Source organism: Sorex araneus, chromosome 3 (genome assembly GCF_027595985.1).
Source record: "Sorex araneus isolate mSorAra2 chromosome 3, mSorAra2.pri, whole genome shotgun sequence".
In the NCBI taxonomy this organism is placed as follows: domain Eukaryota; kingdom Metazoa; phylum Chordata; class Mammalia; order Eulipotyphla; family Soricidae; genus Sorex; species Sorex araneus.
Genome location: NC_073304.1, coordinates 199,960,731 through 200,102,107, shown reverse-complemented (window position 1 = coordinate 200,102,107; position 141,377 = coordinate 199,960,731). Strand labels below are relative to the sequence as shown.

The window sequence follows — 141,377 nt, the reverse complement described above, 5'->3', positions numbered from 1 at the left end:
CACATTAAACAGGAACATTTATGTACAGGTAACAGAGAATAACTCCTACTCTTCTGTTTGTGGCCATAACTGGCCTTTTATGGAGTGTTTGTGACTGTTTAATTATGGGGAGTAACAGACAAGTCTGGCGTGGGGAAGGTCAGTGGGTTTCAAATTGTGGCCAGGGTTGAATTTCCTGACCGAAGAAGCAAAGGGTGGGGAAAGAGGTTTTTCCCATGTGTCTGCCCCAGGAAGGGTGAGCCTGGGGGTCAGATCAGACTGCTGATACTCACATTGGAATTTTGGAAGCAGGAGGCTTTGTGATGTTCTTCAGTAGTTCCTTCCCCATGCCCCAAACTCTTGATTCAGTATTTAGAACTCAACTTAGGTTCCTTCCTTCCCCTCCCCAGAGGATTTCTAGTACCTGCCCTGATCTACTCCTGTCATTGGGCAGAAGTGGGTGGATACAAGTAAGGCCACTGTGTTATCCAACGTTTTAGGTAAGTTGAAACCATCCAACAATGTCTCTGGCTAATGACAGGATGCTTTTTTGTTCATACAAGAAGATAGTGTGAGCCATCTGTGGCCAGCCAGAGCCCAGACACAGAGGTGAATAACACATACTCCATTCTCTCAAAGAGTGCCCAGTGTGGTAGGAGAGGTATTCAGGTAACCAATAAATTGTAGTACAATGTGGGAAGGTAGAACATTATCTGAAAGATAACCAATGTGTCATTGTGGCTAAAACACTTTAGAGACTAGAGAATGTGCTGATCTCCCCAAAGAGGTCAAGACAAAACGATGAGAATTCAGTGACACCTTCTTAGCGATGGGAGAATGCCTGTGAGTTCATGTGAGAGGATAGAGGGGGCCTCCGACTGGGCCTTACCTGGGCCAGCCCTGCTGCATGCTCCCAGCCCCAGGCCAAGGCTCAGCCCTTTGTGTAATTATACTCATCACTTCCTACCTGGTCTCCAGGATCCTGGGAAGTGAGAAGCACCAGGTGCATTGTCCCTCTAGCCACAGAGTTCTGATGACATGTGACAGATTGGCTATCGTTTACTTGTGGCTCAGGGCCAAGCTTCCTGCCCTGTAGCCCATGATTCCAGTTGGTTATGAGTTAGTCATTCATGCCAGGAGCCACATGTTCTGGGAACACTGTCAGGGTCTCTTGCTGGGGGACTCCTCACTGGCTTCTGGAAGGAAAGAAGGTGTCTGAGATGAGGCGTTGCACAGTGCAGAGAGATATGATTGACCAGCTTCCACCTGCATGGATATTCTGGGAACGAGTAGGTAGTGTCTTGGTTTTCTTGTTCTACCATCCACATGTTTACTCTGGGAGACCCTAAACCAGCTTGTACCTGGGCTGAGTATTCTTCTACTGTCAGAAACCATTGCACCCTGGTTCTCTGCGAGGTGGTTTGTGTTCAAACCTCCCACATATAGGGGATGCCATTCTCTTGCCAGCCCTTTCTCATTCCCGGGAAACTTATTTAAGTGACTTATACTGCCAGGAATAATCTTGAAAGAGTCACAGAACATAAGAGTTCATGAACCTTTCCACTTGGATATAAACAAAGCCCTCCAGTATGTGTGGGCAGGTGGAAAAGGATGGTCAGTTTCACTAAAAAATTGATTTCTTTCCCTTCTCTTCTCACTTTTTGCCTTACTATTGTGAGGAGCAAGGCTTCCATATTTGGTGGCAGTGGTGACATGCTTTTAGTCACAGGGCTCACACGTACCCAGTTGTGTGTGCCAGAGATCACACACTTTGCTGTGACACCAGAGACCTGTGCCATCTGCATCACACTGGGCTTGTGGAGTGGTGGTAAGGATTGAATTCATAGTCTCGTACCTTCAGGTGGGCACCCACTCCTGAGCCATTCCTGGGCCTCTGAGATTCATTTAAAATTTTTTAAATAATATTTATTTCGGACTGGAGAGATAGTACAGTGGGTGGGGCATTTGCCTTGCACACAGCCGACCCAGGTTCAATTCCTCCGTCCCTCTTGAAGAGCCCATCAAGCTACCAAGAATATCCCGCCCCGCACAGCAGAGCCTGGCAAGCTTCCTGTGGTGTATTTGATATGCCAAAAACAGTAACAAGTCTCACAATGGAGACATTACTGGTGCCCGCTCGAGCAAATCGATGAACAACGGGACGACAGTGCTACAGTGCAATGATTTATTTAATTAAAGAATTGTGATAAACAATGTTCTTTTTTTTTGCTTTTTGGGTCACACCCAGCGATGCTCAGGGGTTACTCCTGGCTTTGCACTCAGGAATTACTCCTGGTGGTGCTTGGGGGACCACATGGGATGCTGGGGATCGAACCCGGGTAGGCCGCGTGCAAGGCAAACGCCCTACCCACTGTGCTATCGCTCTGGCCCCAGATCAACAATGTTCTTAAGAGTTGAGTGTTTGGGGCTGGAGCACAGCTGGTAGGGCATTTGCCCTGCATGCGGCCTACCTTGGTTTGATTCCCAGCATCCCATATGGTCCCATGAGCACCACCAGGAGTAATTCCTGAGTGCAGAGCCAGGAGTAATCCTTGTGCATTGCCAGATGTAACCCAAAAAGAAATAAAAAACCCCAAAAGTTGAGTGTTATGTGCATAGTATTCCAACAACTATCCCATTATTATTGTTGCCTTTCCTCTATCAGTGCTCCCCAAGTCATCAGCTTCACTTTATAGAATGAATGTTGGAGAAATGATCTCAGGGATCAGAGCTGGAAGCAAACTCAGGTCTCCATCCTAGTAGCCCTACCTCAGCCACCACCCCATCCCACCCCTGAATTCTCTCTGTGTTCAACACTTAATGCTTTGTCTTGGTCCTTGAGAGATCCCACTTGGGGGTTGATGTTCCCTCATACTTTAAAGTCTCTTGGGCTTAGTTCTTGAGCAATAGGGATCGCTAGCATTTATGACCCCCATTTTGCAGGCATTGTTTTAAATCTTTGCTGCATCTTAAACCATGAATGCATGCAGCAACTCTATGAGGTAGGTAGAATTGTTAACTCCACTTTACAGATGTGGAAGTTGAGGAATAGGAACCTTAACCAACTTATTTAAAGTCCCCCAGTTGGCCACAATATCTCTCCTGAGGAAAGGGTACTGGAGATGGAGGTTGAAGCCCTTCTCCTGAGGTAATGTCTAATTGGGACTCAGTGTCCTTCACTGACAAGTAAGAGAAGTAACTCACGTTTATAATGACAGCTCTGAAGTGTACAAAGTCACTGTCTAGGCACCATCTCACTGAATTCACACAAAGTCAGGGAAGAAGATGCTGGTCTTAATTTTGTCCAGGAATTAAGGGGGATCCAAGGTCTCACCAAGGTCACACAGAGCTGGCAAGTCAGACCTAGAACCTAGGCCTGAGTCTTTCTTTGCCTTAGAATATGCCAGTCTTGGAAGAAAGAATCTCTAAGAGTCCTGCCAGCCCAGATCTCTCTGGAGGGATACAAAATCCTAGGAGGCCTCTATCAATCAGGGTGGATAGAGGCGGGAGGTGGTTATGAACTTCAGAAATTCCTTGCCCACAATCCTGGAGGCTGGGAGTCCAGAATTAGGGTACCGGCATGGGTGGGTTCTGGGGAGAGTGTTCTTTGGTATGAGAGACTGCTCTTTTCATATTTAGGGGTTCTTCCTTCATGATCTGATCACCTCCCAAAGTTTCCACTACCTAATCCCATTACATGGAGCGGGGAGAGGGCTAGGATTCCAATACAGGAGTTGGTGGTGGCAGTGAAGACACAAACTCTGCCCATCCCTAGGGTTCCAGTGAGCTCTTAGGGTGAAATCAGTCCATGCTAGTAGGACAGCGAACATCTGCTCTCTACCCAGCACACAGCTGGGCATCTTGCACCAATGCCAAGGCTTATTTGGGGACCTCCCACAAATGGCCCCCCAGTAGAGCTGGCATTAGGATAGAGTCCTAAAATCTCCTCCTGACCTTCCTCCCTGAGCTGCCCATCTCTCTTGCCCCTCCACCTTTTTCAGGGATCAACCCAGGGGGGTGTCCGAAAAGCATTTCCGAGACAAGGCTCTGCACCCCCCCAGAGAGGCAGAGTGAAAAAGGGCAAAAATATAAAATAAAGATTATGCAAAAGAATTACCCTGCATGTTTCTTCCATCTCCCTCATCTCCCCGTGTAAATTACCCTATTATTCTGCTCCCTTAGGACTCTTGATCGTCCTTATTTCTTCTTTTGAGCTAAAGTCATTCATGCAGTAAATTAGTTCTTTGCTTCGAAATAGCTCTGATTGTAGCAGTTGATGCCACCACCAGCAGCAACACCGCATCTTCCGGACAGTTTCCCCCCAAAATAAGGAGGAACAAGAACAGGAGAAAGCCCTCAACAACTCTTCGCTCCTCGTGCTCTATTCGCATGCAAGGAGAGATGTGGGGTACTCATTTCCCGGGAAATGATTTCTTCGAAAGGCAAGTACGTGCTGAGACAGAGAGCAGACACAGTTCTAAGCTAGAAACAGTTTCAGCAGGAACAGGGAGAGTCATGGTCAAGGCTATCTACCAGCAGCCTGAAACTTTCCCTCTGCTCTGTCCCCCCGCAGACCAAGCCTTGGTCACCCTTGGATCATGGGGGAAGCAGTATAGTCTAGAGGCTAAGAACGAAAGTATTGTGGCCAGTCACATCAGGACTTATGGCTGGATTCTGACACTTTCTAGCTGTGTGATATTGGGTAAGTGTCCTAACAGAAGTCAATCTGTAGATTTCCTCATTTCTGACAATATCTCACCCCTGATATATACCTGGTTGGCGACTCAGCCCTCTAACAGGCACACCTGTTAGACTTATCATGCCTCCAGACAAACTCTTGATCTTCCTTTTTTCAAATCTGCTTCACCCACAGTCACCCCATCTGTGTCAATGTCAGCTCCATCCATACTTTGTGCAGGCTAAAAATCCTTATGTCACCCTCAGCTCTCTGACTTCCCTTGCACATAAGCTCCGTCCCGTCCACCCATCCCACCATTACCTACAAAGCATGCTAAGACTCTGCCTGCTTCTCCCCTGCTCCATCCTGCGTCTAGCCACCCTCCTGTCTTATCTACTCTTCTCAATGGCTTCGTAACTGGTCCCCATGCTTCTCTCTTTGTCTCCCAAGTGCCTCTTTAAAATTGTAGGTCAGCCCACATCTTGCCTCTTCAAAACTTCTCAATGGCACTTTACCTTGCTTAGAATAAAAGCCAAGAATCTATACAATCTGCACCCCTCCTACAACATGGCTATGATTATTACTCATTTTGAAGGTACCAACTACAAATATTTACTTGCCTTCCTTTGATGCTGTTCTTAACACTGAAAGGTCGTGTAAAGCTGTGTGTGTGTTGGTGGTGGTTTGAGATGAGTGAGGAAGGAGGAAGGATAGTTTAAGAACGTGAGCTCCTCAGGTTGCAAGATCCCCTCCATTCTTCAACATATACCATGGTGACAGATGCACACCCCAAAACTTCTTTCACTCTAGACATTTGATTAGACCAGTAACTGACATCAACTCCCAATGTCTCTTTTCCACTTCTATGTAATCTTCTCTTTTGTCACTTTATTGTGGATCTCAGTGTTTAGCCAGAGAAAACAATGGAAAGTTCTTGCTTACAATGCAGATTGCTGGATTCCACCTCTAGATGTACTGATTTTTCAGGTGTATATAAACATACAATTGTTTTAGTGTGTGTGTGTGTGTGTGTGTGAGAGAGAGAGAGAGAGAGAGAGACATCTAACTGTGCTAGGGCTTACTCCTGGTGGTGTTCAGGGGACCATGTGTAATGCCAGAGATGGGACTGGGTTGACTGTAAGAAAGGCAAGCACCTTAACTATTTTCCCAGCCTCAATACTGGTGGTTTTTTTTTGGTGGGAAGACACACCAGGCAGTGTTCAGGCCCGATTCCTGACTCTGCTCTCAAAAATCACTCCTGGAAGGGTTTGGGGACCATATGGGATGCTGGAGATCCAACTGGGGTTGCATGTTTGCAATGCAAGTGCTCTACCCTCTGCACTATGGCTCCTACCCCTATATTGGTGTCTTAAACAAGTGAGCCAGGAAGTTCAATGTGTAAGATCAGTGTCGTAACTTATGTGGTCAGGAGATTTAGTTTTTAAGTAGTCACAATGCCCATTTAGAGCTGTCTAATATTTAAAAATATTATTATTATAGTTTAGGCAATATGGTTCCAACAATACAGGTAACATGATTATAATAACTTTAGCAGTTATAGTTCTGATGCACAAAGTTGCTGCAACTCATCCCCACCCAAATCCCTAATAACCTTCACCAATGTCCTTAGGTTACATTGAAGTCCACCTCTTCATTCCCTTTTCCCTGTCCCAAAACTACTGCTTGGTAATATGAGTTTTGTTTTTGTTTTTGGGGGGAGGCCCACACCTAGAAGTGCTCAGGGCTGACTTTTGGTTCTGTGCTCAGGATCATGCCTGGTGGTGCTTGGGGAGCCCAGGTGGTGCTGGGGATTGAACGAGGGTGGATGTGGGCAAACCAAGTGCCTTACCTGTTGTAATTACTCTCTGGCCCAGTAGACTTATTTATTCATAGTCTTATTTGTCACTTTTGCTGAGGTACCATGACTTATAATACTGGTTTCACTTTGTTTAATTTGGGGGCCACTCCTGGTGGAGCTCAGGACTTCTGGCTCTGCACTCATTCCTGATGGGACTCAGGGGACCATATGTAGTTCTGGGGATCAAGCCCAGTTGGCCAAATGCAAGACAAACACCCTACCTGCTGTGCTTTCACTTCAGTAAGTCTGATTTGCAATACTGTTAACAATACTTTTAGTGCATGCATCATTCCAAAATCACATCATCACCGGAGAGCCCATTTCCCTCAACCACTGTCCCAAAGATCCCTCCCCCTACCCCAGCCCCCAGCCCAGGTAAATTCAGTTTTGTTGACAAAAATCTTCATTTCTAATGTCTTTGAACACTTGTTATTCTTGTACTATGTTTTGTCAATTTATTTTCAACTATGTCTAGGTGAGTCTATGGGTATTACCACCCCCTGTGCCTGTGGTTGAGAGTCCTGGAAACTAGATGTCTCTGGGCCTGGCCGCTGAAGGGCAAAGCAGCTCCTGACTTAGCTGCTTTGTGCTTTTTCTAAACATAGTTTTTTGGTTTTGGGTTTTTGTTTTGTTTTGTTTTTCCCAAATCCTAGTTTCAGGAGTAGCTCACAGGGCTGGGGCACATGGCCTGGGTTCCAGCGCCAGAGCCACTTAGTCCCCTGGAGTGCCTTGAGGTCTGGCCCAAGCACATGCAGAACATGTATATGTGTGTGTCCGGAGACTCCTGTGTAAGCTCGGTTAATACACTGGCATGTTTAAACAAACTACACGATGTGTAGCCAAGTCTTTGTCCACATGCAACTGATATGACCAGTTCTTGCATCCTAATGTATGTATGTAGGATACTGGCATACAGGGACACTGGCATAGGCATAAATCATGGGTGTTCTTTAGGTGACACGAGCAAACATGTCTCTTGCCTGATACATGGCAGCAGGGCTTTCTCTGGGCATGTGTCCTGGACATACATGAGGATGCTTATTTCACATGGGTCTATAAAAGAACTTGGCTCGTTTCCTCTTCATACTTGGCTTGTCTTCCATTGTGGGGAGATACCGTATTTTACCTCCTTAAGCCCCAATTTCTTGATTCTTTTCAGTGGTCTGAACCAACATTAGAAATACAGTGCCAGCGAAAAGTCACATTGAACCTTTTGTTTTGGTTTTTGTTTGGGGGCCACACCTGGTGGTGCTCAGGGCTTATTTCTGGCTTTGCACTCTGCAATTACAGCTGATGGGATTCCAGGGATCAAATCCTGGTCTGCCACATGCAAGGCAAACACTCTTTTCTTTCTTTTTTTTTCAAATTTGAGCTTTTCAATAATAAGTTTAAAAAAGATGAAATAAACTTGATGGTACTTCGTTTACCCAGAATATCTTGGACGTATGCATTTTTCCCCCAAATCAAATTTATTCTTGTTCCTATGTGTTGGAGGCCATACCCAGCAGTGCTCAGGGATTGAACCCGCGTTGGCTATGTGCAAGGCCAGACCTACCCACTGTCCTACAGCTCATGCCTTTACATTCCAGTGTTTTAAACTTCAAACATGAATTTGAAGTAGTGGTATGTCAGATGCTCTTGGTCACCATGGAGGTCACCATGTAAAGACCTGGTGGTTACTTGTAATTCCCGGTATCTTGTTTCCAGTGACCTCCCCACCTCCCTTCAACTATCACCGCTATTGCAGTGACACAGGAGTCCCCCCCCACACCACACAGTGGGGCTTGCTGTGCTCACCAGGTTTGCACTCGGATGGTTGTGAAGTTACCTTGGGTGTTGGCCGTGGCTCGGCAGAGGTCACAGTTCCCAGCCGGGGCGTTTGATCCTGGTTCCAGTGCAGCCAGAAATTGCTGGCTCAGATGGCAGAGTTGCCAGGATCGTGCTCCATGCATGGGGGACGCTGGGGGTGTGGATTCACGGCCTTTGGCTTTTAAAGGCAGGCATGTGGCCCTCCACGATTGCTCCAAGGCTGCGACTAATCCCTTTGAGCAGTCTGGGAATAAAGGATCTCAGAAATGAGCATGTGCAGGTGTGTCTTTAGGACACACGTAGAGGGAAATTGCTGTGTCCATGGAAATCTATTTGATAGGAGTGTGTTTTCTTCTTGGGGTTTTGGCCAACTTAACTTTGTTCGGGCTGGAGCCATAGCACAGCGGGTAGTGCGTTTGCCTTGCACACAGCCGACCAGAATTTGATTCCTCCACCCCTCTCGGAGAGCCTGGCAAGCAACCGAGAGTATCCCACCCGCATGACAGAGCCTGGCAAGCTCCCCGTGGCGTATTCGATATGCGAAAAACAGTAACAACAAGTCTCACAATGGAGATGTTACTGGTGCCTGCTCAATCAAATCAATGAGTAACGGGGATGACAGTGATACAGTGACAGTGATTATTTCTTTTGTCAGGGAGCAATTTTAATTGGAATAAGAGAAACTGACTTTTCAAGAGGAACCTCACCACAATTCAATGGACAATTCTGAGTTGTGTCCATTATGGACTCCCTAGCAGTGAAACAGGCTCAGAGTTAGTCACTTCAACTGATGTTCACTTGTGAAGTTAACTCCAATTTCAGACAAAAATGGAAGTTCTGCAGTTTTGGTAAGAGCTACAATCTGTCAATCCTCTTTTCTTCACACAGCCGAGAGAGAATTTCTACAGACAGTTATTGCCCACTTCGTTTGTCTTTCGTTTTATTATCCACATTGGACATTGTAATAGTCATTATTGCCCAAAAGACAAGAATTTTCTTTATGTTTCAGCTAATTTCTTTGTGAAACATTCTGCTATGCACCCGAGATCCTACTTCTGAAACCATTCTCCCATGTATCTCTGAGAGTTTCTTTTTTTTTCTTCTTCTTCTTTTTCTTTTTTTTTTTTGCTTTTTGGGTCACACCCGGCGATGTACAGGGGTAACTCCTGGCTCTGCACTCAGAAAAATACCCCTGGTGGTGCTCAGGAGACCATATGGGATGCTGGGAATCGAACCTGGGTCGGCCGGGTGCAAGGCAAACGCCCTACCTGCTGTGCTATTGCTCCAGCCCCATCTCTGAGAATTTCTTAAAGTGAAGTTATGTTAGTGGTTAATTGTCTCAGATGTTCATTATCACCAAGTGTCTATTTTTTAGCCTTCCTTCTTGAAAGGAAATTTTGCAAGGTACACATATATATATTGATTTTTTTTAGCATTTTGAAAACAATCAATTCTCTTATCACTAATTTTTATGTGCAAAAAAATCTATATTCAGCCTACCACAATTTAACACTCTTAAATGTGATATTTCTATTTTCTTTGATTTTTTAAAGATTTTGTTAGCTTTGGTGTCTTATAAATTCACATGACATAGGTAAAGGTAGATAAAAAATACATATGTGATATATTCTGCTTTCTATATATTTGGATACATTTCATTGTCACGGAAAAGTAAACCATTTAATTAGCATATTTCCTTTTTTTGATTCTGTACTCTCACCATCTAGAGATGTTGCTTATGTGAATGCTAAGTTCTTTTGATTCTGTCTTCAATATCTCAAATCTTTATTGCATTAATAATATCCAACACCTTCTCTCTGAACAATGTTCTGAGATTGATGTTCCAGTTTACTAAATTTTATCTCCTAGTAGCCTGTTCACGTTATTTTTGGTAAGTTCTATTTTGTCTTTTTATAAATGTTTATTGTACATTTTATGATTTATCCTTGCTTACTCATTTTATGATTTTTAATTTTTTAAAACATCCCATACATATTTATCTTATTTTTATTTATTTTTTGAAAATCTACTTTTATTTATTTTAAAAAATTTTTTATTAGTGAATCACCATGAGGTATAGTTATAAACTTATGAACTTTCATGTTTGCATTTCAGTCATATAGTGATAGTTTGCATCCCTCCACCAGTGCCCACTCTCCACCAATGTTCCCAGTATCCTTCCCACTACTCCCATGCCAACCCCTACCACCCCACCCTGCCTCTGCGGCAGGGCATTCCCTTTTGTTCTCTCTCCTTTTGGATGTTGTAGTTTGCAATAGAGGTATTGAGTGGCCATCATGTTAGATCTACAGTCTACTTTTGGCACGCATCTTTAAACCCAAGTGGGTCCTCCCAACATCCTCTACTAAGTGTTTCTTTCTCTGTCTCAGCTGTATTTTCCCCAGCATGTGAAGCCAGATTTCAAACTATGGGTCAGACCTCCTGGTCCTTATCTCTACTACTCTTGGGTGTTAGTCTCCCATTCTGTTACTTTATATTCCACAGATGAGTGCGATATTTCTATGTCTGTCTCTCTCTTTCTGATTTATTTCACTCAACATGATACTTTCCATGTTGATCCACTTATATGCAAATTTCATGACTTCATCTTTTCTAACAGCTGCATAGTAGTCCATTTTGTAGATGTACCAAAGTTTCTTTAACCAGTCATCTGTTTTGGGGCACTCCGTTTCTTTCCCAGATTTTGGCTATTATAAACAGTGCTGCAATGAACATACAAATACAGATGCCATTTCTACTATACTTTTTTTGCCTCTCTGGGATATATTCCTAGGAGTGGTATTGCTGGGTCAAATGGGAGCTCAATTTCTAATTTTTTGAGAATCATCCATATTGTTTTCCAAAAGGGCTGAACCAGTTGGCATTCCCACCAGCAGTGAAGGAGAGTTCCTTTCTCCCCGCATCCATGCCAACACCAGTTGTTTTTGTTTTTTTGGATGTGGGCCAGTCTCTGTGGTGTGAGATGGTATCTCATTGTTTTGTTCTGCATCTCCCTGATGATTAGTGATGTAGAGCATTTTCTCATTGCCTCTTAGCCATTCGGATTTCTTTTTTTGAGAAAGTTTCTGTTCATTTCATCACCCCACTTTTTGATGGGGTAGGATGTTTTCTTCTTGTGGAGTTCATCCAGTGCCTGGTATATCCTTGATATCAACCCCTTATTGGATGGGAATTGGATGAATATCATTTCCCATTCTGTAGACTGTCTTTGTACTTTGGTCACTGTTTCTTTTGAGGTGCAGAACTTCTTAGTTTAAGATAGTCCCATTTGTTTATCTCTGTTTTCACTTGCTTGGCCAGTGGCATGTTATCTTCGAAAATACCGTTAGCTTCAATGTCGTGGAGGGTTTTGCCGACCTTCTCTTCAATGTACCTTATGGATTCTGGTCTGATGTTGAGGTCTTTAATCCATTTTGATCTGACTTTTGTACATGGAGATAGGTAGAGATCTGAGCCCATTTTTTTTTGCATGTAGCTGTCCAGTTTTGCCAGCACAATTTGTCAGAAATGCTCTCCTTGCTCCACTTCACATTTCTTGCCCCCTTATCAAAGATTAGATGATCATATATTGGGGGGGATGTGTCAGAATAATCAATCCTGTTTCATTGGTCTGCGGCTCTGGCTTTGTTCCAGTATCATGCTGTTTTAATTATTACCGCTTTGTAGTAGATTTTGAAGTTGGAGAGGTTGATTCCTCCCATTTTCTTTTTCCCAAGAATTGCTTTAGCTATTCGTGGGGGCTTATTTTCCATATGAATTTCAGGAGTGTTTGCTTTATTTCTTTGAAGAATGTCATGGGTATTCTTATAGGGATCACATTGAATTTGTACAATGCTTTGGGAAGTATTGCCATTTTGACAATGTTAATTCTTCCAATACACGAGAGCAGGGGATATCTTTCCATTTCCTTGTGTCCTTTTTTATTTCCTGAAGTAGCATTTTGTAGTTTTCTTTATACAAGTCCTTTCCCTCCTTAGTTGATTCCTAGGTACTTGAGGCACAATTGTGAACGGGATTGCTTTTATGATGTCACTTTCTTCTCTCTCACTATTTGCATATAGGAAAGCCATGGACTTTTGGGTGTTGATTTTATAGCCTGCAACTTTGCTATACAAGTCTATTGTTTCTAGATGCTTCTTGGTAGAGGTTTTAGGGTTCTCTAAGTGTAGTATCATAACATCTGCGAATAGTGAGAGCTTGATATTTTCCTTTCTTATCTGAATGCCCTTAATATCTTTTTCTTGCCAAACCTCTATTGCAAGTACTTACAGTACTATATTGAACAGAAGTGGAGAGAGTGGGCATCCTTGTCTCATCCCTGATCTTAGAGGGAAGGCTCTTAATTTTTCCCCATTGAGGATGATGCTTGACATAGGTTTGTGGTAAATGGCTTTGACTATGCTGAGGAAAGCCCCTTCTATGCCAATTTTGGCAAGAGTTTTCATCCTAAACGGGTTCTGGACCTCATCAAATGCTTTATCTGCATCTATTGATATGATTATATGATTTTTATCTTTTATCATGTTGATTGATTTCCGGATGTTAAGCCATCCTTGCACCTACCGGGATGAATCCCACTTGGTCATGGTGTATGATCTTTTTGATGAGTTGTTGAATTCTATTTGCTAATATTCTGTTGGGCTGGAGCGATAGGACAGTGGGTAGGGCGTTCGCCTTGCACGAGGCTGACCCAGGTTCCTCCACTCCTCTCGGAGAGCCAGGCAAGCTACCAAGAGTATCTCACCTGCACAGCAGAGCCTGGCAAGCTACCCTGTAGTGTATTCAATATGCCAAAAACAGTAACAACAAGTCTCACAATGGAGACGTTATTGGTGCCCGCTGTTGATGAGCAACAGAATGACAGTGATAGTGATAGAATATCTTGTTGAGAATCTTTGCATCCGTGTTCATCAGGGATATTGGCCTTTAGTTTTCTTTTTCTGTGGTGTCTTTGCTTTTGGTATTAGGGAGATATGAGCCTCATAGAAACTGTTTGGGAGGGTTTCTGTTTCTTCAATTTCCTGGAAAAGCTTGAGAAGAGCTGGCAATAGGTTCTCTCTAAATGTTTGGAAGAATTCACTAGTGAATCCATCTGGACCCAGGCTTTTGTTTTTGGGAAGACCTTTGGTTAGAGTTTCAATTTCCTTGATATTAATAGGACTATTCAGGTATTCCAGGTTTTCTTTATTCAGCCTTGGGAGATTATAGGAATTCAGGAATTTATTCATTTCTTCTAGGTCCTCTTGTTTCGTGGCGTACAGACTTTCAAAGTAGTCTCTGATGATCTTTTGAATTTCTTTGGTTTCTGTTGTGATATCTCCCTTTTCATTTCTGATTCAGTTTATTAGGGTTCTCCCTTTCTTTCTTTGTGAGTCTTGCTAGTGGTTTATCAATCTTGTCTATTTTCTCAAAGAACCAGCTCTTGGTTTCATTGATTTTTTGGATTGTCTTTTGGGTTTCCATGTCATTGATTTCTGCTCTAAGTTTTATTATCTCTTTCCTTCTGCTTGGTTTGGGCTCCTTTTGTTGGTCCTTTTCTAAAATCTTGAGCTGTGAAGTCAGGTTATTTATGTGGGCCCTTTTTTCCTTCCTGAGAAATGCTTTCAGGGCTATAAATTTTCCCCTTAACATGGCTTTAGCTGCGTCCCACAGGTTCTGGTAGCTTGTGTCTCCATTCTCATTTGTTTCCAGGTACTTTTGATTTTTTCATTGATTTCCCTCCTGACCCACTCATTTTTCAACACTGAGTTGTTTAATATCCAGGTGTTTGATTTGGTTTTCTACTTCCGTACATGATTAACTTCTATCTTCAGTGCATCATGGTCTGAAAAGATAGCTGGTACAATGTCTATCTTTCTGATTCTGTTGAGGTATGTTGTGTGGCCCAGCACATGGTCTATTCTGGAAAATGTTCCATGTGCACTGGAAAAGAATGAATATTCTTTTTTGGGGGATATAAAGTCCTGTATCGATCTATTATCCCTCTTTCTTGTAGTTCTTCCTTCAAAGCCAATATTTCCTTGCTGAATCTTAATCTTCTTGATCTATCCAGAGGTGATAGGGCGGTGTTGAAGTCTCCAACTATTATTGTGTTGCTCGCAAAGTCCTTCTTAAGTCTGTTAGCAGTTGTAGGTATTTAGCTGGTCCCTCATTGGGTGCATACATGTTTAGGAGTGTGATTTCTTCCTGCTGTACGTATCCCCTGATTAATAAAAAATGGCCTTCACTGTCCCTTTTAATCTTTTTCAACCTAAAATCTATGTTGTCCCATACTAGTAAGGCCACCCCAGCTATTTTGAGGGAGTTGTTTGCTTTCAGGATTGTTTTCCATCCTTTGACTTTGAGTCTGTGTTTGTTCTGGCTGTTTATATGTGTTTCTTGTAGGCAGCAGAATGTTGGGTTTAGTCTCAGGATCCATTTTGTCACTCTGTGTCTCTTAATTGGTGAATTTAGACCATTGACATTGAGAGAGATTATTGTTATGAAGTTTTGTGTCATCTTTCTGTAAGGGTTTGTTGTGCTTGTAGGGTATTGCAATAGCCCCTTTGGTCCTTCTTTTAGGTTTGGTTTTGAGTATATGAAGTTCCTGAGCTGTTGTTTATACGTAAAATAGTGTATCATTCCTTCAAGTTTAAATGAGAGTTTAGCCAGATAAAGTATTCTTGGTGAAGCGTTCATTTCATTGAGTTTCTTCACTATATCCCACCATTGCCTTTGGGCTTGGAGGGTTTCCTCTGATAGGTCTGCTTGGAATCTAAGGGGTGCTCCTTTGTATGTGATTTCTTTCTTTGACCTTGCTGCTTTCAGTATTGTATCTCTATCTGTGACATCCATCATTCTAACTATGATATGTCTTGGAGTTTTTTTGTTAGGGTCTCTTCTAGCTGGCACCCTTCGGACTCCTTGAATCTGGATGCCTGCATTCTCCAGCTCTGGGAATTTTTCAGCAATGATTTCTTTAACTGTGACTTTTTCATTGGGCTTGCTTCCCTGTCCTTCTGGTACTCTGATGGTTCTAATGTTGTTCCTCTTTAAATCATCCCCTAGGACTCTGATTCACCCTAGAGCTATTTTGAGGTCTCTTCCCATTGTTTGTTGTTGCCTGTAGGCTTCTTGCAGCTCATCTTCAAGCTCACTAATTCTGTCTTCCGCTGTAGCCATTCTATTATTGAGGGCACCCACTGAGTTTTTTATTTCATCTACCTAATCCTTCCCCCCCCCACCCCATGCCCTACTGAATCCTTTATTCGTGAAATTTCTTTTTGTAGCTTTTTTATTTCTGCTCTCATTTCTTCCTGTATTTTCTGGGCTGTCCGTTCCATTGTTTCTTTCAGGTCCTCCTTTAATTTAATGGATACCTGTTCCATCTTTACATTGAGTTTATTGAAAATCTTCAGCATTTCATCTCTGAATTCTTTATAGGAAATCTAAGGTTTGTGGGAAACGCCTATTGAGGCTTCTGGACTCCATTCCTCATCCTCTCCTTGTGGTGGGGATGTACGCTCTTTCTTCATGTTGTTGTGGTGGTATGGAGGAGTGACCTTCAAGATCACTATCCCTATTCCCTCTTGTTGCAAAAAAGGATTCTGGATGGGCCCGGTCAATGGTAGTCACCTTTTTATTCTCCCCTCCTAGAACATATTCTTCTTCTCAGATGTTCCTCTATTTCTTACGTGAAGCCTCAAATGATACTTTTGGAGAATGTGCTCTTTTGCATTGGACTTGTACAGCTGCTTGTATTCATTGGTATTTTGGTGAAATTGGAAAAGACTAGCAGCTTATTGGCCTACTGGTTTTGGGATAGCTAGGATATTACTCACGGACAAAGGTGATGAAGACTGAGATATAACAACAGATTGCTCAGTTTGAAGAAAGTAACTGTGGTCGGCCTCATGAGTGGCCACTGGCTCCAAAATAGGCCACGCCCACTTCTGCGATGTGGGTGGGGTGCCTTGCGGGGGGCATGTAATGGAGGCCCAGGTCTGTTCACTGACCTGCTGGAGGGAGCAAACAGGGTGTGGCGCTGGAGGGTGGAAAAGAGGCCGATGGGGCGGCGTTTGGCAATAAACAGAACGCACAAATGTCTGCTCTCTTAAAGCTTGTGTTCTGGACGGATGACTGGTTGAGGAAACTTTGGTACATCTATACAATGGAATACTATGCAGCTGTTAGAAAAAAGGAGGTCAAGAATTTTGTAGTTAAGTGGATGGGCATGAAAAGTTTCATGCTGAGTGAAATGAGTCAGAAAGAGAGAGACAGACATAGAAAGATTGCACTCATCTATGGTATATAGAATAACAGAGTGGGAGACTATCACCCAAGAACTGTAGAAATAAGTACCAGGAGGTTGACTCCATGGCTTCGAGGCTGGCCTCACGTTCCGGGGAAAGGTCAACTCAGAGAAGCGATCACCAACTACATTGTAGTCGAAGGCCATGTGGGGGAAGGGAGTTGCGGGCTGAATGAGGGCTAGAGACTGAGCACAGTGGCCACTGAACACCTTTATTGCAAACCACAACAGCTAATTAGAGAGAGAGAACAGAAGGGAATGCCTTGCCACAGTGGCAGGGTGGGGTGGGGGGGAGATGGGATTGGGGAGGGTGGGAGGGACGCTGGGTTTACGTGTGGTGGAGAATGGGCACTGGTGAAGGGATGGGTTCCCAAACTTTGTATGAGGGAAGTATAAGCACAAAAGTGTATAAATCTGTAACTGTACCCTCACGGTGATTCTCTAATTAAAAATAAATAAAATTAAAAAAAATAGACTTTACACCATACCAAAGTTGATATGTATCAAAATGTATCAAAAACAGATATTAGACTAAAAATCAATAAAATACATAGAGAATCTTGTATCCCAAAAGAAAAAAAAAAAAAGCTTGTGTTCTGGGAGGGAATTCTAGTATCCAAGGACCGGTACGTGATGGGTTGTTCCTGCTAGCTTTCACTCTAGTCTTTTCTCTCCCCAAATGTTTGTCATTTTGTCCAGTCTTTATTTTTTGAAAATATGGATCATTCCCTGTGATGCTTGGGAGCTAGGGCCAATCCCATTGATGTTTGGCCCAGCAGTATGAGCCTGCTGGTTCAGTTCTTGGGTCTGGTAGTATGGCAGTTGGGCCACCAGCACTATAATGGGTGGAGTTAGAGGTGTGGGACCTGAGGTACAAGGATGGCACTCGGTACCTTGTCCATGGAAGGCAGGTGCTACCATATGGGTTATATCCTGGCTCTAAGCATTTGTGTTTGGTGAGTTCAAGTTTGACAGCACATAATCAGTGTGGATTTGAGGGTGTAAATTAGAGATACTTCCCTCCAAAGGAGACTACAGGGAAGTGTTATTGTTTTGGAACCAGTTACCCAGTGTGTGTGTGTGTGTGTGTGTGTGTGTGTGTGTGTGTAGCTATTTCTAAGGAGGCAGATTGAAGGGAGTCTGGGCTAAGATTCTTTTCACTCTGTTTCAGGGTTTAAGTTTTCCACTCAGTGAAATGCTGATAGCTGCACCTGCCCTGGTGTGTGTGTGTGTGTGTGTGTGTGTGTGTGTGTGTGTAAATCTCAAATTTACAGAGGCCTTCTGTCTCTATGAATTTGCCTTTTCGTATATTTCATATGAGTGGAACCATACATTATTTGTCCTTGCACATCTGGCTCCTTTCACTTAGCATAATGTTTTCAAAGTCCATCTGTGTTGCTGTCTATATCAGAACATCACTCCTTTTTATGACTAAATAATGTTCCATTGTACATCGATGCCACGCTTTTCTTACCCATTCATCTCTTGATGGACATTTGGATTGTCCTAGCCGTTAGCTATTGTGAACATTACTGCAGCAAACATTTGTATACAAGTATCTGGCTTACTCTTTGTTTTCTGTTCTTTTGGGTATACACCTAGGAGCAATCACTGTATCATTTGGTAATTCCATGCTTAATTTTTTGAGGAACCATCATAATGTTTTCCGCAGAGCCTGTATCATTTTGTATTCCTGCCAACAATGTTGTACAAAGATTCCAGTTTTCACACATCCTTATGAGCACTTCATTTGCTATTTTCTATTTATTATTGCTATTATTATTATCATCTTGTAGATATGAATTGATATCTCACTGTAGTGTTGAAACACATTTCTCTATTGACTAATGATGTTGAGCCTCTTTTTCATGTACTTATATGCCATTTGCATATCTTCTTTGGAGATTATTCAAATCCTTTTTCCATTATTTTGAACTGGGTTGTTTTTCTTTGGGGTGTTGAATTTAGGAATATTTTAATATAATCTGGACATTAAACCATTATCAAATGATTTGCAGTTAATTTCTCCCATTGTATAGGTTATCTTTTCTCAATAACACTTATTATTGCCAAAAGCTTTTAAATTTTGATTAAGTCTAATTTATATAGATTTTCTCTTGTTGCATGTGCTTTGGTCTTATATATCTTAATCTATTTACAAATCAAAAGTCATGAAGATTTCTCCCTGTGCTTCCATCTAATAAATTTCTATATTTGGTTCTTATGTTATTCGTACATTTTAAGTTCATTTTAATTTTTGCTATGAGGTATAGCTCTACATTCATTCTTTTGAATGTGGAAATTCGATTGTTCCAGAACCATTTTTGAGGAGACTGTTTCTATTGAATGAACTCTTGTCAAATAAAATCCCTGCTCTTTCCTCTCCCTATAGCCCCTGGTAGTTCCCCCAAAATCAATTGTCTGCATATGTTTGTATTTATTTCTAGACTTTCAGTTACATTCCAATGGTCTATATATGTATATTTATGCCATAACTTTAACAATACTATTGTTTTTTGGTTTTTGGACCACACCAAATGATGCTCAGTGGTTACTTCTGATCTACCCTTAGGAGTCACTCCTAGCAGTGTTTGAGGGACATATGGGATGCATCAGTCCTGTGAAAGGCAAGATCCCTATCCATTCTACTATCTTTCTGGTCCCCAGAACTACTCTCTTGATTACTATAACTTTGTGGTAAGCTTTGATATTGGGAAATGTGAGTTTTCTTATTTTGTCATTAATTTTGTTATAGACATTCAGGGTCACTGAAAATTCCATATAAATTCTATATAAGTGATTACACTTTGTGTTTCTTCAAAAATAAGGTTAACATTTTTGATAGGAATCACAATAAATCTGTGTATTGCTTTGGATTGTATAAATGCCTTAACAATGTTGTCTTCCTAGCCACAAGCATGCTCATTTTCCTATTTATTTATAGTTTTTAGTTTTATAGTTTTCCCTGTATAAACCTTTGGTCTCCTTGGTTAAATTCATCTTTTATCTGCTACTGTGAATGGCATTATGTATTGCTTAAGTTTGTTTTTGTTTGGCAAGCCAGTGCTTTGGGCCTACTCCTGACCATCCTTGGGGGACCACACTGAGCTGTGGATCAAATCCAGAACTCTTGCATGCAAAGTATTTGAGCTTTCTTCCCTGTCCCAGTGGTATTGATTTCTTAATTTCCCTTCCTATGTTACAGGAGAGTAGACACAGGAATGATTTTGAAGGTTTGATTATGGTCCCACTAACTTTGCTGAATTCACTTATTAGCTCTAGTTGCTCTCTTGTGGATTATTCAGGGTTTTAAAAAAAAGGATTGGATGATGTCAGCTATAAATGGAGATCGTTTTACTTTGTGCTTTATAACTTGAATGCTTTTTGTTTATCATGTTTTTTTTTATGTCGAACTGCTCAAGGACAATGCAGACTAGCAGTTGTGAGATTAACTATGGTTGTCTTATTCGAACCCCTGCCTTTGAACTGCCTTGCTATTCATTATACCGTGCCTAGTTTAAGTGAATCTGGGGAGGGAGAGGATGATCACTTATTTCTCTTACATTGTTGATCCCAGAAATGCACTTACGCCCCTTTCAGCAGGAACTCAAGTTTTGTAGTGAAAAGATCATTCACATTGTTTTTGTTGCAAGAAGACCTTTTACCATGAACTAGCTTGTTGTTGCTGGAAGCAACACAAGATGAAATTTGAAAAACTCTTATATAAAAAAAATGGAAGATTGAGTCTCATGCCCTGGCTTGGTGGCTTCTTTCAACCTCATCCAGAAGTTAAAAAGAGGAAAGAAAACTGTATTGTCATGATAGGAACTGAATCCCAAGAAAGTCTAGAAATCAGCTGAACTTACAGGGCTCAGAGATTGGAGGAGGCCCTGGGGAAACTGACTTGAGGGTGAGAGGTAAAATGGATCTCCCATCCCATACTGTAAGCAATCTGTTCTATTTTTAGCCACGTGTCTACTTTAATGTCTTATGCAACATGTTGAAAGGTGTCATTAGTTCATAGGGAACTTGCCCTTGAGAACACAAATACTACCCGAAGCTCTGCATCTGTATGTTCGAGTGTGTGTGTGTGTGTGTGTGTGTGTGTGTGTGTGTGTGTGTGTGAGGGAGAGAGAGGGGGGAGAGAGAGAGAGAGAGAAGGAGAGAGAGAGAGAGGGAAAGAGAGAGAGAGAGAGAACGAACTTGGGTTGGTGAAAGCTCTCTAAAGAGCACCCGAGAGCACATTTTGGTTCTCTGCCTCTTCTGGTTCTGACTCTTTTCTTCTTTGGAGCCTCAGCCCCATCCCTCATCTTCTGGATCCCTACATACACCCCACTCCCAGCTCCTGGGAGCCCAGGTGTGCGAAGGCGGCTGTGCTCCCACCTGCCCAATGAGCTGTTGAGTGCTGTGACCTCCTGCCAGCGTCTGGGGGTGACGTTGCCCAGCTACAGTTGCTGGGGGAAACTCAAGTTAGAATTTCCTCACTCTGAGATGTGTAAAGTCTCAATCCCTACAGTGAATTAATGTTGTTTTTCCCTGGCTAAACATGAACCCATTTAAATGAGTGTCGGCTTCTGGGATGATTGAAGTCAGCTCATTCCTGCTGGGAAATGTCAATCATGCCTCCCTCCCTCTCTGCTGAGTGAGCTCCTTCTACATAGCCCAAGTGGGAGTTATAGGGGGAAGAACTGAGAAGAAATTGGCAGGTCTTTGAGACTCTGGAGAGAGTGTCGAAGCTGACGGAAGAGACATGACCTCTCATCTAAGAAAGCTCCTAGTCTGATGGAGAAGTCCAAGTTTCCTGACCTGCTCTGGGCAACCTATAGTCCAGTGGAGAAGATACACTTTCACTGGATGGAAAAATGAGATGGAATCATCCTGTTCCCAGAGATTTAAATGGGTAGGTGTGATCAGCCTGGCTGGACCCTGTTTCTAATCCTCTGGGAGGCTGACCACTTCCTTACACCCAGAGCTTACAATCCTTCTCCTGCCTCATCTCAAGTCTGTTTTGAGTTTGAGTGTTACCCTGTTGATCAGTCTTACACCCTCCCTTCTCCCCTGACCCTTTGCCCCAGAGGTTTGTTATTAAATGTTATTTATCTACTTGATAATAAAATGGGTCATGGTGGCTAGGAACTACGCGTGGTTTGGTGCTGGGAGTGGGGTCCCTTCTGGTGCTGTTTGGGGGACCACCTGCAATTGAGGATTGAACCCAGATCTTCAGCGTGCCGAGCATATGCTCCAGTTCCAGGCATTATCTCTTCAGCCGAATATGAAATCTTAAACAAGTAGAAAATTGGAAAGAGTCAGGAGTTCTCAGAACTGAGCATTCAGCATTTAGATTCTACAGTTGTCAACATTTTGCTGTACTTCCTTCATCAAATACCTATCCATGTATCTGCCTTTCAATAGAACTTATTTTCGGTCTATTTTAAAGTAAGATACAGACCATCAGTAGACTTCATGCCGAACATTTCAGCAAGCACATCATTAAGTAGAACTACAATATTTGCATGTGACTCTTCGTATGTGTGTGTATGTGTATGTGTGTAGGCCTGTTAATTGCCCATCAGCAAAATGCACAAATTACAAGTGTCTTCTTGGAAGAGATTTGACAAATGCTTACACACGTGTAACACAAATCTCTATCAAGATACAGAACATTTCTCTCACCAGGGAGGCTTCCTGGGCCCTTCCATACAATCACAGCTCTCTTCTTGCAGAAGCAATCAGTTTTCATTTAAAAAAAAAGAAACTTTGGTAGAATTTTACACAAATGGAATCAAGTAGTAGGCACTCATCATGCTTTTGAGATTCATTTATTTTATTGAATATGTCAGTTTCTTGGTATTTATTTTTTGTACACTGTCTTCAAGTAGTGGTTACAATTTGTTTATTTGTTCCTTTGTTCATGCAGAGTTCATTTGGGCTGGTTTCTAGATAGGGGTTACTGTGAATACAGCTGTATGAATATTTTGTGCCAGGCTTTTTGTGGACCTATGTTTTAATTTCTCTTGGATAGACAACTAAAAGCAGAGCTTTGCATCCTTTATTGTTTTTATTTTGGGGGTGGACACATCTGGCAGTGCTTTTTCCTGGCTGTGTGATCAGGGATCACTCTGATAAACTTAGGGTACCATATGGGGTGCCAGGGGTTGAACTTGGGTCAGCTTTGTGTAAGATACTGGCTTATCCATTGTACTATCTTTCAGACCCTAGAGCACTGCATCTTATTCATTGTTTTATTATTATCACCATTATTTTGTAAGTATTATTATTTTGCTTTTGGGACCACACCACGTCTGCATGCAAAAGAAGACCCAGCTTCTCCAGCCTGTTGAGTTGTCTGATTTTATTGTTGTTGTAATTCTTTATGTATGCTCGATGGTCTTTAAGCAGATGCACTGTTAAATAGTTCCTCTTTTGTTATACTTGCCATCCTCTTTCTTTTCTCTTTTTTTTTAGTTTTGTATACAGGAAGTAGAATGAGGGGGGCGGAGAGTGAGGAAGAAGTAGCGCTGAAATCTCCTGGAGTGCAGAACTCACATCACTGGTATTGTTGTGATTAATTATGACTATTATTATTCTGTTCAGGGGGGCAATGGTGAAGCATGGAGTTGATTGACCTCATAGCCCTCTGGGATAAGGCACTTATTGACCACCATTTTCAGATTCATCTGCATGTAACGTGGTAGGCCATAGGACTGCTCCCATTGAAGTAGCAGTCAGGGCATGTGGTGGTCCTTATCTGATATTGCCAATTGTGTCCCTTTCCCCCTCGTTAGTCTAGTACATTTGACTCCTTCCCCACTGCTGTTGGAACTCATGCCCATCCTATAGTTTCCTTTTGAAAGGTCAAAGATGGACCTCCTAAGTCTGTTAGTTCTCAACTTTCTCCTGTGTTGTGGCTTTTCTGTATCTCTCTATTATGGTTTTTCTCTTCACTCAAAGGAGGAATGGTCCTTGATCCTTCCAAGCCTAACTCTCCTCATTGGTGCCTTTCTTTCAAACCCAAATTCCCAACTTCCATCTCCTTCCCTTTTAGGATTCCAAGGCCTCCCTAGAAGGCTCTCCATCCTCTACCCTCCCTACGCTGCTTTCCATGGCCTTTGGGCATCTCCAGCCTCAGCACTGGTCCTACACGTCAGAGTGAAGCCACATCTAGACTGTGCCCAGGCTCCTCATGCAGGCACTTTTCCCAGGTTTTCCCTCCATGTGAACTATGCTCCCCTCCACGTGAATCATATCTCCCTGGAGAGTGTCTGCTCTGGAGTCATTAACTTCCTCCTTGATGCCTGGTGAAAACCTCCACTTTCTTGTTCTGTGTCTTCTCAGACAGATGCTGTGGATAAAGCTGTGTTATTCTACAGTGCTTGTGTTTGTTGATGTTTTTGCTTCCCTCTGATGCAACAAAGTCCCTGGGGGCAGAAACTATGTTCATATTTACATGTTTAGGCCCAAGGCACTGTAGGAGCTCAAGACATGTTTGCTGTCTGAATACTCAATATTTGTGTGGTGCGAGGATCAGAGTTTCTGTGTAGAACCTCGTACCTTTCCCCTTCCAGTCCCTCATGTCCTCTCAGTTCTCCTGTCCCTCAAAATGTGTGACCTCTGACTCCTTCTCTTCTCTGCTAGGTCCCAGCAGGCACCGCAAGCTCTTCTTTCTGGCTGCCTTCTTTCCCTTTGCTTCCTTTTATTCTTGATTGCCCCCATGAAATTCTGAAGCAGCATTACCTCACAAACCATAATCCCCAAATGGACCTTTTGGTCATTCTTTTTGTTCCACTCTATCTATTGTCCCAGCAGAGGAACCCAGGTGTGCAGGACCTAGGGCTGAGATCTCTAAGCCTGCTCAGATCAGGACTGGGCCTCTTCTGCCCAGATCTCCCATTTTCCAGTAGCTAGGTGGTCACACTCAGAAACTGCCCCGGGCATCATGTAATCCCATCAACGGCCAACATCTAGAGACTGTAAAACCATGTTCCCTTATAGCCTAGTTCTCCCTCTCAAAGAACCTGGCAAGCTACCCAGAGTTTCCTGTCCACATGGGAGAGACTGGCAAGCTCCCTGTGGTGTATTTATATTCCCAAACCAGTAACAATGATGGGTCTCATTCCCCTGGCTCTGAAAGAGCCTCCAATAGGGCATCATTGGGAAGGACGAGTAAAGAGGCTTCTAAAATCTCAGAGCTGGGGCTGGAACGATAGCACAGTGGGTAGGGCATTTGCCTTGCATGTGGCCGACCCAGGTTCATTTTCCAGCATCCCATATGGTCCCCTGACCACCACCAGGAGTAATCCCTGAGTGCAAAGCCAGGAGTAACCCCTGTGCATCTCCAGGTGTGACCCCAAAAAAGGAAAAAGAAAAGAAAAAAAAGAAAATCTCAGGGCTAGGACGAATGGAGACATTACTGAGACCACTCAAGAAAATTGATGATCAACGGGACGATGATAATGATGATGATGATGATGATGATCTATTGTCCCTGCCATGAAATGGTTAATGCTCCTACAACATGTCAAGACCAAGCTTCCCTCACTCTTTTCTCTCAGGACAGGCAATAGTTTCTATTTATTGAACAGTCACTACAGTCCCAGCCCAGCATACATGTTAGCTCACACCCACACCTGTGGGGCTTTGTGGGGTTTCTGTCATGCATTATGGCTGTTTTACCTGGATAGGTGTAATTACATTCTGCAACATTTGCACAGTGACAAGATCACCAAACAATGTGTTAAGTGATGCCTGAGCAGACTCTCACTTGAAGAGTCTCATGTTAGTAAGAATATTCTCTGTGAGACTAATATTCTCTGTATAGTTTCGCTTCTCTGTAAGGAAAACTGAGGCTTAGGAATATAAGTCACTTGGGTCTCCACTCTAGAGTTACTTGCATCCCAGCCTGAGGTTTGCAATTTTTCTTCTTTGCCTCGTGGAACTCTCTCTCTCTTTTCCCCCCCTTCTCTCTCCCTCCCCTCCCTCCCTCCCTCCCTCCCTCCCTCCCTCCCTCCCTCCCTCCCTCCCTCCCTCCATCCCTCCCTCCCTCCCTCCCTCCCTCTTTCTCCTTGGTCATATTTGCTAAATAAAACCATTTTCTTCAAAGAGAGAGACATACAATTGCTCAGGGCCATTACACAACCAGATGGACATGGAATCGGGCAAAACTTCCCATAGTTTCCAGCCTCTTTCCTCGCCTCCCTGCAGGGGGATCCCTGTGGACAAATACTGGCACCCGTCACTATGTGTCCACCACTGTTTTCCTTAAAGGTCATGTGCACTAATATCTGGGACCTTGGCCCTCACGGGTCCTTTCCTGATCCCCTCCCCATGTCTAGACACATGTCAAATTTCTACCCTTCCTCAAGCCTCTTCCTACCTTCGTCTCTTCAGAGGAGCCTGTCTGGATGCCCAAGCAGTGATCTCATGGTTCTCAGTTCCACCCTGAAGAAAGTCACTGGGCATGTTTCTCCCTACAGGGGCTGGGTGTTGCACTCCTGGAAACGCTGGGGAGGGTGGCCCCTCTGTCTGCCCTTAGCCAGTCCCGGCAGCACCCACAAAAGCCCCCCATCAGGGGCTTGCACTCACTTCCTTGATCTTTTTTCATTCTAGCCTTATTGAGACATAATTGATGTCTCTCACCATGTAATTGATACCACATCATGTAAGTGTAAGTTGTACCAGGTGATGAGGTGATACACTTACCTGGTGTGAAATGAGCTCGATAGTAGCATGAGTAAACACCTACCACCTCACATAATTGCTATTTATTTTTGTAATGAGACCATTAAAGATCTACTCTCTTTGCAGCTTTCAAGTGTATAATACAGCATTGTTAGCTGTAATCACCACACTGCTCATTAGATTCACAGAACTTACTTATCTCACAAGGAGAAGTTCTTACCTTAGGACCATACTCTTCCTATTTCCCTCACGCCCAGGCCCTGGCAGCTGTCGTTCCGGTATGCTTCTATGAATTCATTCTTTTCAGATTTGCGCATAAGTGGTATCATACATTTATCATACGTGTATCATCCTTTGACTTATTCACTTAGTGTAATGTCCTCAAATTACATCCACAAATGGCAAGGTTTCTTTTCTTCTAGTGGCTGAATAACATTCCAGCATAGGTATAAATAGCAGCTCCCCTGCCTTCCTCTGTCAAGCAAAGGTGCTTCTGCCTTTTAGCTGCTGTGAAGAATGCCTCCCTGATCAGGGTAGTGCAGATCACTTGTATCACTTGTCTTCCCGTTGATCTTTGTTTGCTCCAGCAGGCGCCAGTAACGTCTCCATTTGTCCCTGTCCTGTGCCAGTGTAGCCCAATGATATCTGCTGGCTCCAGGGACAGGAAGTGCCTCAAACCGTTCATTCAGGGTTTTGATGAAGAAGTCTGACCATCTTGTTGGTGGGCAGCCATGCAGTCTTTTAACGTCCTGTGGAATCCAGTCGGTAACAGCTCTAGTCTGGCATTCATCTCTGAATTGCATTACATGTCTGGCCCATCTGACCTTTGATGTCTTGGCAAACGAGACAGCATCCCTGATTCTTGACCGTCGACGGAGGTTGGAACTCTGGATTCTTTCTCTCACTTGAGTGAAACATGATACTCCTAGCATAGCTCTTTTGATTCCTCTTTGGGATGCCCAAATAGCGTTCTCATCCTGTTTGCGTAGGGCCCAAGTCTCTGAGGCATAGGTTAGTGCAGGAAGAATGGTGGAATTGAAAAGATGTGCCCGGAGCCAGAGATCCTTCGTCCTCTTAACCACAGAGTGGTGCAGATATGTTTCTGAGATCCTGATTCCATTTCCTCTGGAGATAGACCATACTCTTTTACTTATGAAGGGCTAGGGAATTCCCAAGTGGGGTCAGGAGAGCCAGGGATCCATCCAGGAAATTCTTGGCCAACGGAAGTAGTGGTTCATTGCAAGAGTCTGAGGATGTGTCGTTGTTCGAGCCCTGCAGGGTTGGGGGTTTCATGTGGTGCCAGGGTTAGAATCGGGTTCAGCTTCACGCAAAGCCTTGTGAACAACGCATGCTTTTGGGGGGTGATTTTGTTCATTTATTTGTTTGGGGGCCACACGTGGCAGTGCTCAGGACTAATTACCAGCTCTGTGCTCAGGGGTCAGTCCTGAAGGTGCTCAGGAGACCAGATGGAGTGCTGGAGATGGAATCTGGGTTGTCTGCATGCAAGGCAAGCACCTTACCCGCTGTGCTATCGTTCCACCCTCCACAGGGCATTATATTAAGACACAAAATACATATTATCATTCATACGTGGATGGAATCCAAAAAACCAAAATCCAAACTCATATAAATGTAGAGTAAAAAAGTGGTTGTTCCCAGGGAATGAGGGGTGGGAAGTGGGGAGAGATTGATTAAAGGGCACCAACTGTGGCTATAAGATGAAAAAGGGCTGAGTCGAAGGCACTGCATAGCAACGGTGGTTGTATATTGAAACTTGCCATGAGATTAGAATTCAAATGTTCTCTCTCTCTCTCCTCTCTCTTTCTCCTCCTCTCTCTCTTTCTCTCTCCTCTCTCTCTCTCATACACACAATGAAACAAAAACAACCACAGCCCTCCCAAACTGGTGCTGAAGAGACAGCCTAGGGTCAGGGATGAGAAACAGCTTGTCTGGGACATAGGAGCTGATATGAATGCTCAGTGACTGGGAACTAGCTCTCAGTTAGGTGCTCTTATAAACACTCTACATCAGTGGTCTTCAACCAGGGGTTCACAGAACAGTGCAGGTTTTTTTTAAAAAAGCTGGAAACCACTGGTCCACTGCCTTGGACTGATCTGCAAGACGGATGCTGGTCTGCAGGTGTGAAAAAGGTCCAAGTCTCTGCTCTAGATGCATTGCATCGAATTCACTCCTCATGGTAATGGTAAGTTCTATTAATAGCCTTGTCTTACAGATGAGGAAGGAGGAACTGAGAAACAGAGAAATATGCCAATGATCACACAGTCATTTGGGGATCTGAGTTAGGCAGCATGGTTGAGTCCCATTCACATAGTGGCAGGGTTCTGGTTTCTGTGTAGGTTAATGGATTAAAGACCAATGATAAGAATGGCCCCCCTCCCCATGCCCCGATTACCAATTATTTCACACAGGTAGTGATGTACTAAGCACTTTGAAGGCATCATTTTATTTGAATCCTTTCCCTTCAGTCTTTTCAGGCAGCAGTACGAAGAGAAAATAGAGGTCCAGAGAAAGTTAAGCTGCACAGGGTCTCACAACAAGTCAGATGCAGAGCCGGGACCTGAGCCCATGTCTGCCTGAGGCCAGAGCACAGACTGTCGATCACACCCCATTCTGCCACCTCTGCCCCCAGGAGCTGACCGGAAGGGCCAGGAAGTCCCTTTGCAGGAGACCAGGCTCCACCTCTGCCCTGCACGGGGCAGAGAAATCCTCCTGTGAGTTGCTGCTCAGCTCCACTTCACTGTTTCCCCGGCCAGCCCATCTGTGCTTGCACACTGCTGACCCAGGGGGATTTCCAATCAGGGAGTGAAGTCACTGTCTCAGTCCCTGAGAGTCCCAGGAAGCCAGGACACCCCACCCACCCTCATTTAGGATGGTGTCTGGGCTCTTCGGCTCTGACTGTAGAAGGGCTGAGTCCCATCTCTGGAGCCCAGAGAGGGCTGACCAGCTAAGGTGGTGCGGGGGTGGGAGGCAAGGCTACAGGAAAGCCGCTGACCCCCACCCCCACCTTTGACAAGAGCAGTAGGAATATCTGGCCTTTCATCTTCAGTGGTCTCTGATCTGTCCCTCTGAGTGATTGCCTGGAGCCGCCCCTGTTTAACATTCATGTAGATTCAGGCTGGGCTATTGCAGGAGTAAATCAACTGCCTGCCTGAGTCCCCCCCACCCCAGTCCCCAGACCCCCAAGACAAGTAGCTCCCTGGTCTCCATGACAATGGGGCCATCTGTTTCACAAGGCAGCCCAGACCAGGAAGTTATGGGCAGTGCAGGAAGGAGCAAGAGGAGAGGCTGTGGGGGGTTGTCCACAGAGCTCTACTGGCCCGACAGCCTTATCCTCTGGGTAGGAAATGGGATTCTGAGAGGAGAGATGGTTGTTGCTTGGTGCACAAGCCACACAGCTGGGGCTAGCGGGCCACTTGCTAGACAGCCATTTGCTGAATGAGTGAATCACAAAATTATAAAAAGGTAGAGGCACCCAAGCCGATGCTGCCCCAATCTCAGGCTCTGATGGAAGTTTTCATCAATGATCCTCTGCAACAGATGGACAGGGACAGGGCCTCCCTGCTCTTCCTGCTCCCATGGCTAGACTCTTGAATCCAGAACCGTCTCCCTTCTACATCCTCAGCGTTAGCCGACTGCTGGCTCACATACTCACGAGTCTCCAATCTGGCCTGGGGAGTTTCAGTGACTCCAGCTTTTTCCCTGCTGTTTGTTTGGCCAGCTCTGGGGAGGTCTCAGAAGAGATGATTGTCTCTCTGGTAGGCGTCTGGAGAAACAAAATAATTGGCCAGAGGCCCAGAGTTGGGGGAAGCATCCTGCCCGCTAGTGAGGTGTGTGCAAGGTCTGCCGCCCAATGTGTGTGCCCCCTAACGTGTGTACAAGGTGTGCCCCCTAACAAGGCCTTTGTAGTTCACCCCTCTGAGCACTTCCTACTTCCTCCCATCTGAGGGGCTGCCTCCACCTGCTTCTTGCTGTACCATCTGTCCAGTCGATTCCAGAGCTGTCTCTACGTCCCTTCACCCAGGGACCCACTGAGCGCCAGAGACAGGAAAGCCGTTCCCCACCCGACTTCCGGCTCAGGCCTCTGCTCAGGGAAGCTGGTGCCCCGTCCTGCCTCTCCATCCCCGCTCTGGCAGCCGCTGGGAATTCTGACCATCATTAAGGCTCTCATCTTCCTGCAGGTAGTGATTCTTCTAGAATTTGGAGTCCTACACATTTCTCTTCATTCTTGTATTTCCTGCAAGAAGCTCCAAATAGGGGAGATTCTGTGGGGTGGGGTAGGCTGTGGGCACAGTGTCCAGTGGGTGGGGGGGTCCCTGGGGCAACAAGACCTGAGGAATAAAGGGTGGTTGGGGCAGGAGGAAGACCTAGGTATGTTTCTTCCTTCCATTCATCTGCTCCTTACCTCTATTGCTTCAATTAGGCAGAGAAATTCAGGCTACTCTCCCTAGCCCTCAAAATGAGCTGAATGGGATTGGGCAGACGGACACCACCAAAGGGATTCCCTTTGCCTTAACTGGGAGTTTTCTTTCCACCTCTGGGCACTGGTCTAGCCAAATCTGTGCAGACATGCCAATGAGAGAATCCCAACCTGTAACCTCAGCTCTCTGATTGGTCCAACCAAACTAACGTGGGCTCTTCAGGCCCAATTAGCCTGTTTAATGAGTCAGTGGGCACAGGAGGGAACAGAAAAATAGATCATTGGAAGAACATTCTTTCCCAGTTCACTCGAGAATGCTTTATATAAAACAATTTGACATTTAATAATATAACAACGGGCTGACTTTGCTAGTCAGGTGCATGAGGAATGGGGAGAGGTGAGAAGGGCAGAGCAGAGCAAATATGAGATGGATATGGGAGCCTCCCCAAGGCACATGATATATTTTTGATGGGTATCAGATCCCCAGCTCTCTCCCCAGCCAAGCCCTCCCACAAATGTGTTCCCCGGGACCTGGCCAACGTTTAGCACCAAGGCCTCTGGGTGTGCCCGGAGCAGCGTCGTGTGTGCACAGACCAGACATGAAGATGGATTGTTCCCTGCAATAAATATCGACTGATTCATAAATCTGGTTGCCAGATTCGATCAAAGTCGCTGCCTGCATAATCCAGGAGCGGGAAGACGCCAGCTAATTCTGTTCAGGGCCAGCTGATTCCCAGAGGAAGATGTTGTCTAAACGTCGATGTTTCTTAGCTACAAGAGGCCGGGGGGCTGTGTGAGGCAAGAACAAATCTTCTCAGCCCCCGGGGCAGGTCTCTGGTGAGCAAAGGGACAGAAGGTTCCACGGAGCGGGGACTGCCGCTCCTTCTCTTCCAGATCCTTCCCCCTGGGTGCCTCAGCTTGAACCCGTCTCTACAGCAACCAGAGTCAGGTTGGAACAAGGTAACGCTGAACATCTGGAAGAAAAGCAGAAGCTGCCAGCTCGTCACTAAGCTATTTCTTCATACCTAGAGTTTTGAGCTGTGAGAATTAAAAAAAAAACAATGGTAATTTTTCATCCAGATGTTGTATATCATATAAATATAGTCTGGGAGAGTGTTTTATTTTTGTGGTGCTGGGGATGGTACCCAGGATCTCACATACAGGGCAAGTGCCTACCACTAAGCTACATCCCTACCCCCCTGGTGTGGGGGGAGCTTAAATGCGGCTTTCTTAGCCTTCTCTCTTAAATATATGAGGTCACACCATCTTTTGGGAGAATTAATAGAAGGGAGAAGGCAGTTGTTCATGGTGGCACAGCTCCCTTGGGTGCTTGGATAGGGGTGTGGGGGTCTTATCCCCTGAGCACTTGAGTCGAGGAGGAGCAAAAGCAGACTCACTGTTCCTCCACACTGTGTCCCCCACTTTATTCCCTCGGCACTTGTACTCATTCCCTCTTCACCTTTCCTTATAAATTCTGACTAGCATCAGCCTTCCGCCTTGGTTCTCTTCCAGGACAGAGGAGTGACAGGCCAAACTGCCCTCTCTCTTCTGCAAGAATGATTCCAAGGAACCAGCCCTGGGCAGAGGAGAGGCGGGGCTAGGAGGCCCCAGGAGCTGAGTTGGGTCAGGCCAGGGCTTAATGAGGGCCTGCAGTAGATGCAGCGGCGAAGAAGGGGGTCTTGGTCAGTCTTTTCCAAGCATCTGCACCTGTGACGGGCACTTGTCTTGCACATGGATCCACAGACCTGCAGTTATAACCAAGGTGGTCAGTCCGTGGGTTTCAACCTTCCTATACCTGGAGACTGGCACTGGTCTGTGGGCTGGTCATTGAAGACCACTGGACTGGGCAGCGGGGCCACCTGGGTTTATGTCCCGGCTCTGCTGCCAGCTGTGTGGCCCTAGGAAGGTCCTAGTGTTCAGTGTCCTCACCTGTTAGTCGAGGGCTGGTCAGAGTTCCCACCTCATAGGGTGGGGTCCATAGGATGAGGTGAGTCAGTGGACGCCCCACGGGCCAGAACTTGCCCTGGAGCAGAGCATGCACTCTGAGACTGCTGGGAATGTCTGTCCGGACAAGGTCCCTGATGTTCTGCTTGACCAAGCACAGGAAGGATCTGGTGGGCGCAAGTTGCTGGTCGGTGCGTGAGGGCAAAGACAGATAAGTTCCTGACATGACCCTTCACGTCCACAACAAACAGACAAAGGGCAGAGGGTGGGCGGGGCTGGGTCCAAGGTGCCCCCTGCCTGGAGTGACAGAGAGCACAGAGAGGGTGTGGGGGAGAGACAGAGGCTTGGCCTTTACCTGGTCCCCGGAGGGCAAATCACTGCTGGATCTTAGAGGGCAGGGAGCAGTGGGGCAAGCACGGGTGTGACCATACAGAGAGAGCAAAGTGCAGGGTCGGGGGAGAGGGTGACAAAGGAAACTGAAGGTGCAAAAGCAAAGAGGCGCCCAATGGTGGGGGGGTTTGGTGAGAGACAGTGGCATCCTGAGGGCATGGGAGCACCTGTGTGTGTGTGTGTGTGTGTGTGTGTGTGTGTGTGTGTGTGTGTGTGTGTGTGTGTGGTGGGGGAGGGAGGGTGTCTGCAGGAGAAGTGGGCGCAGGGTCATCAGAGCTGAGCTTTAATGAGGCTCTTGGGCAGTGGCAGTGATGGAATCTAGGCTAGAGGGGTGGACAGGAGCACCCCTCGGGGGGATGAGAGCTCCAGAGAATCTTTCAAGGGAATCTTTCGAGAGTCCCAGAAAGTTGGTCTAATCCTCCAGGGAAAGGAAAGGGCTGACCCCGGGTCCAGGCAATGAGGTCACACACGCTGGGTCTCTTCCCAGGGTCCAGGCAGGGAGAGCTGCCCCTTCTCTGAAGTCGATGGTGGGATTTGGAATCACAGCCCCCTGCGAGGTGTTTTCCCGGGGCCGAGATGGAAGCCAGGCCTCGTGCGTGCAAGGCGGGTCCCATACGGCTGAGCTGCATCCCGGGCCTGGGTTCTGGGACCAGTCCCTCCCAAATCCCCAGCATCAGAGCTGGAGACAGGCTGGGTGCAGGCGAGGTGAGGGGCGCTGCTGCGGGCACCGGGGGAGCCCCCAGACACAGCCCTCCCCAGCCAGTGGCTCAGCTCAAATGGTCCCAGTCCCAAACATGTACTGAGCACCCACTGCGTGCCACACGCCAGCGAGACATGAAGGGAGGTGCCACAGTGTCCATCCTCCACCACCCACAGGGCCGACAGCACAGCAGGAGGGAGACAAACACACTTCAGCCACCCACTGGGATGTGTGCAGCGAGATCTCCCTGACATGGGCGCTGGGGAGCTCTGCCTCTCACGCCCGCCATGTCTCTCTGCGGGGGCTGCCTGATGACTCCGAGTGTCTTTTCTAAATTCCCTACTCCTGTACCCCACACACTCTCACACACACTCATACACAGAAGGTTCACACAGACACACAAAATATTCTCACACACAGGTCACACAGACACACAAAAGGTTCACACACAGAAGGCTCACACAGACACACAAAACGCTCACACACACAGTTCACACAGACATACAAAATGTTCACACACACAGAAGGCTCACACAGACACACAAAACGCTCACACACACAGGTCACACAGACATACAAAATGTTCACACACACAGAAGGCTCCCACAGACACACAAAATGCTCACACACATAGGTCAACACAGATATACAAAAGATTCACACATTTATACACAGAAGGTTCACACAGACATACAAATGCTCACACACACACTCATACATAGAAAGTTCACACAGACACAAAATGTTTGCACACTCACACACAGAAGGTTCACAGAGACACACAAAATGCTCTCACACACACTCATACATAGAAGGTTCACACAGACCACAAATATTCACATACACCCACATGTACACTCACAATAGAAATTTCACACACAGAAGGCTCAACACATGCAGAAGGGTCACACACACAGAGAACGTTCATGCACTTATACACACTCTCAGTGTGCGTTTAGACTCTCCTCACTGCAGACCCCTCTTACTGCAGGAGAGGACCTTGACAGGATGTTCCCTCCCGGCCCCCCTCTGCCTCCCTCTGCCCCAGCTCTGCCCTCAGGTACCCAGTTCCAGGTGGGTAAGGATTCTGCCCAGGTCGTATGTCACCTCCAGCGCCCACCCCAACCCCTAGCCCCTAGCCCCTAGCCCCTAGCCCCCCCCCCCACCTCTCACCTTCCGTCCTGAGCCCAGGGGCTCTGCTGGGAGGCCAGCAAGGCCAGTGAGGACAAACCTGCCCTCACCAGACTGACGCAGGGCCATAGCCCTCACCCATTAGGACGCAGGTGGGTGTTTACTCTGGGTGCTGTGGGTGCCCTTGTCGCAGGAGTGTCCTCTGACGACCCAGGCTCCAAGGCCAGAGAGCTCCACCGCCCGTTTCCTGCTTTACCTCCAGCTCAGAATTTTGTGGAATAGAGGCAGGATTGTCCATGGTCGTGGGAAACAGAGGTCACCGGCACCCCTGTGCTGCCCCTTGGATGCCACTGCAGCAGATCCAGGCCATATCACTGTGCTGGTGCTAGAGCATGTCCTGGGGGAAGTCGGCCTGGGGTGGTGGAAAAGGTCCCAGTGCCTGAGCTTCTGGGGGCTGCTGTGGGGCCAGCCCTGGCAGTAAGGGCCCAGCTATCTGCTCCTGGGCATGAGAGATGAGCCCTCAGTCCTCCAGGGGCCCCGTCTCAGATCTACCTGTGGTGTGACTGAGTCCTGAGTGTCAGTTTCTGCATCTGTAAAGTGGGTAGAGTGAATCCATTGGGGGTGCTGGGATGGCTGGGTGTGCCACGCGTATCTCGGCCTGGCACCCAGCAAGTCCTGAGTAAACTTTTATTTCTAGTCAGGTAGGTGCAGGGTCAACAGGGAGATTCCAGAGGTCACTTTCACCTGACTCTTACATGGCAGTGGCATGAAGCCATGGTGGTGACTGGGGGTCCCGGCATTGCGCCCCTAGACCAGCTCTCAGCGATGTGGGTCACAGAGGGACCCTGCCCATTGCAGTGGGCCTGCTGGGGGGCATCATTGCTTCAAGTGGCACCGGCTTCTCTGTGCACGTGGATCCCTACAGTGGCATGGAGAGCCCTGCATGGAGACCTACGGGGCGGGGAGAGACCTGGGCTCCCCCATCACCTGTGCCCTGTGTCCCTTCTCCTGGGCTCTGAGTGGTCATTTCTGGAATAGCTCACGAGTGGCCCAGAGGATCAGGGGTTCCCTCTAGCTGGGGAGAATTTTTTATTCTGAGGATGCCATCCCCCGCACCACCGCCCCGCCCCCTCCCCGCCCCATCAAACCAAGTACTTGTGCCAAAGTTGAAAGTCTCTCATCTGTGAAAAGATAATTTAAATTACCACATGTTTAAAAAAGAAGAACAAGGGAAAAAATTAACGGGGCTTAGCATGGAAAGTGCCAGTGAGACCCTGCTTTGGGGGGAGTGAGACGGTGTGATAGCCATCTCTAGCATCTGGCTCCTGGCCGGGTGATCTCTAATTTTGAAGTTTTATGGGTGTGAGGAGGTGGATGAGGTTGTGAACTCCTCCCCCAAGCCCCATGCTGAGAGTTTTAGATTAGGTGTCTGGGAGGGAGTGTGTGTGTGTGTGTGTGTGTGTGTGTGTGTGTGTTTGTGCATGTGTGCACGCACACACATATGTGCACACATGGCGAGGCGGGGGCGAATGGGCAGAGTGGAGGAAATAGGAAAATGGTGGCAGCAAGTAGAATTCAGGGGACTATCTCTACCTTCCCTGCTCAGGTCCAACCCTACCTGGGGTCCATCCCTACCTGGGGGCCATACCTGCCCAGGGTTCATACCTACCCGGGGTCCATCCCTACCTAGGTTTCCTCTCTGCCCGGGATCCATTTCTACCTGAGATCCATCCCCACCTGGGTCTATCCCTGCACAGGGTCCATCCCTACCTGGGGTCCATCCCAACCTGGGATCCATCCCTGCCTGGAGTCTATCCCTGTGTGGGGCCCACCCCTGCCTGGGGTCCATTTATGACCCAGGGTCCATCTCAACTTAGGGGTCATCCCTGCCTGAGGCAGGGCCCATGAAAACCCCCCTTGCCAGTGCCCAGCACCCAGGACGGAGATTATGGCCCATCTGCTTTCACACACTGGCTCCTGCTTGCAGCTGTGTGACCCCTGAGCCTCCCCCACGGCCCCCCCACCCCTCCCCCACCGCGGTCCTGGCTTCTTATCCGTAAGTCATGTTACAAAACCCTTCCTGCCAGTGTGATCGGGAGGATTAAGGGATGGGAAGATTGGAAGAGGTTTAGCACGAACCAGCTGCATTGGATAGAGTCAGAGAATTAATTTCTTTTTTTTAATTTCTAAATCTTTCTTTCTTTCTTTTTTTACTGAGTCACCATGAGATAAACCTTTACGAAGCTGTTCGTGACCTGCCCTCTCCCCCCGGCCACAGAGGGGCTAACCGTCCACAGTACCCGGTCTTGCAGGAAGCCCAGGGTGACCCAGCTCCCTCGACCCAGCCCCCACACTGCTGGCCTGTGCATTGGTGGGCTTCATGGCAGCTTCTGTCCTCCTCTGTCAGATGACAGGTGGGAAGGAGACCCGAGGGCTCAGCACAGAGCAGAAGGGCAGCCCCGGAGCATCACAGCCCTCGAGCTTCCAGCCCGGCCCACGGCCCGGCACCTTTTCTCCTGGGAGAGAAAAGAACAGAACTAAAGCTCGCTGTTATGGAGCAATGGGATGGAAAGCAAACAATCCCATGGCGGGGAAGCCAATTAATAAAGGAGCCACGCAGATGCACAGACCTGGGGCTGCTGAGGGACAGGACACCCGAGGCTCTGAGACAGCTCTGAGGAGGCCCCCAGGGGCCCGGGGCTGGGGGAGACAGCCAGGGGAGCTCCCAGAGGCACAGAAGTGGCCTGTTCTGTGGCTTGCCGGTTAGGGCTTCTGGGGAATCAGCGAGTACTCTATGAATATGGCCCCAACCCCTGTTCCTTTCAACTCAACCTACAGTCCCTCCTGGCTGCTCCAAAATCCTCTCCTGCTACCTGGGTCCTCCCATCAGCCTGATCTCCTTGCCCCAGGGCCTTTGCACCTGCTGAAACACTTCCCTCTACCCCCAGTTTTTCATAGACACCCTCCCCCCCAGTATCAGCCACTCAGTCTCAGTCACCTCCAAAAATAGGCTTTTTGTTCTGACACAAGAAAAGTGCCCATGGGTCCTCACCAACCCCCTCCCCCACTTTACTGATTTACCTCCCAAACAGTGGCCCCTCCCCCAACCCGACAGCTTGTGTGACATTGTACTCAGGGGCAGAGACACAGCACTAGACCTGCTGTGTGGCTCTAAGTTAAGTGGATGAGGTCGAGAAAGTACAGAGAGGTCAGGCACAGTCTCCAGTTACCCAGCCTTCCGTGGCAGAACGAAGGGTACTCAGAGCTCCCCACCCCCAGAGCCCTGGTCGTTTCACTCTCATTCGCTGCTTACCTCACTGCCATGGCTCCTGGGAAGCAGACAGTGACCTTCCAAAGATGCCCCCGTGAGAATCCCCGGGACCTGACAATTTGCTTGAAGGCACGGCAAAGGGGAGTTGGGGTGGAAACAGAAGGAGCCGGGCTAGCTGGTCTCACTCGATCAGACGGTGCAGAGCACCGAGTGGCCCCAGGGTGTGGCAGGGAGGACAGGAGGCAGAGGGGCAGAGAGGATGGTGCAGCAAGAGCGAGGTGGAAGGTGGGAGGTGAGACCGAGGGAGGGCTCAGCCCCCTGGAGCTGCCTTTGAAGATATGTCCGTATATGTGCATGTGTGCGCGCGCGCGCGTGTGTGTGTGTGTGTGTGTGTGTGTGAGCCCAAGAGTGCAGGCAACTTCCTGAAGCTGGGAAAGACAGAGAGATTTCTCCCAGAGCATCCGGCAAGAGCCAGCCCCAACACCTCGGCTCCAGAACCCTGCCAGAATAAACAGACATGGTTCCAGAGCGAAGCTTGTGGCAATGTGGGGGTGCCTACACGGGATCTCAGCTCCTCTCCTCAGGGAGCTGTGGGGCATGGGGGTGTGAAGAGGGTCTTGCAGGGCTGCTTTGGGCCAGGTAGGGGGTGTCCTGAGCTTCCAGGGGTCACAGGTGCTCTCCGGCACAACTCGGCAACATGAATAGGGATGTTGGAACATCAATAAGGAACTTAGGGACAGCGAAATGCGCCAGAAACCCACACAGGGATCGACCTGATGACTCAGCAGAACTCGGGAGCCCGACCCCTCCGACCCCAGTGTGTTCCAGACAGTGCCCTGAGCTCAGGGGCCACGGATGAGCAGGGACCAGAGAGCCATGGGTACACTGGCGGGTCGGAGCATCCTCGGTTAATCCCAAGATGGGATCTGACGAAAGGAAGTTTAGCAGCCACAAGGAGGAAGTCCTCCCCTTTGGGGGACCCAAAGCCCAGGCTGGGTCAGCAGGGGGCTCTAGGCAACCATCAGGCAGCTGGCACCAGGTGGCAAAGATTCTTGGGGGTGGAGTTGGTGATGTGCAAAGAACGTTCTGGGTTCTGCCTGTTAGGCGGAGAGCAGCTGCCGACATCAAGGGGCAGAGGGTTACTCCAGGGACAGGCCTGGTGCAGGTCCTCTCATGGACACTGACACAGTGGGGTGGCTGTTTTGAGGGTGGGTCAGGAGGGGCCTTGAAACTGAGTTGGCAGGGGTGGAGGAGACACGAGGGGGCTACACCCAGGGCTCAGAACAGTCCCACTCGGACAAGCAGACAAGTCCGAGAGGCCACTTGTCTGCTTGGGGAGAACTGTGGCCGGGGGGCCTCAGGGGTACAGGCAGGCGGGCCTGGGAGGTGTGGGGATGCAGGCTGGGCCCCACCTGGAGCTTCTGGACTCCCAGACACCCCAGCCCCAAAGCCGGCCCCCGTTCCCTCTCTAGCTTCTGCCCAGGACGAGGTGCCATCCACCTCTGGGTGGCTGAGTCAGGGCACGGGCCCCTTCCAGCCCCAGGAAAAGGGAGGGTGGTAGAGGGGCCCGGGGCTAGGAGCTGGGGAGCTTCTGGGCTGAGTGGACTTGGGCAGTCTCAGCTGGCTGCTCTGGGCCCTGGTGAGCAGGGGCTGGGCAGGGCCCTGTGAGGCCACGCTCCCTTTTAATTACTGCCCTGCCTAATTGGGCTTCCGCCTCTCCTCCCCGCTTGGGAAGGCCTTTGTCTCGCGCCTGCCTGTTTACCCAGCAAATGGTTCTAAAAAGCTTGCACAGACACAGAAAGCCCATTTAGGAGGCGCGGCAGATAAAATTATAGAGATTAATGGCGATCGTGGTTGTGCCTTTAGGAATCAGTTGCTGTCTGCCCAAGCCTGGTGAGGTGGGGTGGGGGTGGGAGGGGTGCAGAGCGCAGGGGGGTAGCCAGGGCAGAGCCTTCCCCTCCTTGCTGCACTCCCCGCCCCCTTTCTCTAAGACTCTTCCCAGGCTCTGCTCTTGGCCCTCTCTTCTGCCACTGGTCTGTTTGTTTTTTGGAAAGGCACAGCGGCCTCTCTCCCTCCTCCCTCCCTTCTCTCTTCTTTCTGTATCTGCTCTTCTCCCCACCCCCTTGGCTCCCCTCCCCCATCATTGCCTGACCCAACTGGTCTGGACTTGGTCTTGTAGGTGAGTCTGCCTCTCTCAACTTTGTTCTCCATCTGGAGGAATCACGGGGGCGCTCCTCTGAGCTCTGCTTTGGCCCCTGGGGGGTTTCCCTATCTCCCCGACTGTATGGGTCTCTCCGTCTCTGCCGGCCACCACCCTCTGCCCTTATCCTCTCCACCCTCCTGTCCTGGCGCCTCTCGACCACTGTGCCCGTGGACTTTGTTCAGGCGGCCACCATGGGCTGCAGGCAGCAGCTTGCACCCCGTGGCCTGAGCCTGATTCCAGGGCCTGGACAACAGGGCCATGGGCTGGGTTCCCCACAGTCCGGGTCTGCTTCCAGGGGATGGAGAACACTCACCTTAGGCCTTGAGAGCAGGACCCTGCACTCTCTGGACTCTCTCCCACTCTCCCTTCCCTACAGCAGCAAAGCCCACAGCACCCCTCAGCCTAGCTGCTCCTGGTGTAGAGCGATGGGGGTACTCGGGGCCCTGGAGTGGAGGGTCCTAGGAACCAAGGGTCCCAGGGCCAGTCTTGCACACTGGGTGAAACTCTGAGCTTCTCTGAGACCAAGAGCACCGGACCCCCTCTCCTGGCCCAGCAGGCCCCCTCCTCTTTTCTCTGATGAAGAATCCCTGCTTGGGTGCAGCCCCAGGCTACTCTTGCACCATCTGTACCCCAGCCACCTCCCAGCTGGGCCCCCAGAGTGAAGATTGGTCTCAGAGGAAGAGGAGCACCTGTTCCCCCCCACCCCCACTTCCTGTGCTCTGCCCCCATCAGCTCCTTATTGGCCAGCAGTCTGAGTTGGTCACCTCATCCCCAGAGCTCCCTGGAAACGGTGTTGGCGACAGGGCCCCTCATCAGGATGGAAGGCCATGCAACACCATGATGTCTTGTAGGTGTGATTAAACTCCTCCGCTCAATGGGACGGATAACACTCTGTCCTAGGTCGGTCTCTCACCTCTTAGCTGTGAGGATTTGTGCAAGGTACTCAACGTCCGGCAGCCATAATTCTCTCATGATACCTGGTGATAAAGCAGGCTGGGGGACTAGCACAGGGGTCATGCCGCTTGCCTTTCACGTGACTAACCCCTCTTCAACCCCAGGCACCACATATGGCCAGGAGGGATCCCTGAGCACAGGGCCAGGAGTCAGTCCTGGGCTCCACGGGGTGTGGCCCCAAATGCCACCCTACCACCGTAAAAATAAAATTAAAAGGCGACAAAGGGCCATGCAGATGGCCCCAAGGACCGGAGCTCATGCTTTGCATGCTGGAGATCTGGAGGTGATCAGGAGTGACCCTGGAGTACTCAGATGGCGGGAACTCTGAGCATTGCTGGCCCCTGCTCCAGGATAAAGATGCAGGTTGTGAGCACCAGGTGGAAGAGTCCCTGTAAAGCCTTTGTAGCCCTGTCTGGGACAGAAAACTTGCCTGTGAAAGCACAAGCCTGGCCCAGACAGGATATAGCAGATAGGTCTGAAGCCCTATCCTATGCCATGGATGCTGACCCCTAAGTCACACCCCCAGAGTCCCCCCTCCATGACCTTTGTGCCCACCACACTATAAGAGTCTCCCTTAGAGTCAGAGATGTCGCCCCTCTCCTGCCTTCCAGAGCTGCCCCGTGGAGGTAGGGGTGGAGGGTCTCGGAGACAACCTTTCTCTACTCCCTGCTCATGCCAGAAAACATCCCCAAGGTCACAGCTGGAGCCTCTGAAAACTCTCAGATAAACTATTTCCCCGGGCCCCACTTATTGCTCCCCAAGAGCTGGTGTGCCGTAGGGGGACGTGGGAGTGGGGCTGAGGTGGGGCATCCTGAGTGGGAACCCAGGTGAGGGGGTGTGTCCCCTGGTCTCCAGGGGAGCAATACCCCAACTCCAAGTGTCTGTGGCAGGAGGAGGGGGCCCGCTTCTGTGTCCCCTAACTATACCCCGGAGGGCGGAGCAAACTGGGCGTCGCTTCCTGAGATGTGGAGGGCCCCGTCCTTGGGGCCCATCTGCTCGTTCAGTGCTTCTTTCCTGGGGACACGGCTTTTCCTTTCTGGGGAAGCAGCTGAGAGGAATTCAAATTGCCTGGTGCGGGGATGGCACTGGGCTTAATTTCCTGACGTGGAACTTTCATTTGAAGATGTTTTGAATGTCCTCATCTGGGCCTCAATTTGCCAGTTTATTGGATGGAATGGACAGCCCTGACCCCACTTAGCCTTTATGGGGGCATCCCTAATGAGTAGTGCCAGCCCTGCAGACGCCACGCGGACAAGAGACTGATCCCGCTCCCTGCCCACATTCTCAAGCAGCCGGTGGAGGGGCCCCGTCCTGGCCTGGGCAACAGTCAGGTGGGACCCAGGGGGTGGTCTGTGTGAAGGCACTCTACATCTTCCTTCCCACCACACCACTTGGGCCGTGAAGCCCAGCTTTGCTGCAGGAAGTGGGTCCCCTGGAGAGAGACTTGTGGAGGAGGAACGTCCCCTGATGCAGGCCCGCTCCCTGGATCCAGGGAGCCCTGCTTCCTGGGAGGGAGGATGGGTGGAAATAGGGGTCTTTGGTTTCTACAATGCACACCCCGCCCTCTGCCCTCTTTCCCCACCCACTGAAGCTGGTGGGCATGGGGGGAACTGAGCGACAGCAGAGCCAAGACGCAGAGGAAGTGAGAGCAGAGTGCGCTTGTGTATGTGTGTGTGTGTGTGTGTGTGTGTGTGTGTGTGTGTGTGTGTGTGTGGTGGGGGCAGAGGGATCCCAGAGTTTAGTAGGTTCTCTTCCCTGAGCTGCTGAGAGGGTGTCTGGGTGTGACTACAAGAAGCCCCCTTCTGCTCAGAACCCGGCCCCACTTCAAGAGGGGGCACAGAAATCTCAGGCAACACTCCATGTTGCCACAACTATGTATGAGAGGGAGCCACAGCCTCCCCACCCCCTTGCCCACGCCTGAAGGTGAAGGATGGACCAACCACCAGGGCCCGCACCGGCTGCAGCAGCACCTGGTTGTTGCTTGTTTGCCTCCCACCCTGACCCCCCCACCCTCCCCGGCTCCCCACCGTCCTAGTTTCCAGATGAGAAGCTAGCTCCATCTCGGGAGTATTAAAGGATAATTTATTTTGAAAAAGAACCATCATGACTCTCATACAGAAATAAAGTGAACATGTGTCAAAGACGGTATTTAACTCATTAATTAGTGAGGAAGCCCAGGAGATCTTACAGCCTGTTCAAAGGAGAATTCAAAGTGCCTCGTATACCATCAAATCAGGAACGCCGAGACGCAGTTTACAAATAGATGCAAAACCTGGCAAATCTAGTCAGTATCCACAGAACAACAATCACTGGCATTCTGCTGCAAACCATTTGCATTTCTATGGGTGAAAATTATTTGCATTATCATCTGGGATGCGAAAGCGCAGAGGGAGAGGGGTGCGAGGAGGGAGATCAGGAAGGCACCAATTTTCTGGTTTGTGCTGGGCAGCCATGGGCTGGCGGCTGGCGCGCTCCCAGGGCTGAGCCTGGCCTGCAGGTGTGCACCCTGCCCCGTGCACCTGGGCTCCATCTGGAGGTAGGGCTGATCTCAGGTCTGCATTTTACCTGTGGCTGAACAGCACGGCCTGAGCACTGCACCCGGCTGAGAGAAATGATCCCCACGGCCTCGCCTCAGTGCAGAAGGTTCTGTGGACAGGGGTCGGGGTGCACAGGAGGCAATAGGAAGGGGTGTGTGTGTTCCAAATGGAAGGTGGAGAGAGAAAGAGGAGGAGCTCAGGGTTGCCAAATTTTGCAGAGTTGGGGTGAGTGGTAGCAGAGGTTTTCAGGGTGTCAGAGAGGAAGGAAGGGCAGATGAGAGAAACAGAGGAAGTTTGACAGAGGAGGGAAAGGCCTGTCCTGAAGACTGGCTTTGCTGGCCTTGGTAGGTGGGGCCTGCTGGGCGGCCGCCTCTAGCTGGTTAGAAGGAGCCTCAGAGCTCTCGGTGGTCCTCACCCCATCGTGTGGTGCCAGGCCTTCCTTGGCATCTATGGCCCGCCTTCTGTGTGTGTGTGGCAGAGTCCTCGTCACCCACTGAAACTCATCCGGAGGGCAGAGCCACCTCCCCTCTGCATGCCCCGGCCTCCCAAGCATCACAGGCCTCCGTGTCAGCATCTGCACTAGGATGTGTGGTAGTGAGCCCAGGGCTTCAGTCAGCTCTCTGGGGCTACGCACCGACGGCTCTGTGTTTTCTCTGCAGAGGAGCCCCAGGGAACTGGGATTCTTCTAGTGGACAGACCTTGTCCATCCCTCCTCCTACAGGTACCCCAACACACCCACTGTGTATTGGTCATAATTACATGCCTGTGATATAGCCTGTTCTCCCGGGTCACTGTGTGTCAATTACTCAATTGTTCAATTGCCAGGTCCCGGGCCTGGGCCCTCTGCAGGCTCTCTGTGAATCCACACTGGCTACGAAGATTAATACAAACAGATGACAGAAGTGGAGGGACAATGAGGACTCACAGGGAAGGAGAAACACAATGCGTGGGGTGTGAGCTGCCAAGAGCGGCTGCCAGGGGCATTAGGCAGTGTACGTCAATGCCTGGCAAATGGGCAGGGGTGCTGACATGGGGCTGGGGACTGAGAACTCAGGAAAGGGGCCTTCTGGACCTTCTCCAGGACACAAGAACACTGCCCCGGCAGGCACCTCAGAGCGGATGGGGAAGAAATTGGATGAGAATCAGATCTTGGCTTTCTCTAAGGGAAAATTGGATGCACCTCCTCCCCCCCATCCCCCCCACAGCTTCAGTCAAGAGTGTCTCTCTGTCTCTCTCTGTCTCTCTGTCTCTCTCTGTCTCTCTGTCTCTCTGTCTCTGTCTCTCTCTCTCTCTCTCTCTCTCTGTCTCTCTCTCTCTCTCTCTCTCTCTCTCTCTCTCTCTCTCTCTCTCTCTCTCCTTTCTCTCTGAGATGAGGGTCTGGGCAGGAGTGAGGACACTAAGTGAGTTTCCAACCAGAGCTCAACACATAAGTTGAGGCAAAGAGAAAGGTCTGGTGTCATCACACAGCTGACCCACACAAAAGACCTGGAGAACTTAATTTTTCTACCTGATAGGTAAAATCCTGCACATGCAGACTTTGGAGAATGATGCACAGTGCCAGTGAAAGTGTTAGTGAGGGAGCAGCAAGGTGAAGAGCCAGACTCATCAGCTTGTCCCCCTCGTCTGTGTGCAAGAAAGGCCCCGGGGTCGGAGCCGGGGCTGTGTTGCAGGACAGCCCCAAATTAAGTTGGCAAAACCAGAGCTTGAGGATGGACACAGGGTGTCATTGGCTAGGGCAGGAACACCCAAGGCTGAGTGTGGCTAGCTCGGCCCAGTCCCAGGATCTCAGGCTGCCAGGCCTGTGGGCAGTGTGGCAGATACCCTCTGAGGAAGGGGAGAAGATGGGATTGGGGGAGCATCCCTGGGCAGTGCTCCTGCCCCTCAGCTTGCTCTGGGCAGCGTTCCCTGATTGCTCTGCGTCTTCCCATTGCCGCACAGGTGCAGTCTGGATGCCGCCTAGAGCAGGCACCACCTCCCTACAATGAGACGTCCTGCAAACAGGAACCAACCCCCCACCCAAGTGCCGTTGGGCCAGGGTTTCTGGAGTCCTGATCCTCCCGTCTGCTGCTGCCCCTTCCGGCTGGAGGCAGAGACTTCAAGGCCAGGGACAGCGGCCTATTCCTTCTTCAAGGGAGTGCTGGACCTCTCAAGGAATGGTAGGAGAAACGAGAGGGTGTAAAGATAACACTTTTTCAATGTCTGTAAGTGCACGATGACCGAGCCCTCGTAAAAACTCTGAAAGTGACCATCATGGGTCTCATTTTCCAGACCAGGAAATTGAGACTCAGAGATAAATATTCTACCCGAATGAGTCCTGGGAGCTTCCAGGTGGTGGACCTGGACTCTGATGAGGTACTCAGTCTCTCATTTTTAAGCCTCCTTGCCATCCTTCTCTCTCTCTCTTTTTCTCTCTCTCTCTTTCTCTCTCTCTTTCTCTGTCTGTCTCTCTCTCTCTCTCACACACACACACACCAGGGAAATCTCACCTGGGAGGGAAAGAGAGAGAGCATGGAGGGAGCCCCACGAATAGAATGCACATCATCCCAGAAGGGAAAGGAAGGGAGCAGTGGAATTTTGGATGGAAGAAACCCAGGGAAGTTTTCTCAGAAGATCGACATTTGGAACCTGACCTAGGTGAATGAGTTGGGCCTTCTGTAGGTAGAAAAGGGAATGCCCTGCCACAAAGGTAGGGTGGGATGGGGTGGGGGATGGGGGGGTGGTGGTGGGAGGGATGGTGGGACCATTGGTGGTGGAGAATGGGCACTGGTAGAGGGATGGGTACTTGACCATTGTATGACTGAAAGTCGAGCATGAAAGTTTATAAGTCTGTAGCTGTACCTCATGGTGATTCACTAATAACAAAATTTTTTTTTAAAGAGCAAGGAATATGGACTTCTACAAGAGGTACAGCAGAAACAGGATTAGAGAATGTAGACTGGGGACTGGGATGTGGCTCAGCTGTAGAGGTACAAGAATTTCTCCTCTGTCTATCAGACATCTGGAGGCAGCATCCTTCTTGAGGCAACATCCCTGACAGGCCAGGCTCCAGAGCTGGAAAAGGAAGAATCCCAGCAACCAAGGCATTGACTCTTTCCCTGTGACCATCCCATGATACCATGTGTGGGGCTGGGACAAATATGAAGAGGGAGCCTGACATGTGGCATGTCCAAATACCTGAGTCCTTAATTCAAACAGACAAAATGCTTTTATTCCCTTCCTGGAACATATGTCTTTGTGATGACAAAATTGAAAAGAATAGATAAAGCCATGTTGGTAACTAGCAAAGAATTTAATTATTGCTGTGTAAACCCTGGGGTGCTATTGGTGGGTGGCTACATCTAGAACTCAGCTCCTTACCCTGTGGGTCAAAACCCCATAGGTGAGGATCCCTCCCCCCCAAAAAAAAGAGCATCAGGAAAGGGTTTCTGAATGACCAAATATTAATTAAAAATCAAGTAATGTTGAGATGCTTTTGGCAGTGTTAGACTGTGTTGTATTTCTTGGTCCAAAAGGGGTCACAAGTGTAAAAAATTTAAGAAGATGAGGAAGTGTAAAAAATTTAAGAAGACGAGGAATGTAATAAAGACATGCAAAGGACGCCAGAGGCAGAGAGAAGTTGATGCCTGGTTCTGTTTATGTGAAGCTCAAGAGCAGACAAAATGAATCTATGCTGATGGGAACCAGAGTGTCAGTTCCTTCTAGGAGGTGGCTTAATGGGCAGGAAGTACACTGTTCTTTTCTGGGGAAGGAAGTGTCTTATCTCAGGATTGGAGTATTGGTAGGATTAGGTATTTACTTGGATCCAAACTCATTCAACTTTGCACTTACAATGAGAACATTTGGTAAGTATGTAAATTATACTTACTAAAAAAAATATGGCATCAGAATCATGGGCAATTGAGAAGAAATCTGTGTTAAAGTCAGATAAAAACAGATGTGCATAATATTTCAATGATCATCTATTTATTCTACAAAATTAATTTTTCTTGCCATTATGTCAGCAAAATCACCATCTTGTTCTTATAACCAGGGTTTTTACCTAATGCGTGTTCTGTTGACAGCAGTAATCCAGAGCAGCCTGTTCATTAGCAATAAATGAACTCACCAATGTGAATCACATATAGAACATCCTAGTAGCCACAGTTTTAAGAAGCAAAAATCAACAAATCAACAGGCACAATTCATTTTTTCCTATGAATTTGGAGGCAACACCTGGTGAAGTTCCAGGCTTATTCCTGGCTCTGTAATCACTCCTGACAGGGCTCTGGAGACTGTATGTGGTGCCAGGGATTGAACCCAGGTCAGCTGTTGCAAGGCAAACACCCTCCATGCTATACTATCTTTTCAGTTCTAATTTTAATCATCTCTTTTATTTCATCTACGATGTCCCCAAATTCTTTCAATATAAAATCAATTAAAAAAGTTATTAAGGACCCCTTTTCAGTTCCTTTTTCATACTAAATCTTAAGAAGTCTTTTTAAAAAAAAAAAGCAAAACACTGAGTGCATCTCAATGCCACATTTCAAATACTCAACTACCCTATGTGCAGAGTGGATACTTATTGGACAGATCAGCTAAAGGCTTAAAAAATAAAATGCAAGGCCTAGCCAGGAGGATGGCTCTGTGACTTGGAAGCCTGCCTCATATGCTGGGGGAAAAGGCAGTTGGGTCGGAAAGGGACCACTAAGTCTATGATGGTTGGAGGGATCGCTCGGGATGGGAGATGTGTGCTGAAAGTAGTCTAAGGACCAAACATGACGGCCTCTCAGTACCTGTATTACAAACCGTAATGCCACAGAGCAGTGAGAGAGACAAAGAAGAAAGGTGCCTGCCATTGAGACAGGGGTTGGGATGGGGTAGGAGTGGTGGGAGGAATATTGGGGACATTGGTGGTGGGAAATGCACACTAGTGGAGGGAGGGATGTCCAATCATTGTATGACTGAAAATCAGGAAAACTTTGTAACTGTATCTCACAGTGATTCAAAAAAAAACATTTTTTTAATTCAAGGCCTGGGAGATAGCGGAAAGAGCTGGAGTTCTCCTTCTTTCCATGCACAGAACCCTGAGTTGGATTCCCAGTCACCCGAGCAAAGTGGGGTATAGCTCTGGTGGTCCCAGAACAATACAACTTGTGGCCCCCAGGCCCCTCCTTCAGGTCTGCACCACAGACTGAAGATTATCTGCAGTATCCCCTGACGTCTCAAGCACCGCTGGAGAGATTCCAGCTAAAAAATAATTAAAATGCTGTTTTCGGGGCCAGAGAGATAGTACAGTGGGTAGGGGGGCAATGTATAGTTTTATTTAAGTACACAACACTTGAATCAATCCTTTCATCAAAACATATAAATTCAGGAAGTGTTTAAACATTTTTATATTAATTTTTTCATGTTTCTAAAAAGTATCCAAAGTGATCTATAAAAATTAAAGTGTGATTCACATTTTATTACAATAAAAGAAATGTCATCAGATTTATTAACATAAAATTGAAATTTTATTTATTTTAACAAAGACTGACTACTTTTAAAAGTAAATGTGTGATTACACATGAGTATAAATATACTAATATTTATATTAGTAAATCTATATTTAGAACTTTAAAACTTTCTGACTCTAGCATTCAATCTCCCATGTGAAGTAATGAATCAGGATGCTTTTTACATGTTGTACAATTGGTATGGCAAAGTGTTCCTTAGCTGCCTCTCAGCCACAGCAAAGGTTGCAGAGAATAACTTGGTAAGCGAGTGTTTCCTGAATCATTCATTGGAACGGGAAGACAGCCCGAAAAAGACACTCACTATTACTTGGAAATAATATTTTATTTCTCAAGAATAATATTTTATTTCTCAAGAATCTATTGCCGTCATGCTATCTGAGAGCAAGGATTTGAACAGCTAATTAATTCATCTTCTTTCTTACCTGGGGCCTGCACCGCTCCACGCGCTCCATGGTCTCCACTCCATCAAGTGGAACCTGAAGTCACCGCAGCGGATTCCAGAAACCTTGGCGTTCTCACTCCACAGGCTTTCCTTTTACAAACCCAGAGCACAGGATGCAGAGACATATTTCCCCAGGGCTGGAGCAGCATGTACCGCGAGAGGAGATGTTTAGGATTATGGATTCTACCAGGCCAGTGATGAGCAGATACTCCCCAGGGGCCTGAGGCGTAAAGGCCTCTGGGTACTTAAGGTGTGTATTATCTGGCATGCATGTCTGGTATCTGAGTTCTGCAGATACTGAGGGCTCATGTGCAAAATTGTATTGGATGAGGATGCTTAGACTTCCTCACTGGCTCGGGTTTTGCCTAGGGATGCTTTTGAGCTACACAAACAGAACTGTTGGAACAGAGACCAGACCAAAGAGCCGACAAGTCTGAAACCATTGCTAGATGGTATTTGAATTGAGTTTCTGGAAGGTAGGGCACTGCCGTGGCCAAGCCAGTCATTCTTGGGACCTTTGGAGGCAAGGCCACATGTGCAGAGAGGGAAGAGGGCAGAGTTAAGAAGGGCCCCCAACGAGTAATTCTAGGGCTTCCATGAGTTTCTGCAGTGAGCCACATTCGCTATGGCATCTGAGATGATATTCCCTTATCAGGGAGTCCACAGTAAACCAGATTAAGGCTGACCAAGAGCCTGGTTCTTGTCTCTAACCCTTCCTGCCAGGCCCTCTCCATCCTTTATAAGAGGGGCCATGAGGGAATTTCCCATATTCCTCTGCTCTCCTCTTCAGCTGCAGAACTGGCTCACAGCTCTCCAGCTCTCTCTTTGGGCCCCAGTGACCTGAACAGCAGTAAGAGTGGCCAAAGGATTTTGGTGGGCTTTTGGTGCACCAACCCGTTCCCTCCCTCCTCCTATGGAGTCATGACTCACAGTTTAAGAAACTAGGCTTGTCGAGTATCCTTGGGTCTCTGCAGAGGGCCCTGTCTGCCCAAAGAATCTTTGGGGCTGGTTGACTGCATAGGAGTTTGTCAGAGGGAGTGGTGGTTGGGAGCATCTTTATCCCATCCTTCAAATGATAATAAATAGGCTCACGGGATCAGAATAATGCCTATCTGCATACAAGCCTTCACTGAGTTAATTACAAAGATTCGTATCTGTCCATGAAAGCAGACTGGAGGGCCCCTATTTGGAAACACTTCACAGTTGAAGGGACCATATTATTAACTCTAATGAGATGACTTCTTTGGGGCCTGTGCCAGTGAGGTAGATCCTGGGCCCAGAGCCCTCATTTGTGTGTGCCCCAGAAGTCTGGGGTTGACATTCTCTGCTCGGATGGCAAGAAGAGAATTTTGGGGAAACAAACATCATCTCCTGTTCCCCACCCCAGTCTGCTGGAAGGAAAGGTCCCGGATGATTAGTATGGGTGATCAGTGATCAGGACCAACCCTGCTGTTTTCTCTCCACGCTCAGGAAACCTGCCCAGGCAATGGGGGCTGTGGGGAGAGAGCCTCTGCTTCCTCTGGCTCTTGTGAGGAGATGAGCTTTCGCGTGTGGACCACAGTGCCTCAAGTAGATGAGAGGCACTGTGATCTCCCAAGGTGAACTTTCGCCAAGTGATGAGCCAAGGAGAGGATTCTCCAGCTGAGCCGTCAACTTTTCTCTGCCCTAGTGGTTAGAGGTGGGGCCTTCCTCTGGGCCTGTGCTATCTCTTGCAATTGCAGTGATTTGGAGAAGTTAGCAACCTCCAAAAGAAAGATGTTGCTGTGTTGTTAACTTGGGGCAGGACAACTGCAAGCAGTAGGTTTGGTAACTCAAAAGAGATCTGATTCCAGACTGCCATCTGATGCCTGCATTTTTTATTTTTTAAGTACTGGAGAGGGAGCCTTGAGGTCATTCCCAGTGATATTCGGGGAACTGGGAAGATAGTTCAGTGGTCAGGTCAGAGGAGGAGGAGGAGGATGTTGGGCCAAGGGCCATCAGGGATACCTAGTGAGTGATTCCCGGGGGGCCCCCAGGGCTACACCCCATAGGGATAGGAGAGGGGGCATAAAATTCTGGGCTTCAAATCCAGGCCAGGCCCCAGCTCATGCAATGCATGTGCCCCTCACCACCTGCTCGCTTCCCTTCTTTTATACAACCCTTGCCAGAACCTGAGCGGGGGAGAGGGGTGTTTTAATTCCACAGTGAGTCCTTAAACTCAGCACTAGCATAAAATGAGACCAAATCGCCAGCCCACACCAGTCCCCCACATAGCCCCACACGGAATGGATATGGATTGGTTAGGATCTGATTGGATTTAGGAGATGCTACTGTGGGTTTCTGTTAAGAGGGTAAGTGGGCAGGGACCTTGTTTCTTATCTACAGGAGCCCCCAGAGGTGAGGCAACAGCCTTGGCTGATCCCCCAGTGACAGACAGTGACTCGGGCCTTGCCTGGCCACTTGTGAGCCAATCCACAGTGGCTGGGCAGGTGGTGGGTGCAGCAGGATGACCCAGAGGCTGGAGAGAAGCCTCATATGCTGGAGGCCCTGGTTGCAGCCCCCGTGCCACCTGGTCTCTTGAGCACCCCTGGGAGTGATCACCAACCTAGGAGTACCCCACCCCCAACCCACCAGTGCCACTGGGTGTGGCCCCCAAACCAATGACCAGACTGGCAGGATCCCTGCCCGCTCCTACCGAGATTCACCCCTACAGTGCCTCAGTGTCCTCTGAAAAAAATTCTTGGCCTTCTCAAATGGATGACTTTGGGGGTGAGGACAATGGGCGGGAGGAACAAAGTTTCATGGCGAAATAGACTTTAAAAAAATCCCTTAAGAATGAAAACCTGGAAATAGCATAATGAAAAGCCAAGCTGGCAAAGGGGAAAGCTTGGACTCCAGCAAAGTCCCAGAAGTAACAGGGACCCAGGCGGCTGAGGGATCCAGGAGTCTTAGGGAGACCTGAGATTTTCCGCCCATCTCAGTGGGCAAGCTGGGGAGCAGGCATGGTGCCAGCAGCAGGACGTCCCCCTGAGGCCACCATGTGCAGTGGAGGGGTGGTCTGCCCAGGGCCTGGGGGGCTCGTGTAGAGAGACACCTGTGGGCAGAGGCTAGGCAGGACTGGGCACAGGGAGCTCTGCTCAGGGTCCCCCAAGACCAACAATAAAAATGGTTTTCCACCAGGTCTTCTCCAGGGTCCCCGCCCCTCCTGGACCCCCGTAAGCTTCCCTGTGGCCTGCTCTTTGGAATCTGTGTCCAGGCATGAATCTTAGTTCTGCCACTTCCTTCCTCAGGGAGTCTCAAGTCTGGGGGACCTCAGTAGTGAAATGGGGTACATGCTCTTTACATTCCCAGCTCCTTATCGGAAAGAATCCTGGGCTTCTTTAGGAAGAAAACAACACCCAGATCCATGGAGTGGTGGGAAGTGCCACTGAGAGACTTAGGGTTTTATGGCTCAAGTGCCAGGATTCGAATCCTGGACTGCCCTCTCGGGTACCCCCCCATCCCCTCTTCCACCTTAGCCGCCTTCATCCCCATCATCAGCCAGGGGCATGTCAGCGCCCCTCCTCCTGCATTAAGCTCACGGGGTCTGCAGCTGGCACCTCCTCCTCGCCTTCTCTGACCACAGCTCCCTCTTCCCCACCTTGGAGCACTTGCCAGGCGGGGCCAGACCCCGGGGCCAGCACTGTGCCCTGGGGACGCCTGGGGGGATGAGGAGCTGCTGCTGGTGCAGAAGCCCGAGTTTCCGTGGGGGACTGTTCTCTCCCCCTCTCTCCCTGAGGCCTGCCCTGGGGCTGAAGGATGGGCCCCGGCTGTGTCAGCGGCCGGGGCGATGGATGGCGAACCTGGTAGGAGGGTGTCGGCAGCACTTGGTGAGATTCATTTTCCCGCCGCTCGGGGAGACGGATGTGGTCTCGGCGCCATCCATCTGCTCCGCAGCCAAGTGGGAAACGGGGTGAGGCCTGCGGAGAGCGGCCTGGAGCGGAGCCCGGCTTGGCAAGCTTCCCGCGAGCAGCAAGGGAGCACGCAAGCCCTGGGCCCTGGGTCGGAGGCTGTCGGATGCCTCCAGCCTGGACAGGGGGTGCGGAGACTCCTGGGGGTGGCCGAGGGAGGGGTGACCCCCTGGAGAGGCCACTCTTTGTGGAACGGAGTGAGGGAGTCAGAGGCACAGCGACTGCAGGCCCACTCCCATCTCTCCCGCAGGGTCCTGCATCCCGGCCTGTGGCTGGGCGGTCCCCTGCTGACCACTTCCTGTCCCCATATTATTCTCGGGATCCAAGATCGCTGCCCAGGGATCGGGGCCTCCTGCAAGAGTCCCTCCCAGAGCCACCCAGCCTTGGGTCCCAGCACTATTCACTGTTCCTTCCAATCCTGTTCCCTCCAAGCTGACGGAGCAGCTCGTGCCACCCCATGGCCAAGTCTTCCCCAACCCTCTTTTAAGTGTCCCTGAGAGAAGGCCCAGGAGCAGGCGAGAAACAGCCAAACCCCAAGAGGCACCTCCTGGAGCTTCTTGTCAACCCATCACATTCCCCAGAATCCCCAGAGTCCCCTCTACTCCCCGCTCCGTCATTTCCTCCTGGAACCCTCTGGAGTCCTTGCCTTACTCTCATTCATACTCCCTGCCCATCCTCTGCTCTGGGCCTCATGTGTCAGGAAGGGTGACTACCTCGGTGATTCCCATTGAATAGATGGGAACACAGAGGCCAACCCAGAAATGAGGTGCATGCAGATCGATGCCAACAGGGCTGGGTTTTCTGAGCCTGAGGGTGCAGTGCCTTTGTGTATTCTCTCTGGTTCCCTGCATCCGGTGTGAGGCAGGCCCTGTTCCTCATCACCAGCCCGGCCAGGGTGCCTGTCCCCAGCTCCTCCATGCCATCTGCCCCCAGTTGCTCTCACCCTTCTCCCGCTTCCCTCCCAGCTTGCTCATGGGAGCCTTCAGTCCCCCCTGGCATGTATCCCAGCTCCCCCCCGCCCCCCGCATGTGTCCTTTAGGGGCACCCAGAGATGGGCTTGTTTTCAGTGGGCCTCCTGGAGCACCAGAGCCCCTCCCCCCAAGACCCTTCTGAGAAGGAGGTCCTCCTCACCCAGCTCACACCCCAGGCTTGCCTGAACCCATCTCTGACCTCCCAGCCCCTCTGCCTATGGTACTGGCAGGCCTCTCTGTGGGCACGGCAGGACCGGGAGGTGGGGCCCCAGGGTCCGCCACAGCCAGGCTCCCACTGCAGAGACCAGAGAAGTAAAAACACCTTCCCACTCGGTGCACGCCTCGGGGAACTTGCCGAGCCCCTCTCTTCTTCTATGAAGTCAGAGGTAGAAAGCAGGGAGGTCTTCACTTGGGGTGTGGGTGTGGCCCCTGTAGAGAATCCAGTGAAGTCCCGAACCCTGTCCCCATCAACCTTCTAAATAAATCCTGTTCAGGGCTGGAGTGATAGTATAGTGGCTAGGGCTCTTGCCTTGCACAAGGCCGACCTGGGGTTGATCCCTGGCATTCATATGATCCCCAGAGCACTGACAAGAGTCATTCGTGAGTGCAAGTCCACAAGTAACTCCTAAGCATTACCAGGTATGGCAGAAAAAGAAGAAGGAGGACGAGGAGGAGGAGGAGGAGGAGGAGGAGGAGGAGGAGGAGGAGGAGGAGGAGGAAGAAGAAGAAGAAGAAGAAGAAGAAGAAGAAGAAGAAGAAGAAGAAGAAGAAGAAGAAGAAGAAGAAGAAGAGGAGGAGGAGGAGGAGGAGGAGGAGGAGGAGGAGAAAAGAAGAAGGAGAAGAAGAAGAAAAGAAGAAGGAGAAGGAGGGGGAGGGGGAAGAGGAGGAGGAGGAGGGGGAGGGAGAGAAGGAGGAGGAGAGGGAGGGGGAGGAGGAGGGAGAGGGAGAGGAGGAGGAGGAGGAGATCCTGCTCATGCTAAAGTTCACAAGAGCCTCAGTGGTGGAGTCTGACCCCTAGGGTCTTCTCACAGATGCCCCTCGAGGTCCCACGGAGGCCACTCCTGAAGCCTTGGTGAGAGCGCCCCTAAAGATCCCTGAGAGCTATTGAGGTCCCCAGGTGCTTGCATCTCCCTGAAAGACTAAGGGGGGAGGTTCTCTCTCATCCCTCAGAATGCTCCCACATTGGCCTCCCTGTGCTCTCTTCTCGGAAGGACAAACGGAAAAGCTTTGGCTCCCAGCAGCAGCACCTCGCCTGTGCCGAGCTGAGAGGCATTCCTGGGCCAGCAGCAGGTGGGTGAGCAGGTGGGAGCCGAGGCACCAGCTCCTACCTTGCACCCTTCTCCCTTCTGCCCGTTCCTGCTTCAGCCCCCCCAGCCCCCGACATCTTGAATGGATTCCACTGAAAGGCCATCAGCCCTTTTGCAAGGTCCCAAGTTTGTGTGGTCCGAGACCCCAAGTGCACCTCTGTCTCTGTTTGTGCACTGGATCAAGCCCCGTGCACACTCCTTTGCTGAAGTCTCCATCCTCTGAGCCCCGTGAAGCTGCCCACTTGCTGCTAGCCTCATGGTCTCCCCCAGGGGGCCCCTTAGCTTCAAGTTTGTACCTCACCTTGAGAGGGGGGGCTGATGGCAGCTCCTGACTAGGGTGGCCACGGGCCCGGCACTGTGCCAGCTCAAAGGCGCACACCAGGAACAAGTGTCCAGGGGAGGGGCCAGGAGTGGAACAAGATGCCTCTGTGTCCAGTGCTGTCATGTGGGGAAGAGTCCCAGCCCCCCCGGACTCTGCCCCACCTGCACTTACCCTACCTCTCTGTCCACACAGACACCCTCTCCCCCCGACCCCCACCCAGAGCCAACTCAGCCCCACCCCATCCCAGGCAGACAAGTACCAAGCTTGCCAAGATGCTATGGCTGTTTCCACCACTGTCCAGGCCACTGGGGCCAGAAGAAAGAGCTGTAGAGCCGTGAGTCAGAAAGGAGAGCAGGGGCTTGTGGGAATTTCCCTCATGGTCAGTCTTACAAAGGATGGAGAGGGCCTGGCAGAAGGTGGTAGGGACGAGGGTGAGGCTTTTGTTGGCCTTAGCCATTGGCTTTCTGTGGATTCCCTGGTAAGAGAATATGATCCCAGATGCCAGTGTGGAACGTTGGCTCACTGCAGAAAGCCATGGAAGCTGCTTTGGGGGGCCTCGTTAGCACCCACCCCCTTAATTTCACTGAGTTCAACAGGTCCCAGGAAGAGAATGAATCAGGCCTGGATATGGGCTGCCCTGCCCTCAGGAAGCTCCATTCAAGTGCCGGTGGTGATGGTTTTAGGCTCATAGGCAAGTGTGGTCCTCGTCTCTGTTTCTGCTGCTCTGCTCACACAGTTCAAAAGCATCCCCAGGCAAAACCCAAAGTTTATGTGGATGTCAGAGCACTCTCACACAACGGGGAAAGGTTCCTGGGCACTCAGCAATCAAAAGTGAATTCAAAGAGCAACCGCATCATGAATCTGAGGTCTTTCCGGCAGTTCTCAGCTATGTTGCTTTTCTTGGATAAAAATGTTTTAAAAGCCCCACTCTGGAGCTGGAGAGCTGCCTGTGGTTCCCAGCCCCCCACCCCCCTGGGTCGAGGCCTCACTCACAGCTCTGCTGGGCTGGAGGGATACGCCCCAGGAGGGAGAAGGGAGGCCCAGGTGGTGTCTGTGAGCGACAGTCAGGGGGACCTGGGCTTCCCTCAAAAGGGCCTTGGGGTATGTGGTTCCTCTGGCAATGGTGAAGAGGCCACACACACGCCTAGAATAGTCCCAGCCTCTCTTGGCCCCCAACAACGCCCTTGATCTCTTCCTTCAATGCCGTGCTCTAGCCTGGGCACCATCGGTGAGCACACCAAATCCTCGGAAGCCCTTCCCGAGTCCCCTTCCACTTACAGAGAGCTGAGTGCTGAAGTTGAGTAATAGGATATATACATGGTAACCTTTAAGTATCTGTCTTGCAAACCATAATGCCAAAAATGAGACAGAGAGAAAGAGAGAGAGAGAAGAGAGGTGCCTGCCATAGAGGCTGGCTGGGGGGCTGGGGGTGGCTTGGAGCAGGGTGGGAGGGAAACTGGGGACTCTGGCTCTGGGAAATGACACTGGTGGAGGGATGGGTGTTGGAACATTGCATGGCTGGAACCCAATCATGAGCAGCTTTGTCATGCTCTCTCTCACAGTGACTAAAATAATAAATAAATAAATAAAAATGTGAAAGATAAAGGATCTTCGATGTCTTAGCCCTTGACTTGCCACCACCACCAGTGGCTTCAGAATGGAGCCGAGGGTGGAAGCTTCCCTGTACGTCAGGCTGCTTCGAAGCCAGCACTGTGGGCAGCTCTTGTCCTGTGGGCAGCTCTTGTCCACGCTGTGTTCCGGTCCCTCTAGCCCTAAAGTCTGAGCAGCAGTGACTCCTCCTCCTGCCACTCTGGTTAGCCATGAGGGTGCTCAGGGGCCTGCCACCCAGAAGCGGTGATTGTCCTGACTGAAGAACTAGGGCTAGGAGGGCGCAGCATAGCCCAGAGCTCAGTGAAGGTCACAAGGCAGTTTCCCATGCCCCTGTCATCCCTGTGACCCACTGTCAGTCATACCGAGGGCAGGGAGCTTGTTTTGCATGCAGCTGGCCCAGGCTCGAATCCCCAGTACCCCATACAGTTCCCCGAGCCCCTCCAGGAGTGATCCCTGAGCCCAGAGCCTGGAGTAAGCCCTGAGCAACACCAGATCGAGCCCCCAAACTGAAATTAAAAAAAAAAGAAAGACAGAAAGAAAGGAAGAGAGAAAAGGGCAAATTAGTCTTGTCCCTTTAACACATTGATGCTGACGCTGAAATTCATGTTCATTAGAAAACCCTATCCAAGAGTGAGCCTCAGGTGGTGCATGCTGGCATCAGGGCATCTAGTGGGAGTTTCCCTGGCTCTGCAGATCATGAGGCTGTATTCAGTGCTCCCAACTCGGCTCCAGGACTTCTCCCGGTCACCCCAAGACCTTCTGGGAAGGTGGCTGCGAGCCCTGCTGATCACGTGTTGAAGCTGGGTCTGAAGGCGCTTCCAGAGGGGAGCAGGCGGTGAGGGGTCTGAGGTGGCAGGGGGCTGAGCACTGAGCCCGTGGCTGGTGCAGGTTCTGCAGTCTTCCTGCCGTGGCCACCCTGGCTGCCGGAGAAATCTCGTTTTGCGAGCAAGCTGATTCATGTGCCTGCTTCCCTCGTGCTCCCGGGCGGCGCTCTGTCAATAACTATGCTTTACAAGGTTCCCTGATTGGTTTCCAGGGTTGAAGACAAATCTTTAAAGAGGAGTTTGGTGCCAGAGCCGGTCCAGAGGGGCCGTTAGCTGAATGTCCCCTCCCCCACCCGGCCCTGTTCCCTCCAAGCCTCTTGACCCGAGAGAGGGTGGTGCCTTGCTGCTTATGGCAATTGCGTCTGCCTACCCGTGACTGGGCAGGAGGGGAATGGAAGGGAAAGGGACACAAATTATAGGGTAGAATGACGGGCAGGGCATTACCGCTGTCACTGGGTTTGCTGTGTGACATTCGGTCATTTGCCAGCCCTGACACACCCCCGCTGACCCCGGTGCCTTGACTCACCCTATGTGAAGTAACGAATGCAGGCAAACTGCATGACAGCACCTGCTTTCTCCCTGGGGTGCCTGGTTCCCAGAGGCATTTGGAAAAGAGTCTGAAGGGGCAGCTCATATGTCCTTCTCCTCATCTCCAAGTGGGAAATTCTGTGGCTTCATACCGTTGTATGCACCAGTCTCTTCTGTAACTGAATACCATTGCATACACCATGTTTTTCCTGCTGAGCACCACTGTATGCACCAGGTCCCTTCTGTAACTGAGCGCCACTGTATGCACCGGCTTCTCCTGTAGCCGAGAACCACTGTATGCACCAGGTCCCTCTGTAACTGAGCGCCACTGTATGCACCAGCTTCTGTAGCTGAGCACTGTATGCAGCAGCTTCTCCTATAGCTGAGCACCATTGTATGCACCAGGTCCCTTCTGTAACTGAGCGCCACTGTATGCACCAGCTTCTGTAGCTGAGCACTGTATGCAGCAGCTTCTCTTGTAGCTGAGCACCACTGTATGCACCAGGCCCCTTCTGTAACTGAGCACCACTGTATGCACCAGCTTCTCCTGTAGCCGAGCACCACTGTGTGCAGCAGCTTCTCCTGTAGTTGAGCACCACTGTATGCACCAGCTTCTCCTGTAGCCGAGCACCACTGTGTGCAGCAGCTTCTCCTGTAGCTGAGCACCACTGTATGCACCAGGTCCCTTCTGTAATGAGCACCACTTATGCAGCAGCTTCTGCCTTCCCTGCTCCTGTCCTTTCCACGCGTCAGTGTCCCACTGTCTCCCCACCCCTACACGCCTTTCCTCCTCCTTCCCCCATGGAGGGGGCATGCTCCGAGGCTGACATGGGCCCCTCCGCCCCCCTCCCCACATGACCCCTCTCCGCATTCCTGCCCTTTGTGTTTCGCATCAGGAAAGCCTGTGCACAGACGGGGCAGCTGAGGAGCACGCAGGAGTGGAGTGCTGTCTCGGGCCTCGCCTCCCCTGCTCGCCTCTCCCCACACTTCCTGGGCTGCCCTAGGCCCTGCCTCAGCAAAGTGTCTGCTGTTTGACTGTGCCCACCCCTCCTCCTCGGCCAAGCACCTGCAGACGGCACAGCCAGACGGTGACCCTGGTCAGCACTCGTTTGCCTCTGCTGGCCTCCAGTCCCCGCAGGGTCCAGCACATGGCAGAGCCTTCACGTGTCAGAGAAATGTGGGTCCCCCTCCCTGGTCCAGTGCTCCCACGCCAGCACTCCTCCTGACTGCCAGTCAGCCTGCTGGGCCCCTGCTGGCGCCTCCCCCTCCCGCCATAGGCGGTGGTTGTGGGCACAGAAAAGGCAGTAAGGAAGCATGTAGGAAACTCCCGACGGTGGGATAAGGCAAGAGCCTTGCTAGTTTGCATTTGGATTTTGGTCAGCAAACATTTGTTGAGCTCCCGTCAATTCCAGGCACCCGGACTCAGTGAAATGACTGAGCAGGGGCTGGGGAGATGGCTCAAGTGGTGGTGCCTGGCATGTGCAGGGTTCTGAGTTGGGTCCCCAGCACTGCCTGGCCCTGAGAACCAGTCATTAAAAGTGACAGCAACCTCGGCCTGCCTCTCTCCAGAGGCCAAGTCTGAGTGATTTGATGCTTGAATTGCAGGTCTGTGGAGGGCTGGGCACTCAGTCCTCATGCCCCGCTCTGGGACTCTGCCCTGGCTCAGCATCTCCCCCAGGCTGCCACGCTACCTACCCTGGATTCCATTGTTTCTTTTTTTTTTCTCCTGTGTTTGTTTTGGGGCCACACCCAGTGTTGCTCAGGTCTTATTCCTGGCTCTGTGCTCAAGGATAACTCTTGGCAGGGCTCAGGGGGCCACGGGGGATGCCAGGGATCGAACCCAAGCATGGGAAGCAAACGCCTTCCCTGCTGTACTATTGCTCTGACCCTAAGTTGCTGTGTCCCTCATTCCCAAGTATATCATGGGCAGGGCCAGCTGAGTCAGTGGGTCCTTCCAGTCTTATCTGGAAACAGATTGGGTCGAAGCAGACCCCATTCCCAGAGACCCTCTAGGTGCCAGGCGCATCGGCTGCTGTGCTGCTATACCCAGCACTGCTCAGTGCTCATGCCACCCTCACACCTCCCCAGCACAGTCACTCATGGGGCAGAGGGGCATGGAGGGCAGGCTCCAGTGGACACAACCCAGGCCTGGCCTTGCCCGGAAGCTGCTCTGTGTGTGTGTGTGTGTGTGTGTGTGTGTGTGTGTGTGTGTGTGTTGGGGGCTGGCCAGGCTAGACTGCCTTAGCAGGGGTCCTGTCTGGGCTGCGGCCTGTGTTGCACCCAGGGAGGTCGCAAACAGAGACCAGCTGAGCACCTTGGCTCTCCTGCCTGCTATACCTGTGGGCGTCCCCTGCCTGTCTTTCCCTTAGATGTACAGAGAAGAGACTTTCCTGAGAGGGGGGTGAGTGAGGGGCATCCCCCTGAGAGAGCAGAAGAGGAAGGAAGGAAGGAAGGAAGGAAGGAAGGAAGGAAGGAAGGAAGGAAGGAAGGAAGGAAGGAAGGAAGGAAGGAAGGAAGGAAGGAGGGAGGGAGGGAGGGAGGGAGGGAGGGAGGGAGGGAGGGAAGGAGGGAGGGAGGGAGGGAGGGAAGGAAGAAGGAAGGAAGGAAGGAAGGAAGGAAGGAAGGAAGGAAGGAAGGAAGGAAGGAAGGAAGGAAGGAAGGAAGGAAAGGAAAGAAGGAAGGAAGGAAGGAAGGAAGGAAGGAGAAAGGAAGGAAGGAGGGAAGGAAGAAGGAAAGAAGGAAGGAAGGAAGGAAGGAAGGGAGGAAGGAAGGAAAGAAGGAAGAAGGAAAGAAGGAAGGAAGGAAGGAAGGAAGGAAGAAGGAAGGAAGGAAGGAAGGAAGGAAAGAAGGAAGAAGGAAGGAAGGAAGGAAGGAAGGAAGGGAGGGAGGGAGGGAGGAAGAAGCTGGAGGGACCCAGGTGTGCTCCCCATTTTTCTGTGCTTTTCTTCCCTCTAGCCTAAGCCATCACGGCAGCCTCCTGGAGGATGCCCCTTCCCTAAGGCCCCGCCTCTGCAGGAGGGTCTCACAATGTGTGAGCCCTCCAAGGACCGGGTCTGAGTCAGCCGCCTTCCCCTTCCGTGTCACCGTCGTGAGCACTGGCCTGCGCGCCTGCTGCATGTGTGTGCGCGCGCGCGTGCAGAAGGACGACACAGAGCCGGCTGCCGTGTCCTGTCTCTTCTTGCGGAGCGGCTGCTCCCACCCCTTTCCGTCGCCTGCATTTTATTTCATTAAAAATCAAACACAGTGGAGGGTAGAGCCCCAGAGAAAAGTGGCCATGGGGCGGGCGGGAGACGCCAGCTCCCTTCTCTCTGCCCACCCTGAGGTCCTTCACAGCGTTCCTGGTGCCTCTCCCGCTCCCACCGCGGGGGGCCGGGCCCGAGTGCTCAGGGGAGCGGGAGGAGAGGCTAAGGCATGGTGCTGACCGGGGACCTCTTCTGCCTGGGCCCCTGCCCACGGCCCTCAGAGATCCCGGGGAGAGCCTGGCTCTCTCTCGAGGCCCCCTCACAGATGGCCCCCAAGCCTGGGGAGTCACAGACGCTGCTACAAGAGGGTCTCCCCAGCCCACAATGTCCCCTCCACAGCAAGATCCTCGGCAGGGCAGGCGGCCACCCTGTCCCCACCCCGCAGGACAGAAATCCCTGAATAGTGGTTTGAGAAAAGTCTCTGTGCAGCTTGAGCCACAAAAACTCCCCCAGGTCCCCCCAGCCTCCCCCCGCAGGAGAGAAGGGAGGGGTGCTGCAGGCGGCAAGGGCGGGGCACAGTGTGGGTTCCCCACCCCCAAGTTCTGCCTCCTTCTCGCCCCCACCCCGGGGGCAGAGGGCTGCGGTCTGAAAAGGGAGACAGGGTCTGGGGTCGCTCTGCGGCTAGCGGACTCCGAGCCCTCCTCCAGCAGGGCAGAAAGGGTCTGTCCGGCATGAGGCAGAAGGCGGAGCCACCGAGAGCAGAGCTGCATGCCGGACCTTCAAATCCACCCGCAGCCTTGGGCCCGGGGCCTGGGGGAGCCCCCTCGGGGAGCCCAGCCCGCCCGCGGCCGTCACCAGCTCGCCTCTAGGCCATCTCTTTGATTCTGCGCATGTAGTTGTGCAGGTCTGGCGGGGGCCCGGGGCGCCCGCCGCCCGCCACGTCGGGGCAGCCCCAGCCCAGGCCCTCCTCGTCCTCCTCGTCCTCCTCGCCGGCGGGCACCGAGTCATAGGCCAGCTCCTCCGAGGGCAGGGTGGTGAAGGTGGAAAACTTGACCCGCTTGCGCTTGGAGGTGGGCGAGCTGGCGGGGTCCTCGGCCTGGTCCCGGGCCGAGCCCCCCGACGAGCCGTCCCCCCGCCCGTGCACCTGGCTCTGGACGCTGGTCTGCGAGCTGCCGCTGCTGTGGTGGTCGCCGTGGCAGCAGGCGGGCACCGTCTCCAGCGGGTTGCCCACGGGCGGCGACAGCTCGCCCTGCACCCGCAGCGGCTGCCCATTGCCCAGGAACACCCAGTGGTGGGAGTGGTCCATGCTGGTCTGGCCCTCGGGCGGGATGCGCTTGTGCCGGTAGCGCAGCACGAAGACGATGCAGTTGATGAGGAAGACGAGGATGGCCAGGCAGAAGACGCCCAGCAGCGCGTACATGCCGATCTCCAGGTCCGTCAGGCCCCGCGGCATCTGCAGGAAGCCGGTGGGCAGCGGCAGGAAGTCGTCCGTGGGCGGCACGGCCGGGCTGCCGGTGCCGTGGCCGGGCGCCCCGGGCGGGGGGACCACCGTGCCAGGGGGCCCGGCTCCCCGGGCCTCGTCCTCGCCCCCGCCGGGCCCCGGCTGGCTGGGCCCCGGGTAGTCGTAGGTGGGGTCCTCCTCGTCCCGCCCGAAGTGCACGCGCAGGCCCACGGGGGCCGTGGCCAGCACGCTCTTGCGCTTGGTCTTCTGGCAGCTCTCGGCGATGCTGAGCTCGGCCCGGAGCAGCTCCCCCGCCCCCTCGGCCTGGGCCACCACCAGCGGGAAGGTGCGGTCCTGGGTCACCTTGGCCACCCGCTCGTCCAGGCTGCTCACCAGCAGCCCATAGTCCCGAGGGCTGTAGAGGGAGAGGGGGGCCGTGGTGCCGTCGCTGTAGGAGAGCCAGAGGCTCAGGAGGCCTTCCTGGAGGAGGAAGTAAGGATGAGAGCAGGGGAGCTGGGGCCACTTCCCTGCGGGATCCTGAGCTCCGGGGCGGAGGCAGGGCCCAGGCACTGGCTCCCAGCGGGGATTCTGGGAACAGTGCCTGCGGGGGAGGGGCGGGGGCTCAGGAAGGACTAAATTGGGGTTCTGAGAGGTGACCCCTTCTGGACTGGCCTCTCCAGTGTCCCGGCCTGCTTCACGCCTTCCCCCTCCTCCGTGAGCTGGAGTCAGCTCTGCCCTGGGTGTCCCTCCCTCTCTGCAGGCCTGCCCCTGACACTCGGGCCCCAGCTCTGTCTCTCTCGGCCTACACCGCCCTCCTGAGAGCCCCCCACGCTGCAGGGAAGGCTGAGCCCTAGAGAGGAGACTCTGGCCTGGGGCCACGGGGAGCGCACGGGACCCCGTGTCCGCCTCAGCGTCCCCCTCTCTGCACTCCGCCTCCATTCCCACTCCGCCCTGTAGGCAATCCAGGCGTGTCTGTGGGGGGTGGCAGTGGGAACTCCTGGTGTAGACAGCAGCGGGTACGGGGCGTGAGGGGGCAACAGCTCTGCCGTTCGCCAGAGGGTACCTTGGGGGCACTTGGGAGGGGGGCGGGAGTCCCCCTCACACCCAGGAGAGGCCGTGGCCATGCGGTTACCTGCTTGAGGAAGCTGAGGGTCTGCTGGGCGGCCGTGGTGGCCAAGATGGTGTGGCTGCTGCCCGGGCTGGGCCGCAGGGACAGTGCCAGGCTGGCCACCACCTGCGCCTGCAGCTGCGTGATGCTGACCTTCTCCTCGGTCACCGTGAGCAGCGTCTCGCCGAGCACGGACTCCGTCAGCGGGGACACCACCTGGGCCAGAGCAGGGGTGGGGTCAGGAAGGCCTCGCCCCCCAGGGGCCTGGCCCGGGAGGAGTCCCCCTGGGGCTTTGCTGGACCGGGGCAGGCTGGAGGCTGGAGCCGGGGTCCTAATGCGGTCAGTGGCTCTGGGAATCAGGCAGGACTGGGAGAGAGAGGCAGGCAGGGGTGCAACACGGTGCCCCCCCGCAGTGAGAACCAGTAACAGCTGCTCAGTCCCCGAGTCAGGGAGACCTTGGTGAGGGGGTGAGGGGGCAGGGGTGCTGTGGGCTGTGGCAGTCGCTCCAGGGCGACTCCTGCTGATTCCTGCTGGGGGGTCAGGGGGGTGCAAACCCTGTTGTTCATTTTTAAAAATCTAGGTTTGCTTGGGGCCACGCCCTGCTGTGCTCAGGGCTTACTCCTGGCTCCGTGCTCTGGGATCAATCCTGGCAGTGTAGGGCTGGAGCAATAGCACAGTGGGTAGGGTGTTTGCCTTCTACGCAGCCGACCCGGGTTCGATTCCCAGCATCCCGTATGCTCCCCCAAGCACCGCCAGGGGTAATTCCTGAGCCAGGAGTAACCCCTGAGCATCTCTGGGTGTGACCCAAAAAGCCAAAACAATTTAAAAAATCCTGGCAGTGCTCGGGGACCGTATGCCATGTCAGGGATTCTATGCAAGGCTAGCTCCTTACCCCCTTGTACTAGAGCTCCAGGCCCTGGGAATGAACATAGATATGGGCATCGATATATAGATATAATTTTTTTAAGAGAGGATTGGGGAAGGCAGTGCAGGGAGTAAGGACTTGGCCTTGCATGTGGCTGGCCCAGGTGGCTGGCTGGCACCACAAATGGCCTCCTGAGTGTGGCCAGGGGTCACTCCTGAGCCGAGCAGGAAAAGCCCCTCACACCACTAGGTGTGGCCCCCAAACCCAGGGAATGAACACTTGAGAAACCTCCCAATTCTTAAGCTGGATCCCTTATTTCCCAAAATGCCTGCAGGCGGAGCCTGGCATGTGGGCACAGGGGACAGTCTCTTCAGGAGATGGATTTTCATCCGGGCACCTGAGGGCATGGGAGGAAGGTCCAAGTCTTGTCCCTAGGCAGGACCCCTCCTGGCCACAAGGCTGACTTGCCCTCTCCCTGCATGGACCTGGTCCCACCCTGAGCCTGGCAGGGCTGGGAGGTGGGTCAGGCTGGGCTGGAGCCTCACTAAGGTGAAGCAGAGGAGTCTGATCTTTGATGGCAGGTGGAGAAGAAAGGACGGGGGGTTTCCTTGCGGGCAGTGTGGAGAGCGGGACTTGTAGTATGCTTGAGGGGCCAGGGGCACCCCTGGCAGCTCTCTACCCGCTGGGCTGATTGATGGTTGAGTGTGAGGGTTGTGGGACGTGGCGCTGCTCAGGCCCTGCACCTCTGGGCAGTCACCAAGGCCATGCCTGGTGGTACTTGGTGTTCACATGGCGCCAAGGTTTGGGTGTGGGCAAGGCAAGCGCCTTAACTCCTGGACTGTCTTCCCAGCTCCAGAAAGTATGTTCTGGGACCATCGGGGATGCCCTTGGAGGCTGAGACACTCGAATCTGGACCCCGGAGCACCAGGGCCTTCCCCTCCCAGGTCAACAAGGTGCCTAGTACCTACCTTGAAGGGGGTGGTGCCCGGCTCCAGGCCTGCCAGGGTGCTGCTGTCCACCAGGCGTGCCACCCGGGGGTCGCCCACCCGCAGGAAGTCACTGACCAGGTCGGTGACCTCCACCAGCCAGTCTGGGCCCAGCATGGGGACCACCTGGCCGGTGCCCTCGGACGATGTGGTGTGGAACTGGGTGAAGACCTGCAGGGTGGCGTGCTGGTACTGCAGGGTGCAGCCGCGGCTGGCGCTCTGCCGCCGCTCCTCCTCGTCCTCGTCATCGTCCTCGCTCTCCCGAGCTGACCTGCGGAGATGACTCGAGGGTCAGATTCAGTGCTCGCCCGTGCCCTGCAGGTCCCCCCAGTGAGCCGCGCTGGGCCACCTTCCTCCTGGCAGCCGGGGCTTCTAGACAGTTCGCTCCCCCCAAAAGGACCTTCTTGTCCTGTACCGCAACCAACACGGTGAACTTGGAGGTTTAAGGCCCTAAAATAAACACAGCAAGTGCAGACTGGGCTCCTCCTGCCGCTCGGAGAGCAACTGAGAGGAGAGATTCTGCAGGAAAAGAGGGTAAGAGGAACCGAAACGGGACTCCAGGTGTGTGAGTGACCCCGACCATGAGCCTGGGCTCTTGTGCGACCACTTCACAGATGAGGAGACCGAGGCACGGAGAGGGCATGCCGGTCTCCCAAGGGCCTGGCCCTAGCAGAGTCGGAGCCAAAACCCAGCCTGCCCGATACACCTGGGCATTCCGGGAGCTGGCGAGACTTGGGATCGAGGAGCCAGTGGGTCGGGATCTTAGCACGATGCTCAGGGGATTCACGTGGGCGTGGCGGCACACAGGCTCTCCCAGACCCTGCCCCTGCGTGGCTGCCTGCCCCCAGCTCCAGCCCTGCCCAGCCTGCTCCCAGCCACCCACCGTTCTCCGCCTCTGCTCTTCCCTGCTGGGTTTTCTCCCCGATGAGTGGGTGAGAGGAGGGAGTGAGCACCCAGACGCGTGCCTGCAGATGGACAGGTGCAGGTGCGAGAGTCACCCACCCCATTCTCTGCCCAGCTCCTTCTCATCTGTCCTCTATCTCTTTCTAAGCTTTTAGTTTATTTATTTTGGGGCTTTCTGGGTCATACCCGGCAATACTCAGGGGTTACTCCTGGCTCTGCACTCAGCAATCACTCCTAGTGGTGCTCGGGGACCACACGGGATGTCAGGGATAGAGCCTGGGTCAGCCATGTACAAGGCAAACGCCCTCCCTGCTGTACTATTGCTCTCCTCCCACACCCCCACCCCATCTGTCCCTTAAGGCGTCACTCAGGAGTCACCTCTTCCAGGAAGGCTGCCTTGACTTTTCTGAGTTCTCTCTCCTTGGTGCCACTTGATTGGCTGCACATAGGGTTTGCTGGCTCCCCCACGATGGCCTGGCTGCCCGACCCAGAGCTTGGCCAGGTCAGACACCAGTCTCACTCACCCCGGTACTCTATCAGCTCATGAAACACAGTAGCTATGCAAGAAAGGTGTGTTGATTGCATAAGTGACCCGCAGACTGTGGAAGTCCTCGCTTAACCTTGTTGGCAGCGTCTCAGAAATTGCTAAGTGAAGACAAACAATGCCTCGGGCGACCCATCTCCCCCTGAGCTGATCTGAAACCAATGAAGTTCCTACAACCTATTTCTGGTCGTAAAAATATCCCTGAACTTCTAAATAAAGAACCCCCAACACTTCCAGGATTAAATAATAATGAATTCATTCTCTATCCCACACGTTCCCGCTCAAGGCTGCCGCTGGCCCCACGCAGCCGGGCCCCGCGGCTCAGGGATTAGGCAGGGCCGAGCTCCAGACCAGGGGACCAGAGAGAGGCGCCTCAGACACACCTGCACGCCAAGTGGGACCACGGGGACGCCACGGAGGCACATGCACCTTTCAGGGGGAGACCCGCGCAGACATGGGGAGGCTGCCGAGCCCCGCACAGACGGCGGTTCCCGCGCTGATAGGGACCCTGAAACAATCTCCCCCGAGACAACCCCCATCAAAGACCTGGGGTGCACCTCGGGCCTTAGATCCCACGGCACAGATGTGGCACAGAGGGGAGCAGGGCTGCAGGCCTCCCCTCTGGCCCAGCTCCCGTGCGGGGGTGTGTGTGTTGGGGGGGCGGGAAGGGGGCTGGGGGCCTTACCTCCGGTCGGGGAGGATGGGGACCCTCCAGCCCTTCACTTGGCTGAGGCGGGCATCCGAGAGCTCGATGTGCAGGGGCAGCTTGGGCACCCAGACCGTCATTTCTAGGGGGGCTTGAAGCACGTCGTAGCGGAAGGTGACTCTGGCATTCATGGACCCCCGCGTCTCCTTCCCACTCACGAACACGTAGTCGCAGCTGCTGGAGACCTGGGGAGGAGAAGAGGGGGCAGTGTGTGAGCAGGGAGGGGTGGCGCACAGTCAATCCCTGCGTCCCTGCAGGGGGCTCCCGTCCCACACGCAGGGCCAGGACGACCGCTGGAGGGTGAGGGGACACTCCCCGGGGCTGGAAGGAAAGGACGTATGGGTGGGGGGCACGGAGCAGAATTCCCCGGTGAAGTGTCACTCCCGTCCCTGTGGCCGCTCCACCTGCAGGGGTTTCTTCTCGGGGGTGGGGGAGGGGGGAGGCTTTACTCTGCAGCTGTGCATGGTTTTAGGGAGCTGTTTCTGACTTGCCGACCCCTCCCCCCGCATGACCAGGCAGGCTCTAGAGCCACAGAGTGGTGGGCAGTGGGCAGACACGCCCACCCCTGAAGGACACGGCTGCCCAGCCCACGGAGCCCCAGCAGGAAGGCAGAAGGGCAGGGCCAGGCAGCAGGAAAAGGGAAAGGGAAAGGGGGTTCATTCCGGGTGAGGGGGCTGCTCCCAGGAGGGGCTGAGGGGGAGGAGGGAGGAACCGGGACCTGCAGGCACTGGCAGGTAGAAGGTGCCACTGCTGGGAGTGGCCTGCCCACGTCCACGCCCATCTCCATGGCAACGCACGTTCCCCAGGTTCCCAGAGGGCCCAGGCCCGCTGAATGCAGCCTGCCGGCTACTGCGCCCACTCATGCAGGTGTCGCTGGCAGTGCCGCAGGCTGTCGTGCAGCGGGTGATGCACCATGCGCCCACGCACACACCTGGCGCTCTGGGGAATCCAGCACCTCGGACCCATGGTGCCCACCGCTCTGCCCTCGGCTGGGGACCTCTGAGAGGTTCTGGTGGGGAGGCCTGATTCGTCTGTGTGCAGGGGTGTCCCCTAGACCTTGGCAGCCACCCCTGAGGCTGCAGGGGGCGGGCAGAGGGAGGTGAGGGCGGCCCTGCCAGAAATGCTCACTTCCCTCTCCAGAAGGCAGAGAATTCCAGCTGAAGGCTGGCAAATTCCACCGAGAGTGCTGGCAACTGCTATACAGGGCCCGAGCGATCTCATCGAGAACGGAAACTAATTCTGTTTCGGATCTCTGCTAATTCCCTTTGGTACGGACGCCAGCGCGGCTTTGCTGGGTGGACTCTGTGTGTGTGTGTGTGTGTGTGTGTGTGTGTGTGTGTGTGTGTATGGGGGGGGGGCGAAGGGGGTGAGGGCTTGGGAGAGGCACCTTTTCGCGTGCCCACAGCAGGGATGCGGGGTAGGACCCTCCATGTACTCTGTTCTCTGGGGTGCTGGTCCTTCCTGGGTGCTGGGGATGGGTGGGGTGAGCCTTGGGCTCCCAGAGATTCGGGCATGGTGGAGAGAGAGGATGTGATGTGTGGGGAGGAGGGCATGTCCCCGCTCTTCCTGATCCCTGACGCCGAAGAACTTAGAGGCACATCGCCCCTTGTCCACTCATTCGATGGGGTGACAGTGGAGGCTGGTATGCCCAGCAGGCTTTGGCACTGCCCCCTGCCCGTGTCACCGCCCACTCCCCACCCAAGTGCCCCAAACTGGGTGGGAGGGGCGAGGTGGATCTACACGTGCTCCCCAGAGGACGTGGAGACCTGGACCATCCAGTGACTGTCCTTTGGTACAGCCTCAGGGGATGTGGGGCCCTGAGGGGTGTGTGGGGAGCATGGGAGAGACTTTGGGGAGGAGTTGGTGGGGGGAAGTTGTGCCCAAGTGGGTCCTTCCTCATACAACCTTTGCTCCTAGCCTAATTTACATGCTTCCAGAAGCTTCCTCCTGGAGCTAATCTCCATCAGCCCTTGGAGGGGGGCTCCCCCCCCTTCCCACCCTATCCCATGCCTGGCCAGCAGGGGACAGTGGGGATCAACAGGGATGTAGCTGAGCTGTCAGTGACCACTTCTGACCCAGCCTGCCATGGCTTCTTCCACACTCTTACAGGAAGCCTTCCAGGATGGCCAGACACGGACAGGGAGGGCTTCTTGACATATCTGTAGCCTCCCCCCACACCCCTCCCCTCTCCATCTTACTACCCAGGGGAACTGCCCTGGAAGCGAACTCCCTTCTAGTTTGGTGCTCTGCTCCCTGTGAGGATCTGGGTCCTGTTCCCCAGGGCCCCCATCTCCAGGAAGCCCACCTTGATGATGTCCTCGTTGTCAGACTCGCACTCTACAAAGGCAGAGACATCCAGGACAAGGCCGGTCACCTCGATGGCAATCACCTTGACGGGGATGGCCACTGTCCGGCCAGTCAGGATGGCTGTGTTGATGATCTCAGTGTCCTGGGGAACAGAGAAGTTGCCGACTGGGGTGCTGTGGTCTTCTGTTCTCCCAGCACTCCCCGGATCCCCTATGCCTCAAGGGGTCACCTGATCCCGTCATCTAGACCTGTGCCTTGACCTTCTCGCCCTGCAGCCTCAGCCCTGCCCCAGGCCCCAGCCATCTTTTCTCAAGCTGCTCCTGCTCCCTGGGGTTCATTCTCCGTGGGTAGTCCCCAACAGTCCTCCTGCCCATCCTGCTCTTCCCAAACATGTCCACTGGGAAACATGACTCTCATCCCCACCGACACCCTGTTCAGGTGCCCCGTGAGTCCCTCTCTGTGTGAGCCCTCCCGCCCTTGTGCCCGCCAAGGCCCCCTCCCCTGGGCTGCTCCTCCACTTCACTTTCTTCCCAGGGGAGCTCGGGGGTCTGGGGTCCACTCCTGGCAGACTCAGCCCCATAGCTGGGGCTGGACCCAGTGATGAACGCGACACTGCTCAGGCCAGATATTGGTGGTGCTGGGCAGCAGGTGGTGACAGGGTTTGAGCTCGCAGGGGGTGCCTGGGCAAGGGGGCGTGAGAGTCGTGTGCTCAAGGCACAGGTCTGGGAAGAGCATGATGGGCCAGAAAGACCATGGAGGACCATCCCTGGGCAGGCCGGGCACCTGGTCCTGGACTTTGAGCTGCCTCCTATCCCTTCTCCTTCCCTGTCCCACTCAGCCCACTTGTTTGTGTGTATGTGATAGGGGTGTGTGATAGGAATGTGTGTACACGCGCATACACACACACATGCCCATCTACACCACACACTCATATCCACACACCTGCACACATAAAACCATAACCACACACCTATACCCAGATACCCACACACGTATACCCACACTCAGACCCTTCCCACACTCACACACCTACACCCAGACACCCATACATATACACCCACACACACCCTCACACCCATACACTAACACTATACACCCACATACCTACATCCACACATACTCACACAACTATACCCAGACACCCATACATATACACCCCGACATACAGCCACACCCACACAATGACACTACACACCCACATACCTACACCCACACATACCCGCATACCCACAGACGCCCAGACAGCTGTACCCAGTCACATCTATACCTACTCACACACCTATACCCAGACACCCACACACCCATATACATATACCCACATATATGTACCCACACCCACACAGATACACACACACATAATATATCTTCACACACTCATGGGTACCTACCTCACAGCCTCACCCACACCCTCACACCCCGTGACAGACACCTGCACTCACACCCAGGCTGCCCGGTCTCTGCTCACCATGGCAAGGGGCAAGATGGCCTGCACATCCCGCTGGATGACCGTCAGCTCGGTGACCGCCCGCTCCAGGTCAGGCAGGGCACCGTGGCCACGGTAGTCGATGTGCCACATGATCCTGCGCTTGACCGACTGGCTGGTGAAATTCTCCATCTCGAAGTCCAGCTGCAGTATCTCCAAGGGCCCCTGGCCCTCCCTGCACAGTGAGAGAGAGAAGGAAGGGCTGGGCACAGCTCGGGAGCCTCAGGAGCAGAGGGTCTCCAGCCCTCCCTGCAAGGAGGGGCCTCTGAGCCCTCCCTCAGACACCCCGGTGCCACACTCTGTGCCCCAGTATCCCCATAAACTAAGCCTAGAGGACTGGCATTGCCCAGCCCGGTCCTGCAGTGAGGTAGCCGGGAGGCTACTCCACTCACCATGGGGGTAGGGGCGTGCCCTGGGCCCAAGACACGTCCACGGTGGCTGTTGAGTGCTTGGCGCCAGTCAGCAGCTCTGAGGTCACATGCCACTGGCCACTCCGTGACTTGGTGCCCAGAAGGGTCACGCCCTTCTTGGCCTTCACCCTGAGACAAAGGGGTGGGGGAAGAGGAGGTAGAGGGTCAGCCTAGTGGCCCTAGGCTGGGGCTAGGATGAGAAGAGGGAGCGGGTGGCCTGTCACCCAGAGTCCTAGACTCAAGACTAACGGGCAACCTCCCATCGTGGAGCTGACCCTGGAGCAGCTGCAATCACTTCACCTGCAGCTCTGCTAAGCCTCTGTTGAGCTTCTCCTTCCATACCTCAGGGACAGGGACTGACTCCCGCACACATCCCCCATGAACTAGAAACCTCTTCCCTGCACTCGGCTGAAACGCACCAGCTCAGGGTTCTGCTGGGGCAAGGGAGAGTGGCTCTCCTCAGGACAGCATCTGTGGTGTGCAGGGACGGGACGGAAGGGCCTCTGGAGTCCTCCTTTCTTTAGGCCTGCACTCTCCTCCAGCCACTGATTTTACCTTCGTCTGAGGCCCCTTATGTCCTAGCCATGCTCTTCTGGACTCAGAAAGTGTAAGTTGCCTCGTCTCAGTGCAACATTTCAGCTGAGTTCTGAGTAACATGGACTGAAGCAGATTGGTTGTCGCCTCCTTCATTCTGCATGTTCGACTCCTACTTATGCAGCCTAAGGTTTCTGATGGCCGAACTCAAGTTCACCTTCATGTATCAGTGCCTGACACAGCCTCTGACCCCTTTCCAAGAGCAGTTGCTTTTTAAGGTCATCTGCTCACAGGGAAGGGCAAGATTAACTCATGTAACTTGGAGGCTAATGACGGTATTTCAGGTCTCACGCCTAGTGCTTGGGTTGTGAGGGGTTTTCCGGGGATCCTTTCCTATCATCTCACCCATCATGGCTCGAACCACGAATTCCTACTGTGAGACATGATTATCATTTGAGGCCTCAGGATCTGAGTCAAGGCCTTCATATATTTGCAAGCTGTGTCTGTCTCGGGCTATTTGGAAGTATAGAGACAGAATCACTTCCCGGGCTCCAGCACCCAGCCCTCGTCCTCCTCTGACTTCCACACCTCCTCTTTGACCTTGACCTCTGCTTCTGCGGATGGGTCAGCAGCCCCAGTTGTAGCATTTGGGATATCCGCGCTGGAGAGGCCTGACACCGCCCCTTCTGGTGACGTCACTTTCCGGTGATTTGGTCGGGTCGGGGCGGAAGCTCTCTGGTTGCCCCTACTCTGATGGGGCATGGGTGGGCGTTCTGGGGCACTGGGGAACGTCGCGTCTTTATGACGGCCAGCAGAGCCCGGCCTAGGAGGGGGGCCCAGGCAGGACTCGAGGGGTGTGGGGGCGGCAGCAGGGCTAGAGAGGCCCTTGGGCAGTGGCCGCCTACCTGAGCGTGAAGTGCTCCACGCTGGGGCCGGCGGGCGAGGAGCTGTTGGGGGCCAGGTAGAGGAGGATGCTGAGCACCTCCCCGGGCTTGAGGGGCCGGTCGGGCAGGCGGATCATCAGGTTGCCGTCCAGCCGGTGCTCCTGCAGGCTCCTCCGCGGGGGCGGCCGGAACAGGCTGATGCTGCCGATGCGCAGCAGCGGGTGCTGCGTGGGGCTCTCGGCGCGCGCCCCCAGCCCGGCCCCGGGGCCCCTGCGGCCGCCCCCGCAGCCCCCCGCCGCGTCGGGGGCGTGCAGCGTGTAGTAGAGCTCGGCCTGCTGGCTCTCCCCCGCGGCCTCGGGTTCCAGCCCGTCGGGGGCCTTGCGGCGGGCTGTGGACGGAGAGGCCGGCGCGAGGGGCCCGAACCAGGCCAGGGGCAGCTCAGCCCGCACCAGGCACGTGGCCAGCCCCCCACCCAGGCGGCAGGAGCTCTTGACCTCACGGGCGTCCCGGAAGGCGTGCAGGCGGACGCAGGGCAGCCGCTCGGCCACCCCGAAGTCGTCCCAGTCCCGGCCCGCCACGTAGAACAGCACCTGGGCCACGGGCTGCGAGGCGGGCACGCGGGCCTGGACGATGAAGGCCCGCACCTTCCAGTTGACCGTCAGGCGCTCGGGGATGTCCAGGGTGCTGGACGGCTGCAGGAGCTCCCGGGCCACCACCTGACTGGTGCTGAAGGGCCCCAGCGAGACGTTGAGGACGGGCAGCTCCTTGGTCTGGAACACCACGAAGGGCTCGGAGCGCTGCAGGGAGCCGTTGGCCAGTGCGGGCGGCGGGGGCCGGGCCTCCCGCAGGAAGAAGGCCAGCCGCGTGTGAGACAGGCGGTAGCTGATGGGCAGCACCCGGCTGGCCTGCGGGCCGGGCGGGCTGGGGCTGGCTGGGTGGGAGCGGCCCGAGGCTGGGGACAGACAGAAGAGAGATGTCGGGGTGGTCGGTGAATCTGCTGGCTGGCATCCCGGCCTCCCACCCAGTCCAGAGGAGGAGAGATCCAGGGTCACATCGCCAGCCTGCCCCTACCAACACACACAGACACACACACACACCATTGCTGGTGTGTTAATCCCTCTCGCCGCTGCAGCCTCTGAGGCTAATGCCTACACAAAGCACCGTGAAGCTCTAAGGAGGTTTCAGGGTTGAGCAGAAATGCATGTGGCTCAGTGGCAGAGCTCAGGCCACCCACGTGGGAGGTCCTGGGTCTAATCCCCAGCATTGTAAAACAACTGGGGGAAAAAAAATTAAAGACGGCTTCACCCCCTGGGTGTCCTCATTTGTAAGACTCATAAAAGTGGCGTTGGCTTCCAAGGACAAGCGGGAGGACTCGGCCCAGTCTGGTGCGGGAGGGCTGTGCAGGCGGAGCAGAGGGCAGCACCCCTCGGTGAGGGCTCTCCCCACCCTCTGTGCTCAGGGCCCAACACTGCCCTCTGCTCCGGCCTTGGAAGACGCCGTCATCACCATCTCCGTCATGACAGCCGGCCGGCAGCAGTGACGCCTCTCACCTGAGTCTTATGCAAGTGCAGGCTGTGTAGAGGGTGTACAGCTGCCAAGAGCAAAAGGGTCTGGCAGGAGGATTTGAACTCAGTCCCTCCTGTCTGGTAGTCCCAAGTGCTTCCCAAGCTCCAGCTGCCTCACGTGGCACAGGGGCCCCATGGGGCCTGCATCTCCCCAGTCCCTCTTATGCCATCGTAGATACAAGGAGAAGCAAATGGGTGATTGGTCTCCCAAAGCTGAAGGTGGGCCTCAGCTCTGGCATCTCCATCTCTCCCCCATCCCACTCCTGCTTCGCTGTGAGGTCCCAGGTCCACGTTCCAGGCCCCCAGCCCTGTCTCCTGCTGCTTGGACAGTATGACATGGACTCACTCGGTCTCTCCTCTTCCACCTTCCCTCTCTCCCTCCCAGGGTCCTCTCCACAGCCACCAGCACCGTTTGTTTCTCCCGCACACATATGGGACCTGGGTATCTCTCAGCACAGTGCCCATCTGGGCATAGTGAGGGAACAGGAAGGGCTGGGCTGCTGAGCTGGGGACTAGAGAGGCAGCTCAGCATCCTGCCCCGGACCAAACATGGATGGGCCTTGCCTAGAAAACTGGCCTCTCACCCCCGGGAGCCTGCAAGGTGCAAGGGTGCCATTTACCTTACCTGGGGGAGTCAGTGATAATCTGCAACCCAATGCGAGTGTGTGTTATTCAGGATCTACTTCTGCTTACAAAATTCAGCCTCCAGCCACCTGGCACTGAGTCTGACCTACAGGCTGCCCTGCCCAGACCCGTGCTCCCCAGCTGTGTGGTCGGGGCAGCAGAACTGGACAGCCTTAGGCCCTCGTGCTTGGAAATGCCCTCTCCCATCCTCTGCTCTTGTTGCTCTGACTGCTCACATCCTTCCCTAGGACTTTCCACCACGGTCCTGCTCCAAGGCCGCCACCTCCAAGATACGCCCTTTGACTCCTAGATCTTCTTCAGAGCTCTGCCCTTCCCCGAGGGGCCCTCACCTCCTGTCTAGCTACCTCGGAGCCTTGCCCTGAGCCAGCCTACAACAGATCATGGTGGGTGTACCGGGAGTGAGTCAGAGACGCACAGCAGGGCCAGGGCGCTGGCCTGCACTCAGAGGCTTTTCTCACTCTCCCCTGTTGGTGAACTCTGGACAGTTGCACACAGACACCTATAGCCAATCCCGCACCAATGCAAGGACTTCAGAACTCCCCGCTTTTGAGGTGCTGGGGTCAAAGACACATTCTGTAATCCAGGGCTCAAGTATCATCCCCCAAGCCTGGGAATCGATTGGCAGTAGTGCCTGCCTTGGAAATGTGAGACTGAGGGTTTGATCCCTGGTACCACCCCATATGCTGAAGGCTGTCCCTGAGACTTTGTCTTTGGGGGTTCTCAGCCCTCACTAGACAAGAAGTAGGCAATCTCTGAGAAGCCACAATTCAGTTTGTGTGACCCCTGTTCACTGCCGTAACAGCAATAAAAAGGGATGGGCAGGAGAAGGGAAAACTCCATTATTTGTTATTTGCTTTGGGGCCAAACCTGGTGGTGCTTGGAAACTTCTCCTGCTTATCATTGGGTGGGGGTGGGGTGGTCACTCTGAGTGGTCTTGGGGTGGCACCTACATGGGTTTCCTGCAGGCAGACCAGGTACTCAGCCTTTTCAGCCATTTCCTTAGCTTCAGGGAAGATGATTTTTGAAATGAGGAGATTGACTTGGAGGGCAAAAGCCCTTGGGCTTGGGTTATCTCACAGAACCTGCTGAGTGACCCCCAAGATTCAGAGGATGCTCCTGGCCCCGTGGGCACCCACACTTTTAGCACCAGAGTCTGTCCAGCTCTATCCCCCAGACTCTGGACTCTACTCCCAGGCCCTGCTTCCCGTTCTGAGCACTGCAGGGTGTAGGGCGTGAGGGCTGATGGTGAAGGGGGGGGGGGGGCGGGAAGAGAGGATGGCAGAGTCCATGGTGAGCTCAGGGAGATGTCAGGCACGACTGGGAGACTCTTCCTGGCCAGCCGGAAGCCCTGCCTAGGCAGCTGGACTCAGAGACGTGGGAGGCTGCCCTGAGGCTGGCTGTGGCATCCAAACAAACAGCTGGAGCCGGGGCCCGGCAGACAGCTACCTCCTTTGGAAGCCGCCAGAAACAGGCCAACCAAGATGGGCTCTCCCATTCCTGACTGCCAAGGACTCAACTGGCCATGTTGCTTCTTCCTATTGTGAGCCTTGATTTCTACCTCTAAAATTCAGACAGTGGCCCCACAGGGCCCCTACAGGGCCACAGAGTGGGGTGGAGACCAAAGGACTCGGGTGGGGGTTGGGACTTGGGAGGTCCTGGGGCCTATAGTAAGCCACACTGGGCTGAGGAAGGCAGCAACCACCAGCGTGCTCTGCGGTGGGTGGGCCCCTGTGAGCAGGGGGCTGGGTGTCCAGGCGGTGGACAGGTGGGGGTGGGGGTGGCTGTCCCTGTTTACTAGTCCCAGAGCCCCAGAGACTTCTTAAGTGCACTTAGTCCCCTTTGACCCTGCCACTGTCCCCACCTCCGGGCCGGCCATCTGGACCAAATGGAGGTGGTGTGGGGGCAGGGCCAGCAGCTGGGCGGTGGACCGTGGATGCAGTGAGGCGTGGGGGGAGAGATGTGTGCAGGCAGCCTCCCGGCACGCGCTCCTTCCACCCCAACCCCAGGAGGGCCTGCCCAGCGCTGCAGGGTTCAGGAACTGAGGACAGGCTGTCCCTCTCCCTCCCTCAAGTCCCCCTCTCTGACTCAGCCCGCCCCCACCCCCCAAACAGGAGCAGCACGTGGGGCCACACAGGCTCCACGCATTGGCAGCCCGAAACCTCCCGTCTTGCTCCAGGAGCACGGAGGAGGGAGTCGTTTTCCCTGGGCCTGCAGAAGGGTAGCAGGAGCCCGAGAGAAGACTTGCAAGGGATTAGGTAGGGGGCTCTTCCTTCCAGCCAAGGCCCAGGCTGCACCTCCTCCCTGCCCCTCTCCCCAGCACCTCCCAACCCCCAGAGTACTTGGAAGCTGCCATCCAGTGTCCAGCGCCACTGCTGATCAGAGCAGTTGTGTGAGATGCAAACAGCCAGTGAGCGGTGTCCTGAGTCCCTTGGGAACTCTCCCCAGAGGACGGGGTGAGGCCCCTCCCCCAGAAGCATGTGCCAGTTTATGAGTCTGCCTTTCCCGGACCCAGACACGGGTAACTGACACGGGGGCTGTATCAGCTTTGCCCAGAGCAAGGCAAAGTACACGAGAGGTGCTTAGCAAAAGTCAGTTCGACCCTCTGACGAGGCCGGGAACCAGTTCAGGGTCAGCTGCTGAACAGATTGTGGGGGTGGTCACCCTCAGGTACCCTTTGCGCCTTTTCTTCCGGCTGGAATGAGGGAGCTTACTGAATATATCAATGAATCTGTGTGGAGGCAAGGGCCAGGCAGGCCGGGGGCCATCTCCCTGATTCTAATCAAGATCAGATGCCTCCTGCTTCTACCTCTAATTGTCCCCAAATTAAAACTAATCGCTTGCAAATCAGAAAAAGGGGGGGGGGAAAGATTGTCATTAGCTTGGGTGAGTTTGAAGCACAGCAGGGCAAGTCGGCGGGGTCGGGGCAACTGCACTGTGTTGGGAGAGCCCGTCGGGGCTCACCTGTGAGTGTGTGTGTGAGTGTGCATGCGTGTGAGTGTACACGTGTGTGCAAGTGTGTGTGCCAGTGCCAGTGTGTACATGTGTAAGTATGTGTGTGCCAGTGTGAGTCTGCCTAAGTGTGTGCCAGTGTGTGTGCATGAGTGTTTGTATATGTGTATTAAGTATTGTGTGCTAGTGTGAGTGTGCGTGTGTGCCAGTATGAGAGTGCATGAATATGTGTGTAAGGAATGAATGACCCTGTGAGTTGAGCAGGAGATGAGGCTCCCCGGGGCCCCGTGGCCCGTGAGCCAGAGAGCAGGGATGGACTGAAGCCAGTGATGGCACCTGCAGCCGGGCCCCCCAGGCTTGCAGGGCTGAGAGACCTGGCGCTGACCGCTGCAGAGGAGGAGGCAGCAAAGCCTGAGGATCAGAAACAGGCCGGGCTGGGGAGTGGGGAGTGCGGGGTGGCAGGGCCTGGCTCCAATCCTGCTTCTCTGCTGACATGCCCACCTGACCTCGGGCCAGCACACGGCCGCTGCTACTCTCTGGGGCCCCATTACACCCTCGAGCAAATAGAATCACCAGCCCAGAGCACAGTCCCTGCGGAGCTGGAGCCGAAGTGGGGAAACCTGTCTGGAGAAAGATTTTGCTTCTTGCTTTTGTTTTGCGCCTGCTGCTCCCCAGTGTTAGCAAGGATCTTAAGACCCGGGACCTTCTCCTGCCCACCGGCCAGCGGGGAAGCTGGCAAGTTTTCTAGAAAGCAACTGCAAAATAGGACCGAAAGGCCTTGACTTCGCTCGTGTTTCTAACCACTAGTACTCCTTGGCCCCCCACCCCCTTGGGAATCTCCTACAAGCAGTGGGCTGCTCAGAGATTTTTCTAGAAAGCTGCTCACCCCAGTGTTATGCTTATCAGTTATTAGCCAAGTCCAAAAACTGGGAACAATTCAACAGAAGCAAATGCCTCTGAGTGGATATAAGCAGACATGATAGATCAAGTTTTCAAAAAAATATTTACTTGGATGGAAAAAAGGCTCACAAAAGAGTTTGCAGGAAACAAAGCCGAGTGAAAAACTGGCTCTATGGCAGGGTACCAATTTTACATAAAAAGTTGTGAGTTCTCTGGTGGAAATGCTTCCAAATGCTAATGGGGGCTATCTCTAGGGGGCGGGGATCACAGGGCGATTGCTATATTTTACTTCATGCTTTTATGTATTTCCCAGTTGTCTGCAAGGAACAGGTAAGACTTGTAAAATTAGAGAGAGAACAATAAATGTCGTTAGAAATGAAGATGTGCATTTGAAGCTGCTCCAAGAATTATAAAGAAAAAGAGGGGGAAAAATTTAAAGATGGGAGAACGTTTTTTGTGTGTGTTTTTTAGAGTGGCTCAAACTCATTCCTAAATCCTCGTCCAGCCACCTCTTAGCTGTGTGGCCGTGGGCCAGTTATTTTCCCTCTCTGAGCCTCAGATTCCCGCAGCCATGAAACGAGGATAAGAAGTAGGGCTTCACGGATCCATCCTGATGAAGCAAGTTGCTCGGTGTGGCTGCTGTTACAGAGTGCTTGATGGTGCTGATCGATTCATTGATCTGCCCACCCAAGCGTCACTGGTTACTTAGTTCTAAGGGGAGGGAAGCGCAGACCTCTTCTCTCCAGCACACGGTGCATGATCTCGCTCAGGGCACTGCCTCTGTCTGGGAAGTTAACTAGGACAAGTACAGACACGGCAGACTCTCGAGGCTGTGAGTCCAGTCACCCTCCGGAACCTCACTGACGCTGGCAGGAACACTAGTTGCTGTGGTCCAGAATCCAGTCTGGGAAACTCTGTCACTAGCCCCCTGCTGTGTGACTTCCATGCCCTCTCTGGACCCGGGAGAAGAGGCTAGTTCCTGCCCTGCCCAGTCACGCAGGTGACCTAACGATGGGCAACAGCTCTGTGTGCAGGAAGGGCACTGGGTCCTGGGCCTGGAGCATCGAGTGGAGGTAAAGGCTGGCTGCAGGGTTCCTCTAGACTGCCCACCCCGACCTGCAAAGACTGACCCATCCTCTGGGTCTTGCACGCAGATAGATGCTGAGCCCTGGAGCCACGCACAGACAGCAGGGGCTAGACGCCAGCCGGGCATGCTTCACTCCTCTGGGGACCTAGCTCAGGGCTGCTTCCTTCTTCCTCCAGGTGTTCAAAGGTGCCAGGCAGGTGGTCCCTCCAGGCATGGCTCATGACTGGAGCCAGGAAGCTCAGCCTTTGCAGGAGCCCAACAGAGGAACGGCTGTTTGAGGGCTGGAGCCTCAAACCTGGGCCCCACACGCCTCCCTCCCCCAGCAACTGTCTGTGCTCCCACCAAAGCAAGTCCCTTGGGGCAGGGCTGTGTCTCCCCCATCACCTTCCCTCTGGCGCCAAAGGATTGTGTCCTGAAGCTTGGCTGGCTCTGTGGGGGCCAGCAAGAGCTGCAACGGTGGAGAAATGAAACCAAATGTGCTGTTGGTCAGGGCCGGACCAACCACAGCCTCCAGCAGCCTGGAGCCCCCAGGTGCCTCACCCAGCAGTGCTCTGGGATCACTCCTGGAAGGCGCAGGGAACGATATGGAATGCCAGGTATTGAACCCGAGTTGACCACGTGCAAGGCCAGTGCCCGGCCCCCTGTACTATCTCTCTCACCCCCAGGTGCCTCTTGCTGGACTCCTTGGAGGCTACAAATCCCAGACAGGTGGCAGCCATCACTAGCCCTCCCCCTGGCTGGAGCCCGTGCTGGGAGCAGGGTGTGGGCAGCAGAAGGGCACCCCCACCCACCTCCCTCCCACACTCACTCCACAGCCTCTTCTGGGAGACCCCCAGCTGCTTGCTCCCAGTAGCTCCGGTGGTCTGTGGTCCGTGAGGTAGTTTCTTGCCATCTGCTTAGGGTCCGCCTGTCTCCTCAGTAAGGGGGTGTCAGGCTCTCCCCCCCACAATGTACAGATGAGGAAACGGAAGTTCCCCCTATTAGACTGGTTCTGCATTTGTCAGCTCGGTGAGCTTGAGCGAGAGGCCTTAGCACCCTTGCACCTTGATCTCCTAACGTGCAAACTGAGGCGAAGCAGCCAAACTTGCACGGGGCCTCTTTGAGAATGAAGTCTGCACGTCACAAGCTTGCCTGCAGGGTTCGTCAACCAAGCCCCCACACAGCCCTATACACTCAGTGATTGTTTGGGTGCCATTATCATCAAAAGTGGGTCCCCAGGCGGCCTCCTGAGTCTCGTGACTGGCTCCCCATGCTGAGAAGCACAAACTCAACCCTCATCTCAGGACCGACAGAGCCATTCCTTAAAATCCGTGGCTTGCTTTCTCCCTGGCAGCCAGCGCGGAGCCATGGATGAATGAAAGAATGATTGGGTCGCCCTGGGAGGTCAAGTGTCTGCTGATACACAAGCATGCTGACATGCACGCACACATGCTCGCTCACGCACACACATGTGCACAAACACCCCTCCCACACGCACACTCCCACATTTGCATGTATGCATACACAGTCCACACGCATACTCAAGTGTACACAGACACACTCCCACACACTCCCAGGCACCTGTGCACAGACGCTTGCACACTCATATACACACACGCACATACTCCCACGTACACACACACACACACACACACACACACACACACACATGCACACCTCCTGCCTCCCCAAGTCCTGCATGCAGCTCTTCTAACCACCCCCTCCCCCATTTCGCTCCCTCGTCTAAAAATCCTTCCTGCCACAGGACCAGATGCTGGGGTTCTGCTGAGCCTCTCATCAGCTGTGACCCCCGTGCGGAGAATAAGGCAGCAAATCAGAGAGCCGCAGGCGCACGGACAGGGGAGGGGGAGGAGTAAATAAATATCAGAGAATGAAAGAACGAACCGTGCCGAGCTCAGCTGGGGGGCTGGGAACCTCAGGAGAGCCCAGAGGGGGTGGCAGCACCAGAAAGACGGGAGCCCACAGACCCCCAGGGGCGGCTGCTGACACCTGCCTGCTGGCACAGCCACCACACCTGCTGTGGGTACCTGCGGCCCCGGGGGCGGCTGTGCCCTGCACACAGCCCGTCAGCTGGGGTCCCAGCTCCTGCTGGTACAGGGAGCACCTCCTTGCCAACCCCGGGTGTCACTGCCAGAAGAAACAGTCTTGAGAGACACTGCCCACCGCAGACCTGGGGGCGCAGAGCACACACTGCCCATCCCTGAGAGCTGGCCAGGCCAGCGGCACCTCTCCTCATGCGACCCCTTCTTTGGTGGGAGTCACACTTGGTCCGGCCACAGAGGGAGGGTGAGAGGGGCTAGCGTGGGAGGGGGCAGAGAAGAGGATCCAGGGTCCAGTCCTGGGACCACTTTCCCGCTCACAGTAAGCCCTGGACACTGCCCCAGTATGCCAGGACCTGCTCTGTAAGTCTGCCTGGTGAGTGGGAGCTGCTGTCTGTCTGTCTGTCTGTCTGTCTGGAGGCTCCGACAGGCATGAGGTCAAAGGCCTTGAGTTTCCAGGCAAGCCCATTCATCCCACCTGCAGAATGGCTCATCACTCTCTGGAAACCTGCAGAGGACCTTCCTCAGCCCGGCCCCCACCCCACTGTGGGCAGCAGGGCCAGCCCTTGGTCCCAGACTCTGTCTCCAGGAGTGACCGCCTGATGGGCAGAAGGGCAGGAGGGGTGCTGGGGAGGGAGGCGGAGCCCACAGTGGCTCCAAGGGAAGCTGTTGGGGTGGAGGGTGCCCGCCCCCCACTACCCCATGCTGCTGACTCTGGCTCCAACCAGCCCCCCAGCCCCATGAAGCCCCCCACCCCACCCCACCACACCAGCACTGGCCTCTCTGGGGCCCTGGGCCTGGTAGGGGGGCAGTCTCAGATTTCCTGAAGAGCATGGCAGGGTTGAGGGACAGGAAAGGGACAGCTGGGGGCAAAGGCCTGCTTCTGCCAGGCTCCCCTGCCAAAGCTGGGGGCAGGAAGGGGGGGCAGCCATCAGGGGCCCCCTTCAAGGAGGCAGGGCTGCCTGGGCCCTCCACACCCGACGCCAGCAGGGACCCACCCTGGTCCCAGGAACCAGGCCAGGCCTTCCCCACCGACCTGGGAGTGAGCCGGGGAAACCTTAGGCCTTAGGGCCCGGGGGAGCAGGTGGGTGCAGTGAGGAGAGGAGGGGAAAGGTGGGGCTGGAGACAGGAGGAGGGAGGAGCAGAGGGAGGAAGCAGGGGTGGGTAGAGTGGAGAGAGGTGAGGTTGTGCCCACATCTTGGGGCTGGGAGGGGAGGGTGAGGAGGAGGTGGGCCAGCGGGAGGGCAGGGGTGGGAGAGAGGGCAGCTGGTGGGTGGGTGTCCAGGGCAGATGGGGCCAGCCCTCCTCGCAGACCCCTGGCCTGGGCTCAGCGGGGCTCTGGGGGCGGGGAGCGGAGCAGGAGGGGCGCGCTCAGAGTTACACTAAATGACTAATGTGCATTATCCTAATTATAGCTGAGCACGCTGAGCTTCCCATCGGCACCGCCGCCTGCATCTCCTAATAAACAATTAGCACAAACAGCAGAGAGAGAGGGAGAGGGAGAGAGAGAGAGGGAGAGAGAGAGAGGGAGAGAGGGAGGAAAGGGGGGAGAGAAAGAGGAGGGGGGAGCACGCCCATGCCAAGGGCTGTGCATGGAGGCTGATTTGGAGCTGATTCCCAGGCTAGCTCGCTGGTCGAGCCCGGGGCACTGCTGAGTCCTACCTCTCCTCACCACGACCACCCCCGGGCAACAGCACACCTGTGTGCGCCAGTGAAGACCCAGAGAGGCTGAGAGGCTCGGTCCAGGACGCACAGCTCAGGTCAGGTGCCACGAGCCTTCTGAGGTCCTGGGCCCTGGGTTCATTCCTGGGAGGCGGGAAGTGGGAGTGCAGAGGTGTGGCGGGCTGAGCCCCACCCATCCCCAGATCCGTGCAGGCATAGTTGTGAAGACGGAGTTCTCGTGGGTCCACGAGCACCTTGATGGGACCCACCCCTGTTTCCACAACACCGAGGGAGGGGACCCACTCCTGGTCCCCAAGGGTCGAGACACACCCAGGGCAGGCTTGGTCCCAGGTCCTGGAGCTGCAGTCGTGCTTTGGGGCCTGGCGTGGGGGTGGGGGTTACTTGGCTAGAATCTGTTTGTGGGTTCCGTGAGCCATGCGGCCCCCCGTCATCAGGAAGGGGTCTGTTAGGAGGAAAGCATGACACCCCTCTAAGGAGCATCTGAGCCACCGTGAGGTCCCAGGGGGTCCCTGCTGGGTCCAGCTTTGGGTCTCCCTGCATCTCCCCGACTCTGAGATTACCCACCCCCCCGTGTCCACTGCGGGGCCAGGCCACAGGAGTCTGGAGAGCTGGAACGGGGGGTAGATGGGGGACAGGGTCACCACCCCTGTCAGAGTGACTTGGGCTTCAACGACTGGCTCCTGGAGCAGACTGAGCCTGAACTCCTCAGGCCGGCTCAGGGTGTCCACAGTTTCATACTGAAAGTCCCTCAGAACTCAGAAAGTTGGGAGCCTCCTTGGGTACCCCCAAGGAGGCTCCCAACTTTCTCCGCCCTGCCCCGCATGACCGGGGGTGGCAGGGTCTGAACACGCATCCTGCAGAACGGGGGGGCGGGGCACTGGGAGCTGGACCTGTCTCCCAGCACCAGGGTGGGGACAGGGGAGTCCCAGTGCCGGAGGTCAGCAGCCATGGGAGAGAGACGAATGGCTGGGTTCAGGGCCCTGGGGCCTTCACCTGACCTTCCTCCTCTACTGAAGAGGGGTGCAGATCCCGCCCTGGCCCAGCCTCCTGGGATGCCATGAAGGGGTCCTCGCTTCCTCCCACCCTGCCTGACGAGTGCCTACTCTGCCCCGTGTCCCCATGCCACCCTGGACTGATACATACTGGGAGGGCGACAGAGGTGCCCGCCGTTTCCAGCTCGGCCCAGAAGGGGCCTTCGAGACTCTGACTCGGGGCCAGGAGATGCCTTGAAGGACTGGAGTTGAACTTCTCATGCACAAGGACCTGAGTTTGGTCCCCCAGTACTTCAAGGCGTTCCTCCCCCATTAGCATCCGGAGACCCTCCAAGCACCATGGGCCCCCACCTTGAACCACTGCCCCAGTTGGCTGAAGCACTCCCATAGTGCTCCCCTGGGACCCCTGAGCACTGCTTGGGAGCACCTCTTCTAAGTGTTTCTTCCCACAATGCTCTGGGCTCCCCACCACACCTGCTCCCCCACTCCCACACCCCTACCCTCCAGCTGAGCCCTCCCTCCGCCACCCTACACTGCTGCCTGGGAGGGGCCCTCGGCCTTGGCTTCTCCCTGCCTCACCTCCTCTAGGAAGCCCTCCCCACCACCTGCCAAGCTGGGTGAGGCGTGATACCGAGCATCCTTCCCCGTGGCCTCCAGTGCTGCTCCCGGCTGGCCTTTCCTCTTCGATGGGGGCCCTGCTGAGGGCAGGAGCTGGGCCTTCCCTCTGCTGCCCAGCACAATCCCCGGATTTGTAAGCAACAGTCAATAAAAATCCTCAAATAAATATTTATCCAGGCCCTTCTCTGCCCCAGCCCCTGCTGGGAGCTTCCAGGGAGACAAAGATAAAGCAGACAGCTTCTGCCCTTAAGGAATTTGCCGGCTAACGGGGAGACCAGACAAGTCCATAAATAACCCGCTAAAAGGTAGGAGTGCGGGAGGCCGGGGCGGCGCTCGCTCGGGGCTCCCTGGGTGTTCTGAGAGCCAGATGCTGGCGTAGGAAACGCCCCGCAGAGGACTGAGGGGAGGCGGTCTAGACACAGGATGGAAACTCAGCCACCCAGCAGGAACGGGGGATTTGGTGTGTGTGTGCCGGGGCGGGGGGTGGGGTTTCAGGAGGTCACAGGACGAGAGAGTGGCAAAGGGGTTGCAGAGGACGCAGCTGTCGGGCTCAGAGATGAGACAGGAGGGTGAGGGCTGGCACCGGCAGAGGCTCAAGGCCTCCAGGTGCGTGTGGGTGACCCCCGGGGGCCGCTGTCTGCATTTGAGCAGGGGACATGTGCTTGGGGTGTGGCTGCCCACCCAGCCCTGCCCGCACACACATGGTGTGCTCGAGCTTTTACATGAATAACAGCTCCTGTGCCCTTCGAAGCTAGCCCACCAGGCCCCTAGGGGGGAACGGAGAGCTCCTGGGGGTCTTTGCTTTGGGCGGGTCTCCCAAGCAGACAAATAGAGCCCAGAGACCCCCGGGGCCACTCCTGGAGATACTTGGCCCAGCCAGGCAGGTGGGCCAGTTGCCTGGACCCTCTGGCCTGGTCAAGCAGAGCTGCCCCTACCCGGCTACAGGGCCATGCGAGGCTGGGGACTGAACTCGGAGCCTGGCGTGTAGGCCCAGACCCGGGAGCTCTCTCCCTGGCTCTTTCCCAGGGGCTCCGGAGCAGGGCAGCCGAGCACGAGGTGGTCTTATCTACCTCCCCCCACTATGTAGCAGAGTTGGGGGGCAGGGAGCCCCGCTTCTAGGGGCTGGCATGGCACAGGGGTCCCGTGTGGGAATCAGCAACCTAGGCTGACAGTGTCTCCACAGCCTGTTGGGGTGTCCCGGCCCAGCTGGGGTCGGGGAAGGGCCTCTCTGCCCCGGCATCGACTTCCTGCATCCTGAGATCCCTGGCAGGTGTCTCCCCACTCCCCCCAATCTCGCCCCACGTAAAGGGGTGCTCCGCTCCCTTTAGTGCTCTAAAGGGGTGCTCTGCTCCTCAACTGCATTCCTCTTCCTCTGCCCCATGCCCAGTTCACTGCCACGCAGCCCTTCCTTCTCTTTCTCTCCTTCCTCCCTTCCCCAGGCAGCTGCTGTGGGGGCACAGAGCAGAGGGGGAGGTGGGCCCTCCAGCTAGTCCTCCCAAACAACCCCCAACTCCACCCGAGAAGGTGCTTTCCCCGCACCACAGCCTCTGCGAGGCACCCTGGGAAGATGTCTGTCGCCTCAAGAGGGCCAGGAGCCAGCCCAGAGGCGCCCGCGCTCCCTGTGCAAGAATGCGCCACCTCACCTCACACCCTCCTCCTATGCGGGCCCCTCCGGGATGTGGACAGGGAGTCCCCTCTGGATCTCCGGCCCCTGGTGGACGCAGAGTCAGCGGTCCCCCCCTGCATACCGGTGAAACTGAGGCCGGCTTGCGGCGAAGCCAACTTGGAACTAAAACCACGTTGTGTGTTTAGTAGGGGTCTGCACTAGCATCGTGGGGGCCGTGAGCGCCCCGTCTCTGGGAGGATCCCACCCCCTGGAGACCAAGCCATGTCCATAGCAGATGCCCACTCAGGGGCTGCTGCTCAGGCAGGGGCTGGCCTGGGTGATGCCCCAAGTGTGAGATGCTGTAGGTTTGCCCTTCTTAGAAATTGCTGCCTGCTGCGGGTGTGGCGGGCCAGGAAAAGAGAAAAGGAAAGGAGGGAAGGGTGGGGTGAGAGAGGGGTGCCGGGTGTGGGGGGCAGAACCCCTGTGCTGGCATCTGGGTAAGGAGGGGTCAGCCCCAAAGGGCAGAGGGGGAGGCAGCTGAGGAAATTCCCTGCTTCTCAGGAGGCCTGGCTGTCCCTGGCAGCCGTCCCTTCCTTTCTCAGGTGACCCAAGTATAACTGAAGGGCTGGGTATGCAGGAGCAGGAGCGATAGGACAGGGTGTAGGGCTTTGCCTTGCACATGGCTGACCTGGGTTCCACCCCCCGGCATCCCATAAGGTCCCCTGAGCCCACCAGGAGTGATTCCTGAGTGCAGAGCCAGGAGTAAGCCCTGAGCACTGCTGGGCGTGGCTCTCAAACTAAAACAAACAAACAAAAAAATGAAGGTCTGGGTATGAGGCTGGGTGCTGGGTCACATCTTCAGAGTCTCCGAGGACTGTGGGGCACTCGCTCTACGGAACAGGCTGTAGGCAACAGAGGACTTGCCCGGAGGCCTGAAACAGGCTTGCCTACCTGGGATTTCCACCTTGGGGAAAACCAGTCTCACCTGGGACCCAATCAAAATGAGTTTGAGGGCCGGAGCCTATAGCAGGGAGGACACTTGGCTCGCTGGGTTCCATCCCTGGCACCCCATACGGTCCCCTGAGCTCCACCAGGAGTGCTACTGAGCACAGCACCAGGAGTGAGCCCTGAGCACTGCTGGGTGTGCCTCCCCTCCCCCACCAACCCCAAGAAACAATAACAAAAAGAATTTGAGAGGCCCAGAGTCCAGCCTGCCACACCGGACCAGAGCTGCCGCTCCTGCAGATGGCCGACTTCCCTCTCTGGGACCTGGCTGTGGTATGTCTGAGGCATGGCTGTGGCAGGGGTGGGCCAAGACGTTGTCTCTCCCAGATGCATGCCAGCCTGGGGCAGGAGTGGGCTGGGGTGGGGCCTGGGGCGGTCAGTTCCACTCTCCTTGGCCACAGCTGACCAGTTCCCAAGTGCCAGCAGGCCAGAGCCAGGATGCTTGACATCAGGTGTGTTTCGGGAGAGGCTGCTTTGGCGGGCCCCCACAGAGACCCCACACCCACACCACACAGGAGCCGGCCTGGAAGGGGTCACGCCCCCATCCAAAGGAGACCCCATGGGGGGATTTTCCCGTGACCGTGGAGAGAGGCTGAGTCTCACTCATCTCACGCCTGGTGCCCAGAGGGAGGATCCTTGTCGCCCCCTGAGCCAACAGGGACAAGGGGCCCACGTGTGCGCCCTGGGGACTTCACGGCTGACCCCCGATGGGAATCCAGGCAGGGGGGCCTGGCCCTCTCCACACTGCCTGAGCCCACCTCAGTTCACCCCCGCCCCTGCAGCTCAGGCTCGGCACACGCAGGCCCGGCCCTTCGCCAGCTGTGTGACCGAGTGTCGGCCGGGCAACCTCGCTGGGCCTCTGCCAGGGTTCCTTGAAATGAGCTGACGCGGCGAGTTCACGAGGCGGCGGGAGGGGCGGTGCGCGAGGCGCTTCCCACGGCCGGGCGCAGAAGTGCTCAGCAATAACCATGGGCAAACGCTATTAATAATAAAGCATTCTCATTAGGCTGAGCGCTTTATCTTTCTCGGAAGGCACTCTGTCTTTCCAGAGCTTTCCGTGAGAGGTCACAATTGGTCTCCCAGGTGGGCAACTGGGATGCTGAGACCTCCCAGAGCAGAGATGCTGACCACTAACCTCCCTCCCCTCTTCCAGCCCCCGAGGAGGCTCTGCAGACCCCACAGCTGGAGAGTCAGGGGGTATTTGCCAGGGGGAGAGAGGGCAGTCAGGGTGATGAGTGAGAGGAGAGGACAGGGAAGTATTGCCCAGAGAACAGCCGGGACAGACCAGCCCGCCAGAGTCTGGAGCTGGGGCTCCCTCCTCACCCTGGCAGTGGGGGTGCAGGGAGCTACAGAAGGCGAGGGCGTGGGGCGAGACCAGCTCTCACTTTAGGAAGAGCTCGCTGGCTGTGGCCTGCAGGGGAGAGCCTGGGGGTGGGAAGCAGAGCCCATAGGATGCGGGGAGGGGTCCAAGGGTGCCGTGACGAAGCGGAGGCCGAGAGCAGGTGTGTGGGTTCATGCTCCCGCTGGCCCCACACCAGCCTTGCTGTGGGGACTTTTGGGGCCTCTTCCCGGTCTGCAGCAGAGCAGAGAGAGCCACATCCCCCCCTTGGGTCGCTGAGAGGTCATGCAAGTGTGTGCAGGCCACAGGCCATGCCTGAGAGGGGGTGGCCCCAGGAAGGGCACTCTGGAGCAGGTGCTGGGGCAGGTGTGGGAGACGCAAGGATTGGCAGCTCAGGGGGGAGGGTGGGCAGTCCCTGAGCTGAGGGCTGAGACCGCAGTGAGGAGGCTGTGGGCCCTAAGAGGAGAGGCAAGAGCTGGCCCCTACGCTGAGTTGGATGGGATGACACCAAGGGGGACACTGGGGCGATGGCTGGTGGTGGTGGGCATTCAAGACTTGCAAAGAGCTGAGGGGGAGGGTCAGGAGGCCTGGAAACCCAGGGGGAGTGCTGGCCAGTGGGTCCCTCCCACAGGCCACACCCAAGGGGCCAGGGCCCCGGGCCAGTTCTTCTACTAATACTCCTCACCATTACTCCCCACCATTACTCCCACCATTGCTTGCCACTATTACTCACCACCATTGATCCCCACTATTACTCCCTATCATTACTCCCCACCATTATTCCCAATCACTGCTATCCACTATTACTCCCTGCCATTACTCACCATCATTACTCCCAACCATTGCTACTCACTATTACTCCTTGCCATTACTCACCACCATTATTCATTACCATTACTGCCTACCATTACTCCCTGCCACTGATTCCCCAACTATTACTCCAGCTGTTACTCTCACCATCACTGCATCTGACGACTGGGTGCCTACATGGAGGGAGCACTGCACATCCACCTTTTAGTACCTGGCAGAGCATGGCACACTGGCTTAAAAGACTAGCGAGAGAAGACAGGGGTTAAGGTATCTGCTTTGCACACTGCTGAGTCCAGCTGGACCCAAACAAGCAAACAAGCAGAATAGGAGAGCTGGGCTGGAGGTTAAGGCAGGCGGGAGGCCCTGAATGAGGCACCCCCACACAACCCAGGGTAGATGAACTGAGTGACGGGGGACTGGGCTCAGGATCTCTGTTCCTTAAAAATGCTATGAATCCTATCTGTCTGGGCCTCCAGGCTTGGCCCCAGGCTAGCCCCATGGGGCCCGCTCCAGATCCTTGCTTTTAAATCGGGGTGAGGTGGGGTGCTGCATACCCAACTGAGGGCAGGGAGGTCAGGAAGAATTTGACAGCAGACAAGGTTTCTGAAGGCACAGAAGCCCAAGTGAATTCAAAGGAATCCGAGGTGCTCCTCACAGCACTTTCTGGGGTGCGGAAGGGGTCGCCAGGAGGGGATGTTCAGCAGCCTTGCTCTAGACCAGGCGCAGCTTCAAGGCAGCCCCTCTCCTGGGCCTGGCGTCTCTGCAGGGGCTGGGGGGTCTCCACACTGTGTTCCATGGAACCCAGCATGGGTCCTGGTCAGGTCCGACCTTGAGGAGAGAGTGACACATCCTCCTTCCCTCCGCTAACCCGGAGCTGACCCCTCCCTGCAGGACCTCTGCTTCTGGTGTTGGGGTTCACCCTGTCCTACTCGCCTTCAGGGCAGCTGTGGGCCTGGAAGCTTGGTTGGACCTTGGGCAGGGCACAGCCTGGACATAGGGATCTGGCATGCTCCTGAGCCAGGGGCCTTGGGACGGGGGTGAGAGCAAGGTAACCTGGGGGTCAGGGCGCGGCCCTCTCCCTCCTTCCTTCCTCCGAGGCTCCCCGGGGCAGGGGGACCATTTCAGAGAAGAACGTGCAACTTGACAGAGACAAATGGGCTTAATTGACCCAAATTAGCAGCAGGGAGGAGATGGAGGCCAGCTGCTGGCATCTTTGATCACTGTCACCCTCTGTGGGCAGGACAGACCTGGCCAGGCCATCAGGGTCCCTGCTCCCATGGATGGTGGAGGTCAGAGGTGCCAGCAGAGAGGAGCCTGGTGGGGCCTGTTCCTGGTTGGGGGTGCAGTCCCGGGAGCACCTGGCCCCTCACGCTGAGGTCAGAGGCTGTGGTTTCCAGGGCCAAGCGCTAGCCCGTCCACCCTCCTGCCTTTCCCAGACCCTGGCCAAGGCCTCCCTTTGCATCTCCCCACTCTCCCGCACATTCCTTATTGGCGATTGTCAAACCCGGGTCTCTTGAAAAACGTTCAGCATGAGGAAGTGAGCCGGTGCCCTCCTTGATCTCCGGGGACGCGGCCTGGGGTACTTGTGGGCTGTCCCTGCTGAAGCTGGACTCTGAGAGTGTCTTCCTGCTGGCTGGGCTGCTGGGACCAGGCCTCCCCGGAAAACTCTGGGGGTATCCACTGTGGGCTGGGCCTTGGGTCCTCCTTTTACACCCCACTCCAGATGCTTCTGACTTCCCTGCCGAGCATCTGAGGTCTCCAGAAGGGCCCTCCCTGGGGACGGGACCTGCCCCCTCCTGGACCCCACATGGCAGCTCTGGGCCCTCCTGTTCTGCATCTGTCTGCCCTCGACACAGACACAGGGGCACAGGGACACACAGATGGTGGGACACATGGGAGCAGGGAGATAGGAGCACATGGACACACACAGGGACACACGGACAAAGGGACACATGAAGACTTGGGCACATGGACACAGGGATACATGGACATACACAGGTATAGGGGCACAGGAACACATGGGAATACATGGGCACAGGGATGCACAGCACATGGGGAGATGGGGGCAGGGATAATGGGCACACAGGGACACCTGAGCCACACGGGCACAGAGCCACACAGCACATGGGCACCTGGGCACATGGTACTTCCTGGCTCCCCTCACTGCCATGCAGGCCCTCCTTCCTCTGCCCAGTCCCTTCCATGTCCACCAACACTCTGCTGGGCACTGGGCCCACCTGGGTGGTGACAGGGACCCTCGCTGCCAGCGCGAGGCTCAGGGAGCGCAGATGTCTCCCTGCTCTCCCGCCCACACACACACCTGGAGGCCCTCGGAGCTGGCTGGAAATGCTTCCCGGCCATGCAGAGGGACAGAGCTGCACACAGACACCCCCATGTCATCCTTGGTGAGGAGCGGATGGGCACCTGCTTTGCAGATCACGACACTGAGCCCTGGCTCTCAGAGAGCTGCTTGGGCGTCCGGGTCCAGAATAGAGGATGTGGCGAGAAAGGAGGAGATGGAAAATGAAAAGAGATATTCCTTCCAGCCAATCACTTTAGAGCAATGTTTAGGAGCTATTCCTGGCTCTGCCTCCAGGGATCACACTTAGCCTTGCTTGAGGAGCCTTATGAAGTGTTGGGGATTAAAATGGGGTTGGCTGCATGCAGTAGAGCAAATGTCCTACCTGCTATACTATCCAGTCATTTAATTCTGTTTTAAGGGCCTCACGTGGCTGTGCTCAGGGCTTACTCCTGGCTCTGTGCTCAGGAATCCCTCCTGGAGGGCTCAGGGGACCATACGGAATGCCAGGGATTGAACCTGGACGGGGTGCCTGCAAGACGAGCACCTTCCCCACTTACTATCTCTCTGGCCCTCCTGTTTAAGGAGAAGACAATTCCACACCTTTCCCGCCCTCTTCCTCCTTCAGAGGACCCCGACCCTGGGCCCAGGGGCTCCCCTGCTCCCCTCAAGGCCTCCCTGCTGTGAAGCCCTGCAGACACCCAGACACCCAGAGCTCCTGATTCAGAAGGCCTAGCAGTGCCTGATGTGATTCATAGACCCCGACACCCCCTGATGCTTCTGAAATCCTGCTGTGATCACGGGCCCACCAGGGTTTCCCGTTAGAACTGCAGGGAGACCCGACTACACCCCACACTTACGCATTTATGATTCCCAGACGCCCAAGGCAGCAGCACTTTCAAAGAAACGAGGGGCAGAGAGGGCCCCCGCCTGACAGGCTGCATTTCTCACACAGGCTCCCTGTCACCTGCCCCCCCCCCCCGCACACACTCCCCCCTGCCCCCGGCACTGCTGATGAAGCAGCAGCTCCAGGCACTCACCTGGTGGGCCCCCAAGACCCCAAAGCCCTGAGGCAGGATCCCCACCCCACAAACACACCCTGAGGTGAGGACCCCTGCACGGGCTCAGACAGTGGGGGGTGGGAGGGTGAGGGACACCCCATGGAGGGTGTGTGATATGTGGGTTTCTGGAACGCTCTTTAATGTGCGTAATTCATCATCCCCGCTCTGATTCTCCGTGCGCCCTCTTTCAGGGCGGAGAACCTGCATCTCCGGAGGCTTCTGAAGAGCCCCACTGTGGACCAGCCCAAGAAGCTGACCGCTGTCCAGCATCGGAGCTGTGCCTGAGGTGTGGGGAGCCGAGCCTCATCTATGTCTGTGACCCCGATGTCCATCTGCCTGGACTGCAGTGCAAGTGATGGACTCATGCCTGGCTGATGGGACACTTGAGGCTAGAAACAGGATTTCTAGGGGGGACTTCTGCACCTCTGCCAGCCCTGGGGTCCCCACATGCCCAGCTAGGACCCCGGGTCCCAAGGCTCCCACCGTGATGGGAATCCTCATTTGTAATAGCTACTCGCTTCCACGGGAGAGGACGCAAGGGTGCGGTGTGCACTTGTCTTCCTTTCTCCCTGCACGGGGAGGTGCGGGCAGGGGGTGACACACAGGCTTCATGTCATCTGGGACAGTCCTTCCTTCTGGGGGGAGTGGGCAGGGCTGGCCAGGGTGGCCTCACCTGTGCCCTCCTTCCGGGCTTCTTTGGGCCTGTCTTTCTATAGGGAGGCTCTGCTCTTCCAAAGTGGGTGCTGAGGGCCCAGGCGGACCCAAGCCTTCTCATGGGCCTCACCTGCACAGGAAAGCTGGGTGGGGTTCCAGGAAATGGGGGGCAGAGAGGGAAAGGAGTGACGCAGCTGTACCCAGACCCCAGGTACACTGTGTACTGTACACTACACCGTGCATGTGCTAGCTGGGCTCCTGGTATGTGTGTGTTGGGGAGGGGCAGGCGGACGTGTCTCCAGGGCTGTCCAGGGGTGACATACTCTAAGATGGGGCAGACGGGAGCTCAGAGACAGATCCCACCATAGACCTCATGAATTTCCCTCGCCAAAAAAGAAATTGTTGCTTTGTGTCAAAGTACACCTCAGAGGCAGAAACCGAGACCCAGAGTGGGAGGGACTAGCCATCATTTTAGGGGCGACTCATGCATTTCAAGGATTGGGGCTCTCTCCTGGTCCTCAGAGGGCAGGTGGGGTTCCCGGGGCAGGGAGAGAGGCTGGGTGGAGATCAGAGATGGAGGAGGGCGTCAGGCCAGAGTGATAGGAAGGAATCCCTGAGAGTTGGGGGTGTCCCAGCTCCGCTCTCTGCCCCACTGGCCTGGGCAGGCCCTCTCAGATGTTCAGAACAGCAGTCAACCCCTGCTCACGGAGGGTGCCAGCTGCAGCCTCCCCCAACGCCCAGCCCAGGGAGAACCAAGCTCCTGTCCAGGGCCTCTGATCACAGGGCCTCCAGGGGAGCTGGTGTGGGGGACACTTTCCTGTCAGACTGTGTGAGTCACAAAGAGGGCCCTCAGGAAAGCCACACGGAGTAAATGAAGAGTGAGTGTGAATGAGAACAAATGCACGAACTGCACGGGGTGAGAGTGAATGAATGCATGAGTGGGGGAGTGCAGGTGAATGTGTGAGACCATGAGAATGAATCCACAAGTGGGGGAGTTGTGAATGGATGAGTGGGGTGGCGTCAATGAACGCCTGAGTGGTTTTTGCAAATGAATGAGAGGATGAGCACATGAATGGTGAGCGGGTGGGTGTGAATGAATGAATGAGTGGGTGAGTGTGAATGAATTCACGAGTGGAGTGGGTTAGTGTGAATATGAATGGGTGTCACGAATGCATGCATGGTTGCAGATGAATGAGTGGGTGAGTGTGAACGAATGCACCGGGGCTGGGTGTGAATGAATGCATGGGTGTGAGGGTGTGAGTGAATGAATGAATGGGTGAGTGCGGCTGAAAGCGCCCCAGTGGAGGGCCCAGGTCTCTAATCTGGAGGGAAGAAGGTGGGGCCCCAGGAGGGAATGAGTGGCAGGACAAGGCGCCTTGGAGCCTGAGGGGCTTCTGCCCCCCCCCCCCCAAGCTCTGCCTACAGAGCTTGTCTGTGTGGGCCGCAGGGTCCCGCCAGGGGAAACCCAGTCTGACGAGGGACATACAACCTTCTCTGCAGGAGCCTCAGACTGGTGAGGGAGGCACCACGTCCCCTGGGAGGGGCCGGGTCTGCGGGGGTCAGGGGAGAGGAGCTCTCTGTCTGTCGGAGGGGGAGGCACTCCCAGTGGGGCCGCCTCCTTCCTGCGGGAGGAGACCAGATTGGCTCTCGGGGCTGACACTCTCCCTGCCCGGGCTGGAGGGGGCCATCCGTCTGAGCGCCCAGCGGAAGGAAGGCGCTGAGAGCTGCGGCCGGGCAGAGCCATCGGCATTCCGGTCAGGCAGCCTGTCGCTGAATTATTATTATTTCTTTTTCTTTCCTTTTTTTTTTCCTTTTGAGCTACTTAGAGCAATTTACAGAAATCATTTAGGGGCCGTTTAGGGAGAAGAGGAAAGATGGAGACTTTCCAGGCAGGGCCCGGGGATGGGCTTATGCAGAACAGCTCTGCAGGGCTGTAGAGAGGGAGACTCTGGATTCCAGGGGTCCACGAGGGGGAGAAGGGCTGCGGGCAGACAGAGGGGAGGCATCAACCCGGAACCGAGGAGGGGGCGTGTGGGGAGCCAGTGTGGGCAGAGGCGGAGATACAAGGAGCAGGAAAGCTGTGACCGAGATGGGGTGGAGCCTGCCACTGTGCCTCCCGCCTCCTCCCTTCTCTCCCCTCCCTCCCCTCCCCTCCCCTCCCCTCCCCTCCCCTCCCTCCCTCCCTCCCTCCCTCCTCCTCCTCCCTCCCTCCCTCCCTCCTCCTCCTCCCTCCCTCCCTCCCTCCCTCCCTCCCTCCCTCCCTTCCTTCCTTCCTTCCTTCCTTCCTTCCTTCCTTCCTTCCTTCCTTCCTTCCTTCCTTCCTTCCTTCCTTCCTTCCTTCCTTCCTTCCATCTTCCTTCCCTCCTTCCTCCCTTCTGCCTTGCCTCTTTTCTTCATTCCTTCAATCTTCCTTCTCTTTCCCTTCCTCCCTCCCTTACCCCTCCTTCCTTTACCCCTCTCTCCCTCCCTCCCTCCCTCCCTCCCTCCCTCCCTCCCTCCCTCCCTCCCTCCCTCCCTCCCTCCCTCCCTCCTTCTCTTCCTTCCTTCCTTCCTTCCTTCTTCCTTCCTTCCTTCCTTCCTTCCTTCCTTCCTTCCTTCCTTCCTTCCTTCCTCCCTCCCTCCCCTCTCTCCTGTCCTCAGGATGCGCAGGAGCCCCTCACAGTGAGTCTTGGCCAACTGGACCAGAGGGTCCGGGAGGCTGAGGTGCTGCTCAGGCCTGGCAATGCAGCAGGAACCTGCAAGGCCACACTCTGCCGTGCTTCTGACCCAGGTTTCTTTGACGCCAAGTCTCCAAGTCTCTCTCAGGCTCTGGGGAGAGTTCCTATGTATGTGTTCTACAGCCCGCACAGGCTAAGCCTGCTCTTGCTCCGGGCCCCGTGGTGGGTCACTCCTGTCTGTCGACGGTGCTGCAGCCTCACATGCACCTGCTCACTGAGTCCCCTTGAACTCCGAGGTGGTGCTACTTGCTATTAGCCCACTCCACAGATGAGAAGACAGAGGCCCGGGGAGCAGCAATAGCTGCCCAAGTTCGTGGCAGAGCCGATGTTCCCTAAGGACGGGACCTCCCAGGACACTGCAACAGCCAGGCGGGGACAAGACCCCAGGAATGTTCCCTCCTGGCAGAGTCCCCCTGGACTGCCCAGCTCACACACACTTGGGCATCATTTGCTGTGAAAGGACAGCGAGCCTCAACTGTCCTCCAAAGCCCAGGCCAGGCACCTCTGCCCCTTGGTACCGATTCCACTGCAGCTAGTAGGTAACTGCCTTCACTGCCACGTGCCCCTTGTCTGCGTGGAACGGGCGTTTAAACACACACACACTGGCCTGCAGCCTGAACTGCCTTCTGTGGAGCCCTCATGCATGCTCCATGGCGTGGAACTTGCTTTCCCATGACCATCACCCCAGAATAACTGTAAGGGCACAATAACCTCACTGACCCATTTTACAGATGTGCAAACTGAGCCTTGGAACAGTTAAACTGTTTTCACACAACCATCAAGCTGGGAGAGGGCAGATGGATGCCTTAATGCCGGTTAACATGCATAAGCATGTGAAGGAATCAGTCTTCTGCTCCAGAGTTCTGACCCCAGTGCTCCTTGGTAAGAGTGAGAGAAGAGAAGGAGCATCCTTTTCATTGATTCATTCATTCATTCATTCATTCATTCATTCATTCATTCACTTGTTCATTGACCCCCCCCTCCCATCGGTACTGAGCATCTCTGCACCAGACACTGGAGGTTGGGAGCACAGCCATGAATGAAAGTGAGGTCTCCTTGCAGCAAAGTGGGGCGTCTGTCTTTGAACATGCAGATGCCCCAGGATGTGACGTGACGGGTGTGGGGGAGAAGCAGGGCATGAGGGGAGAGGGCTGTTTTGGGTGGAGGTGGACAGACAGGAGCACTCTAGAAAGTTGCATTTGCGTGGAGTCCTGGGGAACAGTGGATGAATCAGATTTATCTGGGGGCAAGGCCAGGCCGAGGCCAGCAAGGCCGATGCTCCAAGACCAGATGATACATACATGACTCAGTGGACAGGGAGGCAGGGCCAGGAAACAGGCGGGTCTGCCTCACCCCAGGAAGGGCGGCTGCTGGCCAGCACTGACCACGTGTGGACTCTGGGGGAGCTGAGCAAGGAGGGGACTGGGCCGGGGGACCCCCACGCAGACACACAGACACGGGAGTCGCCCCATTAAGGAGTCCCCAGAATAGTGCCCGGGGGTCAGAAATACCTCAGGGGAAGGACTCAGAGTGGGAGCACCTCAGGGCGGAAGCCTTGGGGCCCACGGCCTCTCTGCCACTCACAGCGGTGGCCAGTGGCCACTGCAGGGGCAAGGTGGCACGAGGCAGCACAGCTCCATGAGACGCTGCCTGGGCACCCCTGGGGTGTAGCCGCGAAGGAGACAGGATCTCATTAGTCATTCTTACCCCGATTACACGTTGAAGTGAAACTCTGTGCTGGCTATTGGCTAAACATATACTATTCAAGCTCATTTCACCTGTTTCTTTCTATTTTTATTTTTTTTTATGTTTTCTCAGTGGCAGCGGGAAACATTCCACAGCGTCGGAGCCTCGCATGCTGTTTCCTATCGGACGGCGTCAGTGCAGCCCAGACCCCCGAAGTCAGAGGCAGAGAGGGGGCCTCAGGGGAGGAAAGGGTCGTCAGAGGTGGAGGGTGGGCAGGGAGGATGTACAGGTTGATGGTGGTGGTTCCAGGCAAGTGAGGGGCCCTCGGATGGCTGGGGCTGTCGGAGGGGACTCGGAACAGCTCTAATGGGTTATCGGTGGTCTCGGGGTCTGACGCTGAGTTCTGACTGTGCTGGCCACATGCACCCCGTAGTAGCCCCGCCCTGCTTCCCTGCTCGAAGGCTTAGCTTGGCTTCCCAGCGTCTGCAGATGAGGAATAAGAGGAGTGGGCAGATATGGGGCAGGGGGCAGCTGTGGGACCAGTTCCCTGCTCCCCTCCTTTGGCTGCTTCCAGCGGGCTTTCAGATACACTCACCCCAGACTTGACAGCTTGCCGGTGTCCTGACAGCCTTTGGGGGCTGCAGTGAAGGAGACATAACTAGTGAAAATGACCTGGGCACTATGGCGGCCCAGAAACGCCTCTTTGATGCCAGTGGATGGGTGGGCACGAGGTGTGCAGTGTGTGTGTGTGTGTGTGTGTGTGTGTGTGTGTGTGTGTGTGAGAGAGAGAGAGAGAGAGAGAGAGAGAGAGAGAGAGAGAGGCTTGTGGCTGCTTTCCCGGGAAGGAGAGAGGCTGGTCACTGCAGTTTTTGAAAATAAGCATCATGTTGCTAGGAGGCACAGAGGGTCAGAAATAAATAAATAAGACCCCAAACAGAACAAAACAGAAAAATCCAACAACCAGAAAACAGCTCTCCGGGAAGCCTTTGGCACTGTCTTCGCAGGGCTTCCTGGCAGAGGCCTGGAGAAGAAACAAATCGACTGACAAGGTTTACTGGGCCCCAGAGCAGGCCTGTCCACATGGGGGATCTCGTCTGTCCTCGAGGGCCCCATGGGAGGGAGAGGAGAGAGATGGTGTGAGGATGTAGTTTGCTGAGACTGCGGGAGATGGACAGGCATGTGTGTGTGTGCGTGTGTGTGTGGTGTATGTGTCTCTGTGTGTATGTATGTGTGTATGTGTGTGGTTTATGTGCATGTGTGTGTGGTGGTGTGTGTGGTGTGTATGTGTGTGTATGTGTGTGTGGTATGTGCATGTCTTCCTGTGTGGTATGTGTATTGTTCACCAGAATCTGGGGTCACGGCCCGTGCTCTCTGTGGCCAGGCTGCTCACACAGGTGCCTCTGGTCTCTCCCGACACTGCAGGTGCTGGGGTCCCAGGTGCCCCAGTCTCAGAGGGGGAAACCAAGTGCAAGAAGCGAAGCCAGCACCCACACTCACAGGCTCTGCCCTCCTCCGAGTGGGCTCCTTGCCACGTGGGACCGTGTCTGAGGACCTCCGGGGGCCATTTCCCAGCCTGATGCCCCAGCTGATAAATTGCCCCCACGCCGGCCCTGCTGAGACCCTGCTTCCCAGAGGCCGCTGCCTCACTCTGTGCCTCTCAGAGCTCTACAGTGCTCCGCAGAGCAGAGGAGCACAGTCCTGAGAGGAGTTGGGAGACCGTCCTGGCATGGGACTACCAGGCACCCTGCATTTTGCCCCAGCCCCTCACATTTAGCTCAGGAAGCCCTGGCTCCCCTCCCTGAAGCACAAGGAGCTTCAGACCCCGCACCCATCTCGGCTCTGCGTCTCCGTCCTCCGCAGCAGTAGCGGACACAGGTTGACACAGACTGGCTGAGGCAGAAGTCTAAGTGGCACCTCCTCCATGAAGCCTTCCCTGATCGATTGCCCTGGAGCGGTTAGGCGATGGCTCCCACACACTGCTCGGCGGAGTCCCTCCGACATGTCTGTGACTGTAGTCGTGTTGACGACTATCAGCTAGGCAGAGTTGCTGTGTGCCAGGCACTAGTCTCAGAATTTCCTTCATGGAACAAATGACTCACATACCCAGCACCACTGCCCCGTGCATCGGGCACTTTTGAACCCTTTACAGATGAGGGTGGAGAGACACAGACTGGCTGAGTCCTCGCCCCAAGCCACACAGGAGTGGATGGACCAGGCGGTTTGGCTTGAGTCTGAAGGGACAAGTTGAGGGTGGCAGAGGAGGCATCTCAGGATGATGCCAAAAGAGAATAGCACGCAACCCCCTGTCACCAAGGCTCAGGTCCCTCACCCAGGACCCGGCATGTATGTACTACGTGCTCAGCTAATGGAAGTGTCTGTTAAGCTGACCAGATAGTTTCGTTGCTGCTTAGACTGGTCTGGATCAGTCAGGGCCGGGATGGAGAGATAGTCTCATGCCGGAGGACCACAGGGACCCCATGGGGAGCCCAGATGTCCACTCTCCGCCATCCCCCTTGCTTCTCATCCCCACTGTCTCCCCCCGACAGCTGCCTCCATTCACCGCATTTCAGACTTTTCTTGTGCTGGGCTGTCGACCGGCAGTTTTTTCTCCTGCAGAGAACAGCCCCAGAAAATTGAGATCATTTCTCTGCTGTGTTGGCAGCTGAGAAAATGGCAATTTTTCCTATTTCCATCTGAGAGTTCCTTCTGATTGGACGGAGGTGCCACAGCCTGTTTCTCCCCAGGATGGGTGGGGCAGGGGCAAGTGTGGGTGGCCCTGGGCCAGGTCACGTTGGTGGCTGCTGGCTTCTGTGGCCCGGGGGGAGCAGAGGCAGCTGGTAAGGAAAGAGGGCCTCTGTCCCAGCCTTCAGAGCTCTCAAACAGGAGGGCAGAGAGGTGACAGCCCCGTGTGACCCCCTGAGGGAAGAGTGATCAGGGATACGGGCTCTGTAATGCCTAAAAGTGAGAGCCTGCAGCTGCCCAGGGCGGTCACACTCCCGGTCAGACCACCAGAATGAGTGTCTCGTGCTTCTTGGCCCCAAGACTGAGGGTGCCAGGGGGCCTGAGAGAGAGCACAGCAGGTAGATTGCTTGCTTTGCACTCAGCCGACCCAGGCTAGATCCCTAGTATCCCATATGGTCCCTCAAGCCAGCCAGGAGTGATCCCTGAGTGCAGAGCCAGGAGTTACCCCTAAGCACCACTGGGTATGGCCCCGAGACAAAACAAAGAAACAGAGAATGCAGATGAATGATTGGATTAACAACAACAACAACAACAACAAATCCAGGCCTGGAGCAACCACAGGTAGGATGGGTTCAACCCCCATCTAGGGTTTTCTGAGTCTACCAGGAGTGACCCCCTGAACACAGGCAGGACGATGCTCTGAGCACTTCTGGGAGTGACATCCAAATGAAAACAAAATAAGAGATGAACAGAAGCTGAGAAATGAAAGAGGGCTGAGCATCCCAAAGGCCCCCTGGGGAGATAGGCCCTGGCATCTGACCTCCCTCAGGGGGGTGACGATGACGAGGGGCTGACACCCTGGTGCTGAACCCCGCCCTAGAGACAGGCGTGAAGGCCCCTTGCTGGGCAGGTCTGGAAAATAGCTCTGCCCCAGCCTGGGTGGCCGCTATCAGGGTTCATGCACCCTGTCCCCAGCAGAATGACTGCAGGTCCCAGGAAGGAGCCATAGCCAGAACTGTGAGGGTGCGGGGCCTGAGAGTGCGGCCAGAGGGCTCGGCCTGAGGCCAACCTCCGTGCCTGCTGGCTCTGGGTCTCTGCAGGCCTGTCGCTGCACCTCTGCTCGGGTCCCTCTACTTCTCTGCTCCCGTGCTAACCAGGGCCTCCCTCCCCACCTCCACACCCCCCTTCCCACCCCACTGCGGCCTCAGTTCCGTGAAGGGTCAAGTTCATGCCTGCCCTAGGGCTGGCGGCTCTTCAGCCCGTCCCTTGGGAAATGATAGCTCATCCGCATTCTTCCAACACACAGTTCAGACTTCCTAATTCCCTCGGCTGTCCCTCTTCTGCTCTCTCCCTTAGCCCCTGTTGCCTTCGTACAGAGCCCACACGTGCCTCATCTGTATGGTTTGCTATTTGATCTCTCCCTCACCCCACACCCCTGCTTGAATCCAGGTTCCATGCATGCAGGGATTTTTGGTGTGTCAGTGTTTTCACAAAAACCAAGCGCCTAGATGGGTGTCTGGTCCCCTCGGTGGACGCCCTTGGGCGTTAGCCAGCACTAAAGAAATGCATTGAGTGTTGGGGGAGTGTCCGAGCATCCACGCCCATGCACACAAGAGAACTCTGTGGCCTCCATTGGCAGATAAGTGCCCCCTGGATTGCAGATGTGGAGAGAGAGGTCCCACCCTACAGGTCCACTGCAACGTATGGCCAGCAGGAGGCCAGGCAGGACAGAATCCAAGAGCACACATCCAAAGTCTGCTGCTTGCGGGTACCGGGCCGTGTTCATGGGACAATCAAGGCAGGCTTCCAGCAGGAAACATGGATACACTCTGGCCTGGTAGGTGGGCTTTGGGGTGGAAGAGTGTTCTGGCAGAGGGAACTGCATAGACAGAGAGTGCGTGGAGCACTGTTCGCTCAGGGGGCCAGAAGAAGCCCCAACAGCAAGGGCGGGAGGGCTCACGAGGAGACCAGAGAGACCAGTGTGAGCAGATGGGTGACCTGGCCCTGCCGTCTATCTGTGTCTGCGCTGGCTCCCATAGGGGTCCGTGTGTCTGACTGTCTGTGTCTGCACTGGCTCCCATAGGGGTCCATGTGTCTGTCTGTCTGTCTGTGTCTGTGCTGGCTCTCATAGTGGTCCATGTGTCTGTCTGTCTGTCTGTGTCTGCACTGGCTCCCATAGGGGTCCATGTGTCTGTCTGTCTGTGTCTGTGCTGGCTCTCATAGTGGTCCGTGTGTCTGTCTGTCTGTCTGTGTCTGCACTGGCTCCCGTAGGGGTCCATGTGTCTGTCTGTCTGTCTGCCTGTCTGTCTGTGTCTGCGCTGGCTCCCGTAGGGGTCCATGTGTCTGTCTGTCTGTCTGTGTCTGTGCTGGCTCTCATAGTGGTCCGTGTGTCTGTCTGTCTGTGTCTGCACTGGCTCCCGTAGGGGTTCATGTGTCTGTCTGTCTGTCTGTGTCTGCGCTGGCTCCCGTGGGGGTCCGTGTGTCTGTCTATCTGTGTCTGCACTGGCTCCCATGAGGGTCTGCATGTCTGTCTGTCTGTGTCTGCACTGGCTCCCGTGGGGGTCCGTGTGTCTGTCTGTCTGTGTCTGCACTGGCTCCCATGAGGGTCTGCATGTCTGTCTGTCTGTGTCTGCACTGGCTCCCGTGTGGGTCCATGTGTCTGTCTGTCTATCTCTGTTCTGGCTCTGGTATCTGGGTCCCTATGTCTGTCTGTGTCTGTGTTGGCTCACATTTGGGTCTGTGTGTCTGTCTATCTGTCTGTGTCTGTGCTGGTTCTGATATCTGGGTCCCTATGTCTGTGTCTGTCTGTGTCTGTCTGTGTCTGTGCTGACTCCTGTTCAGGTCCGTGTATCTCTCTGTGTCTGTCTGTCTGTGCTGGCTCCTGTTTGGGTCCCCGTGTCTGTCTGTGTCTGTGCTCATTCCCCACATGGCCGAGAAAGAGCTCTCTGGTTAGGAACGTGGTGGCGTCTGGGAAGGTTCCATGAGTAGCGGTACCTTCGTAGCGGTACGTGCCCACCATGCGTGAGGTCCTGCGGGCCCAAGTTTGATTCCCAGCACAGCCAGGTCAAGTACTGAATGCTGAGGCCTGTGTTTTGCGACCTTGAGCACTGCCTGCGAGTGTCCGCGGGCTCCCTCCCCAGCACTGAGAGGAAACATCGGTGATCCTGTAAGAGCTGGCTGACCACCATGGCAATGCTGCTTCTGCCCAGCCACGGGGTGCATCAACCGACTTCACGCCCTCAGCCCCGAAGGAGGGCTGGAAGGTGCGTCACGACTGCGTGGCTGTGCGTGAGCACCTGGGCCACAGGCGCCCGAGAGCCGGCCGCCCGCTACAGCGAGTCTGTGGCAGCATCTGCACAGAGCTGCCAAAAATACACTCACTTCTGGCCCGGAGTCAGGCTCTGGGGGTGGGGAAACTGGCCCGCAGGGTGGGGTCCTGCAGCCTCCGGGCACAGGTGGTCCCCTTGCCTCTCCCTCCTATCCTCAGGGAAGGTATACAAAGGCCACGTATGGGAACTGGGGCTGAGCCTCCTCCATCAGACTAGGGCCTCTCCAAAGACAGTGCTCCTTGCCACACGAGTAGCTGATTCTGATGAAGGGCTACAGTAGGTCCTGGGGAGTGCCCTGTGGCTAAGGGTATCCTCCTGGCTCCCTGTTTTCTCTCAGGCCCGGAGGAGTGTTGGCACACCTCCTCCTAGAAGCCCACCCTAATTCCGAGCTGAATCAAAAGAACTGCTCCTGCTGGGGTTCCTTTCAGAGTGGTCCTGTGAGAGTCTACCCTTCCCGGCTGCCCTTGCTGTCTGATGTTCACACCCGCCCTCTGGGACGGAGACATCTCTGAGCACTGAGACCCGTTGGAGGCACCCGTTGCTTGTCTAAGGGACCCAGACACATCACTTCCCACTGCAGAGGCTCCTGAGACAGAAGCCCAGGAAATGGGCACAAGCATTGGAGGGAACCTCCACCAGGCAGTCCACACTTGCCTACCGGATGAGAAAGGCTCTTCAAGCGGAGCCTAACCAGTCACCCAAGACCCCAGGCCAAAAAAAAATGGTGGGGGCCAGAATGCAGCAGCAGGAGGGAGCCCAATTTGATAAAAAGCAGAACTTTCCAAAGGCTGCTCATTACGGAGGATAATTTGGGCAGAAAGAGATTTTTTTCTTTCAGCTACCCCCCTTCCTTCAGTTTTTTTTTTTTTGCACAGAATTATTCATTCTTGCATTCATTCATTCATGCAACAAGCACTGAATAATCCAGGTAATTGCTTCCATTTTCCACTTCATCCTGCTGGGTTGTCTGCCAGACAGCAGGGCTTGGGGGGGCAGAAGGAGGTTGGGGAGGAGGGGAGGCAGAGCTGAAAGGGGCAAACAAGAACGAAGGAAACCGTGACCCTCCTGGACTCGGCCTGCGGCCCCCAGAATGGGTTTATTCCCTCTGTTATGGCCCTGACCTCATCTGTCCTGGGGCCTTCTTACGCCCACCCAGCCTGAGGTGCTTTTGTCCCCTGGAGATGGTACAGAAGGCTGGTGCTTGCTACAGTGTTCCGTCCTGGGGGACTGCAGGGATTGGGCACAGATGGCTGAACTGCTGATGGTAAGGAGCCCCCGGCCCTCTTGACATTAAAAGGCACCAGGAAAGTAGGAATCATTTCCCCTCAAAACAAACAAACAAATAAACAAACAAACAAAACACACCAACAACCTCCCTACCAGTGGTTCGTGAAAACATTAAAATTCTGGGCTGAGCTCTGGCAAGGAAAAAAGTCCGGAAGAGCCCAGGGAGAGAATGGGGAGGAGGGAGGGTGCCCGCGTGGGAGCATCTGCTGGGGGTGTCTGTGCTCGGAGGGCTGGGAAGGGGGCAGGCAGGAGATGGGAGGGTGGGGAGGAGGAGGAGGGGGCCGGGGCCTTGCTGGGCTCTCGCCCTGCTCCTTCAACACGGGTGGTACCAGGGCAGCAGTGGGACCGGAGCTGGCTTTGCCAGCAAGCCGGTGGCCAAGTCAGGGTCTAAACCCCTGTCTCACGGGCACGGCAGTTCCCAACCTTGGTGAGGGTCAGCATCTCGGCCCTTTCCCATCTCCCTAGCTGCACTGCACGCTCAGCGGAGGGCAGGGAGCTGCACACCGGGCTCCTCCCAGGTGCGTGGAGGGCGTTCCTGGCAGGCCGGGGGGTTGCTTATCTTCACAGCCTGGGCCAGAGGCTAGCTGCAGGCCAGAGCCTGTCTCTGGAAGAAGCCAGAGAGGGTGAGAGCATCACCAAGGGGCATGTGTGTGTGTGTGTGTGTCTGTGTGTGTGTGTGTGTGTGTGTGTGTGTGTGTGTGTGTGTGTGTGTGTGTGTAGGGGAGGGAGTGTGATTTCTACCCAGGGGCTGAGAGAAGGCCATTTCTCCAGGATGCTGGGCTGATTCCAGAAGACACGGCAGGAAGCCAGTGGACAGCGCCTTTCTCTCTCTCTCTGGGAGTACCACATCCTCATCCACATCTGGGCCCAGCACGAGGCCTCTGGGACCTTTCCCTTCTGTGCACTGCAGACAGGGATCGTTTCACACAGGCGGGCAAAAGCCTGCCCCTGGCCCCCGCGGAGAGGCACACTCTGGGGTTGTTATGCCTGGCTCCCTTGGGGTCTTGATGCTCACGGCATCATGAGCCCTAACTCTGGGTCAGCTTTGAAGGGTTCATCTGTCCCCAGACAGCACCTCTCCCCCCACCCACTCCGCCAGCAAAAGCTTAGCAGATACCACTAGCTCTTGCCCGGGTGTTCCAAAGTGGCCTTAACTCTGCTGCCGAGTTCGTGCCACCCTCGGAATGGATTCCAGCGAAGCCCCTTCTCTACCACCAAGTTTGTAACACATCCCCACCTACTGGTCTCAAGCATTAACAAGGTTGCACTGTGATGCAGGCCTCCCTGCGGCCAGGAGGACACCGGGTGTGTGAAGGGGAGCTTGCAAATGCAAGAATGCAAGTGGGCTGGGGGAGGGCAGGGGTGCGGGTGCGGGGGGCACATGGACATGACCTGGAGGAGAAACTGGAGGCTGGGGCCATGGTGGGGGCAGGCTCTTGCCTCTGAGATCAGGCCTGCGACCCGCTCATCTCCTGTCAAACATGCTCCCCCAGGGGCACACACCCCAGAGGCGCCCCCCAGAGGGTGAGCACGACTCTGCCCTGGCCCTCCTCCCCCTGTACCCCCTTCCCCCTGCACCTCTGCTTTTTTACCCCAGCACCCAGAGCTCTGTTGTAACAGACCCGGGCACTCCTCTTCGTCCCATAGAGCCTCCCGACTCCATTCGTGTCTTCTGAGTATACCTACTCAGGGCCAAAGCCAGAAGGGGGGAGCCAAAGTGACCAAGTCATGAGCCCTTCCCTAAACAAAAGTACGCAGGCGAGCAGGAAGGCTGCACGTGTAAACAGAACTTCCATCCTTCACATACTGCCCCCACCAACACACACCCGCTGTGGCCTGTGAGGAGTACTGGCAAGGCAGCATGAAAGGTCATGGTCGCACTGGAAAAAGAAAAAGATTGGTGACTAGTGCTGGGGTGTGGGGGCGGGCGGCTGGTGAGAAGCCAGGGCGTAATCTAGGTAAACTCCCTGGAGGAGGGGGTGTTGGTGCCGGGCCTGGAAGGCTAGGGAAGGGTTTCTCGAGCCAAGGAGCTCCAGATGGAGGAGCTGCAAAAGCAGAGCAGCGGAGGTGAGAAGAGCAACACCTCCCCCGGCTCTCGGAGGACGGAGGACGGAGGGCAGGCAGATCCATGGATGCAAATGAAGAGCCGGACTCAGAGAGGAGAAAGGACGGCCGGAGCCACGGGCTGGGCAGCGACAGACGCATGAGTCTGAAATGCAGTGTGTCGGTGGTGAAGGTTTCCGAGCCTCGGGGGGGACGGAAACAGCTCCCCCAGCAGACTTAACTGCCCCCTGCCCTCTGAAGCCCAGGGGAGCAGGAAGGCTCCCCAAACATCAGCAGCAAGAGAAGGGCCTTGGAGGCTGCCCAAGGGGGGGTGGGGAGGCCTTGCAGGAGGAGGGCGGAGACTGACCCTGGCCACGCAGCCCCACTGAGCGCTGAGCGGTGTCTGGGCACTGCTCACCCTTGGCTCTGCCCCACAGTCCTGGCAGGCATGGAGACAGGGAGGGATGGGCCAGAGGCCACGGGGCTTGTGGGAGACGGGGAACCCGAGGGAGCCCGTCCAAGGTCATCCTGCCCAGCGCCAGTCGGAGAGAAGCCCAGGCTCCTTGGCGCTCAGACTGGCTGTGTGGGCAGAACCAGGTAGGCACCTGCCAGGCACAAACCTGCAGCGCGCCACCCCCTGCCCCAAGCACCTTTAAAGCACCTGCAAATAACCAACCAAGAGCTGGCTTGGAGGGACACTAAATCCATGTGACCTATCCTGCCAGAGGGAGGGATGGGTGTGTGGGAAGGCCCAGTGGAGAAGGGGGTGTGGGTGGAGATCTCTGATTCAGGCCTTATCCCCCGCCCCCCACCACCACCAGGAAGGAGAGACTGAGGCATGGGATGGTAAAGTGGCTTCAGACTCATAGGGAATCTGAAAGTTTATCTGGAGGGGAAGCTTCCAGCTTAGACCCCTACCCCACCTGATCTGGGCTCTGCCAACAGTTCGAATGAGCACTGTTATGGGTGGAGAAGATGAGCCCAACTCTGCCACTACCCCTCTCCGCCCAGGGCACCTCAAGCCACCTCCCCCCACCCCCCCACACACACCTCCGCCAGGCAGGGCCTTAGGAGGCAAACAGGGTTCTGGTGTGGGGGCTGGGGGCAAGGCAGGGAGGGGCTGTGGGACCCTGGCAGCAAGGCCTGTGCTGTCAGAGGTGGGCGGTGGGCTTGGGAAAGGATGAGATGCAGGAAGACCACGCCTGCTCTGGGTCCAAGTCCCTGCTCTCCAGAGCCCAGCCCCAGGGCAGCCCTGAGGCTCCCCAACACCTGCACATGTCCCTTCTTGTATACCCAGGTCCCAGCTGCACATGTGGTGCCATCCCCCGTGCCCTGCCCTGCCCATTCTTCTGATAAAGAACTGAGGGTGGCGGCTGGATGAAGGGAATGCAGAACCGCGCACATCCCAGTCTACCCGGCCAGAGGAACCCACAGCAGCCCCAGCCCTGGGCTCAGGACCGGACTCCCCAGAAGGGCCCAGGTCACCCCTGTTCTCTACCTCCACAGCCGCCTTCCCCAGCTGCAGAAAGGGAGCTCGCTGGCTAAGAGACCCGGGATGGGCTACAGGCGGGCTTGGGCATGTTCCTAGGGACTGGGCAAATGTGGGCAAAAGCTGAGCATGACACATCTTGGACACACAGAAGGTTCTGGTCAACGTGGGCAGCCCACGGCTCCCTCCTGGTAGTCTGAGACTCACTCTCCCTGTAGGGTGATGAATGCTCCCGCCACCTCCCACCTCCCCCGCTCCCCCGCCCCCCAGGGCGCTTGGGGAATTGTGTCCCAGCTCTGCTGGCTTCTCCAGGCTCTCTCCTCCTCCCCTAGAGCCCTCGCTCTGCCCCTCTGGCCTCCTGGAGCGCCTCCAGCTTGCAGAAGGCCCTCTGCAGCCTCCTCCCGTCGTCGGATCCGAGTTCCCACTCCGGGTGGTGGTGGTGGGGAGGGCCGTTCCGAGACACCCCCTCCCGTGCCCCCACCCGTGTCCCCGCTGTCCCACTGCCGGAGCGCGCCGACGCCGGCCCCACCCTCTCCCACCCCCCTTACCGCGGAGCCCCGGGCGAGCCTGGGGAGCAGACGCAACAGATTGCAGAAAGCGAGAGAGAGCGCCCAGCCCGCTCCCTCCGCGCGCCGCCCGCCGCCCCGGCCAGCGCGAGGCCCGGACCCCCGCCCTCCCTCCCTGCGCGGCTAAGCCGGCCATTTAGATGCAGCTCACAGGACAGCGGCCGGCGAGCCGCCGCCGCCCCCCTCGCCCCCGCCACTCCACTTCCCTTCCCCGGGACCGCCGCAGGAAGCGGAGCGGCGGACAGCGGCGCGGCAGCGCACCGGCCTGCGCGCTGGGGCGGGGGTGGGGTGGGGGACCCTGCGATCCCCGCGGAGCCCCACAGAGACCCCCGAGCCCCCCAAGCCCGGCGGATGAAGCGGATCCCGCCGATCCCCCCAGATTTCCGTGGGCGGACACGCCCCCAGAGTCTCGGGTTTGGAGCCTCGGCGGCGAGAGACCTGGAGGGACCCCACCCGCCCACCCCACGCCCTTTCCCCGGGGCGCGGCTCGCAGCGCCGGCTCCCGGGGAAGGGCTTGGAGGCTGGAGGGGACTGGAGCCGCAGCCCGGAATGCCTAGCTGCGAGCGGAGGCGGCGGCCAGTCGGGCAGGGGTGGGTGTCCGGGGTGGGGTGGGGGCGCCTTTCTTCGTCTCCTCCGCGCCCCCTCCAGCCGCGCCCGCCGCAGCTTCGCTCCAGGGTCCGAGCCGCGACACTTACCGTGGGCGAGCAGCGCCGAGAGGCAGAGCAGGGCGGCGCCGCCGCGGCCCGGCGTCCCCGGGGCCATGGCCGAGGCGCGAGCTCCCGGGAGGGGCAACTAGTCGCCGACGACTTGGCCCCGGCTGGGCTGGGTCACATCCAACTCAAGGTGGCCGTGGCGCCCGGCTGTCTCCGTGGATGCTCTCGGGGGGTGGGGGGCCAGGAGTGCAATTCGGGGACACTTTGAGGGGTGGGGGCGTCCCGGGCGCCTCCGGCTACACCCTCCAAGCGGCTGGGGGCGCAGCTGCGGGCGGGAGGAGCTTCCACCTCCCTGGGCTGGTGCCCCCTGCAGGATCTGCGTGGCGAGGGGGGAGCGGCACGCGCGGGGGTCCCAGGCCCGGGGGGCCAGCAGGCTCCCTCGGAGGCTGCCTGGACAGCAAATGCGGGATCTGCTCGGCGCAGCCCGAATCCGAACTCGCCCGAAGCGCGCGGGTGTCCAAGGCCGGTTCCGATCCCTTCGCTTTGGCCGGGGACCGCGCACGCAGCGCGCGGCTTGCTTCTCGCGAGCGCCCTGCAGCACTTCCAGCATCAGAACCCCAGGTTAGGCGCCAATGAATGTAGGCAAAGAAAGAGCAGCAGATCCGGGCAACTTTAATCCATCTGGAGAAGGAAAAGTTTCCGTGCGGTGCGGAGCCCGGCGTCGCGGATCGCCGCCACCCGGGGCGACACCGGGACGCGAAGCCCGAGGAGGGCGGCCAGCGGCTAGTCCCCTCGGACAGCTCCCTCTCCGGCTCCAGCGCGCACGCCCCAATCTACACCAGGGTCGGCTTCTCCCAGGCCGGCTCCGCACCACCGGGCCGGGCGGCGGGTCCGCAGCCAGGGACAGGGTGGGCTGACCCACGCGGACGGGGATCGGAGGAGCGAAGGGTCCAAGAGGGGTGCGCAAAGCCTGCTAACGCGCCGGACCCGAGCCTTCTTTGGCCTCGGCCGGCGGATCCGGCCTCCGGGCCATAACGTAGCAGGATGCAAAGGGATTCGGCCGGCCCCAGGCAGCTCCGGGCCACCCGCGTCTTCTCCCGGGTCTCGAGGTCTGGGCAGAGAGGGGTGCGCAGCTCCGCCTCGCTCTTCGCCTTCTTCCCCCGGGACGATGGATCTGTACAAACCTTGAACTTTTTCCCGGGATTCAGAGTCTCCGACGTCCCCTGATCCCCGCCGCCCCAGCCCTGCCCCTGGACGCCCGCTGGCCGGCGGTCTCCGTGCAGCCGGGCATAGGCGCTTTGCACCGCCCCCCCCCCCGCCGTCCCCCAGTCAGTTGTGGCAAGCGGAGCGCCGCGGCAGCGAGGGTTGCAGGCGGCGAGACCCGGGCGCCGCGCCAGGGGCCGGGGCACCCGGCACCCGCGCAGCCCACGGCCAGCGAGGAGGCAGCTGGTGTCTACGGATCCGAGCGGTGAGGAGATGCCGGCTGGGGGGCCGGCTCTCCATGGACGTTGCGGGGTGGTGATGGGGGTGGAGGAGCGAGGAATTAAGAAGCAAAAAAGGAAGAGGAGGTTGGGTAGGGGGGGGCGCACAGTCGCACGAAGCAGCCGCCGCCGCCGCCGCCGCCTCCTCGGCGCTCTCGCCGGCTGCTCCGCCGTAAATGACTCGAGAGAGACACACACACATACACACACACACACACACGCACGCACACACACGCACACACACACACTAACGCTCGCCCGCCCTCCTCCCCCGTCCGGGATGCAGCGCCCACCCCGGCAGTAGCGGGCGCCGAGCCTGGCGCACTCGCTCCGGTCCCCTCCCTCCCTGTGGTCACGTGGCCCGGAGCGCGCAGCCCACGACTCGCGCGCCACGGAGAACAACCCCCCCCACCCCACCCCCCGCACCCCTTCCCGCTCCTCCTCGCCTGTCCACGTGTCCATTCCGCATTTCCAGCCTGGGGGCGCGCGCCACTGCTTAATGAGACTCGGGCAAGGGCCGACCTCGCCAGTCCGCTCGCTCGGCCCTGGCTCAGGCTTGCTGCTCCCTGCTCGGTGCAGGCCAGCGCTGGGGCACGGCTGAGGGGCAGAGGGGGGAGTGGGGGCCCGCGAATGCAGCGGCGGCGGCGGCGTTTCTTCCCGGCTAGACGCCACCGCAGCCACCGAGGTTCCTTCTCAAAGGATGCACGCTCCCTGCCAGGGGCCAGAGCTGTTTTACAGCCGCTCGTCAGAGGCGCGGGTAGGGGGCACCCTACCTCTACCCACCGAGCCTGCCCGGGGCTCTCGGGGACAGAGACTGAGAAGCCACGGAGCTTGTGCTGCGTCCAGCCCCTCTGCTCTATGTGAAGCAGGGGAACCTGTGCGAGGGGGGAGAGGAGGCAGAGGGGTGGGGGTGAGTACTTCCCACAGGTTGTTTTGCAAGCCTTTACATTAGGTGAGAATGGTCCCTCTGGGCAATCACCCAGGCCCCTGAAGAGTGGTAGAAGAGCTTTTCCGACCCCACCTGTCCCTTTAGAGCGCAGTCCAGATCAAACCTGGCAAGTCAACTGTCAGCCCCATCAAGCACGGGATCAATGATAGTTATTTTATAGAACTGAGGGGTATCACGGCCGACAGGCCAGGTCTGGAAATATCTCTCCATTCTAGAGCGGCAAGCTCCCCAATCCCACTGACAGTTCTTACGGTGGAGGAGGGACCAGCCTGGGTCTTAAGGGTCACTCTGTATTCAACCAGCCACCCAGAGGTAGGTCAGAGCAAGGCCAGCTGGGGACTCCGTCTCAGGTCTCAGTTCCCCTTCTGACTGACTCCATCCGAGACCTCTAGACTGTGTGAATTCCCTTTTCGCGCAGGGAAGTGACATTTTCTTTTTTGGAAAGTGGGTTCGAACAGTTTCTGGAAGCCTTCCTCCCTGGCTGTGGCGGCCTCAGCTTTCCTGGGGCCTGTGGAGGAGGTGAAGGACTCTTCCCCCCCCACCCCCCATCTTGTGAAGCCCAGGGGCTTGCTAGCAGAGGACTGGCTAGCCTGGCTCTCCAGCGCCCTGGGGATGGAAGGGGCTAGAGTCTTTAAGGAAGATGATTCTAATTAGGCCCCTAATGCCTGATGGCAATTAATGTCACCCACGGGCTTGTTAACCATCCTACTGAGAGGCCAGCCAGCCAATCAGGTGCTGTATGTGGGGAGTGGGAGAAAGACGTCCCCTCCTGAGACAGGAAGGAGAGGAAGGAAGCAGGAGGTGGAACCCCCCTTCCCTCAGCTATCCAGAGAGGGCAGTTCCACCCACTGCCCAGTGCTCTGGACTGTGTAGAGCGGGTGTGGAATCGGCAGATCAGCCACAGCCCAGTGTTCTAGTTTTGGGAGACTGAGCCTGAGTTCTGATTTTCCTTGCCCACTTCCATATCACCAGCACCAATGGACCCTGCCTTGGCTGCCTCAGTTTCCCCTCCTGCATCCTTCCCTCCAGCAGGTGGACTCCACAGACACCGCTACCAAGGATGCCCACGGGAGGCTCTGGCTTGTCCTCTGGAGCTTTCGTTCTAGCAGGAAAGACAGACCCCAAGGGTAGGTTCATCACAGCTGGGGTATGTCATGTGGCATCGTACAGGTCGCTCAGCTGAGCCAGAAGACCCAAGCCCAGGGGAGGAAGGTACAGTGGGGGCCGCCCATGTTCTTTTTTTTTTTTTTTTGCCTTTTTGGGTCACACCTGGAAATGCACAGGGGTTATTCCTGACTCTGCACTCAGGAATTACTCCTGGCGGTGCTCAAGGGACCCTATGGGATGCTGAGAATTGAACCCGAGTTGGCCGCGTGCAAGGCAAATGCCCTACCCGCTGTGCTATTGCTCCAGCCTCTGCCCATGCTCTTTCTAGCGCGCAGTTTCAGCACCACAGTTTCTGGAACCTTCTACCGGGAATCCAGGTGCCTGCTGCCAGGTCAGCATGCCTGATTATCCTCAGGGTCTCCAAATGGTCTGTCTCTCCCTGTCTCAGAGAAACCCGAGTTGTGGACAGCCCACTAGGGAACAAGTGCCAAGGAGATTGAGTGCCCCTTGCACCCGTTGTGCTTGGCAGTGCCATTTCTGGGGCTCAGGAGAGAGCCGCTGGTCCCATGCCTGTTATCTGGAAGGGAGTTTAGTACCCCTCTCTCCGGACTGGTCCTTCCCATACCTCAGCCTACAGGCCTGTTTAACAATTCCCCATGGGCCATGCCAACTGAGTAAGGGACTCAGAGGAGGCAGCTCAGGGGAGCCCAGGCTGGGGAGAAAAGGTGGCACCTGGGTTCTCTAAGGTCAACAAGGCTACCTAACAATGAGGATGTGGCAGTTCCTCCCCTTACATGTCCCCCAGAAATAGGCCCATCCAGGACCCGCCCAGAGAAGTCCACTCTCCCCCTGCTTCCTCCAATACCTGCGCCCCACCATGAGGAAGGCTGGCATCTGTTCTGTTGCTGGGTTTGGGATGCTCATCAAAAGAGGCCAGGTCAGGCCAGAGCTGCTGAGGGAAGCCCAGTATTTCAGGGACTCTGGGACCAGCCTGGATTCTTTATCTGACCCTGCTTGGGAGGGCCTCAGATAGTTCCTAAGCTAGCTCTCTCCCTTCCTAGTGACAACAATGAAGCCTGTCTTAATTGTGTCATTTTATTAAATACTTTGACTTTTTTTTTATTGAGCTTCAATTATGTAGGAAGCGTGGTGCTAGGTACTTAGAACATATAGGATGACTAAGACAGACAGGGCCCCAGTGGAAAATTGCAGCGCTCAATTCCACCCACGTTATGGAGTGCCTGCTAGGATTAATAGGTTTTGAGGTTCCAGGTACTGTGCTGGGTATTTTCCCCACGTGACCTGGAGGTTCTCTACCACCCTGTTAAATGGCCAGTATCAGTGCCATTTTCCAGATGAGAAAATTGATGCTCAGAGAAATTAAGCTTCCGTCTAAGGTCACATAGCTATAAAATAGTAGAGCCAGATGTCCGTGATTGCTGTGTGAGGCCCGAGATTCTGTTCCTCCACTGCAAAATAAATATAATTAAAAGAAGATTGCTGAAGAGAGATAGTACAGCAGGTAAGCTGCCAGCCTTGCATGAGGCTGACCCAGTTTCAATCTCTGGCCTGGCGTGTGGTTCTCTGAGTCCCACCAGGAGTGATCCCTGAGCAGAGTCAGCAGTGAGTTCTGAGTATAACCCAAAAGCAAAACAAGGAGGAGGGTGCGGAAAGAGGAGGAGGAAGGATGACAAGGAGGGAGAGGGGGAAGAAGGGGAAGAGGAAGAGAAGAAGATTAAGAAGAGGAAGAGGAAGAAGGACATCATCATCATCATCATCATCATCATCATCTGTGGCTGGAGTGGCTCAGGCTCGGGTTTGGAGGAGGAGGGGGCACTAAGCATTCAAGCAGGAAGAACAATGATGGAATAGGTGGGCTGGAGAGCAGAGAAGCACCTCATCAGAAGGGAGCACTTCCCGAATAGCCCCTGTTGAGCACGCCCTCCTGCACACACCTGACTGTTGAGCGCCCCAGCCTTGACCACCTTCTCTCTCCTTGGAGCCCCAACAGCTCCCCTCCTCCCACCTGCCCACCCCGTTCCCTAGCCAGTGCTCATCCACCAACCAAAGCTCGTCACAAGTAGGACTTCAGCTTCCACCTCCACCAGCCTGCAGGGACCCAGCCCTGCTCTCTGGCAGCAGGGTTTGCTGTCAGAGACATGGGTGCCAGTTCCATAATATAGCTGTCTGGATTTTCTATAATGACCTTAACAAACTTCCATCACCTGTGCAGCTTAACCATCAGACATGTATTTTCTCTCAGTTGGGGAGGCAGAAAATGCCTGGTGCCAGCAGAGCTGGCCTCCTCTGAGGCCTATTTTTGAGGACTCACCTTACTGGCTTCATTTTAACGGAATCACGCCTATGAAGACCTTAGTTAGAAATCCAGTTTCTTTCTGAATTAGCTGGGGTTAGAGCTTCAGCTTATGGATTGGGGATCCATTTATTTAGCTTTTAATGGCAACCATATCATATGTTACTAAAATTTTGTTTAAGAGTAAAAAAGGACTACTACAGATGATTACATTAAGGGTTAGCCTTCAGCCAATCATTCTGAGCAAACCAGGACTTTTGAGACCACACCCAGTGGTGTTCAGGACTTACTTCTGACTCTGTGCTCAGGAACCACTACTGATGGTGCTTAGGAACTATATATGATGCCAGGATGGAACCAGGGCCTCTCTGAGTAAAGAAAACACCCTACCCACTGCACTAGTTTTACAGCCTCCCATCACTCATTCAGAAGCTTTGTTTTAAATCATCTAACTCTCTTGGACTTTTGGTTTCTTGTCTGTTTAACATAGAGAATGACACCAACCAGCAGCTTTAAAAATATTTTGTCACTTAAAGTATAAGCAGTTGATATATGCCATGAGCCCAATGGCAGGGACCAGGCTCAGCTGATCTGTGGATTTGGGAACCATTCTCTGTTATAGATGTTTTGACATTCCTTGGTGGTGGTGGTCTTGGGGACTCAGCATTCATTCCATGTGGCTGCTGGCTCAGCTTGGCTCTGGGATTCGAGTTCTTGTAAGTGCATTGAACTCTTCATCTACCAATTCTGCTCATTTCTTCTTATTTGGAGCCTTCCTGTGCACTGTCCATACCACATCCTATTTCTGTGCTGTTTCCTGCCTGTGGAATATAGACAGGACAGTGTGATTTCATCTGTCTCCTCCTGCAGAGGGAGCCAGGAAGGCAAGCCCAGGGTCTGGGTTGTACCCTTGCCTGATATCTGGTGAGTGCGCAGTTAAGGTTATTGATAAGTGAGTATTACTCACCTCCTATGTGTCTGGAGCTCCACTACTGAGTAATATTATTCTTGCCCTCTAGAAGTCCACATTGCATAGGCAGAGTGGGCGAGAGCCAGTGAGAGAATTTAATGGGCTGGAGCACACACTTTGCACTCAGGAAGCCTGAGTTCCATCACAGGCACTGCATGATGCCACGAGTAACCCCAGAGCCCTGAGCTGGGAATATCCCCTGAACACTGTCAGGGAGGCCCCCGCCAAAAGCGAGTGGTCAGAAATATAGCAGTACCATGCAGGGTGGTTGTGCATACTGCTGAAAGGGAAGTGCGAGGGTTGTGGGGACTAGAATGGGGGCAGCTGGCTCAGGTTTGGTCAGGAGTGCAGCCAGAAAAGGAAGAGGAGGTGAGCTCTGAGCCATACCAAAGGAAAGACAGGTTGATGTGGACCATGAAGGCAGGGGAAAGAAAGGGAAGCAGGCTGTTACAGGAAAAGAAGAAAGTTCTATAAGGTGGACCCAGGCAACATCCCTTGTTACCATCTCTGAGAACTTGGGTGGGGCTGGGAAGGGTAGGAAGGCAAGCATCCCCCCACCCAACTTCTACACACAAGGTGTCTGTCTGTGAAGACATGCACTCCCAAGGCTCTTACAGTCAGTTACACACAATTTCACACCTTCATGGCAAAGATGCTGAGACGCTTCTAAAGCATCTTATCAGTGCATGTGGTGTGCAAGCGCGCGCGCGCACACACACACACACACACACACACTCACTGACTCTACAGAATGTATCGCTCACTGCATTATCTGATTACAGAGTATTTCTATTCTGGTTTCCCTAGAGCATTTCACCTTTAATTCCTCCCCAGACACCACCTTGCCTCCAGCCCCACCCTGGACCAAACCCTGACTCCCTGACTCTTTTCCCTTCCTCCCTCTGCCGTGCAAGGCTGGCCAGCCAGGACCACCCCTGGGCACTCAGCCAAGAGCTGATTTGGACTCAGGCCATGCAGGCTGGGTCTGCTCTCCCATGCTTCCCTCCCCACCCCCACAGCTCTGCTTCATTCCAGGACAAAGCTCTGGTCACGGCGAAGCAGAGAAATACAGAGCCAGAGAAGTGTAAGTGAGCAAGCTTCCTCTTAGCCTCAGCCCAGCAGCTAAGTGGCGGTAAACTCTCCAGTTTCCTACAATGTAATCACCTTCCCTCTCTGCCAAGGTGGGTGCATGAGGTAGAGAAAGAGCCAAGGGCCCCACTTCTTCCCAGAACCATTGACTCTGTGATCTCATAGGGTTGTGTGGTTGGCTCTTCCTGGAACCCGGGGTTGGCAGTGCCCAAGATACCAATTTTGGATGGGGAAGTCCAGATGGGCCGCTGGGGATGGTGAGAGAGGAAACTAGGGCTTGGCAAAGTTGGAGAGGACGCTGACCTGGGGTAGAGGGAGAGGTCTGGGAATTATAGGTTCATCGGTGGGACTGGGAATCCAGGGAAGTGAGACATGTGCCCAATTTCACACAGGGAGCTCATTCCAGTGCTGGGATCCAAACCCCATTTCTTCCAGACAGGAATCTTTGGTTCAATCTCCCATCTCTCCTCCCAAACTGATTCTCAGCTTCCTTATGTGTCACTCTTGCTGTAAAACCAACTGTGGCTCCCCACTGCCTCTAGAACTAATTCCAGCTCCCCAGCTTTGCGCTGATACCTGGACCCTGCCCCACGGAGCCACTGTCTCTCGCAAGCTGCATCCTTCTCATCCTGGTGCCTTGCCACTCTCTTTGCCCTGCTTGGAGCCCTTGCTCCTCTTTCTCCACTTCTGGTGAAGCCTTATTTATCACTCTCGACGGAATCAATCACTGTCCGCCCCGAAGTTAGAATTCATCACCTCTCCTAGCTTCTCCTAATCACTTATGGAATCCTTAAGGACAAAGATCATATCGCACTCCTTCAATCTTCCACAAGGTCAAACATGGTTCCACGCACAGGGTGAGTACTCAATAAATGTTTGCTGGGTGAGTGAATGAATGAGTGAGCACTTGGCAGTAGAGGCTGGTGCTTGGACGGCGGAGTTCTGCCATGTCACAGACACTCCCTGTGCCTGGTGCTCCTGCGTGGCGTGGCGTGGCAATGTTCTCTGCACCTGGGGATGAGGAATAGGAGGTCTGAAAACAGCTGCAAGATTGGAGCCCCATCCAGTCCATGCCTGTCTGTCCCTCAGACGTGTGATCTCTCGAGGCTCAGTGCATGACTGACTCTGTCCTCCGTAGATTTCTCAAGCCAGTTCAGAAGCCATCGGCGGGGTCTGTGGGGACCTCGGGGAGCTTCTCCTTGCAGTGCTCCCTCTTCTGAGCTCAATCTCAGTAAAGGCCTTTGTGTCTCCGCTTCCTCACTCACCTTCCACTGGTTTTCACCTGCCATCCTGGCACCGGTGTTGGCCTACAGGCACGGACACCCCAGGTTGAACATTCCTGATCTGAGCCTGTTGGAGAGCTTGAGCCTGGAGCTAGACCGCCTGATGCATCCTGGTTCTGTTATCCTCTAGCTGTGTGGCCCTGGTAAACTTCCTTAACATCTCTGTGTCCAGTTCTGGAAGAAACAGGTGCTGCGAGTGCCTGGCAATGCTGCAGAGCCCTTTGGAGCCGGGACTGGCTCTGGGTGAATGCCCTTGTGTAGTGGCTGTCCCTGTCTCTCTCTGGGGTATGAGCTGCAAGGTGCTGTTCCCGTCCTTCTCTTTCTCAGCAGAGTCACCTCTGGCCTTTTCTGTCTATGCTGGACACCCCCCTACACTTTTGGGGAAGACGAGGAAGCCAGCTTGGGCAGGAGAAGAGCTCCAAGGAAAGCCAAATCAAAGTGACTTTTGTGGTGACAGATGCTTAATAATAACTTTACAAATCCAGTTGAATTACTATGAATAACAACCCTCTTTTTTTTTTTTTTATGGATACCGTGCCTGTCTCCCAGAGAGTGCACAGCTACAACCCTGAAATCCACCCAAAAGAATCATTACTGGGAAAACAAGCTAAAAATAACCCCAAGGAAGCAGTGCCAGCTCAGAAGCAGCTCTGTGGTGGTGGGGGCGGCCACGAGCCGCCGTCGCTGAGGGTGGGGTAATAGATTCTAATTTTTCAATCTTCAGTAGCCTGCGGTGGGCGGGCCCTGCCCCTGCCCTTTCCCAGAAGGCCCTGGTCACTCTGTTCCCTGGGCAGTTTTGATGTGCCAGCTTCAGTAGCCTGAGGAGGGGTGTGGCAGGTGGACACCAGACCCCCAGGTCCCCGTTCGCTTGGTCACTACCCTCTGGTGCCTGAGCCACCATCGCCTTCTCCCTGAGTGTTTTGAACCCAGAGCCAGCTGCCCCCAGCCCCCAGGAGGGACCCCTTGTTCTGGACCCTCTGCTGCACACCTGGTACCAGCCTGTCTGTCTCCTCCGACCGTCCAGTCGTGTGGGCAGGCAAGACTGCTCCAGGGGCTGGTTCCGGGACATGCAGGAAGGAGAGTGTGGAGTGGGGCTGAAAACCTCTCAGGCTGCCTGATGCTCAGAGTCACCGGTGAACCTTTTGGGAACCCCGGATGGAGGGGCTCACCTGCTCAGGATTGGGAGGTAGGGAAGAGACTCAACACCCAGCCAAAAACAGGCTTCCGCTTGAAGGCATTTTTCAAGGTGGAGACTTTGTCTCTGTCATCCGGGAGGGGGCCTCTCCCCATTCAATGGGGGTGGGAGGCAGGAGGATAGCCTGGAGGGAAGGAGCACCTGCCTTGCATGCGTGGGTCCCCAAGTTTGATCCCTAGCATCGCACGACCCCCAGCACCATGGGAAATATATTGGTCTATATGTTGGGGAAGGGGTTTTCTAGGCAAGAAAAGTGACTCCCAGATCAGACTTTCCACAAGGAATAAACTTTCCCACCAGAAAGGGGGTCCCTAAACATGACGGCCTCTCTGTATCTGTGTTATAAATCAAAGTAGCCACGAAAGAAGAAAGTGCCTGCCATAGAGACAGGCTGGCAGGAGATACGGGGGACGTTGGTGGTGGGAAATGTGCCCTGGAGGAGGGATGGGTGTCGGAACATGGTATGACTAAAACCGGACCATGAAAGCTTTGTAACTGAGCATCTCATGGTGATTCACAAAACAAATGGAAGAAAAGGGTCCACACAATCTGCAAAGCCTTGGGCCTAGTAGAGAAGTGGGGTCGGGAGTGGGGTCTCTCTCTCCCTCTTAGATCGGGGGCTGCCTCAGGAACTGGTCCCCCATGCAGGAGCTCTCATACTGCTCCCACCAAGTCCTCTGAGTCTTTCCCCTTTCCTTCCCTCCGCTACTTCCCTGGGGCTCCAGGTTCCCAACTGACCACTGGCACCAACTAATGGGGAGAGCTGCAGCCGGCACCCTGTGGCTCCCCTTGGCGGCACCAATGCTCATGTCTCTCCCGCAGAGATGGATGCTTGTCTGGGAATGCTGATAATGCTTTTTTTTCTGAGCACCATGCCTTTCTCGTGATTGAAATGTGTTCCTGCGGTGATGCGGTCAGATCTAGGGATGGGGGTCTGCGGTCCCCTCTGCCCAGCCAGGAGGCTCTCTCTAGCTGGGGAAGATAGAGGATGTTATTCCAAACGAGGATGATGCAACCAAGGTCAGAGTGGAGTGTTTGATTGGAATGTCAGGGGCCTGGTCGGCTCTGGCGGGAGTGATTGATTCCTGAGTCCTGCTTGTCAAAGTCACTGCCAAAGTTGAGGAAGCTATGGGGCCTGGGAGTGATTGTGGGGAGCTCGGGGTAGTGGGGGGCTGCTGGCACGTCCTCTTCTGCACAGAGGACACCCAAGGGCCTGCTGTGTCAACAAGCGGAGACTGAGGCACACAGGGAGAGGGTCACTTGGTGGCAGGTATTGTTTGGCTGAGGACAGAGGGGCCCCAAACATTCAGCTTTCAGTTCTAGCCTACAACTCTGCGGCTGCTGGCCCTCCCTCCTGGCCCCTGCGCCATTCCAGTTTCTGGCTGTGTTGAGCAGAGTGGGTCAGCACAAGGGGGCATGGTCCCTGGATACAACGGGACCTGACTCGCCTGACAGCCCCCCTTCACTCCTCATCTGAGCCTTCTGGTGACTTCCAGTGTGGCAGCAGAGGTTTGAGGTGACTGGCCCTGTCTGTACCAGGCAGGAAACTCTGCTCCTGGGATCGAAAGACCCAGAGGTCAAACTCAGCGGGGAAGAAGTGAGGCAGGGAACAGGCACTCGGTGCCACTGTCAGCAGCCCTGTGGCATCCCATGGTGGTCCTGTCCTGGAGGAAGAGCTGGGGGTGGGCTGCAAGCAGGGCACTGCCACTATCTTAGAACACCTACTGTGGGCAGTTCCAGATAGAAGGAGGCCAAGGTGAAGGATTGTGAGGTGCTCTTGCATGTAAACAGCTCCGGGGAATGTGCTCACTCTCTGTGCTGGGTGTGAGAGGGAGTGAGGGGACGTGGAGGCTGGGGGGTAACTGGCACGGGGAGCTGAGGCTGCAGAGAGAGCTTGGGATAATGTAGTGTCACAGGGGAGGAACCGAGGGGACAGATGGCCCAGGCCCTGACCTGTGCTCTGGGATGCTGGAAGGGGAAGGCGGCTCTGGAGGTCTGAGCTGGCAAGGGGCAGAGAGGATTCCTTGGGTGTGGGATGGAGGGTGCCATCTACAATGCGTACCCCATATTTAACCCTGCAGGCTGTCCCAGAGCCCTATGTAGTGTTACTGTAGACACGACCCCCCATTTTCACCATTACTACCCCCACCTCACCACAGCCGTCAGCACCAATGTCACCATTGTCACCTCATCATTACCACCATCATCACTCATTACCACCACCACCACCACCATCATCACACCATTATCATCCGAGCATCCTCATCATCAGTATCACAGCCCTCACAACCATCATGCCATCACACTCTCACTTTACCACCACAGTCACACAGTCACACCGCCATCACACCAACACCCCCCACTACACCACCACACCATCATACCACTGTCCTATTATCACCCCCACCAAGACACCATCATGCCACCATCACACCATCACCATCATTCACACCATCATACCATTACCCAACCACCACATCCTAACTCACTCCATGACCCCTTCACCCCACCATCACACCATCACACCTTCACCCGATCACCGCACCATCACTATCACCCCACCCTCACAGCTTCACCCCCACCATCACACCATCATTCTACTATCACTATCTCACCATCATCATCACTCCACCGTCACACCATCACCATCACCCACCACTTCACCATTACTCACACCATTACCCCATCACCATCCTCTGACTATCCTCCCATCGCCATCATCCCACCATCATCCCATCACGATCACAGATCTTGTCACCATTACAACATCAATCACCATCATCCTCAACATCACATCCCTTATCTCGACCATCACTGTTGTCACCATCATCATCCCATCACAGCCATCTCCATCATCCTCTTCCCTACTGTCATTGTTCTCATGACTGTCACTACCAGCGTCACCATGATCCCCATCACCATTACTGCTCTTGCTCTCACTACCGTCCCTCCTGACACCGTCACGCCATGACCAATATCTCCACCTCACACCTCAAGAGTCCTCATTATCACTAATTATCATTTCTTGTCCTTGTCCTTGTCCTTGTCCTGCCTGATGCTTTACCACTGACTCCAGCATACTTTCATGCCCTTCCTCTACCAACAAATGAACCTGAGTCTTGGAAAGCAGAAAGGGTGGCTAGGATGATCCCCACTGCTCCAAACTGACATTCGTAGATGGTAAGTGACAAGCCCAGGGTCAAATAGCACTCTTGTGGACAACCTATTACCAGAACCAAGTTTTTGTCCACTAGCTAAAGCGCTTCCTACCCCATCTAATCTCTGTGCTGGCAGGGAGGAGGGGGTCTATCACCCCTTCCTTCCTTCCACGGCTCCTTCTCCTTGTCATTAGCATGATGGCGAAAGAAAGACTCCAGCTTTGATTAAAGCAGTGAGGCTTTAGTGCAAGCCCATGTATATGCCGACGTGCACCTCCCTCTCCTTTGTTGGGCTTCATTTCCTCATTTGCACAAGTACAGGTTTGAGCCAGAGGATGTCTAAAGGCTCTTCTATCCAGCCAGACTGTGATGGTGCCACAAAAAAAGATCACAGGGAAAAAGACAGCAAGGCATAAACAGAGACACACAGAGACCAACACAGACACGCAGGGAGGCCTGGGGAGACCTCGCTAGAACTCATTAAGATCTTGGGAGCTATAAAGAGAAACAGACCCAGAGAGAAGCAGGAACAGAGCCGAGAACTGGCCGGATGATGTAAGAAGCCAGAGTCCAGGAGGAAAGGGCAGGAGGAAGGGGCTGCACTCAGGGTGAGGGTCTCTGCTCAGGGCAGGCACGAGACCTGTCTGCAGAGGGCCTGGTGCAGAGCTGGGGGTTGATGAAGGGCCTGGGCTATGCAGGCTGCGCCTGGTCTCCATGTCTTCGTGCACGGAGGGTTCCAGTGGCTCCTGCTGGGACCTCAGAGAAGCCATCAGGCCCCCTCTCTGTCCTGCTAGTCGACACCCCAGCACGGGTGCTGAGACCACTGCTTTTGGCCTTGGCACAGAATGGGGCTCATTGAAGGTGATGGAAGTGGGATTGTGGGGGGATGCCACTCCCTTGCAGAAAGTGGGGGGTAGCCTTCCCCTTTCTCCTTAGCTAGCTCCTTTACACTGTTGCATGGAGGTTAGACCCGCCCAGTGCAGGCCATGGCACACAGACCCTGTGACCTTGAGCAAGACCCTCTTCCCTCAGCTGAGAGAGAGAGAGATAGTGGGCTGTGCTCGTGTGGGTTGGGGCATGGCTGTCTTTGGGGATGGCTCCCCTGGTTGCCCTCAGGCCCTAAGGTCTTGATTTATGGGCACCTGGGCCAGGGCTGTCTGCCTATGAGGGCTCCGAGCATGGAGTGGAGCCATCCCTTGCATCTTCCATCATCTATTTGAGCCAGATCTCAGTATTATTACATCATTCTATAAAACAACCTATGACTTCCCGTTGCCCTCAGAACATGATCCAACTCCGCACTAAGGCCCTGAGGAACATCTGTAGCCCTAGACCTGCACAGGTTGTTTTACCTGCCCCTGCCTCTCTCCATCGCACCTCAGCAAACACCCACCCAAGGGGCAGCCACAAGCCCTGCATTCCCCCAGGATTCAGCCAGGTGGAGCTGGGCGGGAACCCCAGGCTATAGGAGTCCAGAGAAAGTCCAGGGCTGGGAGGTGGCTCAGTGGGAGGGCACTTACCCCTGGCAGGGAAGGCTCTGGTTCTGATTCCCAGTACTGAGACACCCACAGTACTGACATGAAGGAGGAGTCCAAGAGACAATGCAGGGCTGGGACCTTGGGGGTTCTGGGAAACAGAGGTAAGAGGAGGTCAGAGCAGGGAGGGGAGGGAAGCTACAAAGAAAGTGGAGGCTCTGCTGCTGGGGGATTTCTGACCCCCAGATGAGTGACCTGTGTCACCTGTAACATCCCATGGAGGCAGGGAGGGGGGATGGAGGGACCTCACCCCATCTCTGTGCTTCACTTTGCCCTTGTGCAGCTTTTGGTCAACTACTGAGGGCTGTTGTCTGAAGGTCCCAGGGGCTGTGTGACTGCCCTTTGCTTCCTCTGGCCTGGAGACCCCACCCACCTTCTGACCACTCCTCTCCTTCCCGCCTCGCCTCGCTGCCAACTGCCCCATGCTGCCTGCTCCCTGCCTGCCCTTGTAGACTGAATTCTGCCAGGCTTGAGCCAGTGTCTTTCATCTCAGATTCCCGCTCTTGGAACCCAGCCTGACCTGCAGGCAACACTCATGTGCTGGACTAATGAACAGCTTCAAAAGTCCCTGCATTGGCATCAAGCACCTCGGAGCAAGACCTGGCTGGAGTGGGCTGGACACCCACCCAGAGGCCGGGCAGGCTGAATGCGGACCATCTGTGGGCTGGATGTGGAGGTGCTGGTGATTGGAGACACCTGTAGGGCTGGGGCCATTCTGGACCAGAGAAGGCTCTGGGAATCTCACTCTGATGCGGTACGGCTGGAGCCAACACAGGTGCTTGCTTGGGGAGGAGGAACAGAGAAAGATGAGCAAGCCAGCAAGGACAGGAGTTGTCCTCCATCTCCCCGATCTGTCCCTCCCAGGGATCCACAGCCTCCAGCTTTTGTGGGGAGGGAATTGCGGAAACAGTTTCCCCCACACCCTCCCCCTACCCTGCCTCTTTAGGTTTTCGGAGGTGACTGTGTACTTCCTTAACGAGCAGACAGATGAGCTGCTGAGGTTCCCTCGGGGTCTTCCCTCTCCGCCTCCCCACTGCTGCACACACCACCAGCAAGGCAGGTACCAGCCCCATCATGAGGCCAGCTGGGATAGGCTGGGGCTGCAGAAACCAACTGTCCACAGGAGGCAGAAGGGAGTGAGTGAGTGGGGACCAACTGAGGCAGGTCGGACCAGCTGGCAGGGGCTGGGGCAAAGGGGGAGCAGGTTCAGTCCCAAGCTCATAGGAATAATGCCACCCTTGTGGGGATGCCCTCTGAGCCAGGCAAGGTGGCAGGCACCACAGAGGTACCATCTTCTTGACACCCCACTCGGTAGGCAGTTCATTCCATATGATAGATGAGGAGGCCACTAGTGGCACAGGACTGGACTGTCCTGAGGGGTAGAGCCAGGAGCAGGGTGACCCCCGAGGCCCCACAGTCTGTGCTTGCCAGAGACTTGACAGGAGAGGAAGGTTTCCAGGTCTGGGGGTGCTTGCACCCAGGAGGGGTGGCTGTGGGCTGTGCATGGGGTCTTGTCAGATGGGTGACTGCTGCATTTCTCCAGGGTCCCCACCAGCATGACCCACGGGATAATGTCCCCCTGCACCCCACCTGCCCTTTCCTGCATGTTGCAATGGCACTGCTGAGTCCCCTGTGGGATGCTTTGTGGTAGTTCTGACTCCAAATTGTGTGCAGAAATGACACCTGTCAATTCCAGAACAAGCCCTTTCTTGCCCAAGTGAAGCATCTCCCAGCCTCTTCTCCTTCAGGCTAAGTGACTGGCCACAGGTGAGCTATTAGCGTCTCTGCACAACCGCCCCTGAAGCAGAGCCCCCCAACAGGCAGATTGAGTGTGAAGGGGGAGAGTGTGGAGTCCAGCCTCTGAGATGGAGGCTCTTTGTTACTGCAGCGTTAGGCAGCCCCTCCTGGCTGAGACCAACCTGTCCCTCATTGCTGGATCAAGGCAGTAGGTCTGTCTGCTTCCATACCCGACCAGTCCCCTGAGCATTTCCTCCAAATACCCTGGGGAAGGCGGAGTTTCACCCTAGCTAAACTGGGATCCTGCTTCTGCTTTGAATGCAACCTCTGAGATCCCAAGTGCTCCCCAGCTCCCTGGCACAGTCATCCATGTCTGTGGTTGATTCATCATTCGCAAAGACAGTGCGTGCTCAGTAACATCTCTCTAAGGGAGTTGGATCTCCCCACAGCATGGCTGGGAGAGAGGGGGGAGGTGGAGGCACTTTTTGTCTAGGTGATGCTGTTTCTGAGTCACAGGCTTGGGAACGGGACCAAGTCTCTTGGCTTCAGTCTTGACTTTCCCACTCATTGTTTTTTGTTTGTTTGTTTTTGTTTGTGGGCCACACCCAGTGATACTTAAGGGTTATTCCTGGCTCGGCACCCAGGAATCACTCCTGGCTGTGCTTGGGGGACGAGATGGGATGTCATGCGGCCTATTCATTGGGGTAAGGGTGGAATCAAGATTCCAGGGAAGGAATAGAACCCAGGGAAGATGTCCCGGAGACCAGTGAGAAAGGCCCCTGCTAATGGGGAGAGCTGGAGTCACGGAGAGAGCTCTGCTATCACTCGAGGGCTCATGAGGAAGATGAATGGGAAGGACTTGGGCAAGGCGGGAGTTTGTATCTATGTAGCTCTTGGTTTTGGTGCCAAATCTGGAGTCGGCTTTCCCCCTCACTGTGTAACTTGGGACAAGTGACTCAACAATTTGGGGCCTCAGTTTCCTCAACTGCCAAGAGCTAATCGGGCCTTTCTCTTATGGTAGTGTGAGGACCAAATGAGATCTCACACACAAGGTCAAGACTCAGAATGGCCCCGGGTTCTCGTAAGTACAAAGTGAGTATCTGCTATGACTTCATCATTAGCATCGTTGTCACCATGATCTTGTGACTTTGCATGAGTCACTCCCACTCTCTGGACCTCAACTTCCTGAGTTAAGAGATGGGGGCATGAGCAAGATGGGGGCAAGAGATAAAGGTATCTTCTGATGATGGCAGGTACTGGTTGCTGCCATATGTGAAGTTCATGGTCCCATTTAACCTATCACATGCCCCTGGCTCAGGACCAGCAGTGGTGGGTTCTAACTCAGGCCGTTGGGCTGAGAAATGTTCTTAATTCCTGCCCTAGAAATGCTTTTGCTCATGGGGTCATTCTCCCAGATGCTTCTGGGGGGGCGTGTGCAGGACAGCCTGTGACATTGCTGGGGGCAGTGACCTCTGATCTTTGGGAGCATGCCAGCTCTTTGTGTCCATGCGAATGTGAGTGACATGCTATTTTAAAGTATCATTTGGGGCCGAGAGGGAGCTCAGGGGCCAGGGGCTCATGCCTGGCTTGCATGAGGGCCTGACGCATTTCAGTCCTCCTCGACACCTCATGACCTCCCTCCCCGTGTGTGCACTGCTAGGTGGCCCCTAACACTGCCTGATCTGACCAACACTGCCCAACACTTCCATTCGTTCAGGTCCCCCTGATCTGGGACCTGGGCTGGGTAGCCAGGTTGACTGATCATTGCTCGGCGTTATCCCTGGGTCCCTTGAGCATTGGCTGGGAGCCACACATCACCACTCCTGCCACAAACATAGAGTCTATTTTGGTCCCTGTGAGAGATCACACATATCTGCTCTGTGTTGGTTCCCCTGTGACATCTCTAACGATTAACCTTTGCTGCTTGAATATGTCATCTGCACATGTGTGAACTGAGTGCATGAGTGTGTGTATGTGAGTGCGTATCTGTTATTGTGTGAGCTATCTGGCCACTATCACTTTCTTTGCAATGATATGTGAACTATGTGGTCTGCTTATATATGAGATACTTTTGCGTGTGATAGGGAGATAGATAGAGAGATTAGGTCTCCATGTGTGAGAGTATGTCTCTCTGTGTGTTGTTGTGTGACCTGTGAGCTGTCTGGGCACTATGGCTTTCTTAGTAATAATAGGTGATCTCTGTCTAATTATTTATGTGATACTGTGTGTCTGAGAGAGAGCACAGATATCCTTGTGCTGGAGACTGACATGTGTGAGTATATGTTTATATGTATGTGTCATTACACTCCATACAGGATACTGGTGTGCATGTGCAGAATTAGGTCTGCGTGTGAGGGCATGTGTGCATGTGTGTGATCAGATCTCCAAGTACAAGTGGCTGGCATGTATGTTCATGGATGCTTAGACCTCTCTATGCAGGGGTTGGTGTCTACGAGCGTGTTTATGTCTCTGTGTGAGTCCATATGCATGTGCACATATGTGCGTGTGAGACCAGACCTCCATATGCTGGAGGCTGGAATGTGTGCGTCTCTGTGCAGTGGGCTGAAGGCCCCGTGTGTGCCTCTGAGAGGCAGAAGGCTGTGTCGCGTGGGCTGGGGGAGCTGTGAGCTAGAGGTTTAAACAGGCTTCCTGGCTGGCCTAGGTCCAGCGCTCCCCAGCCTCTGCAAACACTGCTAGCAGACGGGCTGAGTTTTGAGACATGTGGAAACAGCCCTCTAAATATTTACCCGCCAGCCTGGTGGAGTGGCCTGATTCCTTTCCTGGCCTTCCCCAGAGTGCTCCTAGCTCCCGTGCTCTACCCTTCCCTGGAACTCAGTCCAGGGCCAGCACTGCCTCCCAGGAGAGGGGGTAAGGGAGCATGGAAGGCTGCGAGCACCCCACTCTCCTACTGGGCATGTGCACCCTTCCCCCTGCCTTCACACCCACTGTCCTTGGTCTCCCTGTTCCGTTCTGTCAGGTGCCCCTGTACAAGCTCTCCCGCTGCTTCCTATCCTATCTACTCTTTAGCCTTACTGTGTCCTACCCCTGCCTGCATTTATGTGTATTTAGGCTCCTCTTTGAACACCTTGCCAGTTCTAGAAACTTCTTCCCATGCTGTTCAGCCTCCTCCCACACCCCTCAGCAGGATCCAGGACCCAGATTGTGGGCAAGCTCTCGTCTTCAGAGCCCGCGCAGAGCTCTGTCCATGGTCCTGAACCCCCAGCCTTCCTGGCCACCGCACTCCACTATCTCGGGACCCTGGTGGAAACTCTTATCCAGAAATATCAGGAATTCTGAACTGGGTGAAAGGATCCAGTGCTACTCAGGAAGATTGTCAATGCACACGTGTACATGTGGACAGGGCAAATCTCGTCGAGAGATAAGAGAGACAAAGACAGAGAGGCAGGCAGATAGGAGAAGCCACTGGGAAATCAGAAACGCCGAGAAATTTCCGGGCTGGGGTGGGGAGGGCTTTTGTTTTGACACCACTTTCAAATAACCCTGCTTCGAAAGAAGGCATATTATTTTCCTCTGGGAGGTTGGGGGAGTACATGCCCCCTGATTCTCTGTGCTGGAACAACTAATTAAGGGCAACCCTCAGATGTTGTGGCTTCCCGCCGGGACTGAGATTCATTTAAAAAAGGGAGGCTGGAGTAATCTGGTGCCAAGATTTGGGATCCGTGGTGAATCCCTCACAGTCCCCCTTAATCCAGGGCTGCCATCCAGACTAGCCTTCCCTACTCACCCCTGCTGAGCAGTATATATAATGCCAGAGCTCCTCTGCAGGGCGCGGCTGGGAATGGACAGACCCTTTGTTTTCTGTCTGAATTGTAGGACCTTCAGGTACGTCACAGCCTACCTGTACTTTCCCTGGCTGGCTCCTCCCATCTTCCCAGGCAGCTTCCACCTGCTGGATTCTCAGACACTTTTCAGATTCTGGGCCCCTCTGCTCACAATCACCTTAGGAGGGATGGCCATTTCCCTGGGACAGGCAGTCAGGGAGACCCAGCAGGTAAATTACTGGTGTGAGGTCCCACAGCCGGGCAGGGTGGGAGGCAAGCCTGGATCTCTTGCAGGAGAGTTGGGTGTGCCCTCCCGTCCCCTGCTACAGCCTCCAGAGCGTTTCTAAGTGATGGTGAAGCCGCACGAGGCAGACTGGGTAAGGATCTCATGTTTGCAAAGGCTCTGGAACTGCACCTCAGCCTGGAAGCCCCTCCTCATGTCCCGAGTAGGGGGATCTGGGGAAGCAGTGAGAGGGAGGGGCTAGTAGCAACCAGGTCCGGGCAGGCAGGCTGTGTTCAGTCAACCGAGAAATGTCATGGCCTCCAGCTGCAGGCACGGTGCCCCTGCCCACAGCGACCGAGCCCGCCTGGCAGGGCGGGAGCCCAGCTAATGGCCATGTTTATAGCTCAAAGCATTATTAGCTCTTAGGAGTGCTCAGCCCTCACTTGTTGTCAGCAGCTGAGCTTATTGATTGAGTGACTTGATGTTTTTGCTTATTAAGTGGCTGGAATGCCGGCAGATTTGGGCCAGCCATGGCTGGGGGAGGCATGTGTGAGTTGGGGGGCGGCCGTGTGTCTGTGGACACGATCCAGCCTTGCTCATTTGTGCTGGCACACATGTTGGGGCGCCTGGCGCCTGTATGCTGGCTCGCTGGGGTTTCTGAGCACACTCTCCGGAGAAGGAACCAGGTTATTCACAGCCGGCAGTTGCTCAGCCTCCCAGGGGCAGAACTGGAGTCAGGATTTGGGAGTCTGGATGTTGATTCCTGGCTTTGCCTTTCTGAGCTGTGCAAATGGGCACATCTCTCACCATCTCTAAGCCTCGGTTCCTTTGCTAGAAAATGGGGATTGAAACATCACCTGTTCTGCCTCCCTGAGAGAGAGAGAGAAAGAGGCTCAGTAGACAGTAGAGGGCTGTGCCCGCATCGAGGAATGTGGCTCATTGCTAGCGTGGGCTGAGCTGGGAACGGCGTAATTAGGTTTCTGTTTAGGAGACAGATGGGTGGAGTGGAAAACGAACATGCAGGAGGATCCTTGGGATCTGTTGGAAATCCCAGCTCTCTGGGACCAGCCTGTGCAGCTCCCAATGACAGAAACTGGTGTGAGGACTCATCTGTGGAATATAAAGTAACAGAATGGGAGACTAACACCCAGGAATAGTAGAGATAAGTACCAGGAGGTTTGCTCCATGGTTTGGAAGCCGGTCTCACATGCTGAGGGAAAAGGCAGTTCGGATTTAGAAGGGACCACCAAACAGTGGGCACATCTCTTGCTATTTCTAAGCCTCGGTTTCCTTTGCTAGAAAATGGGAATTGAAACAAAGGGTGTTTGGAGGGCCCACTCAGGATGGGAGACGTGTGCTGAAAGTAGACTATAGACCAAACATGATGGCCATTCAATACTTGCGTTGCAGACCACAACACCCTAAAGTAGAGACAGAGTGAAAGGGAATGCACCTGCCACAGGTGTGGGAGGGTGGCGGGAGGGATACTGGGAACATTGGTGGTGGAGAACGGGCACTGGTGGAGGGATGAGTACTCGAGTATTGTATAACTGAAACATAAGCACGAGAGTTTGTAAGTCTGTAACTGTACCTCACAGTGAGTCATTAAAAAATAAAAAACTAAAAAGAAAAAGAAAGAAAGAAATTGGGCAAGAGGAGGCCTGGGTTCCCAAGCCAGCTCCAGCACCACAGTGCTGTGTAGCCTCAAGAAAGTTGCTATCTGTCTCTGAACTTTCTCCTCGGTGTATCTGGAATGACTCTAAGCTCACTGTTCTCCCAGACCCTTCCCACCTCCACTTTTCATTTCATGCTAGTTGTTGAGCCGTGTCCATCCAGCTATGTCTATCCACGTGAGTGGACCTCAGTGGGACACAGCAGGCCTCTGGCTGTCTTGATGCTGGCTGACATTTGAACGTCCGGGGCTTGAGATTCTCTTCAAAAGATCCCGTGCAAGCATTCTTGTGTGTGTCCACAGGGTCCAAGTGCCCCTGAGCTGCGCTGGCAAGCCTCCCTCTGCCCCAGCGTCCGAGCACACAGGCCAGCCCTCTCGGCTCCCCGGGCTGGCAGAGGGACTGGAAGACCAGCTGCCTCCCTGGTCTCCAGCAGCTAATGGGGGAAGCCCGCTTTAATAGCTGATAACAAGATGGGCCCATTAACAGAACAAATTAACTGCGGGCCCAGAGATTACTTCTGTTCTTTACTGAAGGGCTGCAGAATGCTGCCTCCGTTTGTTAAGTGAGAGGCCCCGCCCCGGGAGTCCCACACAAGGCTGCCCGCTACCCCGCCCCCTTCCTCTTACGAAAGTCCTCCATGCCCCATTCAGCGGCCTGTCCTAGCACAGCACTCCTCAGTGGAACCCCCACCCTGTCTTTCCTTCTGCACGGGAAGTGGTGGTGGGTGGGGGCATGGGGAGAAGGGGGAAGCCCAGTAGCTGAGAACCCTGATCTTGTTGGCTTCCCTAGGAGTCATGTGGGACTGGGTTGGCCTTCCCTGACATGCATGTCAGCTCTGTCTGTCCCTTGCACCTCCCACTTGGACTCTGCTGTCTTCTGGAAGGACAGCGCCTTCATGCTGAGCACCGGGCCCTTCACCCAATCACTGGCACATTGAACCAATGTGCTTTGAAGACCTGCAGGATGAGAGGGGCCCTGTGCTAGGCCCAGCCTCTGTCCCAGCAGAAAGGGATGCTCAGAGGGTCCTCCCCCATCCTCTCCACACAGAGGGCCCTGTGGAGCCGGAGAGAGCAGAGAAGTAGACTCTCACCCCAGCAGCTCACAGAAGACGGGGTGTCTTGATGCATCCCTGGGGCTTGGCCCTGGGCTCTGCAGGGCTGGAGGGGAACTCCAGGAGGTGAGAGCAGCAGGAGTGGCACTTGGACAGAGCTCTTAGGGGGACTGGCACCTGGTAGAGGACCATGCACAAGGTAGCTGCTCAATAAATGCCTATGGGTGAATGCAATTTTGATATGTCTGTGACATATCATGGGCATCACCAACAGGGTCAGGAGAGTAGGCACTGAGGCTTTCTCATCTGTGAAATGGGATCAGCAACATGGCCTCACCAGGGAAGAAGGGGAGGGGTACACAGTGCTGGCACAGCCCAGATGTGACATTATTACGAAGCCATCAGCCATTCTTGGCTCCCTCTGGGACAGGTGAGTCCTGCTTTCCCAGAGCTGGGCACCATCGGTGAGAGACAGGAGGTTATGGTGGGGTGAAGGGAGCCCCAGAAATAGGATTTTCTGCCTCCCCCTGTCCTGGGCCATGCCAGAGGGAGGGTGTGCTCCTTTGCCGCCTGGAGCAAGGCCCTGCTACTTGAGGCAAGGTGAGAGGCACATCTCGGGGATGCGGGGGGTTCAGAGCACCCACAACACTGTAAGAGTGAGAGCACTGGTCCTCAGGGTGGGATCTGGGGTGCAGGTGAGGGGATCCTGTGGGAGTCTTGGTACAGGCACTGCCCCCTGTCTAAGCCCTTTCTGTCCCACCTTGGGAGAAAACGCTCCTCCTTCCTCCAGCTTTGCTGAATGGGCTCTCCCAGGAAAGTCTCCAGCAAGCGTCTCGAGGAGGAGTGTAGGTCGCTGCCTCTCTGGCTTCTTGTGCATCTCCTGCCTCACAAGCCGCCATCCATGGTGAGGCACCCTCACCTTCATAGTGGGTGTGGGGGAACCTGCCTTCCGTGTGTGCACCTACAGTACAGAATGGGCGGTTTGGGATAAGCACCTCAGAGTCAAGGGAATGAGCCAGCGTCTTCTCTCGTGGCTGACAAGGGTGACTTCACTCAGCCCTCCTCCGGGCAGTGGGTCAATACATTACTAAGCGCTGTTCTAGGCACTGAGCGAAGCCAAGTCCACTCTAACTCATCCAGCGTATAGGACTGTGGGAGGAGCAAGTAGTAAGTAAATAAACAAAAGCGGAATCCCCACCAGACAAAAGGTGCAGAAAATAGCTCTGGAGGGCGTCAGGATGAAGTGGACTCAGGGCTCCTGGAAGCCCCTTCCGGGGACGGGGGACCCCCTGGGTATCTGGGAGGACTGCTCTGGGTAGTGGGGACAGAGAGTGTGAAGGTTTTTTGTGGGACCCTTTGGGAGCCTGTGGAACAAAGGCGGGGAGTGAGCATGGCTGCAGTGGCAGGAGTCAGGGGTGGACAGCGCCCCAGGTCACGAAAGGACCCTATGTGATGGGCAACCTGGTCTGTTTGCAGATGAGGCCCTTGCTTCTCTGACGTGTAGGAAGTTACATATCCCTGGTCTGTAGCATTGTGCCTGGTGCCCAGTGAAGGACGGTTGGGTGGACATGGGCAGCAAAGACAGGGCTAGTGGGATCTCCGGCTGCTGGAGGGAGGGAGTGCCCGCCCCAGCAGGAAGATTCCACCTGCCAAAGTGCAGTAGCTCCTGGTGCCCAGAGCAGGTGGAGAAGGGCTGGGTCCCCATGGAACCCCCATCTGGGTTGGCTCTGCATTCCCGGTGGAGTCTGGGGGGCACAATTGGAATGGAGCCCAAATGCTGCAGGCCACAGGTGACAGGAGTTTGAAAGAGACACAGCTCTCTGGCTCTGCCGTACTCGCAGCTCCAAGGGCCTTTCAGCTCTGTCCTTCTCTCATCCAGTCCTGCATGTGCTTTAGTTCACTTTTTTATCTTTTTGGGTCACACCCAGCGATGCTCAGGGGTTCCTCCTGGCCCTGCACTCAGGACTTACTCCTGGTAGTGCTTGGGGGACCATCTGGGATGCCGGGGATTGAACCCGGGTCGGCCACATGCAAGGCAAACGCCCTACCCATTGTGCTATTGCTCCGCCCCCCTTTGGTTCACTTCTAACTGAGGAAGAGACAGATGCTCAGAGAGGCCGGGGCATTGCACAGCAAGGCTGCTGCAGCACCGGCATTTTTTCTTCAGCCCTGCTCCGGGCAGTGGGTCAATATGTTACTGAGCTCTGTTCTAGGCACTGAGCAAAGCCAAGCCTACCCTAACTTGTCCAGCGTATAGGCCTGTGGGAGGAGCAGGTAGTAGGTAAATAAACAAAAGCGGAATCCTGCTTTTTCTTTTTGGGTCACACCTGGTGATGCACAGGGGTTACTCTTGGCTCATGCACTCAGGAATTACTCCTGGCGGTGCTCGGGGGACCAGATGGGATGCTGGGAATTGAACCCGGGTTGGCTGCGTGCAAGGCAAATGCCCTACCTGCTGTGCTATCGCTCCAGCCCCACAGCACCGGCATTTTCCAACCCCACCACGGGGCATGGGTCTCACCAAGCCATGAGCACTCAGGTCACCCCGGAAACCTGGAGGCTGAAAATTCTCTCTAAAACAACTGCTCTGAGTCAGGAACTGCTGTGCTCTGCTCCCAGCCTGGCCACCACGGCCCTACCCTCTTGGACAAGCCACCCACCCCCATGCCCAGGACGGTTGAATGAGGGCCCTGATCTAGGTGCTTCTAGAAGGCTGGCTCCAGATTGGACCCCAGAGGATTCAGTTCGGCTTGCAGGGCAGACGGTTCTGCCGAGGGCTGGAGGGAAGGTCTGGCAGGTAAGTCGTCCTCTAGGCTCTGGGTGAAAGCAGGTAAGTGACGCTGGCTACTGCCTGCCGTCCTGGGAGTCTCCAGTGCACCTGGCCCCGCCTTTTGTCCAGTCTATCTCCATCACCCTGGCCTGCCGCGTCCAGGCCCTTGTCCTCCCGGGCTGGGATCGCTTCCTTCTCTCTGCGTGCTTGGCCCCAGGCTCCTCACCTCTAATCCATTCTCCACACCGCAGCCAGAGTGATCTCTCTAAAGTGCAATTCCGGTCATGGCGTCCGGCTTAACATCCGTGCATAGCTTCCCTTTGCCCTCAGGATGAGACCAGACTCCTTAGCATGCTCACGAGTGCTTCAGGCCCACCCTGATGCCTCCCTCCCTGCCCACCTTCCAGCAGCCTCCCTCCGCTGGCCCCCGGTCTCTGCCTGCCACAGCCCGGAGGCCTCCCCGACTTGGCACATGCTGCTCCTTTGCTTGGAGCCATGTGCTCAGGTCCCATCACTCCTTTTAAACCCCCACCCCGCCCCCATCGATCGTCGTCATGACTCAGCGGTCTGAAACTTCTTCCTGGAAGCCTTTGTCAATCCCACCTGACCTGGCCGTGGCCTTTGGGGCGATCTCTGGCCAGGAATTTTGCCACCCCGCAGTCTACTCTCTCTCTCTCTCTCTCTCTCTCTCTCTCTCTCTCTCTCTCTCTCTCTCTCTCTCTCTCTCTCTCTGTCTCTCCTCTTCTCTAGGTAGCAGGTCCTGTTCATCTAGGTCACCCCACTGCCTGCAGGGGCTCGGTAGATGTTTGAGGGCGGAAAAGAATCCAAATGAATGAATAAATAAACGGATGTGGAAAGCATTCATTCCTGCCCATGCATTGATTTGTTTATTTGACAAATCCTTGCTGACTGCCCCCAGAGGCCAGGGGCTGGGCACACAGCAGGCCCAGCTCAGCCCTGCCCTGGGACCCATGCTGGAAGCTATCCTTTTACCATCGCTGAGGTTTGGGACCTTAGGCCTAGTCTGTGCCTGGATCAAGGGGAAAACGCTTTGGGGTTAAGAAAGTAAAGCAGACACGAAGGGCAGGGTTTGGAGCTGGGGCCAGGTCTGGGCCCTCTGGTGCCCTGGGTTCAACTCCTCAGCTCCCACTCGGAGGGTGTCTCAGCCTGCAAGGGAGAGAGTGCCTTCCCAGGCCCACCCACGCTCTTCCTCCCCCTCCTCTCCCTCAGCCAGTCCCTTTCCAACCAGGCAGCTTAACTTAGGCCTCCCGGTTGGGCTTTTAATTTGGATTTATTGCCGGCCGTGATTGTATGTTAAACAAACTCCAGGCGATTATTAAAAACATGATTATCACAGTTTATTGTCTCGCTAGGTCCTCGGTGGGGGGTTCTGGTGCCGAGAACCGGCCAAGCCTCTCCGATCCAGTGAGGAGTGATGAAGACCCCCAGATGGGCTCCCTCCCCGTTTCTGTTCTTGTCACAACTCCAAATGGAGGTGGTGGCTGTGGTGACGGGGATCCATCTGACAGAGACCACGGCAGGCGCAGGGCCGTGCCCAGAGCACTGACTGGGTATGTGCGAGGCCCCAGGCCCCTGGGACCCTGAGCCTCTCCCGGACTTCAGTTAATTCTCTCTTCTGCCCACAGGACAGTGGGACCAGATGATGCCAAGGGCCCCCTGGGGCCGGATGGACTTCCTGTTTTTCTGTAGAAAGATTCCAGCCAGGGGACCTAAAGGCACAGTCAAGCGAGAATGTTCCCTCATCCTGGGCATCCCGTGAAGAGCCTCCACCGTGGCAGACTCAGCCAGGCCAGGCCTCCGTGCTTTGGCGGGCAGCCATTCACTAGAGTCCACCCGGGCAGGGGGCATGGCTACCCTCCCCCTCAAGAGCACTGAAGAGGGGGACTCCTGGCCCGGAAGTCTCCTAGGCCTGTCTTGGCCCCGCACTACCACTTGAGGTCCAGCTGTCAGGGCCAACCTCAGCTTCCTCTGGCAGCAGATCGAGGGGGACAGTGGCTGACCATACAGAGGTGGAGAGAAAATCACCCAGAAGACAAAGACGCAAGGTGGTATGGGCGGGAGCTGCTAGGAGGAGGAGAGGGCTTGGCCACAGGGGTGGCCCCTTGACCCCGACTCTGTCCACCTGGGTCCCTGGACAGCCCAGCCACTCTCAAACACTGCCTTGGGCCTTCTGCCCTGGCCCTGTTCATCTCTCACTGACCCTTTGCCTAGAGGGGGGGCTCTCGTGTATGCCCACTGGGCCACCAGGCCTGGGAGAGGAGAGCAGCAGGCCGATCTCCCCTCTCAGCCAACCTCCCTGCTCTGCTCCCACTGGTGAATTCAAACTCCTGAGGTGTGTATTTGCAGGGGTGGGGGGTGGGGGACCTAGTTCTTCTCTGCTCCACTGAGCAGGGCAGAGGCGGGCAGAGGCCCCAGCCTCTCCAAAGCTCCCAGTAGCCACCAGCGCCCCCTGGCTCTCTCCCGCACCCTACCCCTGTGGATTTTCAGACCAACGCTTGGGCCAATCCCAAGGATGATGAATCTTTCATGAATCCCAAGCAGAGGCACCTTTAAAAATTCAGAAAGGGAGGATGTGGGAGAAGGCTCTGCTCCCCCACCTTGCCTGCTCCCCATGGTGGACTGTTCCTCCGTGTGGATCAGGGCTGGGGGACTTCAGAAGAACGCAGGGCTCA

The 141,377-nt window shown here is 54.7% G+C and overlaps 1 protein-coding gene across 2 annotated transcripts; it reads right to left on the bottom strand.

Moving 5' to 3' along the window:
• Positions 1-62,476: 62,476 nt before the first annotated feature.
• TMEM132E (transmembrane protein 132E) lies at positions 62,477-113,625 on the bottom strand. 2 transcript variants are annotated; one of them, XM_055132490.1, is made up of 9 exons: positions 112,410-113,621; positions 74,685-75,615; positions 73,228-73,374; positions 72,818-73,010; positions 71,351-71,494; positions 69,025-69,230; positions 66,875-67,163; positions 65,066-65,257; positions 62,477-64,413 (listed from the first exon to the last, which is right to left on the bottom strand). In XM_055132490.1, exons 1-9 carry the CDS (start codon positions 112,474-112,476, stop codon positions 63,358-63,360), a joined length of 3,225 nt encoding a protein of 1,074 aa, XP_054988465.1. In that variant the 5' UTR covers positions 112,477-113,621; the 3' UTR covers positions 62,477-63,357. The 2 variants fall into 2 exon arrangements, with proteins under 2 accessions (XP_054988465.1, XP_054988466.1); XM_055132491.1 differs by having other exon boundaries at positions 63,356-64,348; positions 112,410-113,625.
• Between the last annotated feature and the right edge of the window lie 27,752 nt (positions 113,626-141,377).

What these genes read in the sequence shown, in the direction of transcription:
- TMEM132E (XM_055132490.1), bottom strand. Translation starts at nt 112,476, where the DNA reads ATGGCCCCGGGGACGCCGGGCCGCGGCGGCGCCGCCCTGCTCTGCCTC. An exon ending in GTGGAGCACTTCACGCTCAG is followed by an intron (nt 73,375 to 74,684) that starts GTAGGCGGCCAC and finishes CCTTTGTCTCAG; the next exon opens with GGTGAAGGCCAAGAAGGGCG. An exon ending in CCATCTTGCCCCTTGCCATG is followed by an intron (nt 71,495 to 72,817) that starts GTGAGCAGAGAC and finishes TCTGTTCCCCAG; the next exon opens with GACACTGAGATCATCAACAC.